Raw genomic sequence first — 143,588 nt, 5'->3', positions numbered from 1 at the left:
ATCGTAGACTCGTCAACAGAGATGTTAGCATCTTCCAGAGATTTCTGTAAGTCTTTAGCTGACACTCTTGGATTCTTCTTAACCTCATTGAGCCTTCCTGCGCTGTGTTCTTGCAGGTATCTTTGCAGGACGCCCACTCCTAGGGAGAGTAGCAACAGTGCTGAACTTTCTCCATTTATAGACATTTTGTCTTCCCGTGGACTGATGAATATCAAGGCTTTTAGAGATACTTTTGTAACCCTTTCCAGCTTTATGCAAGTCAACAATTCTTAATCTTGGGTCTTCTGAGATCTCTTTTGCTCGAGGCATGGTTCACATCTGGCAATGCCTCTTGTGAATAGCAAACTCAAATTTTGTGAGTGTTTTTTATGGGGCAGGGCAGCTCTAACTAACATCTCCAATCTCGTCTCAATGATTGTACTCCAGGTTAGCTGACTCATGACTCCAATTAGCTTTTGGAGAAGTCATTAGCCTAGGGGTTCACATATTTTATCCAACCTACACTGTGAATGTTTAAATTATGTATTCAATATAGACAAGAAAAATACAATAATTTGTGTGTTATTAGTTTAAGCAGACTGTGTTTGTCTATTGTTGTGACATTTTATGACCAATTTATTCAGAAATCCAGATAATTCTAAAAGGTTCACATACTTTTTCTTGCCACTTTCTCTGTATGTACTAAAACTGAATCACATGGCCTCAGGGAGTGTTAAATATGTTTGTTTCCTCTGACTACAGAAACAATGCTGGAAAAGACAGGCAGTGACCCTTCTTCAAATACAGGCTTTAACCCCATCAGGCTTTAACCCCATCAGGCTTTAACCCCATCAGGCTTTAACCCTATCAGGCTTTAACTCCATCAGGGTGCTCTTACACAGTGGTAGAAAAAGTACCCAATTATCATACTTGAGTAAAAGTAAAGATACCTTAACACAAAATGACTCAAGTAAAAGTGAAAGTCACCCAGTAAAATACTACTTGAGTAAAAGTCTAAAAGTATTTGGTTTTAAATATACTTAAGTACCAAAGTAAATGTAATTGCTAAAATATACTTAAGTATCAAAAGTAAAAGTAAAAGTATAAATCATTTCAAATTCCTTACATTAAGCAAACAAGATTGCACCATTTTTTTATATTTTTTAGGATAGACACACTCCAACACTCAAACATCATTTACAAACTGAAACGCCCTGGCCATAGAGGTTTTTATTTTTTTTCTTTATTTTGGTCAGGCCAGGGTGTTACATTGGGTGGGCATTCTATGTTCTGTTTCTATGTTTTTGTATTTCTTTGTTTTGGGCCGTGTGTGGCTCCCAATCAGGCACAGCTGAAGTTCGTTGTTGTTGATTGGGAGTCACACATAAGTGCATGTTTTTTCGTTGGGGTTTCGTGGGTAATTGTTTCTGTCATTGTGTTTCACCTGACAGGACTGTTTGGCTGTCGGTTTTTCTTGTTTTGTTTGTATAGTGTTCTTTCTTAATTAAATATGATGAACACTAACTCCACTGCGTTTTGGTCCACTCTCTCTTCAGACAGCCGTTACACAAACGAAGCATGTGTTTAGTGAGTTCACCAGATCAGAGGCAGTAGGGATGACCAGGGATGCTCTCTTGATAAGTGCATGAATTGTAATTTTCTGTCCTGCTAAGCATTCAAAATGTAACGGGTACTTTTGGGTGTCAGGGAAAATGTATGGAGTAAAAGTTCATTATTTTCTTTAGGAATGTAGTGAAGTAAAAGTAAAAGTTGCCAAAAACAAAAATAGTAAAGTACATATATCCCAAAAACTACTTAAGTAGTACTTTAACGTATTTTTACTTAAGTACTTTACACCAATGCTTTTACAAACACACACACATGCATACACAAACACACACGCATACACAAACACACACGTGGTCATACACAAACACACATGCATACACAAACACACATACACACATACACAAACACGCACACATACACAAACATACATGCACGCATACACAAACACACACGCACGCATACACAAACACACACGCATGCATACACAAACACACACGTGGACATACACAAACACACACGTGCACATACACAAACATACACATGCACATACACAAACACACACGTGCACATATACAAACAGACACGCATGCATACACAAACACACATGCATACACAAACACACACGTGCGCATACACAAACACACATGCATACACAAACACACATACACACATACACAAACACAAATGCACGCATACACAAACACACACGCACGCATACACAAACACACACGCACGCATACACAAACACACATGTGCACATACACAAACACACACACACGCATGCATACACAAACACACGTGCACATATACAAACTCACATGTGGACATACACAAACACACACGTGCACATACACAAGCACACACGTGGACATACACAAACACACATGTGCACATATACAAACACGCACGTGCACATATGCAAACACACACATGGACATATACAAACACACACGTGCACACATACAAACACACACGTGGACATATACAAACACACACGTAAACACATACAAACACACACGAGGACATACACAAACACACGCGTGCATATATACATAAACACACACGTGCATGTATACAAACACACACGTGCACACATACAAACACACACGTGGACATACACAAACACACACGTGCATATATATAAACACACAAGTGCACATACACAAACACACGTGCATATACATAAACACGTGCACACTCAAACACAGTCAGTGTGCTCATGTACACATGAAAACACACGCATGCACACACACACCCACACACACACACACACACACACAGATACTGTACATAAAAGCACTGAGGCAGTTGAGGTTCGGATGTTTGGTTTTATTTCAGGTCATTATGTTATGGTTTGTTCTGTATGATTAAAAGATCGACTGCAGTTACACAACACAACCTCTGACCTCTGATATCCTAACAGCTCATAAACCAGAGGAAAGGAAAGACAGTGAATTTAAGTTGAAGCAGAGATCCTCAACATAATTATAACCACACCTTTTTACTGAATAGTCATTTCAGCTCATTCACTCTAATTTTGCTCATCCTTTTATGTCGCCCCTTGGCATGGAGACAAAGAGCTTCAAAGAGTGCAGTCGACCCCAGTCCAAACCACAGACCCCAACCCCCAGCCATCAGGATGGACTGGTAAAACTCCTCAAAGATGGACACATCAAAGCAGGTGCCGGTGTGTGACCTGACCACAATGACACTGCAGGGGTGGAGTCCAAACAAACTACCCCAGCTATGACTGTGCAGGTCACTGACCGGACAATCAACAGCCAAGAAGAGAGTGAGAGGAGGATGAGGAGAAAAAGGGGGAGGCTTTCTCTCCTCTCACAACTGCAGTCCAGTTCAGAAATGTCCTTCCTTCTCTCTATCTCTGAGTTCCTCTCCTATCTATTTCCATACACTCTAGTCTTCTCCTCACCTTCCTTTCATTTTCTTACCCTCCCTCCCCCTCCTCATCTGGAAAGCATTAGCAGGGCTTGTGTCAGGCACGTTTCTGATAGCTGAGAAGCAATGCTAGTGGAAAATTATCCCCTTGCCCAGAGCCCAGACCTCAGCACAGCAACACATGTCCTGGGAAGGCTGTGACTGGGATGAGCTGTCACAGCCAATAAGGAAGACTGATGTGGAGACAGGCAGAGAGAAGGGAGAGTGCTGCAAGGACTTGTTCCAGCTGTTTGTTGATACATGGCTTTCTCCATAGCTAGGAAGGCAAGCAGGAAGGAAGGCACGCAGGTAATAAGGCAGGAAGGCAGGCAGGCAGGAAGGCAAGAAGGCGGGCAGGCAGGAAGGCAAGAAGGCAGGCAGGAAGAATGGAAGGCAGGAAGGTAGGAAGGTAGGAAGGCAGGCAGGCAGGCAGGGTGGGGAGTGTTGGAGGGGACGAGCTGAATGATGGCGGGGCTACCTGTCAATCAGTTTGGTGCAATAATCTGTTGACAAGCCTAGATACCCTTCTCAAGCACTCCCAGAGTGCTCCACTACCCACAGCAAATTGGCCGTCATCTCCAGTCAGAGCTGACTGAGATCTGTGGGCTGAGCTATTACCTGGGGCTAGGCAGGCAGGCCGAGAAGAGAGGCGAGGACAGGGCGGGCTCCTTTTGCCCAGCTCCTAAATTACAGCGCTGCTCATCTCACTGTGCCTGAGGCCATATGTGTGCAAATACAGACAAACTCTCTCTGTTTCTGTAACCACACACACATACACACACATGCATGCACACACATGCACACACATGCACAACAACCCTCTCAGTCGCTTGCTTTCTCACATACACACACACCCACTTATCTTTGAACACAGTGTCCTAGATTAGCAGCTATATGGTGGCCTTGGATGTCCTCCCCTGAGACACATGCAGAAATGATCCCATAATGGCTCCTGGCACTAAATGCTCCCTACTCTACTCTGCTCTACTAGCCTGGGCTCACTGTGTTCCCAGGGTGAGGCCACAGGGCATTCCTGTGCACACACTCCAAAAACATCACACACACACACACACACACACACACACACACACACACACACACACACACACACACACACACACACACACACACACACACACACACACTCCCACCTCCTCGGATCCACAACAACTGCTGTCCAGACCCCAATAGATCAGACCGTGTGAAAGGCATGGTGGTCTATTATTCTCATTCAACATGGGAGCCTGCAGTGTTTTACAAGTCTTTATGCTTCTTAACAACATTCACTAGACATGTATCACACTGAAGTACTTTCCTTGTTGAGTTGTTGTGTAACTATATGAGAAAACATGGTGTCATTATATTTATATAATATGTATAAAGCTCTCATTACTCCATCAAACAATTAGCTATTGAAAAACCCTATGGGGTGGTTTCCCGGACTCAGATTAAGCATATTCATAGACTAAAAAGTATACCACTGTACACCACTCATCTCTACAGTGGTTTGTCTATTCCATGTCAGATCACCTCTACCAGGCTGATCACTACAAATAGACTTCGATTTCGGATGTTTGAAAAGGTCCTGAGAATGTTGATATATGCCTTACCCGGTGATCACAAAAAAAATAAAGCTGATTACCCAGCTCTAGATGCAAATTCATGATGTTCAGAGCCGAAGTGGCTGCTCAGACCCTCCAGCAAAAATAAAAAGCCTTTTGTGAACTAACACTCACACTTGACTTTTCCTTCCCTTACTAGCCCTGACTTTGTTGATAGATATTTTATTGAGGGAATGTGTACTTACTATGACTGAGATATGTGGTTGTCCCACTTAGCTACCTTAAGATGAATGCACTAACTTTAAGTCTCTCTGGATAAGAGTGTCTGCTAAATGACTAAAATATAAAAGTAAAAATGTGTTTGTACCATGTCAGGTCATCGCTACAGTGGTGTCTATTAGATGTCAGGTCATTGCTACAGTGCTGTGTCTATTAGATGTCAGGTCATCTCTACAGTGATGTGTCTATACCATGTCAGGTCATCTCTACAGTAGTGTGTCTATTAGCTGTCAGGTCATCTCTACAATGGTGAGTCTATTCCGTGTCAGGTCATCTCTAAAGTGATGTGTCTATTACATGTCAAGTCATCTCTACAGTGATGTCTCTATTCCATGTTTGGTTATCTCTTTGGAGATGTGTCTATTAGATGTCATGTCATCTCTAAAGTGATGTATCTATTGGATGTCAGGTCATCTTTAAAGTGATGTGTCTATTCAATTTCAGGTCATTCTACAGTGATGTGTCTATTTCCCATGTCAGGTCATCTCTACAGTGATGTGTCTATTAGCTGTCAGGTCATCTCTAAAGTGATGTGTCTATTCCATGTCAGGTCATCTCTACCGTGATGTGTCTATTCAATGTCAAGTCACAGCTACAGTAGTGTGTCTATTCCATGTCAGGTCATCTCTACCGTGATGTGTCTATTAGTTGTCAGGTCATCTCTACAGTGATGTGTCTATTAGATGTCAGGTCATCTCTACAGTGGTGGGTCTATACCATGTCAGGTCATCTCTACAGTGATGTGTCCATTCCAAGTCAAGTCATCTCTACAGTGGTGTCTGTACCATGTCAGGTCATCTCTAAAGTGATGTGTCCATTCCAAGTCAAGTCATCTCTACAGTGGTGTCTGTACCATGTCAGGTCATCTCTACAGTGATGTGTCCATTCCAAGTCAAGTCATCTCTACAGTGGTGTCTGTACCATGTCAGGTCATCTCTAAAGTGATGTATCTATTGGATGTCAGGTTATCTCTAAAGTGACGTGTCTATTCAATTTCAGGTCATCTCTACAGTGATGTCTATTTCCCATGTCAGGTCATCTCTACAGTGATGTGTCTATTCCATGCCAGGTCATCTCTACAGTGATGTGTCTATTCCATCTCTGGTCATCTCTACAGCTGTGTCTCTATTCCATGTTTGGTCATCTCTTTAGAGATGTGTCTATTATATGTCATGTCATCTCTACAGTGCTGTGTCTATACCATGTCAGGTCATCTCTACAGGGATGTGTCTATTCTATGTCAGGTCATCTCTACAGTATTGTGTCTATTAGCTATCATGTCATCTCTACAATGGTGTGTCTATACCGTGTCATTTCATCTCTAAAGTGATGTATCTATTGGATGTCAGGTCATCTCTAAAGTGATGTGTCTATTACATGTCTGGTCATCTCTACAGTGATGTGTCTATTTCCCATGTCAGGTCATCTCTACAGTGATGTGTCCATTCCATATCAGATCATCTCTACAGTGATGTGTCTATTCCATATAAGGTCATCTCTACAGTGATGTGTCTATTCCATGTCAGGTCATCTCTACATTGGTGTGTCTATTCCATGTCAGCTCATCTCTACAGTGATGTGTCTATTAGATGTCAGGTCATCTCTACAGTGATGTGTCTATTAGATGTCAGGTCATCTCTACAGTGCTGTGTCTATTCCATGTCAGGCTATCTCTACAGTGCTGTGTCTATTAGATGTCAGGTCATCTCTACAGTGATGTGTCTTTTAGATGTCAGGTCATCTCTAGAGTGCTGTGTCTATTAGATGTCAGGTCATCTCCACAGCGGTATGTCTATTCAGTATCAGGTCATCTCCACAGTGGTGTGTCTATCAGATGTCAGGTCATCTCTACAGTGATGTGTCTATTAAATGTCAAGTCATCTCTACAGTGCTGTGTCTATACAATGTCAGGTCATCTCCACAGTACTGTGTCTATTAGATGTCAGGTAATCTCAACAGTAATGTGTCTATTTGATGTTTGGTCATCTCTTCAGTGATGTTTCCATTCCATGTCAGGTCATCTCTACAGTGACATATCTATTCCATGGCAGGTCATCTCTACATTGATGGTTATTTTAGATGTCAGGTCATCTCTACATTGGTGTGTCTATTAGATGTCAGGTCATCTTTTCAGTGATGTGTCTACTAAATGTCAGGTCATCTCTAGAGTGCTGTGTCTATTAAATGTCAGGTCATCTCTACAGTGCTGTGTCTATTAGATGTCATTGAATCTCTACAGTGATGTGTCTATTAGATGTCAGGTCATCTCTACAGTGCTGTGTCTATACCATTTCAGGTCATCTCTATAGTGCTGTGTCTATTAGATGTCAGGTCATCTCTACAATGATGTGTCTATTAGATGTCAGGACATCTCTAGAGTAGTGTGTGTTTTCCATGTCAGTTCATCTTTACTCTTATGTATTTATTCCATGTTTGGTCATCTCATTAGAGATGTCTATTAGATGTCATGTCATCTCTACAGTGCTGTGTCTATACCATGTGTGGTGTACAGCAGGTCAGCCACCAGGAGGAGACTCATCGAGGCCTGGTAACAGATGGAGTATACATCACGAGGCGATGGTTCCATCTGCTGGACGTGCCAGGTCTCGACGAGCTCTCCAGCCAGGACTAATTGGGGCTGATTGGGAGCTGGTGAGTAGTCAAGGGCGGATTGCTCACCAGCTGTGCAAGGCGCATAAAGCTGCCAGAAGGGCAGCACACAGGAGAGGAATGGGGGAAGTTAGGACTCCTGTGTTATTGTTAACGGTTGCAGAGGTAACAAGAGGGAGTTCAGTTTTGTGCCCGACAGGAAACATCCAGACCTGGAATCCCAGAAGACGGCATCCCGGAGAGGGTGTCATAGGGGAGACATATCCTTTTCTTTTTGATCTTTTATTTCAATAAACACCCTTGAAACTGAGCTAATCCTTCTCTGTCCGTGTCTGATATGGGTAAATGTCCTGACCAAACCCCCTGGTCTGCCACAAGTGGTGGAGAATGCGGGCACTTCTGATAACTTGGTTAGATCAGGGTTGACATTTACCCAGTATCAGCATGGACGAATTGATAGCTCAGTTTGTCCGGGCCCAACAAGCACAACAGGCGGTTCAGGAACGAACGCTGGAGGAACAGCGACAACAAAACGTCCGCCTCGTTGAGGAAGTCAGGAAGCTGCAAGGAGGAGCGTCTCCTGGATCACATCCCAACCAGTTTTTGATCAAGCTAACGGAAGATGGTGATATCGAAACATACCTCTGTACATTTGAACGAACAGCACTACAGGAAGGATGGCCAAGGTCGCAGTGGGCAGGTCTGCTGGCCCCGTTCCTCTCTGGGAATGACCAATAGGCGTATTGGGACCTGAACGACAAACAGGCGGCTGACTACGACGGACTCAAACGGGAGATACTCAGCCACTATGGGTACAGCCTGGCCCATTGGGCTCAACGGTTCCACGACTGGAGGTTCGTACCCGACGCATTCCTCCAAGCCCAGATGAGCGACCTACTGCGCGTCACCAGGGAATGGCTCCTCACCGACGTATCCACCCTCTCCGTCCTCGACAGTGTTCCTGGATCGCTTCTTACGGGCGCTACCCCATGACATGAAGAGGGCCGCGAGTCTATGCACGCCCCAGACCTTGGAGGGCCTCCTGGAAGCAGTGAAGAAGCATAAGAACACTCAGGCACTGCTGAGTGGGAGCCGGTACGAGTCGGCGACCTGTCCGAGGGGACGGAAGGACAGCCCCACCGCGGAAAACCCAGAACCGACAGTTGGCAGGGCCAAAGGACCGCAAACCCGTGGAGAGACGGCGGGGGTAGGGCCGACCCACCACCGACGACCCTAGGTAGATGGAGACCAAAGGAGGTGTTTTGAGTGTGGCGCCCGGGGGCACATTGCCTGGAATTGCCTGGATCGAGAGGAGTCGAGGCCATCAGCTAGCCCTGGAGGCGAGGTGGGTCACGCTGTGAACTATGTCACCACCTGTTGGACGCACCCCGAATCAACTGCACCCATGGTCCCGGTGAAGGTGGACGGACATGACACGGAAGCGCTATTAGACTCCGGAAGCATGGTTACGCTCGTAACCATGAGCCTGCTGAACCAGTAGACCGAACGGGGTAGGGAGATGTCTATATCCTGTGTTCACGGTGACACAAAGCGGTATCCCACCGTATGGACCAACAGCGTGACGCCACAAGGGAGCTGTCAGATGATGGTGGGTGCAGTACCAGAGCTGCCGGTACCTCTCCTAGTGGGACGGGATTGTCCGCTGTTCGCGGCCCTATGGGGAAACGAATTGAGGAAGATGGTATGACCCGGCAGAAGAAGAGAGCGGGGACAACCAATAGCCTGTGCGGCCCGGAAACAACCGGTTAACCAGCATGTGTCTACGGCTTCGGAGTCGGAGTGGTCGCCGGAACCCGATCCCCCTTGGGAACCCCTGGAGGAGGAGCCCATCCTCCCCTTCCTCGATTTCGAGGGGCCAGTAGAGACCCCCGCTGGGGGCCCACTGAGGGGACAATTCGGGACGGCCCAGTGGGAGGATCCGAACTTGAAAGCTGCCGCCGCCCAAGTAATAGTGGTGGATGGACAGCTACTTCTGGGGGTGAGTGTCTGGCGATACCCCCATTTCCAAATTAAGAATAACCTTTTGTATCAGCTGTCGCGCCAACAGGGGGAACTTCAAGAGGTATTGTTGCTGCCCTGACGGTACGTAGGGACCGTTCTTAAACTGGCCCACACCCACCTGTTGTGGGCACACCTGGGAATGGAGAAGACCCTGAAACGGATCGCCGCCCGGTTCCTCTGGCTTGGGATGAGGAGGTTCCGTGGAAGACTACTGTCGCAGCTGCCCGGAGTGTCAACTCACTCCCCCGAAAGCACACGTCCGAAACCCTCTGGTCCCCCTTCCAATAATCGGGGTGCCCTTTGAACGCATCGCCATGGACATAGTGGGACCACTGGTAAAGACTGCACGAGGACCCAGGTACATCTTGGTAATAGTGGACTATGCCACCCGGTATCCCAAGGCCATTCCCCTACGGGCGGCGGTGTCCAAGGGAATCGCCTGGGAGCTGTTCCACCTCTTTAGCCGGGTGGGCATCCCGAACGAGATCCTGACAGACCAAGGTACGGAGTTTATGTCCCGTTTCATGAAAGAGTTGTGTGCCCTCCTGCAGATCAAGCAGATCCGGACCTCCGTTTTTCACCCGCAGACGGATGGGTTCATCGAGCGCTTTAATAAAACGCTCAAACAGATGCTGCGGAAGGTCATCGAGCAGGACGGGAAGAACTGGGACCAGCTACTACCCCACCTAATGTTCTCAATCCGAGAAGTACCCCAATCCTACACTGGGTTTTCCCCGTTCGAACTCCTCTATGGGAGGAGGCCACGCGGCCTACTGGACCTCGCCAAGGAGGTGTGGGAAGCCCAACCGACCCCCTTGCGCAGCATGGTAGAGCACGTGGAGACGATGCGGGAGCGGATGACAGCCATATGGCCAGTTGTGAGGGAATATATGGAGAAGGCCCAACGCGCCCAAGCCCAGGTCTACAATCGGGGAGCCCAGCCCCGAGAATTCCAGGTGGGAGACAGGGTGTTGGTCTTGATCCCCACGGCCGAAAGTAAGTTCCTGGCAAGATGGCACGGACCATACGAGGTAATCGAGAAGCTGGGACCTGTCAATTACCGCGTACGACAACCGGGGAGACGGAAACCTCAACAGATTTACCACATGAACCTGCTGAAGATGTGGCATGAAAGGACAGCCTTGGCCTTGTTATGGTCGGGACCCAGGACGCCAACGGTACCAGTGGAGGTCCCGAGCAATGAGGACCTCGACCCAGCCCAGAAGCAAGAGCTCAGGGAGCTCGTCGATCGGAACACGGTGGTCTTCTCCGAGAAGCCGGGCCGCACGACCCTCATTGAACACCACATCCGTACCCAGCCCGGGGAAACGGCACGAAAGAGGCCATATCGGATTCTGGAGGCCTGAAGGGAGGCCATGAAACAGGAAGTGGAGGCTATGCTGAGGATGGAGGTCGTGGTAGAGTCCCACAGTGCATGGTGCAGCCCCATCGTGTTGGTGCCCAAACCAGACAGTAGCCTCCGCTTCTGTAACGATTTCCGGGGGGTGAACGACATCAGCTTGTTCAACGCATATCCCATGCTGAGGGTGGACGAGCTCATCGACCGATTGGGAAAGGCCCGGTACATCAGCACCCTTGACCTGACCAAAGGTTATTGGCAGGTACCTTTGGCAGCCTCCTCCCGGGAGAAGACAGCATTTTCGACACCAGACGGGTTGTATCAGTACCGGGTGCTCCCGTTCGGTCTCCACTGAGCCCCGCCCACCTACCAACGGCTGTCACGCCCTGACCTGAGAGAGACGGTTTGTTTCTTTATGTGGTTAGGTCAGAGTGTGGGGTGGGCATTCTATGGTGTCTATTTCTTTGTGTTGAGCCGAGTATGGTTCCTAATCAGAGGCAGCTGTCTATCGTTGTCTCTGATTAGGAATCATACTTAGGCAGCCTTTCCCCACCTATAGTTGTGGGATCTTATTTTTGTACTGCTTGTTAAGCCTGCAAGACGTTATGGTCGTTATCATTGTTAATTATTTTGTTTGTAGTGTTCTGATTTAAAATAAATACAACGATGAACACTTACCACGCTGCGCTTTGGTCCCCTCCTTTTGACGATCGTGACAATGGCTGATGAACAGAGTGCTTCGACCCCACCAGCAGTACGCAGCGGCATATCTGGATGATATCATTATCCACATCCAAGGTTGGGAAGAGCACCTGACGCAACTCCAAGCGGTGCTGGACGTGCTCAGACAAGCCAGGTTGACCGCGAACCCCAACAAATGCAAGCTAGGGTTCGAGGAGGTGGAATACCTGGGGTATTTGATCGGACGGGGGAACGTCAAGTCCCAGGAGTGGAAGGTTCACGCGGTGGCCCATTCCACGCACCAAGACACAGGTCAAGTCGTTCCTGGGACTGGCAGGATACTATAGCCGGTTTATCCCCAACTTTGTGGCTATAGCCTCCCCCCTCACCAATCTATCCAGGGCCCACCTCCCGAAAACAGTGAAATGGACGGACGAGACAGATGCGGCGTTCAACCGTCTGAAGGAAGCGCTGTGCTTCCATCCAATTCTCATAACGGCCGATTTCCAGGTGCCGATGGTGGTCCAGACGGACGCATGTGATACGAGACTAGGGGCCGTTCTGTCCCAGGTACACGAGGGGGAGGAGCACCCCATCATGTACATCACCCGAAAGCTGAAAATAAATAGGGAAAATAAATACTCTATCGTTGAGAAAGAGTGTCTAACGGCGATGTGGGCGCTAGACACTCTCAAGTATTACCTGCTAGGTACTCACTTCACCCTGGTCACAGACCAAGGACACGAACGATCGGGTCACCAAGTGGTTCTTGTCCCTTCAACGCTTCTCTTTTTCTGTTGTGCACAGATCAGGGGCAATGTCACGGGCAGATAAATCACTGGAGGAGGAGTCAGGTGCAGGAGACTGAGTTCCGTTTGAGCAAAACGTATTTAATGCTGCCAAGGGGCAAAATCCACATATAAGGCAGGGTGCACAAAAGTCAAATGACGAGTGGCAGCTCCACTCTAAAAGTCAGACGGGGCGCAGCCTGGCAACCCTAATGCCTAAATGAATACGTAGCAAAAGCAACTAAAACAGACATGACTAACAGACACTGAATCATAGATCGGTGGCAGCTAGTAGGCCGACGACGACGACTGCCGAGCACCGCCCGACCGGGGAGGGGCGCCACCTTCTGTGGACGTTGTGACAGGCAAAGGGGGGGGGGGCTGTGGTGTACAGCAGGTCAGCCACCAGGGGGAGACTCGTCGAGGCCTGGTAACAGATGGAGTATACATTACGAGGCGATGGCTCCATCTCCTGGACGTGCCAGGTCTCGACGGGATCTCCTGCCAGGATTACAGTTAGGACTCCTGTGTTATTGTTAACGGTTGCAGAGGTAACAAGAGGGAGTTCAGTTTTGTGCCCGACGGGAAACATCCAGACCTGGAATTCCAGATGACGGCATCCCGGAGAGGGTCTCATAGCGGAGACATAACCTTTTCTTTTTGATCTTTGTTTAAATAAACACCCTTGAAACTGAGCTAATCCTTCTCTGTCCATGTCTGATATGGTTAACCTCTCTAGGGCAGGTGGCACCAAATCGTCCCACCTACGTAACAGCCAGTTAAATCCTGTGGCGCGATTTTCAAATACCTTAGAAATGCTATTACTTCAATTTCTCAAACATATGACTATTTTACAGCTATTTAAAGACAAGACTCTCGTTAATCTAACCACACTGTCCGATTTCAAAAAGGCTTTACAACGAAAGCAAAACATTAGATTATGTCAGCAGAGTACCCAGCCAGAAATACTCAGACACCCATTTTTCAAGCTAGCATATAATGTCACAAAAACCCAGAAGACAGCTAAATGCAGCACTAACCTTTGATGATCTTCATCAGATGACACACCTAGGACATTATGTTATACAATACATGCATGTTTTGTTCAATCAAGTTCATATTTATATCAAAAGCCAGCTTTTTACATTAGCATGTGACGTTCAGAACTAGCATACCCCCCGCAAACTTCCGGCGAATTGACTAACAATTTACTAAATTACTCACGATAAACGTTCACAAAAAGGATAACAATTATTTTAAGAATTATAGATACAGAACTCCTCTATGCACTCGATATGTCCGATTTTAAAATAGCTTTTCGGTGAAAGCACATTTTGCAATATTCTAAGTAGATAGCCCGGCATCACAGGGCTAGCTATTTAGACACCCAGCAAGTTTAGCCTTCACCAAACTCCGATTTACTATTAGAAAAGTTTGATTACCTTTCCTGTTCTTCGTCATAATGCACTCCCAGGACTTCTACTTCAATAACAAATGTTGGTTTGGTCCAAAATAATCCATAGTTATGTTCCAACAGCGCCGTTTTGTTTGTGCGTTCAAAATACTATCCGAATGGTAAATAAGGGTCACGCGCACGGCGCATTTCATGACAAAAGATTTCTAAATATTTCATTACCGTACTTCGAAGCATGTCAACCTCTGTTTAAAATCAATTTTTATGCCATTTTTCTCGTAAAAAAGCGATAATATTCCGACCGGGAATCTGCAATTAGGTATCGATATCGTTCAGCTTTTTCCCGGGCTCTGAGAGCCTATGGGAGCCGTAGGAAGTGTCACGTTACAGCTAAGATCCTGACTCTTCAATAAACAGAGACAAGAAGAACAACACCTTGTCAGACAGGCCACTTCCTGCATGAAATCTTCTCAGGTTTTTGCCTGCCATATGAGTTCTGTTATACTCACAGACACCATTCAAACAGTTTTAGAAACCTTAGGGTGTTTTCTATCCAAAGCCAATAATTATATGCATATTCTAGTTACTGGGCAGGAGTAGTAACCAGATTAAATCGGGTACGTTTTTTATCCGGTCGTGTAAATACTGCCCCCTAGCCCTAACAGGCTAAACGTCTTGACCAAACCCCCTGGTCTGCCACACATGTCAGGTCATCTCTACAGTGATGTGTCTATTCCATGTCAGGTCATCTCTACAGTGATGTGTCTATTCCATGTCAGGTCATCTCTACAGAGGTTTGTCTATTAGCTGTCAGGTCATTTCTACAGTGATGTGTCCGTTAGATGACAGGTCATCTCCACAGTGCTGTGTCTATACCATGTCAGGTCATCTCCACAGTGCTGTGTCTATTAAATGCCAGGTCATCTCTACAGTGCTGTGTCTATACCATGTCAGGTCATCTCTACAGTGCTGTGTCTATACCTGTCAGGTCATCTCCACAGTGCTGTGTCTATTAGATGTTTGGTCATCTTTCGGTGATGTGTCTTTTCCATGTCAGGTCATCTCTACATTGATGGTTCTATTAGATGTCAGGTCATTTCTACAGTGGTGTTTCTATTAGATGTCAGGTCATCTCTACAGTGCTGTGTCTATTAGATGTCAGGTCATTTCTACAGTGCTGTGTCTATTAGATGTCAGGTCATGTCCACAGTGCTGTGTCTATTAGATGTCAGGTTATCTCTACAGTGATGTGTCTATTAGATGTCAGGTCATTTCTACAGTGGTGTGTCTATTCCAGTCAGGTCATCGCTACAGTGATGTGTCTATTCCATGTTTGGTCATCTCTTTAGAGATGTGTCTATTAGATGTCATGTCATCTCTACAGTGCTGTGTCTATTAGATGTCAGGTCATCTCTACAGTGCTGTGTCTATTAGATGTCAGGTAATCTCTACAGTGCTGTGTCTATTCCATGTCAGGTCATCTCTACAGTGCTGTGTCTATTAGATGTCATTGAATCTCTAAAGTGATGTGTCTATTAGATGTCAGGTCATCTCTACAGTGCTGTGTCTATTAGATGTCAGGTCATCTCTACAGTGGTTTGTCTATTAGCTGTCAGGTCATTTCTACAGTGATGTGTCCGTTAGATGACAGGTCATCTCCACAGTGCTGTGTCTATACCATGTCAGGTCATCTCCACAGTGCTGTGTCTATTAAATGCCAGGTCATCTCTACAGTGCTGTGTCTATACCATGTCAGGTCATCTCTACAGTGCTGTGTCTATACCTGTCAGGTCATCTCCACAGTGCTGTGTCTATTAGATGTTTGGTCATCTTTCGGTGATGTGTCTTTTCCATGTCAGGTCATCTCTACATTGATGGTTCTATTAGATGTCAGGTCATTTCTACAGTGGTGTTTCTATTAGATGTCAGGTCATCTCTACAGTGCTGTGTCTATTAGATGTCATTCAATCTCTAAAGTGATATGTCTATTAGATGTCAGGTCATCTCTACAGTGCAGTGTCTATTAGATGTCAGGTCATTTCTACAGTGCTGTGTCTATTAGATGTCAGGTCATGTCCACAGTGCTGTGTCTATTAGATGTCAGGTTATCTCTACAGTGATGTGTCTATTAGATGTCAGGTCATTTCTACAGTGGTGTGTCTATTCCAGTCAGGTCATCGCTACAGTGATGTGTCTATTCCATGTTTGGTCATCTCTTTAGAGATGTGTCTATTAGATGTCATGTCATCTCTACAGTGCTGTGTCTATTAGATGTCAGGTCATCTCTACAGTGCTGTGTCTATTAGATGTCAGGTAATCTCTACAGTGCTGTGTCTATTCCATGTCAGGTCATCTCTACAGTGCTGTGTCTATTAGATGTCATTGAATCTCTAAAGTGATGTGTCTATTAGATGTCAGGTCATCTCTACAGTGCTGTGTCTATTAGATGTCAGGTCATCTCTACAGTGGTGTGTCTATTCCAGTCAGGTCATCTCTACAATGCTGTGTCTATTCCATGTCAGGTCATCTCTACAGGGGTGTGTCTATTCCAGTCAGGTCATCGCTACAGTGCTGTGTCTATTAGATGTCAGGTCATCTCTACAGTGCTGTGTCTATTAGATGTCAGGTCATCTCTACAGTGCTGTGTCTATTCCATGTCAGGTCATCTCTACAGTGCTGTGTCTATTAGATGTCAGGTCATCTCTACAGTGCTGTGTCTATTCCATGTCAGGTCATCTCTACAGTGCTGTGTATATTAGATGTCATTGAATCTCTAAAGTGATGTGTCTATTTGATGTCAGGTCATCTCTACAGTGCTGTGTCTATTAGATGTCAGGTCATCTCTACAGTGCTGTGTCTATTCCATGTCAGGTCATCTATACAGTACTGTGTCTATTAGATGTCAGGTCATCTCTACAGTGCTGTGTCTATTCCATGTCAGGTCATCTCTACAGTGCTGTGTCTATTAGATGTCAGGTCATCTCTACAGTGCTGTGTCTATTAGATGTCAGGTCATCTCTACAGTGCTGTGTCTATACCATGTCAGGTCATCTCTACAGTGCTGTGTCTATTAGATGTCAGGTCATTTCTACAGTGATGTGTCCGTTAGATGACAGGTCATCTCCACAGTGCTGTGTCTATACCATGTCAGGTCATCTCCACAGTGCTGTGTCTATTAAATGCCAGGTCATCTCTACAGTGCTGTGTCTATACCATGTCAGGTCATCTCTACAGTGCTGTGTCTATACCTGTCAGGTCATCTCCACAGTGCTGTGTCTATTAGATGTATGGTCATCTTTCGGTGATGTGTCTTTTCCATGTCAGGTCATCTCTACATTGATGGTTCTATTAGATGTCAGGTCATTTCTACAGTGGTGTTTCTATTAGATGTCAGGTCATCTCTACAGTGCTGTGTCTATTAGATGTCATTCAATCTCTAAAGTGATATGTCTATTAGATGTCAGGTCATCTCTACAGTGCTGTGTCTATTAGATGTCAGGTCATTTCTACAGTGCTGTGTCTATTAGATGTCAGGTCATGTCCACAGTGCTGTGTCTATTAGATGTCAGGTTATCTCTACAGTGATGTGTCTATTAGATGTCAGGTCATTTCTACAGTGGTGTGTCTATTCCAGTCAGGTCATCGCTACAGTGATGTGTCTATTCCATGTTTGGTCATCTCTTTAGAGATGTGTCTATTAGATGTCATGTCATCTCTACAGTGCTGTGTCTATTAGATGTCAGGTCATCTCTACAGTGCTGTGTCTATTAGATGTCAGGTAATCTCTACAGTGCTGTGTCTATTCCATGTCAGGTCATCTCTACAGTGCTGTGTCTATTAGATGTCATTGAATCTCTAAAGTGATGTGTCTATTAGATGTCAGGTCATCTCTACAGTGCTGTGTCTATTAGATGTCAGGTCATCTCTACAGTGGTGTGTCTATTCCAGTCAGGTCATCTCTACAATGCTGTGTCTATTCCATGTCAGGTCATCTCTACAGGGGTGTGTCTATTCCAGTCAGGTCATCGCTACAGTGCTGTGTCTATTAGATGTCAGGTCATCTCTACAGTGCTGTGTCTATTAGATGTCAGGTCATCTCTACAGTGCTGTGTCTATTCCATGTCAGGTCATCTCTACAGTGCTGTGTCTATTAGATGTCAGGTCATCTCTACAGTGCTGTGTCTATTCCATGTCAGGTCATCTCTACAGTGCTGTGTCTATTAGATGTCAGGTCATCTCTACAGTGCTGTGTCTATACCTGTCAGGTCATCTCCACAGTGCTGTGTCTATTAGATGTTTGGTCATCTTTCGGTGATGTGTCTTTTCCATGTCAGGTCATCTCTACATTGATGGTTCTATTAGATGTCAGGTCATTTCTACAGTGGTGTTTCTATTAGATGTCAGGTCATCTCTACAGTGCTGTGTCTATTAGATGTCATTCAATCTCTAAAGTGATATGTCTATTAGATGTCAGGTCATCTCTACAGTGCTGTGTCTATTAGATGTCAGGTCATTTCTACAGTGCTGTGTCTATTAGATGTCAGGTCATGTCCACAGTGCTGTGTCTATTAGATGTCAGGTTATCTCTACAGTGATGTGTCTATTAGATGTCAGGTCATTTCTACAGTGGTGTGTCTATTCCAGTCAGGTCATCGCTACAGTGATGTGTCTATTCCATGTTTGGTCATCTCTTTAGAGATGTGTCTATTAGATGTCATGTCATCTCTACAGTGCTGTGTCTATTAGATGTCAGGTCATCTCTACAGTGCTGTGTCTATTAGATGTCAGGTCATCTCTACAGTGCTGTGTCTATTCCAGTCAGGTCATCGCTACAGTGCTGTGTCTATTCCATGTCAGGTCATCTCTACAGGGGTGTGTCTATTCCAGTCAGGTCATCGCTACAGTGCTGTGTCTATTAGATGTCAGGTCATCTCTACAGTGCTGTGTCTATTAGATGTCAGGTCATCTCTACAGTGCTGTGTCTATTCCATGTCAGGTCATCTCTACAGTGCTGTGTCTATTAGATGTCAGGTCATCTCTACAGTGCTGTGTCTATTCCATGTCAGGTCATCTCTACAGTGCTGTGTATATTAGATGTCATTGAATCTCTAAAGTGATGTGTCTATTTGATGTCAGGTTATCTCTACAGTGCTGTGTCTATTAGATGTCAGGTCATCTCTACAGTGCTGTGTCTATTCCATGTCAGGTCATCTATACAGTACTGTGTCTATTAGATGTCAGGTCATCTCTACAGTGCTGTGTCTATTCCATGTCAGGTCATCTCTACAGTGCTGTGTCTATTAGATGTCAGGTCATCTCTACAGTGCTGTGTCTATTAGATGTCAGGTCATCTCTACAGTGCTGTGTCTATACCATGTCAGGTCATCTCTACAGTGCTGTGTCTATTAGATGTCAGGTCATCTCCACAGTGCTGTGTCTATTCTATGTCAGGTCATCTCTACAGTGGTCTGTCTATGCAATGTCAGGTCATCTCCATAGTGTGTAGTGGTGTGTCTATACCATAGTGGTCATCTCCATAGTGTGTAGTGGTGTGTCTATGCCATAGTGGTCATCTCCATAGTGTGTAGTGGTGTGTCTATGCCATAGTGGTCATCTCCATAGTGTGTAGTGCTGTGTCTATGCTATAGTGGGCAGCTCCATAGTGTATGGTGCTGTGTCTATGCCATAGTGGTCAGCTCCATAGTGTATGGTGTGCCATCCATGCCATGTCTGTGGGCCTGCAGTCTGACACAGCAAACAAAGAGGAGACGTGTCTTTAATTAAAGCTAAGCTCTGTGTCAGTCTAATTGCTTCAAAAGCCACAGCCTCTCTCTTATTGTTCTCCGGCCACATCAAAGACTAACACAAACTGGTTTCCTTTTCTTCTAATTTCTTCAAAAACCACGCTGTCACGCTATGGACCTGTCAGCAAGGTTGTTGTTTTTTTGTCTCCACCCCTATCCCCCCAGACACACACTCTCTACTGTAATGTGGAGCAGGTTTCCTGGTGACCTCATAGTGGGTTTGATGTGGCAGAGGGTGTCACATTAGTAACCTGAGTCAGCAACTTCAGTTTCTTTCCTTTACTGGTTCTTCACCTTGACTTCACTGTGTTGGTACCCAAACTAAACTATTAGTTGTTGTTGGTAAAAACACGGTGTACCAGCATGAACCATCAATCACAAAAGAATCATACATTCTAACATTATGCAATCATACTTTTAATTGTGCAAATTACACCCCACTTCCTCTCTGTGTCTGTGTGTGTACACGCAAATGAATGCATGTGTGTACGTGTAGGTCTGTCTATGTGTGCGTGTGTGTGTGTGTGTATGTGCATACATGTGTGTACACTATAACTCCAGAAGTCTATTCTCTTTGATGTCCACAAAGTAGTGCCCTCATGTCCAGCCCCTCTCTGCCAGGAAAACTGGGTCCCCCAGGAGCCCCACTGGCTGCTGAGAGAAAAAGGCTATTTTTGATGTTCTAAAGAGGGACGATCTCCAATGTAATTTAGCCTTTCATCTGCTCCTTCTTTTGTCTGTGATTCATCCAGACTTTGGCAAAGTTAGCAACCTTTTCACAAGTCCAAAGTAATATCATACAGCTTTTAAAAATAAACAGCTCTTGAGTGAGAAGGGAAGAGGGTCCAATAACAATACACCAAAGGACTGGGCATTTGCTAGCTCTCACAATCATCATGTTATCCATCATCAGTAGTATACAGTAACTATTTTGTTTCATATAAGTAAATGTTGCAATCAGATCAGAGTAATGTGCATACATGTGGTATTTGTAGGGTTTTGGCTATTATACACTAATACAAGTTTCAAATCACAAACTATCCACAAATCCAGAATTGGGTCTCACTGCTAACACCATGGTGTTAGTTCTGTTCTACAAATGGAGAAACACTTACTCCAGATCTAATATCTTACTCTAGATCTAATATCTTACTCCAGTTCTAACATCTTTTTCTACAGTCATGGCCAAAAGTTTTGAGAATGACACAAATATTAATTTTCACAAAGTTTGCTGCTTCAGTGTCTTTAGATATTTTTGTCAGATGTTACTATGGAATAGTGAAGTATAATTACAAGCATTTCATAAGTGTCAAAGGCGTTTATTGACAATTACGTGAAGTTGATGCAAAGAGTCAATATTTGCAGTGTTGACCCTTCTTTTTTAAGACCTCTGCAATCCGCCCTGGCATGCTGTCAATTAACTTCTGGGCCACATCCTGACTGATGGCAGCCTATTCTTGCATAATCAATGCTTGGAGTTCGTCAGAATTTGTGGGTTTTTGTTTGTCCACCCGCCTCTTGAGGATTGACCACAAGTTCTCAATGGGATTAAGGTCTGGGGAGTTTCCTGGCCATGGACCCAAAATATCGATGTTTTGTTCCCCGAGCCACTTAGTTATCACTTTTGCCTTATGGCAAGGTGCTCCATCATGCTGGAAAAGGCATTGTTCGTTACCAAACTGCTCCTGGATGGTTGGGAGAAGTTGCTCTCGGCGGATGTGTTGGTACCATTCTTTATTCATGGCTGTGTTCTTAGGCAAAATTGTGAGTGAGCCCACTCCCTTGGCTGAGAAGCAACCCCACATATGAATGGTCTCAGGATGCTTTACTGTTGGCATGACACAGGACTGATGGTAGCACTCACCTTGTCTTCTCGGGACAAGTTTTTTTCCGTATGCCCCAAACAATCGGAAAGGGGATTCATCAGAGAAAATGACTTTACCCCAGTCCTCAGCAATCCAATCCCTGTACCTTTTGCAGAATATCAGTCTGTGCCTGATGTTTTTCCTGGAGAGAAGTGGCTTCTACGCTGCCCTTCTTGACACCAGGCCATCCTCCAAAAGTCTTTGCCTCACTGTGCATGCAGATGCACTCACACCTGCCTGCTGCCATTCCTGAGCAAGCTCTGTACTGGTGGTGTTCCGGTCCCGCAGCTGAATCAACTTTAGGAGATGGTCCTGGCGCTTGCTGGACTTGCTTGGGCGCCCTGAAACCTTCTTCACAACAATTGAACCGCTCTCCTTGAAGTTCTTGATGATCCAATAAATGGTTGATTTAGGTGCAATCTTACTGGCAGCAACATCCTTGCCTGTGAAGCCCTTTTTGTGTCAAGCAATGATGACGGCACGTGTTTCCTTGCAGGTAACCGTGGCTGACAGAGGAAGAACAATTCCAAGCACCACCTTCCTTTTGAAGCTTCCAGTCTGTTATTCAAACTCAATCAGCATGACAGAGTGATCTCCAGCCTTGTCCTCGTCAACACTCACACCTATGTTAACGAGAGAATCACTGACATGATGCAGTGGAAAAGTTTTTTGGGGATTCAGTTCATTTGCATGGAAAAGAGGGACTTTGCAATTAATTGCAATTCATCTGGTCACTCTTCATAACATTCTGGAGTATATGCAAATTGCCATCATACAAACTGAAGCAGCAGACTTTCTGAAAATTTATATTTGTGTCATTCTCAAAACCTTTGGCCACGACTGTAGATATAACATCTTACTCCAGATCTAACATCTTACTCTAGATCTAACATCTTACTCCAGTACTAATATCTTACTCTAGATCTAACATCTTACTCCAGACCTAATATCTTACTCCAGATCTAACATCTTACTCCAGATCTAATATCTTACTCCAGATCTTACATCTTACCCCCGATCTAACATCTTACTCCAGATCTATTCTCTTACTCCAGTACTAATATCTTACTCCAGATCTTATTCCAGAACTAACATCTTACTCCAGATCTAACATCTTCCTCCAGTACTAATATCTTATTCCAGATCTAATGTTTTACTCTAGATCTAACGTCTTACTCCAGATCTAACATCTTACTCCAGATCTAACATCTTACTCCAGATCTAACATCTTACTCCAGATCTAATATCTTACTCCAGATCTAACATCTTACTCCAGATCTAATATCTTACTCCAGATCTAACATCTTACTCCAGATCAAACATCTTCTTCCAGATCTAACATCTTACTCCAGATCAAACATCTTACTCCAGATCAAACATTTCTATTGTGGAAAAAGGCTTGTGGTACAGGTCTGCTCTGTAGAGTAAGCCCTTTTCTAATTCTACTGAAAAGAAACCTGTTTTTCAGGATTCATAAGCAATTCCCGAAGTGACCAGGCACTTCGGCAATCGCTTTACCCTGGTGATTTATGGTCCAGTGCAGTAACAGTCCTATTAGTAGAGACCATAGGGGAGTTTAAAACTGAGTTTGCCAGGCTGTTTGCTTTAGCACGCAATTGGATTAATGTTTAACAGGCTGGCGTTTGGCTAAAGGGCAGATAGCTTTCCAAGTGGGCAACTCCCCCACCTCTCTCTTTCTCTCTCTCTCTCTCTCTCTCTCTCTCTCTCTCTCTCTCTCTCTCTCTCTCTCTCTCTCTCTCTCTCTCTCTCTCTCTCTCTCTCTCGTTGAAGAAGTTGAGCCTTAAAAAAGATCAGAGAGAGAAAGCAATGTCAAGGGTCACTTTTCCATCTATGATGTATTGACATGGTGTGCCTCAGGCTGTGTGTGACTCAGGCTGTGAGTGACCCCATATCTTTCCAAAACCACAGGGGGGTGGAGCCAGGGAAGTTTATGGGTATGACAGACAGGGGCATGTTGACCCTTGAGAACATTAGGCTGGTCAATGTTGACTCTCCAAGGGCAGAGTTAAATGGGTTAAAAGAGCCCTTCATAACTCTACCCATAATCTTAACACTGACACAAATTAAATGAAATCAAAGTTTATTTGTCACATGCACAGGATTCAGCAGGTGTAAAGAGTACAGTGAAATGCTTGCTTGCAAGCGCTTCCTTAACAATGCAGTAAACTAAGTCATATAAAATAAATACACATAAGAATCTACACTATATACAAGGCGACAGTTAAGGTAAGGGCATGTACACTATACAGGCCATGTACACTATACAGAGCCTTCAGAAAGTATTGACACCCCTTGACTTTTTCCATATTTTGTTGTGTTACAAAGTGAGATTAAAATGGTTTTCATTGTAATTTTTTGTCAACGATCTACACAAAATAATCCATCCATAATGTCAAAGTGGAAGAAAAATACCCATAACATGATGCAGCCACCACCATGCCTGAAAATATGATTAAGTGGTACTCAGTGATGTGTTGTGAAGGATTTGCCCCAAACATAACATTTTGTATTCAGGACGTGAAGTTAATTTCTTTGCCATATTTTTTGCAGTATTACTTTAGTGCCTTATTGCAAACACGATGCATGTTTTGGAAAAAAGGAATTCTACACAGACATCTTTCTTTTCACTCTGTCATTCATGTTAGTATTGTGGAGTAACTACAATGTTGTTGATCCATCTTCAGTTATCTCCTGTCACAACCATTAAACTCTGTAACTGTTTTAACATCACCATTGGCCTCATTGTGAAATCACTGAGCGGTTTCCTTCCTCTCTGGCAACTGAGTTAGGAAGGGCGCCCATATCTTTGTAGTGACTGAGTGTATCAGCCTGGTCTCATAGACTAGATTTAACATAGTCAGTTTAAATCCAGGACACTCAAATTAATATGATATGTTACGTTTGATATGGTTACATGTGACAGATGGTTCCTTACCCAAATGTTGCAAGTATGAATCTCATCACAGACAATTTTTGTATGTTAGCTAATTAGCAACTTTTCAACTACTTACTGCGTTTTAGTGACTTTGCAAGTACTTAGCATGTTAGCTAACCCTTCCCCTAACCCTAACATTAACCCTTTTAGATAACCCTTCCCCTAACCCAAAGGTGGCGAGTTCAATCTCATCACGGATAACTTTAGCATTTTTGCTCATTAACCCTTTTAGCCAACCCTTTTAGCTAATCTTTCCCCTAACCTGAACCATAACATTAACCCTTTAACCTAACTCCAAAACTGAGCTCTAACCTTAACCCTAACCTCTAACCTAGCTAACGTCAGCCAGCAAGCTAACGTCAGCCACCTAGCCACCTAACTAGAATTTGTAACATATCATACATTTTGTAATCTGTAACATATTGTAAGTTTTGCAAATTCATAACATATTGTACGCTTTGCAAATTTGTAACATATAATATGAATTGTAATTTGTAACATATCATACGAAATGGATGATGGAAGTCCACAAATGAATACATACCATACGAAACAAAGCATACTGTATCATACTAAATGGAGTGTTTCAGATTTACTTACAGAATAATACAAAATTCTCTGAGACCAGTTTGGGTATTGATACACCATCCAAAGTATAATTAATAACTGCACCATGCTCAAAGGGATATTCAATGTCTGTTTTTTTTACCCATCTACAGGCACCTTACTTTGCGAACCAATGGAAAATCTCCCTGGTTTTTGTGGTTGAATCTGAAACAAAATCTCAATTTAATCAATTTTAAATTAATGTGGAAAAAGTCATGGGGTGTGAATTAGAGGTCGACTGATTATGATTTTCGATGCCGATACCAATACCGATTATTGGAGGACCAGAAAAGGCCTATACCAATTAATCGGCCGATTTTTATATGTATTTGTAATAATGACAATTACAACAATACTGAATGAACAATGAGCACTTTTATTTTAACTTAATATAATACATAAAGAACATCTATTTAGTCTCAAATAAATAATGAAACATGTTCAATTTGGTTTAAATAATGCAAAACACATTGTTGGAGAAAAAAGTAAAAATGCAATATGTGCCATGTAAAAAAGCTTTTAAAAAAGCTTTAAATTCCTTGCTCAGAACGTTTAAGTTCCTTGCAAGCCACCAAAGGGTGGCTACTTTGAAGAATCTCAAATATAAAATATATTTTGATTTGTTTAACACTTTTTTGGTTACTAAATTATTCCATATATGCTATTTCATAGTTTTTGATGTCTTCACTATTCTACAATGTAGAAAAGAGTAAAAAGAAAGAAAAACCCTTGAATGAGTGGGTGTGTCCAAACTTTGAATGGTACTTTGTGTTGGAGACCTCTTGGGTAGAGAGCATGGCTCTTGAAAAGGCCACTTGTAGAAAACCTTACATCTTGGGGGAACTTGGAAGTCTGTGTACAGTCAGTACACTCAATCAGCTGGTTTGATGGTGTGCAGTGCAGGTACAGTTGAAGTCGGAAGTTTACATACACCTTAGCCAAATACATTTAAACTCAGTTTTTCACAATTCCTGACATTTAATCAGAGTAAAAATTCTCTGTCTTAGGTCAGTTAGGATCACCACTTTATTTTAAGAATGTGAAATGTCAGAATAATAGTTGAGAGAATGATTTATTTCAGCTTTTATTTCTTTCATCACATTCTCAGTGGGTCAGAAGTTTACATACACTCAATTAGTATTTGGTAGCATTGCCTTTAAATGGTTTAACTTGGGTCAAACGTTTCGGGTAGCCTTCCACAAGCTTCCCACAATAAGTTGGGTGAGTTTTGGCCCATTCCTCCAGACAGAGCTGGTGTAACTGAGTCAGGTTTGTAGGCCTCCTTGCTCGCACATGCTTTTTCAGTTCTGCCCACACATTTTCTATAGGATTGAGGTCAGGGCATTGTGATGGCCACTCCAATACCTTGACTTTGTTGTTCTTAGGCTATTTTGCCACAACTTTGGAAGTATGCTTGGGGTCATTGTCCATTTGGAAGACCCATTTGCGACCAAGCTTTAACTTCCTGACTGATGTCTTGAGATGTTGCTTCAATATATCCACATAACTTTCCTTCCTCGTGATGCCATCTATTTTGTGAAGTGCACCAGTCCCTCCTGCAGCAAAGCACCCCCACAACACGATGCTGCCACCCCCGTGCTTCATGGTTGGGATGGTGTTCTTCGGTTTGCAAGGCTCCCCCTTTTTCCTCCAAACATAACGATGGTCATTATGGCCAAACAGTTCTAATTTCGTTTCATCAGACCAGAGGACATTTCTCCAAAAAGTACGATCTTTGTCCCCATGTGCAGTTGCAAACCGTAGTCTGGCTTTTTATGGCGGTTTTGGAGTAGTGGCTTCTTCTTTGCTGAGCGGCCTTTCAGGTTATGTTGATATAAGACTCGTTTTACTGTGGATATAGATACTTTTGTGACAGTTTCCTCCAGCATCTTCAAACGGTCCTTTGCTCTTGTTCTGAGATTGATTTGCACTTTTCGCACACAAAGTATGTTCATTTCTAGGAGACAGAACGCGTCTCCTTCCTGAGCAGTATGACGGCTGCGTGGTCCCATGGTGTTTATACTTGTGTACTATTGTTTGTACAGATGAACGTGGTACCTTCAGGCATTTGGAAATTGCTCCCAAGGATGAACCAGACTTGTGGAGGTCTACAATTTTACTTGAGGTCTTGGCTGATATCTTTTGATTTTCCCATGATGTCAAGCAAAGAGGCACTGAGTTTGAAGGTAGGCCTTGAAATACATCCACAGGTACACCTCCATTTGACTCAAATTATGTCAATTAGCCTATCAGAAGCTTCTAAAGCCATGACATTTTCTAGAATTTTCCAAGCTGTTTAAAGGCACAGTCAACGTAGTGTATGTAAACTTCTGACCAACTGGAATTGTGACACAGTGAATTATAAGTGAAATAATCTGTCTGTAAACAATTGTTGAAAAATGTACTTGTGTCTTGCACAAAGTTGATGTCTTAACCAATTTGCCAAAACTATAGTTTGTTAACAGAAAATCTGTGGAGTGGTTGGAAAACGAGTCTTAATGACTCCAACCTAAGAGTATATAAACTTCCGACTTCAACTGTATATCCTGGTTTGTTCTTTTAGAGAGCAGTGTAAGTAAGATCCTGCTCATACATCATTGGGTTACATTGTCCTAATTGCATATGAATTGGCGGCCCAGTTAGGGATTTGTTTTTCATTGTGTTCAATCTGAACCATATGGGGCTGAAATTTTTTGTCAGACTCTCATTGAACAGACCTGCCCTTTTCCTCTGGTTCTTTTGTTCTGGTTCTAGAGGGGGTATCAGGGGACTGCTTATCACACTAACACAGGATGCCACAGTGGTGTCATGGTGCAAGACAGGAAGTGACAGCGTGGCACAGCGTTGTTTTCATAGGGAATGAGGATATGTCGTGACATACAGTCCGTAAATACCTCAAGGAAAACATACAGTTTCTACCTCAATGAAAACAGGAATAGACAACACACTTTGGGAGTTTGAAGGAGTTATTATTATGAACTGTCAATTGGCAAATTATGAAATGTTTGTTTACTACACAATATCATTAAACCATGAGCTAGTGTGTTATGCTTTCAAACAATTGAATTATTGTAGAACTATGTCATGATTACACTCAACCCTATCTATTTCTGTGTGTGACCTTTGGGATTTAATGACAATAACCAGCTAGCCTTTCTCTCCTGTCTGCTCTGCGTCTCACCTCTACACTACAACATCTTTGCCAACCATTGATGAGGAAGAATCTCTGTTGAAAGAGAGGGCTGGGAGGAGACCCAGGCGTAGTGTAGTAGTGTAGGGTTTTGGTGTATGTGCTTTGGGGAGGGGATGAAGTTCTTTGGTCAGGTCTGAGAAGGAGGAGATGTGTTGTTCCACCAATTCGGTGCCTTTTGAGAAGTGAGTCTTAATTTTTTTTTAAGCGTTTGATTTCACCTAATTTTAACATTCTGTCATAAAGAGCACATGTTCAACTTCTTAAAAAACATGTTATCCCATCTCAAGAGGTTCCATAAAAAAAACTATAGTAAGTTCCTATTAAGTGCCAAGTAAAGTAACAGGGTTGACAACTTCTTCTTAAATCAGCCATAAATCCCTATGTGACAGTGGAACAGGGAATGGCAATTGATTGGAAGCTTCACAATTTCTTTTTACAATTGTTAAAACGATTCTAGCCTGTCTATCTATGGGTAATAGGGTTGACGTGTTATGCTCGACCCGCTCAGTTTTCTACCACAAAACACTAGAAAATGCTCAAAAAGAGTACAACCAGCTCACTGGCATTTACTCTATGATTTTACTCTATGATTTTACTCTATGATTTTACTCTACTCTATGATTTCACTATTATATATATAAAGGAATAGTTTCACCATATCTTCACTTCACGTAACAGGGATGACTGTAAAATGAGAGACAGACGTAAAAGAATCACTAATCAAATGAAATATTCATATTAAAAATAATTTATCCATGTGGTCTATGTTAAAGAGCACTTAATTTAAACATTTTACTGCAGTGGGCTAAATCAGGGTCACACAGAGTGTTTCTTGGTAGTCTTAAACTAATCTACTTTGATACAAAAGTATACACCTCACACACATGGTTATGGGTCTAAAACAAATAAGACATGTCAGATATAGAGTTGAAATTTGCATCCCAATATTACACTTTATATACATCACAGAAGACTGCCATTTTTAATTATGAAAACTATTAATACCATTCCACCCATGAGGCCACTAGAGTGAGATTTGTTAATTCGACTGCAGGAAAGGGTTTTAATATAACAGGCTTTTAAATTCAATATTGGTGCACAATTTCTACTTAAAATGTCAAAGGGATGCAAAAGGCCCTCATTTCGTGGAACAAAATGGTGCAGTTCACAGGTGCAGTTCCCTCGAGCTTCAGTGGTTTACTGTGAGCACACACAGCTGTGTCTCATCTAACACCGTGAAAAAGACACACCAGTCAAGACAGCTGCCAAAGTGTGACCCTCTTCACATTTCATCCAACATCTATTCAGTGCAAAGTGTGACCACCACTCTCACCACCCTGCACTGGTTCATACACAGCTGTATTGTACTATGACTGATGTACAAAGTTACCAAAGCCCAAAGAAACCCATTACACAGTTGTCTAAAAAACACACAGTTCATGTTGACTTAGTGGTATAAGAGCAGTAGCCTACGTGCTTTCGTCCCCACAGTGCAAAGTCATATCTGTAAAAAGTCCATTAGCTCATAAATCATAGTTAAAAATGTTTGTCTTGTGACTTGTGCCCAAAGAGTAGAGATTGGGGTCAGGCATGGTCATACACCCCCCTCCTAACCCTGACCCTGTGTCCCTGAAGACACCAGGCCCCTGAGGTCAGGTGTTTGACCCCAGCAGAGCCCCTTCAGCAAAGCAGGCTAATGGCCTGTCACTGTCACAGCCTGCCATGGGTCCCTATCACACTGGGCAGACTGGGACCACTGGGGGGACTGGTGCAAGGGCAGGGCGGAGACTGGGGCCTGGGGTCTGAGGGACAGAGCTAGGCCTTATTCACTCCCTTCTAACAATTATTCACCCCTGAAACCCTGGCCTTCTAAACTGTGTATATGAGTACTTCTACCACAGCCTGTTCACTTCAGAATGTTTACTAGTGCATGACAACAAATCAAATCAAATCCAAGTTTATTTGTCACGTGCGCCAAATACAACAGGTACAGTGAAATGCTTACAGTGAAATGCTTACTTACAGGCTCTAACCAATAGTGCAAAAAAGGTGTTAGGTGAACAATAGGTAAGTAAAGAAATAAAACAACAGTAAAAAGACAGGCTATATACAGTAGCGAGGCTATAAAAGTAGCGAGGCTACATACAGGCACCGGTTAGTCGGGCTGATTGAGGAAGTATGTACATGTAGATATGGTTAAAGTGACTATGCATATATGATAAACAGAGAGTAGCAGTAGCGTAAAAGAGGGGTTGGCGGGTGGTGGGTGGCAGGACACAATGCAGATAGTCCGGTTAGCCAATGTGCCGGAGCACTGGTTGGTCAGCCCAATTGAGGTAGTATGTACATGTAGATATGGTTAAAGTGACTATGCATATATGATAAACAACAGTGAGTTCTCTAGTTAGTTGTCACATACAAATACAAGAGTTATGTTGGTGAACACAGCCTGAACGCAGAATGATTTGTGTGGCAACTTTCAATGCACATGCAGAAGTGTGCAGTCACAGAATATTAATACAGGGACTTACAGTATGTAGCTGTGGCACATGCATATAGGGAATTGTCTATGAAGGGACCCTGTGAAGCAGAACAATGGCTCTTCTTCAGCTGGTCATGTGATGAGTGCACCTTGTTGTTGTGTGTGTGTGTGTGTGTGTGTGTGTGTGTGTGTGTGTGTGTGTGTGTGTGTGTGTGTGTGTGTGTGTGTGTGTGTGTGTGTGTGTGTGTGTGTGTGTGAGTGTGAGTGTGAGTGTGTGTGTGTTTGAGTGGCCCAGTCACATGAGGACAGTTCTAATGAGAAGCCATGCTTCACAATAGGGACCAGAGGCCAGCACTGGGCATGCAGCCCTAACCCCATGCAGTCCCAGAGTGGACAACACACTGGACAAAGTCTTCAAGAACGCTCAAGGTCTTCCCTTTATGGGAAAGGCCACGTCTTAACATAATGTGATTAAAGTCACAAGCCTAGTGATGCCTCAAGAATGGGGAGTCCCAGGAGTGGGACTTCTGAATGCTGGGGCACCTGGGCTTGTGGTTTTGAAAAGCCAATTGGATGGATAGAAGAGGAGAGACGTGTCACGTGACATGCAGCAGAGAGAGAGGATATTATGTATGCACTTAATGTTCTCCAAGACACATGATATAAATGTTACACCGGCAGGAATAAGATAAACAATCCTTTTATTCCACAGGTGTCTCTGTGTCATGGAGATAGGGGGCACTTAAGTACAGTATTATACTATCCCTGACTAGACAGAAGACTGGCTATTTATCTTGAGATTGCTTCACAGACAGGCAGACAGCCAGGCTGGTAGGCAGGCAAGCAGACAGACAGCCAGGCAGACACACAGACAGGCACACAGACAGCTAGGCAGACAGGCAGGCAGGCAGACAGACAGAAAGGCAGAAAGGCAGACAGACAGACAGCCAGACAGGCAGACAGGTGGGCTATAGATACAGTACCTCAGGGAGGGTTGTACAGTTGTATCAGCATGAGTATCATATCAGAGGTAGAGTCAGACTGGAGGGATTCAGTGTTGCTACACCAGAGCACTGATACTACAGAGCAGAGCAGCAGACACATTCCCTTTAGGAGGCTGCTAGGTCTACTGGCCATAGACGACCTGCTTAAAGACCCATAATCCCTGGTCCCTTCCGGGGGGCTTCACTCTGCTGGCCACAGCCCAGGACCAAGGTGATACGATACGGGGGGGGGGGGGGGGGGGGGGGGGGGGGGGTAACAGAGGTTATGTGGGGGTTGGGAGGGGACACACAAAGGCTCCCTTTGGAACGAGGCCAGCTGACTGCTCTTGGCATTGCCTGTTGTGTCTTTTGTGTAAAAAGACTGTGCCAGACCCAAACCATACAGGTTTTGTATTGTTTGCTGTTTTCAAACCTGAAAACTTGCTCCAGTACAATGTATTGGGCCACAATTATATTTTAAATAAATGGAATCACTCAATTGAAGGAGGACTCAGACTTTCCTTACAGTTATTTTCAAAAACAACCATGTTGGCATTTTGTCTTAATTTTCTCCCATGGTAGTAATTAGAGAGGCAGATTAAACGTCTCAGCATGACTCAAGACCAGTCATCTCAGCCCCTTTCACTGCAGTAATTACTAGGCTTTCATTCAAGTTTCATTGAAATGGTTCTTTGGTCACATGATTAGGATTATGAAATCTCTCATCCCATGTGACCCCACAGTCAAGACCACAGCTCCAGGATCCCACAGATAAACAGGTAACTGCCAAAATAAAGGAAACACCAACATAAAGTGTGTTAATAAGGCATTGGGCCACCACCAGCCAGAACACCTTTAATGCACCTTGACATAGATTCTACAGTGTCTGGAACTATATTGAAGGGATGCTACACTATTCATTTGCACACGCTGTATCTAGACTTTTTTTCTATTATATTATTGACTATATGTTTGTTTATTCCATGTGTAACTCCATGTTGTTGTTTGTGTCGCACTGCTTTGCTTTATCTTGGCCAGGTCGCAGTTGTAAATGAGAACTTGTTCTCAACTAGCCTACCTGGTTAAATAAAGGTGAAATAAAACATAAAAAAATTCTTCCACAATAATTTCTATAATTTTGTGTTTTGTTGATGGTGGTGGAAAACTCTGTCTCAGGCGTAGATTCAACATATCCCAGAAGTGTTCAATTAGGTTGAGATCTGGTGACTGAGACGGCCATGGTATATGATTTACATTGTTGTCATGCTCATCAAATCATTCAGTGACAACTCGTGCCCTGTGGATAGGGGCATTGTCATCCTGTAGCCATGGTATCCAAAATAATGGCCTTCCCAGCATTTTATACATGACCCTAAGCAGGATGGGATGTCATTTGCTTAATTAACTCAGGAACCACACCTGTGTGGAAGTACCTGCTTTAAATATACTTTGTATCCCTCATTTACTCAAGTGTTTCCATTATTTTGGCAGTTACCTGTACAACGAGGCTTCACTCCTCAAAGGGATTATGCATTTTCAATCAATCTTACAATTAAAATCCATCTAAGATTTAAATGATATTGCTTCTTCCCTCTTAACTAAACCCTAATATATGGAGTGATGGTTTATTATACAGCATATTGATGAGCCCCAGACCCTTTATTACTTCTACAAAAAAGGAGGTAAAGTCACAATAAAATAAAAAATCAACAATGCTGTGCTTTGGTGTGGTGTGGGCGAGAAGTGGACAGTTGGTCAGTATAATGCTGGTGTAGTGATAACTCTCTAATGTTTCTAGTGCCAGATGAATTCCCCTGAGCTCTGATCTACTATCCTAGAAACTTGCAGTTCCCCAGAGCACCTGATACTGATCCTGGTCAGTGCATGATGGTAGATCTGACTGGAGAATGATTGCTCTCTAGCAATCACACAGCTAATGAAAATCATGTAGAATCCCTCTGGCCAGGGAATTATGTTCAATGGAAAAAGAGTATGTGCTTCAGGCCGTGAGTGATACATTGCTTTCTAACCTTGGGGACTGTTGGGACGACAGCTGGATCAAAATACAGCAATCAATACCACATGCAGCCAAGGAGAAAAGGCATGCAATTGGAGACCCCATAATATCTTAATTTCAAGTCTTAATTTCAAGGTCATAACATTGATGTTTCTTTACATAAATGGGTTTGTGAGGGAGAGTGTGTGGGTGTGTATGTGTGTGTGTTTGACTGCACATGTGTCAGAAAGACATAAGAGGAGGCAAAGAAGGAGAGAGAGAAAGAGTGAAGAAGAAGAAGATCTATTAAAACCATGTGCTTGGGGCAGTGCCATGTGTGTGGGTGCCAGGCAGGCCAGAGGAGAGGTGGCAGAGATGCTGCCAGCCTGTGCGTTGGCACTAGGCTGCTCCAGAGCTCAGCCTGGTTTCAATCAGGGAGAGAAATGACAAGGAATAAACCAATGCGAGGAGAAGAGGAAGGCCTGGCAAGCATTAGTCAAGGGGATCTGGAAATAAACGTACATCCCCAGCTGTTTCATAGTGCCATATACAATAGAGCAGGTGCAAGCTAATTAAAAATCCCTGCAGTAAAATCTCATCAATATAGAGTAGTAAAGCATGGGCATGTAAATAGCAGAGCCAGAGACACACGGTCAGTAGCAGGGGAGGAGGAGGAGAAGAAGCAGGGTGTGGAGGAGTGGATGAGTAACCTCAGGAGTTTATGGCACAGTATAACTCAGATCTGAGTCTCTATCACCAAATGTGTTTTCTGTCATAGTGAATCAACCCCATGAAAAGAGGCTGAATTCACCTTAGTCAAACTTCCGTAAACTCTAGCATTACACACAGACAATCAAGCCTACACACAAACCAGCCATCTACAGAGAGGTACACTCTCACGCACAGGGGGTGTGAGTCTGTCAACACAGGCTTTGGGCATCCTGCCAAAGAGAGATGGAGAATGAGAGAAAAGGAGGGAGGGCGAGAGAGACTCCCACAGCCCAGTGCTTCTGCAGGTGCTCATGCTTCAGCCCCGGGGGAGGAGCGGAAGAGAGAAGTGGGGGAGGGGGAGGCAGGCTTTGAGGGAGGAGGGTTGACAGAAGCACAAGCTCGGACACAACAGCTCCGCTCTCCTCCAAACCTCACCTGTTATTCTCTTAAGAAGAAGATGGGTAAATTAGGGCCAGGCAAGCACACATATAATGAGTCGCAAACACTGTGGTTTAAAACAGGACAGAGAGACCCAGCGCATGCCAGAGCTCAGAGGCTTGACAGTGTGAGCCTTTGAGGATAGCGTGACATGATGATATGTCAACAAAAGGAACTGAACCTTTTAAATATACAGTGTATATATATACAGTGTATATATATATATACATATATATACACAGTTGAAGTCGGAAGTTTACATACACTTAGTTTGGAGTCATTAAAACTCGTTTTTCAACCACTCCACAAATTTCTTGTCAACAAACTATAGTTTTGGCAAGTCGGTTAGGACATCTACTTCGTGCATGACACAAGTAATTTTTCCAACAATTGTTTACAGACAGAATATTTCACTTATAATTCACTGTGTCACAATTCCAGTGGGTCAGAAGTTTACATACACTAAGTTGACTGTGCCTTTAAACAGCTTGGAAAATTCCAGAAAATGTCATGGCTTTAGAAGCTTCTGATAGGCTAATTGACATAATTTGAGTCAATTGGAGGTGTACCTGTGGATGTATTTCAAGGCCTACCTTCAAACTCAGTGCCTCTTTGCTTGACATCATTGGAAAATCAAAAGAAATCAGCCAAGACCTCAAGTAAAATTGTAGACCTCCACAAGTCTGGTTCATCCTTGGGAGCAATTTCCGAACACCTGAAGGTAATATGTTCATCTGTACAAACAACAGTATGCAAGTATAAACACCATGGGACCACGCAGCCGTCATACCGCTCAGGAAGGAGACGCGAACGTACTTTGTGTGCGAAAAGTGCAAATCAATCCCAGAACAACAGCAAAGGACCTTGTGAAGATGCTGGAGGAAACAGGTACAGGTACAAAAGTATCTATATCTACAGTAAAACGAGTCCTATATGGACATAACCTGAAAGGCCACTCAGCAAGGAAGAAGCCACTGCTCCAAAACCGCCATAAAAAAGCCAGACTACGCTTTGCAACTGCTTATGGGGACAAAGATCATACTTTTTGGAGAAATGTTCACTGGTCTGATGAAACGAAATTAGAACTGTTTGGCCATAATGACCATTGTTATGTTTGGAGGAAAATGGGGGAGGCTTGCAAGCCGAAGAACTCCATCCTAACAGTGAAGCATGGGGGTGGCAGTATCATGTTGTGGGGGTGCTTTGCTGCAAGAGGGACTGGTGCACTTCACAAAATAGATGGCATCATGAGGAGGAAAATTATATGGATATATTGAAGCAACATCTCAAGACATCAGTCAGGAAGTTAATGCTTGGTCGCAAATGGGTCTTCCAAATGGACAATGACCCAAAATTGTGGCAAAATGGCTTAAGGACAACAAAGTCAAGGTATTGGAGTGGCCATCACAAAGCCCTGACCTCAATCCTATAGAAAATTTGTGGGCAGAACTGAAAAAGCGTGTGCGAGCAAGGAGGCCTACAAACCTGACTCAGTTACACCAGCTCTGTCAGGAGGAATGGGCCAAAATCCCCCCAACTTATTGTGGGAAGCTTATGGAAGGCTACCAAGTTGAACAATTTAAAGGCAATGCTACCAAACACTAATTGAGTGTATGTAAACTTCTGACCCACTGGGAATGTGATGAAAGAAATAAAAGCTGAAATAAATAATTCTCTCTACTATTATTCTGACATTTCACATTCTTAAAATAAAGTGGTGATCCTAACTGACCTAAGACAGGGAATTTTTACTCTGATTAAATGTCAGGAATTGTGAAAAACTGAGTTTAAATGTATTTGGCTAAGGTGTATGTAAACTTCCGACTTCAACTGTATATATATATATATATATATATATATATATATATATATATATATATATATATATATATATATATATATATATATATATTCAGGTTGTTCAGTTTTAATATTTCATACACATTTCATGGTTTACAATTTAAGATTACTTCATACAGTTAGATGTCTTCAGATGGATGATGTTAATTAAAGAACATGGACATTTTCAGACATTATTAGAAGGCAATGCTTCTCAACTACTTGTCCCAGGGACCCAAAGAACTGAACCTTTTTAAAGACATCCAAAGCATCTTCTGCCCCGATTAACATTTTCCATAATTATTTCCAAAAAGTGAGAGAAATAAATATTTCAAATACATCAACATGGACACTTTCATTGTCTTTCACTTTGATGTTTTATTTGCCTCTAACTTTCTCATTGGGATGCTGTACCCTTCCCCCACTCTTTCTCTCTCTCTCTCTCTCTCTCCCTCTCTCTAAATTAGCCCTTCCACTAAAAAGAGAGAAAAAAACACATTGGCGGATTGTATTTGCTCAGCAGAATTTAATATGAGTGAGTTGGATGTGCTTTTCTCTAGAGCCAATCCCCTGGAGACACATCCATCTCCCAGAGATGTCCAGGACAAAGGGGAGGCTGGCCCTGCACAGCCTGACTACAGCTCCAGCAGACAGAGGCCGCCTTGTCTGACAACCCCACAGAGCAGAGTGAGTCAACTCTCTAAGGAGAGGGAGAGAGAGGGGAGGGAGTGGTGGAGGAGGAGAAAGTTGAAAGAAAGAGAGAAAGATAAATCAAGAGCTATAGAGTGATCGAAAGTTTCAAAAAAATATTTAAATAGAAGGGGACATGGTCGACAGAAACAGTAAAAAGATAGAGAGGGTGCTTTAAATACCGGGGGGGGGGGGGGTAGGTGTAACCGCTAACCACCCTAGACAGCCTTGTCAGATAGAGGCCACAGTGTGAAGACATGTTTATCTGCAGCGCAGAGCTGTGGCAGGCTGGATCCCTGCTGGATGCCTGCTCGATTTCATTTCAATTCAATTTAAATGGGCTTTATTGGCATGGGAACATATGTTTACATTCCCCAAAGCAAGTGAAATAATCAAACAAAAGTGAGACAAAACAAAAAACATAAAACATTTAGAGTAAACATTGCACTCATATAGGTTTCAAAAGGATAAAGACATTTCAAATGTTATATTATCAGCTATGTAAAGCTTTTTTAAACAATATGCAAATAGTAGTAGTACAAATAGTAGTAGTACAAATAATAGTAGTACAAATAGTAGTACAAATAGTAGTAGTACAAATAATAGTACAAATAATAGTACAAATAGTAGTACAAATAATAGTACAAATAGTAGTACAAATAGTAGTAGAAATAGTAGTAGTACAATTAGTAGGGAAAGATAAGTAAACAGATAAATATTGGTTGTACTTCAAATAAATAAATAAAAATTTTGTCACATGCCTCTTAAACAACAGGTGTAGGCTAACAGTGAAATGCTTACTACAGGCCCTTCCCAACAATGCAGAGAGAAAAATAGAAAAATAATAGAAAGATAATAACACAAATGTTGTTTTTGCTCCACTGGTTGCCCAATTTTTATGGTAAGGTGTCACAAATGTACTGCTGGGATTGCACATTGCAATATTTTGCCTAACAGATATGGGAGTTTATCAATGTTTGATTTGTTTCAATTTTTTTTGTGGGTCTGTGTGATCTGTGGGAAATATGTGTCTCTAATATGGTCATACCTTTGGCAGGAGGTAAAGAAGTGCGGCTCAGTTTCTACTTAATTTTGTGGGCAATGGACACTTTTCTTCTCTAAAGAGCCAGGTCTGCCTATGGCGACCTCTCACAATAGCAAAGCTATGCTCACTGAGTCTGTACATAGTCAAGGATTTACTTATATAGAGTCAGTCACAGTGGTCAGGTATTATGTTACTGTGAATGATCTGTTTATGGCCAAATAGCATTCCAGTTTGCTCCGTTTTTGGTTGATTCTTTCCAATGTGTCAAATAGCATTGTTTTTGTTTTCTCATAATTTGGTTGGGTCTAATTGTGTTGCTGTCCTGGGGCTCTGTGTTGTCTTTTTGTTTTTGTGAACAGAGCCCCAGAACCAGCTGGCTGAGGGGGGCTCCTCTCTAGGTTAATCTCTCTGTAGGTGAGGGCTTTGTGCTGAAATGTGTGGGCATCGCTTCCTTTTAGGTGGTTGTAGAATTTAGCAGCTCTTTTATGGATTTTGATAATTGGCAGATATAGCCGTTATTCTGCTCTGCATGCATTGTTTGGGGTTTTGTGTTGTACATGAAGGCATATTTTTGCTGAATTTTGCATGCAATGTCAATTGGGTGTTTGTCCCATTTTGTAAATTATAGGTTGGTGAGTGGACCCCAGAACTCACAACCATAAAAAGCAATGGGTTCTATAACTGATTAAAGTATTTTTTGCCAGATCCTAGTTGAGTTATATATTCCTTTTGATGGCAGAGAAAGCCCTTCTTGCCTTGTCTCTTAGATCATTCACAGCCTTGTGGAAGTTACCTGGTTGGGGACAGAAGCACCAGATTCTGTAAACAGTAACCATTTGACCTCAGAGCTCTATCTCTCTCTCCACTGCTCTCCACCACCTCAGTCATGACAGGCATAATGTCATACGCTGGATAAAGTGCAATGAACTAGCAAACACAGGCAAATGTATTTTACATACAGAACATGGACATATGATGTTTAAGGGTTCCTGTGTGGACTCTGAGGGAGGTGGTATCATGGTGGAGCAGCCCCCAGCTGTAGCACTGGTTAGTTCATTTCCTGAGCCTGCTCCTGGTACTGAAGGAAATGAGCAGAACGCTACACTCACTGGCCCTGACCATGAGGTCACACTACCTCTACTGCCACAGCAACAACACCAAGCTCAACCAATCACAGCCAGAGAGAGGGATGCCCAGGCTGCCAAATAGTATCTCAGCAGGGATGAGGTTAGGATGTACACCAGTGTTTATTCAACACCAAAGTCAGAGGCACAGTGTGTTCAAAACATGTCATTAAGACCACAGAATACAATGCTGAAACGATTGAGGGCTTGTTGAGAGTTTAAAGTGAGAACTACACCACCGTATTTGGTGTGGCATCACAGTTTGGAAACTAGCTCAGATGTAAAAGAGTCTGTCGTAAAATATTACTGCCAGTGCTGGATGTCCATGGAGACTGACTCGTATGCCACATTTTGTGTGAGATATTATCTATACCCAGGTAGTCCTTTGAAAATAAATAGTGATGGAAAGAGATTGGCAAATGCAGAAACCACTGAGAAGGAGAACTTTTGTCACGAGGAATAGTTACTAATCAACACTGAGCCATCAACAAATCAAACGTATTCCATTTAATGGCACTGTTCCTCCTACTTTACTACACACAGAACCAGTGAACCTGCTGGGCCATGGTGTGGCCTGGGTCACAATTAAACTGGATTACCCACAGATACCAATGACCAACCTCATTACACACTTACTCAACTATCTAGTGTCACATGTCTGGGACATGTGGGGGGGTGATGGGGGAAACAAACACATGTGAGGTAAGTGTCTGGGTAGTGTGGATAGAGGAGGTGGAGGGGGTATAGGGAGGGAGGTGGTGGTGTGTCCGGCCCTCACCCTAGCTGGGTTAGGGCCACGCTGCAGGTGCCACCAGAGCTCCAGTACTACGTGTGTCAGTAAGTGAGTGTGAGGCTCCAGAACAGGTGCAGTAGGTGGTAAGGCTGCAGGCCCCGACATGCCAGGAAACACATTGCTTTTGTGGGCCTTCCTTCCATCAACTCCTCTTTTCCTTGTGTCTCCAAACAGCCCAAGGGAGCAATGGAGAGGTCCAACCTGAATGTGTAATCAGAGTCTCGGCTCAGGAAGAGTACTTTCTTCATTGTGCAAGGAGGCTGAAAAGAGAGAGAGAGAGAGAGAGAGAGAGAGAGAGAGAGAAGAGGAAGATATGTTGCACGGAGCAGGTTAGACGAGAGGTGCGTGTGTTCTGTATAAGGCTGGTGTTTTTGGAAGCAGTAAATGTGTAATCAGACCATGTAATAATAGACAGGCTTCCACCCTAAGGCTGGCTGTAGAACAGTCAGACACACTGCTTCCAGGGAAAAGAATCCCTCTGATACAGTCATTAATGACCCTGAGAATAGTAGAAGCGTGAAGTGAAAAAGAGGTATACGGTGCATTTGTGCGTGCACGGCTGCACGCAGGCACATTAACGCATGTCAGAGAGAACGTTTCTGGTTTAAAGTTTGCATTCAGAGTGAGCCTTTCAAACTTGCAGACAACCCCTCAGCCCACTGCATCCCATGATACCAAACCCAGATGTGTTGCTCGTAAGCCAGTTTAAAGCTGAGCATATGACACTGTCAGCCTCTCCTTTCCACACCAAGCTCAGACACACTCATCCCCTCAGGACAAGGCTTACTGTGGTCACTCACTCTTTCTGTCTGTCTCTCCCCCCTCTTTCTTCGTCTTTCCCTCCCTCTCCCCCTATCTCTCTCTTTCTCCCTATCTATCTCTCTCTCTCCCTCCCTCCCTCCCTCCTGGTCTCTAAAGTGACAGGTAGAGACAGAGGACATGGGGGAGCTGGCTCCAGAGAGTCTACCCTTGCCTACCTCAGCAGAGTCAGTATGAAACATTGATTCACTGTGATGTGCTGCCCAGGCCCTGGCTGCAACACGCCACTCAGTGTAAACAACACTCTAATAAAGACAGCTGGGTCTGAAATGGCACCCTAATCCCTATTAAGTGCACTACTTTTGGCCAAGGCCCATTGGAATCTGGCATATATTACTACTGTATATAGGGCATAGGGCATCATTTCGGACGCCCCCAGTGTCTTATTATCTAGTGCAGGCTGGCAGGATACAGGACAGCTATGGTCAAGATGTAGTCAAGGAGCCTTGTAGTCTCAAAAGAGGTGTGTTGGTAAGCCTCAAAGGGCCAACCCACTCTCATAACTAACTGTCTTGGTAAAAATGGTGATATATCTCAGACAAGCAGTAATCATGAACACTTAAAGTAGCTTGCATGTCTGTTTTGTAACTTTGTATCTTAATCCAAATTGATGTGACATCTTCCCCACTGCAACTGTAAGCTTTCCAAGGCCAAGACACATTGTCATTCCACAAGAGATACTGTGCCCTGCTTTTCGGCTGTAACACCAGTATTACACTAGTGTTAGATAAGGCCTAACGCTATCCATAGACCTGAGAGAACACAACATAAAAAGTTGGGTAATTCTGCCCTCAACTGGCTGATTCAATCTACTGCAGCCTGTAATTTAGAAAATGTCTACTACAAGATGTCCCAAAGTGAATGTTGAACACAGTTATACAGTGGTGTATAGTACTGAAGTAAAACTACTTTAAAGTACTACTTAAGTAGTTTTTTTTTGGTATCTTTACTTTACTTTACTATTTATATTTTCGATTGCTTTTACTTTTACTTCAGTACATTCCTAAAGAAAATAATGTACTTTTTACTCCTTACATTTTCCCTGCCACCCAAAAGTACTCGTTACATTTTGAATGCTCAGCAGGACATGAAAATAGTCCAATTCACACACTTATCAAGAGAACATTGCTGCTCATCCCTACTGCCTCTGATTTGGCGAAGTCACTAAACATAAATGCTTCATTTGTAAATTGTTAGTGTTGGAGTGTGCTCCTGACTATCCGTACATTTTATCGTACCGTCTGGTTTGCCTAATATAAGGAATTTGAAATTATTTCTACTTTTACTTTTGATACTTAAGTATATTTTGGAAATTACATTTATTGTGATACTTAAGTATATTTAAAATCAAATACTTCTAAATTCTACTCAAGTAGTATTTTACTGGGTGACTTTCACTTCTACTTGAGTCATTTTCTGTTAAGGTATTTTTACTTTTAATCAAATATGACAATTGGGTACTTTTTCCACCACTGTAGTTATGTAACATATGGCATTGTACAGTGAACAAACAAACAAGCAACATTTCGGGGGAACAACAGGTGTCATTAAATATCTGTCACAATGGAACCAGTTACAGGTCAAAATATAGTTAGATGACATGCTTCTGATATGTTCCATATTTCATATTTTTGGACTTTCTAAATGGAGAAGTCAGCTGAGAGGTCAATATCGAGAGGTCAGCTGAGAGGTCAGTATGGAGAGGTCAGCTGAGAAGCAGCAGTTTCCCTGTGATAACAACCATCAGGAGGCTTCTGTGAAGTAGTTTCAGTAGCTGATTAGAGAGACCAAGGTGATTTCAACATATCATCTTTGTAGTGATTGGGTATATTGATACACCATCCAAAGTGTAAATAATAACTTCACCATGCTCAAAGGGATATTCAATGTCTATTTATTTAGATTTTTGTATCAATAGGTACCCTTCTTTACGAGGCATTGGAAAACCTCCCTGGTCTTTGTGGTTGAAGCTGTGTTTGAAATTCACTGCTCGACTGAGGGACCTTACAGATAATCATATGCAGTTGTGTAAAGTACTTAAGTAAAAATACTTGAAAGTTCTACTTAAGTACTATACTTTACTATTCATATTTTTGACAACTTTTACTTTACTACATTCCTAAAGAAACAATGTACTTTTTACTGCATACATTTTCCCTGACACCCAAAAGTACTCGTTACATTTTGAATGCTTAGCCGGACAGGAAAATGGTCTAATTCACACACTTATCAAGAGAGCATCCCTGCTGCCTCTGATCTGGCAGACTCACTAAACACATGCTTTGTTTGTAAATTATGTCTGAGTGTTGGAGCGTGCCCTGGCTATCAGTAAAAACAATAAGGAATTTTAAATGATTTATACCTATACTTTTTATACTTAAGCATATTTTAGCAATTCCATTTACTTCTGATACTTAAGTATATTTAAAACCAAATACTTTTATACTTTAACTCAAGTAGGATTTTACTGGGTGACTTTCACTTTTACTTGTTTCATTTTCTATTAAGGTATCTTTTAATCAAGTATGACAATTGGGTACTTTTTCCACCACTGATCATATTTATGGGGTACAGAGATGAGGTAGTCATTCAAAAATCACACTATTATTGCTCACAGAGTGAGTCCATGCAACTTTTATGTGACTTGTTAAGTAATTTTTTACTCCTGAACTTATTTAGGCTTGCCATAACAAAGGGGTTGAGCACTTATTGACCCAAGACATTTCAGCTTTTTATCTTTAATTAATTAGTAAAAATGTCTAAAAACATAATTTTACTTTGACATTTTGGGCTATTGTGTGTAGGCCAGTGACACAAAATCGAAATTTACTACATTTCAAATTCAGGCTGTAATACAACGAAATGTGTAAAAATTCAAGGGGTGTGAGTACTTTCTGAAGACACTGTATGCTGATATGAATCAGCCTTGGGACATGTTGATATGAGCCAGACAAGACAGCAGAGAGAGCAGCAGCCCCTGGCCTGATAGACTCATGTCTAGACAGAGAGAAAGGCCCTTCCTATCATTGTTTGTTGGTAATTCACAGCAGGAAAAACAGGAAGTGATCTGTAGTCCGGCCAATAAAAACTGTGAGCCAACACAGCTTCCTGCTTTAGATCGCTCCTCAGTAGAGTCTGGCTTTTTCTCGTTTGGTGAAAAGTCTATCCTCCGTCCTCTCTCCTCCATCCTCGCTTCTCCATGACCCAGAAACTGATAAGTGGCCAAGTGGTCGAGGAGTGTCAATTTGTTAGTAGGCAAATGGAAGACGGTCCTCCTCGATAGCCTCCTTTCGGCTAGAAAGCACAAGCGTTTACTACCGCGGAAGAGTTGTAATATCAGCCACACCCCCTTTGAATCAGCTGTATTGTTGGAGGAGAAAAGCATGCACACATTTAAAAACAATATGCTACTTAAAATGTCTTGCACAACTAACTTAATTTGCCTTTATTACTTTAAATATTTATTTTGAGATCCACCCCTGTAAACGTCCTTTGCGAGAGGAGAAGGAGCTTCTCATTTCATAGAAGTGCATTTTCGTCCACGTTCACTCTCCTCGCCGCCTCTCCTAGATTGCTTTGACCTTTTTCAGAAGGAGGCGAGCGAGGACAGAGGTGAGAGGATGCAGGCCTTAGGGTATAGGCTAGAGACTGGCAGCCATGACACATTGTCCCTAGTCCTGAATTTAGAGGCAAGCTGATGCTGTATCTCTGAGCGACATCTCTATATTCATCAGTTTGGTTCAGCACTCTCACTTGTATCTTTTTAACCTAATGGATGAATGGGTGAGAGACAAGCCAGAAAGTGGTTGAGAAAGCGGTAATGTCTATGTATACCACTGGGAGGCAGCACCACATAGCGTAATAAGTACAGGTTAATTTACCAAAAATGGTGATGAGACTTCCTGGCATTCACTAAACAGACTATCACAGCAAAAGGCTTAGGGCCTTTAGGGGCCCTAAGCGACAAAACATTTTAGTACCCCGCTCTCACCTTTCACAGCAAAACATTTTAGTGTCTCCAATTTTGACAGCGGAGAGAAAAAAAAATAGTTTTAAAGTTCATTTCCTGCAATTATACACATTCTGACATTGGGTGTAGAGAAAATGTTGCTGATTAAAAGAAAATGTTCTGCAATTCTACACATTTTACAATGGGGTGAAGAGAAAATGTTGCAATTTTAGAACATATTTTATTTAGAGAATTTTTTTGAATAGTTTGGGGTCGGCCTCATCTCTGCGAAATGCTCCTCAGTGCCAGATACAGATGACAGGTTGCCCTATTTATTTAACTAGGCAAGTCAGTTAAGAACAAATTCTTATTTTCAATGACGGCCTAGGAACAGTGGGTTAACGGCCTTGTTCAGGGACAGAACGACAGATTTTTACCTTGTCAGCTCAGGGATTCAATCTTGCAACCTTTCAGTTACTAGTCCAATGCTCTAACCACAAGGCTACCTGCCGCCCCTATGCTGGGCAGCTGGCAGAATGGGGATCCGATGGCGGTCCTTCAGTTGGTGGTGGTGGAGAGGTGGAAGGTCATTAGAAGACTGTTGCTGCAAAACAGCAAGTGGGAGACACAAGGTTTGAGTTGACATATAAATACTCCCCTAGATTCATGCCCATTGGTTGAAGAAAAGGAAAGTGATTATTGCACGAGTGAGCCCATAGGTTAGTCAGCAAGTGTTGTGGAATTGCCTTAGTGAGCCATGCTCATAGGCTGAAGTTAAAAGGTGAATGACATTCCGCTTATGTCACTTATGCCTGGAGCCGGCCATGATCAAAACATATGATTTATATAAGATAATACAAACATGTTAGATTCCAGCCTCAAGGCTTCTTCCTCTATATTCTTGTCAAATAAACATTATTTCCTACCTAACTCTAAATATTAAAATCAGCAAACTGCATGTACACGTCTTAGAAATAACATTAAGCAACAATTATTTTCCACCAGCAAGGTGGTTGTTTCACCTTAATGTTTGAGTTTGTGACACTGTAATTACGGGAGAATTTACAGCTGAAACAGGGAGCATTGACATTCCAGAGCCAGATGGATGTCTGACTATAAATCTAGAGCCTCAGTTACCTGGGATGGTTACCTGGGGTGATCCCCCCCGCCGGGCCCGCCCTGCTCCCACCGGCCGGACACTCACAAAGGGCAAGAGGTTTCCAGATCTGTTTACAATCAGGGAGGGAGACTAGCAGGCTATCTGGGTTCTGACTCCTGACGATGTAAACGCATCCTCTACAAGCTATGCTGGTTCCATAGTGTCCCTGATCCCACATATGAAGTGACAGATTATAATGGGCAGGTGTTGTGGGAATTGGACACAACGTTTCTTTTAAGTTTCCGATCCACTTTGGAATTCTCCATCAACACAAAGATTTACAGATTAAGCTTCTGAGAGGTCCCACTTAAAGTTCCATTCAAACATTACAGGGGTGAGCTAGTATGCCTCTTACAAATGTCAAACAAGCTCATGGCCATCCCTCTCCAAGGTCATATTTTCCCAGTGGTAGTGGAGGGTGAGAAGCTTATAGTATTTTTTATTTTATTTAACCTTTATTTTGACATGGAGTCAATGCTGAGACCAAGGTGTCTTTTCCAGGTGAGCCCTGTATAGCACCACAATAAACATTAAAATACAAATAAACACATTCACAGTGGTGTAAAGTATTTAAGCAAAATTCGTTAAACTAAACTAAACTAAAGTAGTTTTTGGGGGTATCTGAACTTTACTTTAATATCACTTTTATTTCACTACATTCCTAAAGAAAATTATGTACTTTTTACTACATATATTTACCATGACACACAAAAGTACTCATTACATTTTGAATGCTTAGCCGGACTGGAAAATGGTCTAATTCACTCACTTATCAAGAGAACATCCCTGTCATCCCTATTACCTCTGATCTGACGGACTCAATAAACACATGCTTAGTTTGTAAATTATGTATGAGTGTTGGAGTGCGCCCGACTATCTGTAAATACATTTTAAAAAACAAGAAAATGGTGCTGTTTGGTTTGCTTAATATAAGGAATTTGAAATGATTTATACTTTTATACTTTTACTAAAGTAGTATTTTACTGGGTGACTGATTCATTTTCTATGAAGGTATCTTCACTTTTACTCAAGTGTGACAATTGGGTACTTTTTCCACCACTGCACATCCATATACACAATAAAATACACATCATTATACACAACAATACACAAAAAACAAAAGACAGTCATAAAAAACAGAGACATTCTCAGTAAAACAACCATCTGAAATGCCCTAAAGCCACTAATTCCTCAAATGTTTAAGTGTATTGTAAACCATTCCAAACGTAAGGGGCAAGGAAATTAAAGGCTGATTTACCTAACTCTCTAGACATTAAAGGAGTCACCCAGAGTAAAACAAAAATGAACTGGTCATTTTTCATCTTAACAGTAATGTGCAGTAAGTCATAAGTTTGTAAGCCATCTGTCACAGGCATGGTCCACGTCCAGAGGAGCTCAGCCAGAACTGTAAGTAAAGCTTCACTGAGGCCCCTCTCCAACTCCATACTCCAACTCTACATGAGTGGGTGAGTCAACAGGTCTGAGGTGCCAACCACCAAACCCAGAACCACTATGTGTCACTACATCTCTATTAGTGTGAGTGATGCTGTTGGTCCTTTTTTCGAATAAATAGTCAAGGTCAGCAATACCACGGGTGTAAGGCCCAAGTGTATGCCATTATAACTCTACCCAGGCCTCTGACAAATCCTAGTAAAGTAAGCCATGCGGTAAGGACTGCACTCATATGCCAGCCAATGGACCGCAGATGGAAAAACAAAGCTTGCCTCTTGGATTTATGTAATTTAAGTATTCGATGATAAGGAAATCCTGATTGAAATGTTTATAAACATCAAGACGCTGGCTTCATGTTGTAATGAATGTTTGATGCAATATTTAAAGTTTTTAAATGCCCAGTCAGTTTCCCAGTAATGTTTCCTGTATCCCTTCACGCCCCTGAGAAAGCAGGGATTAAAACATTCCCATTATCTTAAAGGTTTAACAGAATTGACAGGGTTACCTCTCACACATTGTCATGGGTCAGGCCTGATTTACTGCTCATGGGTACCCTCGCAATGGCTGCCTGGTATTGTGATGCAATAATGTCCATGGTAATGTAGAATGTTCATTCAAATGATGCTAACTGATATAGTCCCAGTCGGTATTAGATAGAACGTTGCGGCCCTACCCAAAAGTGGGGAAAACCACTTGTGGTTACCTACTGTAGGTTACCCCATTGGCTCACAGCAAAATGTTGACCTTTTTGAAACACTATTTTCTTGTTGTGTGCTTGTTTAAATCTATTACAAAACTATGTTGAAGAAAAGTCCAACATGTCTAAAGATTATTTTTCAACATTGCCTGCTACCGAGCATTCTCACTACTTAAAAACACTTCATATTGTAAGGCTTCCCTCATGCCCCTTTTCATGACGGTGCTAGCAGCTGCATGAGTGAGTGCTACCGACCAGAACAATAACCTAGCCAAGACCAACAACACAAACAAACAGGCTTTGCAGCTACAAGTAGTGAGTGGAGTTACAAACAGACTATACTAAACAAGTTAAATGTCTAACTTGTGATGAAATGTTTTCCACACACATAGATACCTGTACTTGGACACCGGGTCCCCACCAGCGACAGTCAGTGCCTCAGTGCCAAATACACATGAAAGTTGCCCTATTTATTTATTTTATCTTTATTTAACTAGGCAAGTCAGGTAGAACAAATCATTATTTACAATGACAGCCTAGGAAGAGTGGGTTAACTGCCTTGTTCAGGGGTAGAACAACAGATTTTGACCTTGTCAGCTCAGGAATTCGATCTAGCAATCTTCTGGTTACTGGCCCAACGCTCTAACCACAAGGCTAACTGCCGCCCCCCTTTAAGATTAGGGAGGACGATTATTTTTTTAATGAGCAGGCCTTATTTCTATTACAGCATATTGGATGACTGTCATTCATATTCCATTCACCCAGCTGAATGTAACATCGATAGGTTTAGGTTGCTACAACCTACCTATGATTTAGAGGTTATGACGTATGTGCACAGGAGAAATTTGAGTAATCAAAGTGACAGAAATTGACACATTCAGTAGGGCCTTGCACACTCTTGCCTGCATCTAGTTGACCTACAGTAGGGTATAATCATTAGTCCAACAGTTGCAAATTCAGGTATGTTTATCCCTGTTTCGTTCCATTTGCTTACGTTTAAGAAACGTTTTCAACAGAATTGGTGGAATGAATACACCCCTGATCACATGCAAACACAATTCACTTTCATAGCAGCCCCATACAAACAGCATGATCCCTTTGATTATTGTTTAATTCCTTCTCGCATCCACGCGCTCTCCTCCTCTTACCTTTTCCCTTCGCTTGTGGACTTCAGTGCACAACACATCAGCTATCTGTGACCAGGCGAATAAACCTTCCCGGGAAGTAGGGGTTCTGAGCAGCACCCCCTGAAAAATAAGAATTATAAAAAGTACAAGATTTCTTTCTTTCTCACAAAAGTAGTGCACTGGGCCTTTAATAGTCCTGTATTAGCAGACTGATATAGCCAGGGACTTGCTTCCATTCAGCCACAAGAGCATTAGTGAGGTCGGGCACTGATGTTGGCCTAGCTCACAGTCAGCGTTTCAATTCATCCCAAAGGTGTTCGATGGGGTTCAATCAATCAATCAATCAAATGTATTTATAAAGCCCTTCTTACATCAGCTGATGTCACAAAGTGCTGTACAGAAAGCCAGCCTAAAACCCTAAACAGCAAGCAACGCAGGTGTAGAAGCATGGTGGCTAGGAAAAACTCCCTAGAAAGGCCAGAACCTAGGAAGAAACCTAGAGAGGAACCAGGCTGTGAGGGGTGGCCAGTCCTCTTCTGGCTGTGCCGGGTGGAGATTATAACAGAACATGGCCAAGATGTTCAAATGTTCATAGATGACCAGCCGTGTCAAATAATAATAATCACAGTGGTTGCAGAGGGTGCAACAGGTCAGCACCTCAGGAGTAAATGTCAGTTGGCTTTTCATAGCCGATCATTCAGAGCATCTCTACCGCTCCTTCTGTCTCTAGACAGTTCAAAACAGCAGGTCTGGGACAGGCAGCATGTCCGGTGAACAGGTCAGGGTTCCATAGCCACAGGCAGAACAGTTGAAACTGGAGCAGCAGCACGGCCAGGTGGACTGGGGACAGCAAGGAGTCATCAGGACAGGTAGCCTCCGAGAGAGAGAGAGAGAGAGAGAAAGAAAGAAAGAAAGAAAGAAAGAAAGAAAGAAAGAAAGAAAGAAAGAAAGAAAGAAAGAAAGAAAGAAAGAAAGAAAAAGATTGAGGTCAGGGCTCTGTGCAACCCAGTCAAGTTCTTCCACACCGATCTTGACAAATAATTTCTGTATGAACCTCGCTTTGTGCATGAGGGCATTGTCATGCTGAAAAAGGAAAGGGCCTTCCCCAAACTGTTGCCACAAAGTTAGATGCACAGAATCGTCTAGAATGTCATTGTATGCTGTAGTGTTAAGATTTCTTTTCACTGGAACTAAGGGGCCTAGCCTGAACCATGAAAAACAGTCCCAGATCATTCCTCCTCCACCAAACTTTACAATTGGCACTATGCATTCGGGCAGGTAGTGGTCTCTTTGCATCCTCCAAAGCCAGATTCGCCCGTCGAAATGCTAGATGGTGAAGCATGATTCATTACTCCAGCGAACTCGTTTCCACTGCTCCAGAGTCCAATGGCAGCGAGATTTACTCACTCCAGCCGACGCTTGGCATTGCGCATGGTGATCTTAAGCTTTTGTGTGGCTGCTCGGCCATGGAAACCCATTTCATGAAGCTCCAGACGAACAGTTCTTGTAGTGATGTTGTTTCCAGAGGCAGTTTGGAACTCGATAGGGATTGTTGTAACCGAGGACAGATGATTTTTACACGCTGCATGCTTCACCAATTGGTGGTCCCGTTCTGTGAGCTTGTGTGGCCTACCACTTCGCTGCAGAGCCGTTGTTATTCCTAGACGTTTCCTCTTCACAATAACAGCACTTACAGATGACCGGGGCATCTCTAGCATAGCAGAAATGTTATGAACTGACTTGTTGGAAAGGTGGCATCTTATGACGGTGCCACATTGAAAGCCACTGAGCTCTTCAGTCCATTCTACTGCCAATGTTTGTCTGTGGAGAATGCATGGCTGTGTGCTCGATTTTATACACCTGTCAGCAATGGGTGTGGCTGAAAAAGCCGAATGCACTAATTTGAAGGGGTGTTCACATACTTTTGTATATATAGTGTATAAGTGTCAGGAAAACTCTTTCAACCCTCACTTTGCATTGCCATCACCATGGCCTTAAATCCCACATCAGCGCCATGAGTTCACTGATAAGCGTAGCATGTGTCCCATATGTCCGTCCTTACAGTAAAACCCCTGAAACACATCCTCAGGCCTGTAATAAGGTGTGCCCCACACTGTCCACTCCATACACACTCAATACATAAGCTGTAACACATAGCCACTGTATAGCCCTGTAAGCTGTGGCCATGGAGGGGGCTCGCTGTTTCACCATAGGCCCTGTACTGTGGGTCTGTGGAAGCCCCTCCAATGTGTCAGAAACACCCTCTGGCCCTGGCCAGTCAGTCACACACCAGCCAAGCCCTCCACAGCAGCAGGGTGTAAATCCAACAGCTATAACAATGGAGGGAGTGTGAGGGGCAGGCAGAGACAGAGGTAGACCCCCACACTCAGGCCTGATACCCCCCACCCTAATAACCCCTTCCAGCTGTACTGTAGGCCTCCTCATGTAGGGGATGACAAGCCGACCACCAGGGACCGTGTCCGCACCCTGGAGTCAGGGAGCTGACCTCATGGACACGCTGGAGGTTGGGTGAGTTAGTCACAGCAGCAGTGCCCCTGAGTCAGTCCACCAGCACACTACACCCATTCAGGACCTGAGAATGTTTGGTAACCCGCCCTGCTCTCTGCTCCCTGCCCTGGTATTAACACACACAGACACGTACATCTACTCACTACACTCTTAGAAAAAAGGGTTCCAAAAGGGTTCTTCGGCTGTCCCCATAGCATAACTATTTTTGGTTCCTGGTAGAACTCTTTTGGGTTCTATGTATACTAAGCAAAATATGAACGCAACATGTAAAGTGTTGGTTCCATGTTTCATGAGTTGAAATAAAAGATACCTGAAATTTTGGGAACAAATTTGCTCACATCCCTGTTAGTGATCATTTCTCCTTTGCCAAGATAATCCATCCACCTGACAGGTGTGGCATATCAAGAAGCTGATTAAACAGCAGGATCATTACACAGGTGCACCTTGTGCTGGGGACAATAAAAGGCCAGTTTTGTGCAGTTTTGTCACACAATGCCAAAGATGTCTCAAGTTTTGAGGGAGCATGCAATTGGCATGCATACTGCAGGAATGTCGACCAGAGCTGAATTTAATGTTAATTTATCTACCATAAGCCAGCTCCCAAATCTTTGGGGAGAATTTGGCAGTACGTCCAACCAGCCTCACAACCGCAGACCATGTGTAACCACTCCAGCCCAGGACCTCCACAACCAGCTAAGACCAGCCAGCCACCCAGACACCTGATGAAACTGTGGGTTTGCACAACCAAAGTATTTCTGCACAAATTGTCAGAAACTGTCTCAGGAAAGCTCATCTGTGTGCTCTTCACGAATGTATACCGGTTTCAACTGTACCGGGCAGATGGCATCATGCGAGATCCTGAGGCCCATTGTAGTGCTATTCATCTGCATCCATCACCTCATGTTTCAGCATGATAATGCATGGCCCCATGTCGCAAGGATCTGTACACAATTCCTGCAAGCTGAAAATGTGGCAGTTCTTCCATGGCCGGAATACTCACCAGACATGTCACCAATTGAGTATGTTTGGGATGCTCTGGATCAACATGTACGACAGTGTGTTCCAGTTCGAGACAATATCCAACAACTTCGCACAGTCATTGAAGAGGAATGGGACAACATTCCACAGGCCACAATCAACAGCCTGATCCACTCTATGGGAGGGTCAGCGTAGCAGATGTGTTGTTACCTACCCTTAACACCTCGGGGCGGCCTGTCAGGAAGTCCAGGATCCAGTTGCAGAGGGAGGTGTTTAGTCCCAAGGTCCTATTCTTAGTGATAAGCTTTAAGGACACTATGGTGTTGAACGCTAAGCTGTAGTCAATGAATAGCATTCTCACATAGGTGTTCCTTTTATCCAGGTGGGAAAGGGCAGTGTGGAGTGCAGTAGAGAGGGCATCATCTGTGGATCTGTTGGGGCGGTATACAAAATTGCAGTGGGTCTAGGGTTTCTGGGATAATGGTGTTGATTTAGGCAGGTTACCTTGGTGTTCTTGGGCACAGGGACTGTGGTGGTCTGCTTGAAACATGTTGGTATTACAGACTCGGTCAGGAACAGGTTGAAATGTCAGGGAAGACATTTGCCAGTTGGTCAGCGCAAGCTCGGAGTACACGTCCTGGTAATCCGTTTGGCCCTGCGGCCTTGTGAGTGTTGACCTGTTTAAAGGTCTTACTCACATCGGCTACGGAGAGTGTGATCACCCAGTCATCCGGAACAGATGATGCTCTCATGCATGCTTCAGTGTTGCTTGCCTCAAAGCGAGCATAGAATTCCTTTATCTCATCTGGTAGTCTTGTGTCACTGGGCAGCTCGCGGCTGTGCTGCCCTTTGTAGTCCGTAATCGTTTGCAAGCCTTGCCACACCTGACGAGCGTCGGAGCCGGTGTAGTAGGACTCAATCTTAGTCCTGTATTGACGCTTTGTCTGTTTGATGGTTCGTCCGAAGGCATAGCGGATTACTGTCTCGCTCCTTGAAAGCGGCAGCTCTACCCTTTAGCTCAGTGCGGATGTTACTTGTAATCCATGGCTTCTGGTTGGGGTATGTATGAACGGTCACTGTGGGGACGACGTCATCGATGCACTTATTGATGAAGCCAGTGACTGATGTCGTATACTACTCAATGCCATCGGATGAATCCCAGAATATATTCCTGTCTGGGCTAGCAAACAGTCCTGTAGCTTAGCATCTGCGTCATCTGGCCACTTTTGTACTGAGCGAGTCACTGGAACTTCTTACTTTAGTTTTTGCTTGTAAGCAGGAATCAGGAGGATAGAATTATGGTCAGATTTGCTAAATGGAGGGCGAGGGAGAGCATTGTACGCGTCTCTGTGTGTGGAGTAAATGTGGTCTAGAGTTTTTAACCCTCTGGTTGCACATTTAACATGCTGGTCGAAATTATTTAAGATTCCCTGCATTAAACGGATTTAAGTTTCCCTGCATTAAAGTCCCCGGCCACTAGGAGCGCCGCCTCTGGATGAGCATTTTCTTGTTTGCTTATGGCCTTATGCAGCTCGTTGAGTGCCGTCTTAGTGCCAAGATCGGTTTGTGGTGGTAAATAGACAGCTACGAAAAATATAGATGAAAACTCTCTTGGTAAATAGTGTGGTCTACAGCTTATCATGAGATACTCTACCTCAGGTGAGCAAAACCTTGAGACTTCCTTAATATTAGATTTCATGCACCAGCTGTTATTTACAAATAGACAGAGACCACCACCTTCTTGTCTTACCGGAGGCAGCTGATCTTGCCGGGTGTCTGAAGTAAATCCTTTGCGTCTGACTCGTTAAAGAAAAAATCTTCGTCCAGTACGAGGTGAGTAATCACTGTCCTGATAGAAGCTCTTTTCAGTCATAAGAGATGGTGTCAGAAACATTATGTACAAAATAAGTTACAAATTATGCAAAAAAACACACACAATAACACAATTGTTTAGGACCCGGTAAAACGGCAGCAAAAATGAGGTGCTTGAGGTCAGAGACAGCAAAGGTTTTCAGTAGGCATCCAAATCCTTGTTGTCCTGGAATCAGCCTGAGGCCAACTGGCCATGATGTCAGGGTTAGGGTATAATGAGAGTGAACTCTGAAGTCACACTCTCACTGAGGTTCTGACAGACAAATGACGCCTAATGATTTGCTCTTAACATACCTCAGCCTTCCCTGGCTTTCTCTTCCAGGAGATATGATGTGGGCTCTGTGCTGTTGTTCTAGACAAAGCCAGATCTGATTAGTAGAGAGAGAGAGAGAGAGAGAGAGAGAGAGAGAGAGAGAGAGAGAGAGAGAGAGAGAGAGGAGGGAGAAGTGTTGCCTTAGCTCTGGTGTCCCTCCACCCTGCCAAAGCAAACTCTGCTGGACGAAAGAGAAAGATGAGTGGACTTTGCGAGTGGCCAGCTGGCCCTGGTTAAAAGCTGATCATGAGCAAATAGGTCATTGCATCTCTTGGGGGGCTAGATCTTTACGAGTTAATGGAAACTAACCTCTGCCTCCGATCTGTCGTTGGAGAGAGGCGGGCGACCAGCAACCAGCGGTTGGTCTGTTTGAAAGGATCTGTAAGGAGGGATGGAGGGAGGAAGGAAGGAGTGTTAGGGAGACGAGCCGGGTTGTCTAGCGAGAGCTGATTATGCGTGTTGGAGGCTGGTTTCTTGGATGCAATGTTTGTGTTAGAACCTGTTGCCCACAGCAGATGTTGCACATGAAGGAGGTGTTATTGGATGTTTACTGTTTGAATAATATCATGTGGTATGAGAGTAGACTGTTGCTTCAATGTTTCCTTTATATTGTCACTCACCTCTACGGCAACCCTCTCAATGTGTCTGTCTGTTATTCATGTTTATAACAAGCCTTATAATGTACTATGTGTAGTAGAAGGTGTTAAACATGTATAGGCCAGATAATGACTATTACTCCACCCTCTCCTAGGCTTGTTTTCCACATCTTCCTAATCTGCAAGGAAACAAACACACAGGTTAACAAACACAGCCTAACCATTTTTACCTTTTCAACCCACTTGCACTCACACCTAACATTAAACACCTACACACATACTGGTAATGTGGACTGCAACCATTACCGTCCATTTCAAACTCACAGTTAATACTTCCTGGTTCTGAAGCACTTACACAATTTTAGAAGAAAGCATATTGAAATAATACATCTTCAAATATAAGCAACTAGAACATAAAAGTACTAAAAAGCCCCAAATTAGGTAGGAATCAACATGGTAGGGATAAAAACACAGCAAATAGATGACATAGAAGGCACAGTATGTGGTTATGTGCGGTATATTGTAATGGAAGGTGGGGTGTGTGTTTTTGTGTTTAGAAAAGTGTGAAGTTAAGTGAGTGAAAAAGGCAAATGGTTGCAAATGCCAGAGTGCATGTGTGTCTGCGAGCAAGAGTTGTGATAGAGAGAGCTTTTCATTTTGTGAAGATATGGGATATACATCTTAAAATCAAAAGTTTTTTTTACAGATAGCCAGGGATAGCCAACACTCAGGCATAATTTACAAATGAAGCATTTGTGTTTAGTGAGTGGGCCGGATCAGAGGCAGTAGGGATGACCAGGGATGTTCTCTTGATAAGAACGTGAATTTGACCATTTTCCTGTCCTGCTAAGCATTCAAAACGTAACGAACGAGTACTTTTGGGTGTCAGGGAAAATCAAATCAAATCAAGTTGTATTTGTCACATACGCCGAATACAACAGGTATTCACCTTACTGTGAAATTCTTACTTACAAGCCCTTAACCAATAATGCAATTTTAAGAAACATAAAAGTTAAGAAAATATTTACTAAATAAACTAAAGTAAAAAAATTAAAAAAGTAACACAATAAAATAACAATAACAAGGCTATATACAGGGGGTACTGGTACCGAGTCAATGTGCGGGTGTACAGGTTAGTTGAGGTAATTTGTACATGTAGGTGGGGGTAAAGTGACTATGCATAGATAATAAACAGCATGTAGCAGCGGCGTAAAAAAAGGGGGGTCAATGCAAATAGTCCGGGTAGCTATTTGATTAACTGTTCAGCAGTCTTATGGCTTGGGGGTAAAAGCTGTTAAGGAGTCTTTTGGACCTAGACTTGCCACTCCGGTACCACTTGCTGTGCGGTAGAACAGTCTATGACTAGGGTGGCTGGAGTCTTTGACACCGCCTGGTATAGAGGTCCTGGATGGCAGGAAGCTTGGCCCCGGTGATGTACTGGGCCGTACGCACTACCCTCTGCAGCGCCTTGCAGTCGGATGCAGAGCAGTTGCCATACCAAGCAGTGATGCAAACAGTCAGGATGATCTCGATGGTGCAACTGTATAACTTTTTGAGGATCTGAGGACCCACGACAAATCTTTTCAGTCTCCTGAGGGGGAATAGGCGTTATCGTGCCTTCTTCATGACTGTCTTGATGTGTTTGGACGATGATAGTTTGTTGGTGATGTGGACACCAAGGAACTTGAAGCTCTTGACCAGCTCCACTACAGCCCCGTCGATGTAAATGGGGGCGTGCTCGGCCCTCATTTTCCTGTAGTCCACGATCAGCTTCATTGTCTCACTCACGTTGAGAGAGAGGTTGTTGTCCTGGCACCACACTGCCAGGTCTCTGACCTCCTGCCTATAGGCTGTCTCATCATCGTTGGTGATCAGGCCTACAACCGTCCTGTCATCAGCAAACTTAATGATGGTGTTGGAGACGTGTTTGGTCATGCAGTTGTGGATGAACAGGGAGTACAGGAGGGGACTGAGCACGCATCCCTGAGGAGCCCCCGTGTTAAGGATCAGAGTTGTAGATGTGTTGTTGCCTACCCTTACCACCTGGTGGCGGCCCACCAGGAAGTCCAGGATCCAGTTGCAGAGGGAGGTGTTTAGTCCCAGGGTCCTTACCTTAGTGATGAGCTTTGAGGGCACTATGGTGTTGAATGCTAAGCTGTGGTCAATGAATAGCATTCTCAAGTTGCTATTCCTTTAGTCCCAGGGGGGAAATGGCATTTTGGAGTGCAATCGAGATTGATTCACCTGTGGATCTGTTGGGGCGGTATGCGAATTAAAATGTGTTAATTAAAACTTCTTCGGGATTGGTGTCCCTTCCATGGGACGGTTGAGCTAACATAGCATGAGGTTGTAAGTAACAAGAACATTTCCCTGGACATAGACATATCTGATATTGGCAGAAAGCTTAAATTCTTGTTAATCTAACTGCACTGTCCAATTTACAGTAGCTATTACAGTGAAAGAATACCGTGCTATTGTTTGAGGAGAGTGCACAATTTTGAACATGAAAAGTTATTAATAAACAAATTAGGCACATTTGGGCAGTCTTGATACAAAATTATTAACAGAAATGCAATGGTTCATTGAATCAGTCTAAAACTTTGCACATACACTGCCAAAATCTAAATTGCACCTGGGCTGGAATAATACATTATGGCATTTCTCTTGCATTTCAAAGATAATGTTACAAAAAAATGCAAAAGAAGGGTTGTTTTTTTCTTTGTATTATCTTTTACCAGATCTATTGTGTTATATTCTCCTACATAGCATTCACATTTCCACAAACTTCAAAGTGTTTCCATTCAAATGGTACCAAAAATATGCATATCCTTGCTTCAGGGCCTGAGCTACAGGCAGTTAGATTTGGGTATGTTATTTTAGGCGAAAATTGAAAAAAAGGTGTGGATCCTTAAGACGGTTTCTGTGATGATGGTGTTGATGTGAGCCATGAACAGCCTTTTATTGCACTTCATGGCTAGAGATGTGAGTGCTACGGGACGGTAGTCATTTAGGCAGGTTACCTTGGCATTCTTGGGCAAAAGGACTATGGTGGTCTGCTTGAGACATGTTGGTATTACAGACTTGGTCAGGGACAGGTTGAAAATGTCAGTGAAGACACTTGGTAGTTGGTGAGCACATGTTCTGAGTACACGTCCTGGTAATCCGTCTGGCCCTGTGGCCTTGTGAATGTTGACCTGTTTAAAGGTCTTACTCACATTGGCTAGGGAAAGTGTGATCACTCAGTCGTCCGGTAAAGCTTGCGCTTTCATGCATGCTCCAGTGTTGCTTGCCTCGGAGAGCGCATAGAAGTAATTTAACTCGTCTGGTAGTCTCGTGTCACTGGGCAGGTCATGGTTGGGCTTTTCTTTGTAGCCCGTAGTAGTTGGCAAGGCCCTCCACATCCGACGAGCATCAGAGCCAGTGTAGTAGGATTCAATCTTAGTCCTGTATTGACACTTTGCCTGTTTGATGGTTCGTCGGGGGGCATAGCGGATTACTGTTTCGCTCCTTGAAAGTACCAGCTCTACCCTTTAGCTCAGTGCAGATGTTACTAATCCATGGCTTCTGGTTGGGGTATGTATGTGTAGTAGAGTTAAAATAGTTATTCCATCAAACTTCAAATGATTAGAATAGTACACAACGCAGAACAGAACAACCAGGTTGAGGGTCAGTGGCCAAAGTCCACGAACAGGAATATTCCAAGTTCAGTCAGATTTCTATGATCGCCAGGAACTTTACTTTTGGTGTCTATTTTTAATTGTTGCGCTACTGGTGCTGCCTGTTGATGTTAGGTAGGCAGCTACAGTAGCTGAATGATGTTAACATCTTCGGGTTTTGTTTCATTGAATTTATTTTATTTGATCTGGGTGCTTGCGTCACCTACTAACACCCTGGTACTACCCGTAGCTCCCGTTCTTCTGAGTCCGAGAAAACACTGAGAGAGAAAGAACAACTTGTCAGATGGTGCATTGGAGACTGATGTGTTCCTGTCCTGTCTTTTCACAATACTATTGCAGATCAACATAAAAGCCTAAAAGACAGCCGTGGGGTCGCTCTTCATTTCTTGGTTCTCCTGTGGTGCATATAAGACCCGCTACATATGTACGGTCTCTGTGGGGACGACATCATCAATGCACTTATTGATGAAACCAGTGACTGATATGGTATACTCCTAAATGCCATATGATGAATCTCGGAATATATTCCTGTCTGGGCTAGCAAACAGTCCTGTAGCTTAGCATCTGCGTCATCTGGCCACTTCCGTACTGAGCGAGTCACTGGTACTTCTTACTTTAGTTTTTGCTTGTAAGCAGGAATCAGGAGGATAGAATTATGGTCAGATTTCCCAAATGGAGGGCGAGGGAGAGCTTTGTACGCGTCTCTGTGTGTGGAGTAAATGTGGTCTACAGTTTTTTCCCTCTCGTTGCACATGTGACATGCTGGTAGAAATGAGGTAAAACGGATTTAAGTCTTCCTGCATTAAAGTCCCCGGCCACTAGGAGTGATGCCTCTGGATGAGCATTTTCTTGTTTGCTTATGGCCTTATACAGCTCGTTGAGTGCGGTCTTAGTGCCAGCATCGGTTTGTGGTGGTAAATAGACAGCTACGAAAAATATAGATGAAAACTCTTGGTAAATAGTGTGGTCTACAGCTTATCATGAGGTACTCTACCTCAGGCAAACAAAACCTAGAGACTTCTTTCATATTAGATTTCACGCACCAGCTGTTACTGACAAATTGACACAGACCACCACCCCTCGTCTTACCGGAGGTAGTTGTTTTGTCTTGTCGATGCACGGAAAACCCTGCTAACTGTATATTATCTATGTATTATCTAAGCGAAAAAAACTGGTTTGGAGAACGTAAAACAGCAGCCATCCCCTCCGGCGCCATTCTATATAATGTATGGAGTAAAAAGTATATTATTTTCTTTTGGAATGTAGTGAAGTAAAAGTAAAAGTTGTCAAAAATATAAATAGTGAAGTAAAGTACAGATACCCCCCAAAAAGATTGAATTAGTACTTTAAAATATTTTTACTTAAATACTTTACACCACTGGTGTGATGTCATTGAGAAGAGAAGTGATAGGTGATTGCATTTTGGATTATAGCAATCTGCTATCGGCTGTGGAGCATAGGGGGCTGTTGTCCTGATGCACATGCTGCTGTGCTGTGCCATGCCGCTTTAAGCATTTATACTTAGCCTGTTATTCTTGAAAAAGTATATTCAATTAAGACTTGTTTGTAAGTCAATTTCCTTTTCTTTTCTTTTTTCTTTTAGTCATTTATTCACTGTAGGACTACATACTGACGTCCTGCACTCTGCACTTGGAGACCTTTGGCTAGTTTGAGTCCGTTATTAGGCTACACACATACACACACTGTCTGAAGCAAATGTATTAATCTAGGAGTGATAGTGCCTGATGACAAAGATTTGGTAAGCATGAGTTTTTATGGGAACTAAACAATATAGAATGCCAGACAGAGGAAGCTACATGACTGAAACCATAGCTTCATCTTTGTTTACTGAATGATAATACATAAATCACTGTTAATGACAACATAATGACATGCTGTAACCAACTCTTTAATAGAAATGCTACTGGTATGAACATCTTACCTTGAAAATGAACAAATGTGTACACAAGGACTCGTTTATACTTTAACCAAATCCAGTATCAATCCACAGTAGATTATCTCTCAACACTTGTTGAGTTTTAGTGAGTAGCACTGTTTTCTGATCATGACCATAAGCAGGGAGACATACTGTATACACAAAACAGATGCTTTCCTGGAGTGACAGTGAGCTGAAAAATATTCAATCATCTTTGGTGCTTTCCTTACAAGGAACATAAACAAATGTGGAAATATTGTGTGTTACGATAACTTTTCTGGCCCAATATCTGGTGTGTCGTTGTAATAATGTCAATTAAAAACAACTGATAGCCTATCTGAAAGTTGCCTGTCCTCAGTGAGAGTAGGTCTGAGTCCATGACCCTGACTGTCTGACATGGAGCTGGGGTCTCCAGCGGCCATCAGGAACCACACTTTGAGCTGCAGCAGTGGACCCTCTAAGAGAGACCCACCATGTTTCAAAAGCACAGAATGTCCAGTCTTAAGGAGTTATCTTTAACAGTAGCTAAGTCATACTGAACATCTCAAGACAATACACATCACTAGGGCCTGTAGCCAACATCCAGTACATGTCTTAACTCTGGCAGGTTAAACAGCTAACAGGGGATGTTGTACTTTGTAAACAGTATTGTGAACGACACAATATGACCTACCTCATATACACCTGACCCTGGTGTCCGCTGGTCATTGGCACCACTGCTAGAGGTCTCCACGGGTCACTGCACTGTCTTTCAGGCAGGGAAAACTCAAGATGTGGCTGCACCTTGCTTAACAGCTCTCTGAAGTGGTCAAGGGCTATTGGATAGGCAGATGATGCTTTGACATTGGCCATTAACTGGAATTATTGGTATTGAATGATGTCCAGTGCGCAACTAAGGAAATTATATTCCAGAAATGAAGCAATGTGCCCAGCATGTTGTTATGTTTATGTTTGACTGAGATCACATCTAAATGCTACACCAGTTTAAGTTACGGGCTTCCTTCTTGAGATGCCCTAGTGTGCAGCCTACTGATTGATCAATAGTTTATATGTTGAATTGCATACAAATGTAAAAATCTATTTGATATTTCAGAATCAGTTACAATGAGCATGTAGGCTGACCATAATCAACAGTTGAATTGAAATAGAAAATAGCTTGTTTTTCTGAAATGAAAATGTGATACATTTTTGTAACTATTAATTTGTCACTAAAATAAATGTATAAATGAAAAGTAAAAGCGGAAAGAACATTTCGTTCAACGGAATGTCAAGGTTATTTCGAATACGCTACCTATTGCGCAACAAAATGAGAGGACCAGCAGAACGATTAGAGGATATCTCAATTCAAATCCTCCCTCCGTTCGCTACTTGTGATTGGATGGCGTACACCAGGCTGGGCGTACATGTCAGTCAAGAGGAATGGGTGCAGCTAATGTCTATGCCTGTAATGTCAATTTGGGTCTCATATTGCATCCCAATGTTTCGGTGTTAGGGCATCCTCACTCCTCTCCAAACGCAGAAGACTCACACTATGTGGTTGTCGTAGGACGCAGCTATTATTTTACTTGAAACAACAATGAAAGTGCACCTACCTACAGTAGGCATTGAATCATTTTTTCTGAGGATAGCCCATTGACAGTAAAAGGTAAACCAGCCTACCGGAGAGACCAAACCAGGAGCATCCGTGCACTTTTCCGTGCACTTTCCGAGGTAGCCTATTCTCGGGCAGCATGCTGCCTAGGCTAATGTAAAGGCACTGACAGCGCGGGCACCAACAGTTTTTCTCATTCCATTTTAACCGTAACGTTATAACTTCTGGAATTACATCTAACGGACCTCGCGGAGTTAATTTGGCGATTTACTTACAGAAGGAAATAGTTTGCTTAGACCTACATTTTTAACATAGGCTACCGATCTTGGGCTCATCATCATATTTGAAATATGTTCAGGAAGTGTTTGGTCGCGTTCTTGAATTTTTCAATTCTGGTGCGTGTGTTGATGTCTCATGAATGTACGCCATGTGATCTCCGGACGTGTCCGCCGAAAGCCTGCGAGAGCGGTCGGACTCTGGCCAGGGACCCGTGCGGATGCTGCGATCAGTGTACCCGGATGGAGTGGGAGCCGTGCGCCGGCCAGGACTGGGCACTGGGCTACTGCGCCTTGGGACTAACCTGCGCGGCGGTCAACCAAACGGGAGCTGTAACGCTCCCTGATATAGGAGTTTGTAAAGGTGGGTAACCTATGTCTAAAATAAGACTTCACTTATGAATAAAATAGGTTCAATTTAATATTGGTCTTGTTTCCCATTCTGAAATGTAAGCATGACCTAGAATGGCACAATCATCTTTATTCTATAGTAGGCTAAAGGGACAATTCCATGATAACGGAATTACGCAGAGATCTTTCAGCAAGTAGTCATTGCGCATAGAGGTGTATGGTTTGTTAAACTTTTATGTCAATGGTTTTTGTTTGGCATACATTTTACAGTGAAAATTCAGAGTCTCATCATAATTCAGTTGTTGTGGAATTGCCCTGCCGGTGTAGGTCGTCATTGTAAATAAGAATTTGTTCTTAACTGATTTGCCTAGTTAAATAAAGGTTACATTTAAAAATAAAAACATACAAAATTGATAGAAGAATGGGAGGTTTTGACATTGAGGTTTCAGCAACACGGTTATTCATTAACATCACTCTCAGCTCTGGGCAGAAAGTCTCCATAGTAAGTGATTATTCTAATTTAGCTTGAGCACACCACAGTGGCCAGCTAGTTCATGATTCCATCGACTGTGCTGTGTGGACATTGTCTCTAAGCTCAGTGGACTGGTTGAAGCAGGTCTACAGGTTTAAGTAGCTCTTGACTGCCAACAGAGGACCTCATGTTAGACTGTTCATTTCCCCCCTTGAAACCTCAGCTTGCTTCTCTTGCAGGCATGACAATAGGTTTGGCAACAAACCTTTACACCATGCCTCCACGTCAGTATTACTTAAGTTCAGGCTTCCCTGCCAGGGCCCAATTTGAACCTCTTAAAAGTTAATGACTATTTTCCTTTGTCTGATTTAAAAAGCATAGGCGGCCTAACAATGGGAAATGTGTATCTGTGCGTGTGTACACTTTACTATGTCTTCATTTGATCCTGAAACAGGTTAGCTGTCCTTGTAGAAAGTGTTTTGCTGTAATGTGGTTGCACAATCAATGGGCTTGTGATGTGCCTCTGAGGGCTCCCTTGGGGTCAAGGCAAAATGGCAAAAGTCTCACCAGCAGGTTTTCATTGGCAGATTAATCTGAATGACCTTACCATGAATCCCACTGTGGTGTCCCTGCCTTCCCTCCTATCAGATCCATGTCCTATACCAGTCTTTTACTGACAGTTTATTAAGCTGTTGTACACAATATATCCCTGGCTCCCAGGAAAATTATACTCCAGAGGGCTTCAAGGGTACCCATCCATGACCATTGTGTGTGTGTGTTTGTGAGTGTGTGTGTTTGAGTGTGTGCGCATACGTGTATGTAGCATTCTAAAAGGACAGCCAAGATCAACTTTTCACACAGTTTATAAGGCAGAACAGGAGTTGCCCTCTGAGAGAGCTGGGCATGGGGCATGGTCAGGATCACATCAAGCACCAGCCAGTCCCTCACCTGGACTCTGTCCAGACTGAAACAAAGCGATTGCATGGGACTGACATTACCAGAGGTGAGGAAAAGCAGTCCCACGTTGGGGCCGGATCTACATGATCCTGCCCTCCATCCTCGGAGGGGTCTAGTGGTCCTGGGTCTCCGGCCCCAAGGTATCCCAGGAGACAGTGTCCCTGATTGGGCTTTATTTACAGGTTATGCTGGCAGGCCTTAATCCCCCTCCATACCCATAGCTACCCCCTCTGTGAAATTAACAGCTTTGAATGTCTCTAAATGATGAATGCACTAATTGTAAGTCGCTCCAGATAAGAGCGTCTGCTAAATTACTAAAATGTCTAATGTAAAAGTTAATGGTTTCCATGATTGAGTCGTGCCTCTGGTCCTCGTGGCTGCAGAGCACCCCCCCCCCCTTCCTGTGGTGGGGTTGGCTGGGTGAGGGTAAATCAACACCTCCCTGTGTGTTTGCAGAGGCCACGAGGGCCAGGCTGATCCGGGATTTCCCTCCCAAGCCGGGGGTAGGGTCTTAAAGTGATTAGGGTCACAATCAGGAGTAGGGGGTAAATGTTTCCAGTCTCTGACCCCTGCTTTTCTCTCCGCTCCTCTGCTCTAAGTCTTGTTGTTCTGGGTGGTCAATATGGAAGGGCAGATTGTGAATTGTCATTAGGCCTATACTATTGTAGCCTGAATTGAGTGATGTGTCTTGCTGACAAATTTACCTTTTTTGTAAAAAGAAAAGTCGGGAAACCTGAAAGGGGCTGAAATACGGGACGTAAATACAGCTGTGTCCATCCCAAGCTCATCGGCGCGGGAAACTGTAAGGCACCATTGAAACAGTGTTGTAAGTTTGCTAGCAGGTGGAGAAGAGAGATGAATGCGATTGAAAGAACCTGAAACAACTGTCACTTATTCAAACCATGACAGAGAGGTGGAAGTGTTCGTTTCATTTGGAAAAAGATTTCATTTTCATATTTACCACTGTATCAGTACACAATTGCATTTTTCGAAATAGGAGAATGGTTAAATGAGAGACCCCCCACCCCCAAAGTTGGACTTTCGTTGCATTTATGGGATCTCATGTCTGATTTGGGGGTTCTGTGTTCCCCCGTAATTCGCACACTATGGAAGGGTGATGGAGGTTGAAGAAAGTAGACCATGTCTTCAGGTGACATCTGTAGTAGACAAACATGTGTAAAGTCAGTGAGAAAATAGCTGATGCACATGATATTGAACAGAATGCTAAATATCCAGTAAGTGTATGCTTATGAGGACTTTTATACTATGTGCATATGTAGCGTGGTTCGTTCTGCGTTGTGTACTTTTAATCAGGACACTGCCACAACTGGAATTATGATGGTTGAATCATGTTTATTGGTCCTGCACACGAAGAGACAACACACAATAGGTTAGCCCTCGGTGCAGTCACAGCTCTCGGGCACCTTGCTAGCTGAAGGTCCGGCAAAAGAGTGGGAACTGCATACATACATTCAGTGCCCAACAGCACACTATACAATACAGTTAAAATTATATACAACATATTCGGAACAAAATAAAAGACATACCTGCACACGAAGAGACAACACACAATAGGTTAGCCCTTGGTGCAGTCACAGCTCTCGGGCACCTGCGTGACCACATAGCAACTCACTCAAACAAGGTCCCAAATACTCCCGAGTTACAATAGGTACCCTAATTAGCGAGCTTGGTGAAAGTTAACATAAATCTTTATAATTGTTCACATTGTAACAAACCCTATAATTGCGTAACAGCACTTTATGTAACTTTACCACAGTTTTATATTGCCAAATTACGGCGCCAAGGACAACATACCTTGCTAGCTGAAGGTCCGGCAAAAGAGAACGATAAAAGGGTCCGTAAGTACGGATAACCCGCGATGGACCAAACCAAAATATACAAACTTTTACAATTAGGTGTATTTACAATATAGATATCAAAAAATGTTTGTACACCGAAAAATAACATTAACTATGCTGCTGTAATTAAATAAAGAAAACACATTGAATTATTATTATTGTTATTAACTTATTAACATCCCCTCTTGCCCTGGCCTACTTGAACTGTCCTTGCGTGCAACTTGGTGCATAATCTAGGGGAACAACATCACTCTACTACACATACTGTATATCAAGTGCAGCCAGTTAAAGTGGTTGTGTATTGTTCTGACAGCTATGATTAGGGAAAGTTGCCTGTGAATCCAAACACGTAACTAATTTAATCCCCAAAGGGTTTTTCACCACTTGAGTGATATCGATGTTTGGCCCAGGGTGTTTTTATTTTGTCTGTCTCACTGTGTTAGTGCCACCTCTTCCCTGTCCAGAGCACTTAACAATACCACCTCACAGAATGTCTGTCCTCAAGCGCAAAGACTGGACTCTGCGTCCTGTCCAGTCCACTACTTCTTCTAATCCTGTCCACTTCCCTCTTCCTCCAGCATTATCTAATGTTTCAAAGACTTCCTTTTGAGCTTGCTATCAGCCAAAGGGCCTCAGAGGTCAACTTTCGCATCGCAGCTCTGGATGCCAAGACAAGCAGTCTCCATGGCTGAGAGGACTTCCCCAGAGACGCAGCCGTGATCCAGGCCAGCTGAGTGGGGTCATATCACAGCCGGGGGGTCAACCTAATCATTAACTACAGTAATTAGAGGTTCACCCCCCCTAACCTCTCATTTTGCTTTGTCTACCTCCTGCCGCCTACTCCTGGAGGCCCCCTTTAGCACCCCACAGACACACTCAGACACCCACCTTCAATGACTGCTCTTTAAAAATACCCTCCCATGCCAGAAAGGCCCAGAGATGGAACAAATGTGGAGGTGGGGATCATTTTAAGGTAACAGGAAATAAGAGGGTGAGTTTTGGCGTGGCAGGGGAGCTCCGTTTGAAAAGCCTGCCTGCCCCTCTACTCTCCCTAATGTCCTGGCTGGTTTAACTCACAGGGACCATGACTGTCTGCCACCTAAGATTCACCTCTCTCTCTTTCAACTCTGGAAATAGCACATCAGAGAGAGATGTGGGTTTGTATAGGTGACCATTATAGGCTACATACAGAGCACTTCTCAAGTACCACTTCTGAAAGGAATGACGGAATGTGCTGTATGATAATAGAAGTTCATCCCTGCTTTCCCTTTGTTTGGTATTAATAAATTAACAACGTACATTTTCTTAAATATTTTCATTATCGCCAGCCTAGGTGTCCATTCATATACCATCATGTTTAATCATCAGTGTCTCCCAGCCCCTAGCAGAGTATGAAAGCAAGGCTTCCCCTTCCGAGAGGAAAGAAGAAGTACACCTTTACTCACCGATTACCACTCTATAGTGTTTTACCAGTTTATTTAGCCCAGCTCCTGTAATACATTCTGATGGGAACGCTACTACTCATACTTCTAAATGTGTCTGTGAGAGAAGTCAGAGTATTTTGATAAGCAGTAATCAAGTCTCTACATTGTTGATTGAGGCCTGGAAGACAAGCCGTTGAAGGGAGAGGAGAGGAGCGCTGTATTGTGGTGTTTTCTGTTTGAGCCTGTTTACTCTGTGGCACGCAGGCAATACATCAGGCATGAACACGACCACCATGTGGGGTCCCTGTGGGGTCCCTGAGGAGCAGAGAGGCAGCTGACATGGTGGGTCTTCTGATCCCAGGGGTTTGGTGGATATGGTGAGACGGCCCCTGTCTCCCCTCCATCCTCCACTCCCCATTGTCATTAGATGTGTCATTAGATGTGTTTGTTTGTGTTAAGCTCAGCCTGGAGGAGCTAGCTACAGTATCTCAGAGGTAGGGGTAGGGATGGTTGGCTGGGCATGGGACAAACACATAAGGTAAATGGCAGTAGCAAGGCAATGCATGGCAGGAACAGAACAGAGATGTCTGCTCTGGATCGCTTTGATGATGCTTCTCTTCTCCCCTACCCCCCCTTTCCTCTCCTTTCCCCTCCTCTCTAGCCCCTCCCCTCTCCTCTCTTTTCCTCTAATATCTCGTCTCCTCCTCTCCACAGTTCTGCCTCACAGTCCGGAGGCTGGGTTGGAGGATGAGCGCTGCCCCTTGCAGACAGGCTGTGACAGAGCGGGGGCCATGTGTGTGTGTGGCGCCCGTCACTCCTGCCTGGGCTCCTTCAGCTACCCTGACATGGAATCCTGCATGAGGGCCAGCAAGACAGGTGAGTTTCCCACAGCTAGCCATCAGGAGCAAAAAATACAATCCATTGAACATTGCTAATCCATACCAGATGTTGTACGCTGTGACTAATGCTACTAACATGTCATAGTGATGACACACATGCTCAGTCTGAGGGTGGCCCCAGCATGAATCTGTGTGGTGCGTTGTCAGTGACTCATTATGACGGACTATGTCCTGTCCCCCCTTCTCTTTCTTTTAGAAGGCCGTAGACATGAGCACCAGGAAAGGCACAGGGAGAAGTTTGTGGGACCCTCCGACCCAGCCTGCATGTTTTCTGGGTGCAACCTGACAGCACAGGGCTGTGTGTGTGAATCCCAGAGCTGCCACTATCACTCCTACATCAACCGCAGCCAGTGCCAGGAGGCCGCAGGTAACCTAGAACTAACCTAAAACTAACCAACAACTGCTCAAGTCATGTTGCACAAAGGTGGCTGAAACAGTGGCTGATGCAGTGATACACAAAATGTAGATAAAAAAAAGAGCTGACCTTATTTATCCTACAAAATCCCTGTCTTTTACACTATCTCTATTTGAGTTGAGCTCAGCTTATTAAGCATATGTACCCTATGTACCCTAATATATACCTTGAGTTATGTGCTAACTGACTCATACCTGACTCATGTCTAGGTTGAAAAAATACAGTTTAAGACAAAGTAATAATTCCATGCTGAGCATTCAAAAATAAGCACATTAATTGTGCCAGCACTGTTGCTGATTATACATGATTAGCATTGATAACGTGAGCAGTGGTCGGGAAATCAAGTAATAAAGTGTCTGTAGATCATTTGTAAAACGTTTAAATAAATAGATTTACAGTAAAACAGTTATATGTGTTTGCTGAGTAGTTAGCTGAAATTCATTACGGTTGTGTTTATTCTCTACTTTGATGGCAAACTTTCTGTACTGCTAACATTCAATTCCAGTCCGGCACTGGTCCAATGAATTTGTTTATTTTCGAACACTTCTGCATGGAATGTACATTGTCTTAACCTTCTCTTCAACCTAGACCCATACAGTACAGCGAGTCAGCACAACCTGTGAAAAATCACAGAGGTATAGTAGACAATCAGTCAGTCTATTCCAAAGTCCTTTCCATGTCAACACCGAGAGACAGAGTAGCAGAGAGAGGTTCTATTATAAGGAGGAGAATATACTGTGGACCTATGAGGTGATAGAAGTCTACATACACAGTGTTCAGGCTGTAAAGTGTAACAGTATAGTGTGTTGGCTGAATTCTCAGCCTGTGTCCAGGGTTAAAGCACGGAGTGAGGAGGAAGATAGACTTCCACAGAGCTCAGGAACCAGAGTGACAATTGTGAGCTGTTTGTTTAAATGTGCCTCATAGAGGGTCTAAGGGTAAATACCCATGTAGCTGCCTCTCTGACTGGCACTTCTAAGTGATAATTGTTATTGAGGTGGGTTCTATTTCACCCCTTTGACAGAACTGTGTGAGAGATGCATAAAACCAACATGGCAGCTCTCTGTATGTATGAAGAACATTGGTCTCACTGAGAAAGTGCCAGTGAGTGAGCTCACAGATACTCTCTTGCTGTGTTAGTGGGAAGATCTCATCATCTGCTTCATAATACTGCGTAGCCATGTTGTGCCAAAAAGCTAGACTCAGGTCAGTTTACTAAGGACATTTGTTGAGTTTAGGAGGCCCAATTCAAGACAAGTGTAACGATCGCCCAAAGGATTAGACCAAGGTGCAGCGTGGTGAATGTCTTTATTTTAAATCGGAACACTTAAACAAAATAATAAACAAATACAAACGACAGTCACGTCTTGCAGGCTAAATACGAGCAGTACAAATTCAAGATCCCACAAACACAGGTGGAAAAAGGCTGCCTAAGTATGGCTTCCAATCAGAGACAACGATAGACACCTGCCTCTGATTGGAAACCATACCCGTCCAGAACATAGAAAATAACACAGAATGCCCACCCCACACCCTGCCCTAACCACATAGAGAAACAAACCCTCTCTCTCAAGTCAGGGCGTGACATTACCCCCCAAAGGTGCGGACTCCCGGACGCAAACCTGAACCTATAGGGGAGGGTCTGGGTGGGCATCTATACTTGGCGGCGGCTTTGGTTCGGGGCGTAGCCCCCACACCGCCCGCTGATCCCCCCGCTTCTGTGTCGCCGGAGGAACCAGACCGTGGATCAGCGCCGGAGGCTCTGAACTGCCGACCGCCGCTGAAGACTCTGGGCTGCAGACCGTCGCTGAAGACTCCGGGCTGCAGACCGTCGCTGAAGACTCCGGGCTGCAGACCGTCGCTGGAGACTCCGGGCTGCAGACCGTCGCTGGAGACTCCGGGCTGCAGACCGTCGCTGGAGACTCCGGGCTGCAGACCGTCGCTGGAGACTCCGGGCTGCAGACCGTCGCTGGAGACTCCGGGCTGCAGACCGTCGCTGGAGACTCCGGGCTGCAGACCGTCGCTGGAGGCTCCGGACTGAGGAGCGTCGCTGGAGGCTCCGGACTGAGGAGCGTCGCTGGAGGCTCCGGACTGAGGAGCGTCGCTGGAGGCTCCGGACTGGGGAGCGTCGCTGGAGGCTCCGGACTGGGGAGCGTCGCTGGAGGCTCCGGACTGGGGAGCGTCGCTGGAGGCTCCGGGCTGAGGAGCGTCGCTGAAGGCTCCGGACTGAGGAGCGTCGCTGGAGGCTCCGGGCTGAGGAGCGTCGCTGGAGGCTCCGGGCTGAGGAGCGTCGCTGGAGGCTCCGGACTGGGGAGCGTCGCTGGAGGCTCCGTGCCGTGGATCATCACTACTGGTTCCGCGCCATGGATCATCCCTACAGGCTCCGGGCCATGGATCATCACTGGAGGCTTCGTGCCAGGGATCATCCCTACAGGCTCCGGGCCATGGATCATCACTGGAGGCTTCGTGCCATGGATTATCACTGGAGGCTTCGAACCATTGATCATCACTGGATGCTTCCTACGGGGAGCTGGAACCGGTCTCACCAGACTGGGGAGAGGCACTGAGGACCGCATGCTCAAAGCAGGCACCAGCCGTACTGGGCTATGGAGGCATACTAGAGGAAGAGTGCGAGGAGCAGGTCTGGCGCTTAGGGCTGGCACAACCTGTCCTGGCTTGATGTTGACTATCGCCCGGCAAGGGCGGAGCACTGGTACAGGACGAACTGGGCTGTGCTGGTGAATGAGGTGTACCGTGCGTAGAGCAGGTGCAGGATAACCTGGGCCGTAGAGACGCACTGGAGTCCAGATACGCTGAGCCGGCGCACTTCTTCCTGGCTGCCGGCCAACTCTAGCACGGCAACGGTGAGGAGCTTGCACCGAGCGCACCGGGCTGTGAGTACGCACTGGCGACACAGTTTTTTGGCGCTGCCTCTCAGGCCTCCGTTGTTGCCTTGCCTGTTGATCACGTCGCTGTACCTCCCTCGCTGCTTCCACCTGTTCCCATGGAAGGCGATCCCTTCCGGCCTGGATCTCTTCCCACGTCCAGGATCCTTTGCCATCCAGGATGTCCTCCCATGTCCAGTCCATCGGCCCACGCTGCTTGGTCCTTTGGTGGTGGGATCTTCTGTAACGATCGTCCAAAGGATTAGACCAAGGTGCAGCGTGGTGAGTGTTCATCTTTATTTTAAATCGGAACACTTAAACAAAATAATAAACAAATACAAATGACCGTCACGTCTTACAGGCTAAATACGAGCAGTACAAAATCAAGATCCCACAAACACAGGTGGAAAAAGGCTGCCTAAGTATGGCTTCCAATCAGAGACAACGATAGACACCTGCCTCTGATTGGAAACCATACTCGGCCAAAACATAGAAAATAACACATAGAATGCCCACCCCACACCCTGACCTAACCACATAGAGAAACAAACCCTCTCTCTCAGGTCAGGGCGTGACCACAAGTGACTCGATCCACAACTAAGACATTTGTTTTAGCTTTGTTTGTGTCTTTCATCCCTTTTTTTCTTTGATAGTTCAGTTGGGAAATTTGTACCATTCCTGATAATGTAAGGCCTGAGAGTATTGTATGATGTGCCATTTAGCAGACGTTTTTATCCAAAGTGACTTACAGTCATGCGTGAAAAAATGTTTTACATATGAGTGGTCCCAGGAATCAAACCCACCGTCCTAGCATTACAAGAACCATGCTCTACCAACTGAGCTAGAGAGGACCACAAAATGTGTAAGCTTCAGTTATATGATCTACAAACAAGATCTACAAACAGACAGGGTTGTTACAGAGCATTTACAGTCCCTTGGCTGTGTATTTGGATATTTGTACTGAGCTGTTTGTTCTGTAAATCCCTCTAGCAGTGTGGAAAGGTATACATACTGTATTACTGAGAGACAGTGTCATTGCCCTCTCCTGTGCCCCTATGAATAATATACAAGTCGTCTGCTGCATTTCTCAACTTCCAGTTGTCTAGAGCAGCCAAGAGAGGACGACAGCGTGAAATCACAACACTGAAAACAGTAAACAACATTTTTCTGCAGCTTATGTGTTGTCGCTACTCCACACACCCTTCAGACGGCCATGCATTAAGGAGGGTGTGTGTGTGTGTGTGTTCAGGGCAGTGATAATTAACTTGTTTTGTCTGACTGGCTTGGCGGAGATCTTGCTGTCTGTCGTCAGTGCTTCCGTTATGATGAGTAACCCTGAGTGCAGTGCTCCTGAGAGGTCATGGAGCTACCCATCTGATCAAGTAGTGATTTAGGTCTGGGTCAATGTGTCCCTTAGCTTGTGATGTCTACACATTCTGTAAGCTCTGCTTTCGCTGCATGAGAGTTACAGCGATTCCAATCTTCACATGCTGTTGAAGATGAAAGCGGACCTTGTTGCCAGTACTTGAAGCACTTTTTCAGCCATCCATTTGAACATAGCATCCTCTGCCTCTGCTTGGGGCTTGTACATTCACACATGGTAGTGGTTTGGGACTGGCTCTTAATGCTCGCTCTGACTCAGAGAGTAGAGTAGCCTTCTGAGGCCAGCTGACTGTCCTGGCTTGTGTTCCTGTTTACTGTTTGTTCGAAGACTTGGGGCACAAACCTCGTTTGCAGCTTCACCATCTGCAGCGCCTGATCACCAACAGCCATTAGTATCGCTAAGGGCTCTCTATATATGTACTGTCAGTATGCTGACGCCCGTTGTTAGACTTCAAACAGGGGTCAATGTCATGTTGGGTGCTGGGAGGTGACATGAACACAGGCACCCTGTGTTGCTGATAAGGAAGTATTAGACTGAATCTCTGAGGATTGATCAAATTAGTGGAAGAGGAGGAAGAGGTCAGGCCAGGGAGCCAGCTAGGGGAAGCCCTTTTGACAAGTTATGTGTGTCAAGTGCAGGAAATGGTCTGGGGCCTGTATTTAGTTCTCTGGCCCTGTGTGTACATTTATGGCTTTGATTAATTATAAGTCTTTAAGCTGCTGTGCACAAGGAGTTTCCCCATGTGGCCTTCAGAAGAGGAGCTTGTTCTGTAATACTTTGATTGATGTTGCTGATATGACCTGATGTTGTAATGGCCCTGCGGAGAGCGGCTCGGGGAAAACAGAAGGCAGATTTAAGCCTGTGGGTTGTTACACAGCTATTGTATGTCATATTACATCAATGTACTTTAAACTCCCAACATGTGACTGGTCCTCATGGCTAACCTCAGAAGGTTAATATGGGTGAAATGGGGCAGTATTAATGTTTAGTATAAGTGTATACTTTTAAAAGAACATTACAAGGGAGGAAGTGGAGTTGAGGTGGGTCAGACACTGGAGCCATGCCCACCATGATGCCATGGTGCAAACAGACCTCGCCACCACAGAGTTGGCCCACCAGTAGTACCACACTCCCTCCCGCCCGTCTCCTTCCCCTGAAAGCATCATTAGTTCTGCTTGGCTGCAGCCTCTTTGTGGCATCACTATTACTCGCCAGTCCAGACCGCCAGTAGCTGGCAGGGGTGCTAGACGTCTCTGTGTTCGTGTGTCGTCTGCAGAGGCTATGGCCTCTGTCATGCCCAGCGATCCTGCTCATGTCCCAGAGTGTGTGTGTGTGTGTGTGTGTGTGTGTGTGTGTGTGTGTGTGTGTGTGTGTGTGTGTGTGTGTGTGTGTGTGTGTGTGTGTGTGTGTGCGCGCGCGCGTGTGTGCATGCATGTGTGCGTGCGTACATGCGCGCGTGTGCGTGTTTGTCTCTTGGCAGTGATTTCAGAGGGGAAACAAAACACAGTTCATCTGTTGGCTCAGACAAAGAGCTTCATGCTAGGCGAAGTGGGATCGCTGTCTCAGCCTGTTGTCCTCTCACTGCTCCCAGTCACCCAGCTGATAGCTCTGCTTACCAGGCACCACAACTTTTCCCAAGCCCTGCCCCAACCCAAGCCCCAGCCCCTGCCTCCAGTCTCAGATCCATTCCTGCCTTCCAGCCCCTGCCCCAGCTCTCCAGCTCTAGCCAGGCCGCCAGCCTCTGCTTTTTCTGGTTGTCTGTGAGAAAACATGAGCAGATGACCAACAATGTTACGTAACTCAACTGCCTCAACTACCACGAACTGGGCAGCTGCCGAGTGTATCCCTGTACTCCCCTGGACTGACTGGGCAGCTGCAGAGCGTAGCCCCGTACTCCCCTGGACTGACTGGGCAGCTGTAGAGAAAAACATAGAGAAAACATGAGCAGATGACCAACAATGTTACGTAACTCAACTGTCTCAACTACCACAAACTGGGCAGCTGTAGAGCGTAGCCCCGTACTCCCCTGGACTGACTGGGCAGCTGCAGAGTGTATCCCTGTCTCCCCTGGACTGACTGGGCAGCTGCAGAGCGTAGCCCCGTACTCCCCTGGACTGACTGGGCAGCTGCAGAGCGTAGCCCCGTACTCCCCTGGACTGACTGGGCAGCTGCAGAGCGTAGCCCCATAGTCCCTTGGACTGACTGGGCAGCTGCAGAGCGTAGCCCTGTACTCCTCTAGAATGACTGGGCAGCTGCAGAGCGTAGCCCCGTACTCCCCTGGACTGACTGGGCAGCTGCAGAGCATAGCCCCGTACTCCCCTGGACTGACTGGGCAGCTGCAGAGCGTAGCCCCGTACTCCCCTGGACTGACTGGGCAGCTGCAGAGCGTAGACCCATACTCCCCTGGACTGACTGGGCAGCTGCAGAGCATAGCCCCGTACTTCCCTGGACTGACTGGGCAGCTGCAGAGCGTAGCCCTGTACTCCCCTGGACTGACTGGGCAGCTGCAGAGCGTAGCCCTGTACTCCCCTGGACTGACTGGGCAGCTGCAGAGTATAGCCCTGTACTTCCCTGGACTGACTTTTATGTGTACAGTCCAATTCATGTTTTATGTTCAGTTTCCTCTAAGACAGATCCAGAGACCTTTAACTCTGTTTGAAGGTTCCCTCATGGCCCATTTGTTACTGTTTCATTTAACTTGGACCATACTTGTGCCATCCTTTCACTCCCATGCATTTTGTGCCAGCTCTGTAGTAGACAATTGTCCATAGAAAAGTATTCTCTGCAACATTGTTCAGCCCGTTCAGCATGATAAAAGCTCAGCCTCTCTCTTTCACTCTCCCTGGCCCAATCTCATCTGACAATACGAAGAAGGCTGTGTTGAGCTAATCTGAGCAGAGAACACTCGACCCGCAGCTCTGCTGCCTGGGACACCAGGATCACGTTTTTCATCCTCAAATATTTAGCGTGAGAGAGCGAGGAGCTGTGAAGTCTGTGTGTGTGTGTGTGTGTGTGTGTGTGTGTGTGTGTGTGTGTGTGTGTGTGTGTGTGTGTGTGTGTGTGTGTGTGTGTGTGTGTGTGTGTGTGTGCTGCTGCTGCTGCTGCTGCACTCTCTCTTGCTGCTGCTGCTGCTGCAGCTCTCTCTCCTGACACACTGCCCTAATCAGAGTGTGATGTTCAGACGTCTATGTTTCCCTCTCCTGTGACCCTGTGCCTTTTTCCCTGAACCACCTCCCAGACTTAGTTCTTTAAAATAGAGAACAATACAGACATTTTTAGCCTCAACCGCCAGTGGGCAAGCGGCCAGACCTCCACAGCTTACGTGAGAGATGAGCCTGATGGGTCCCTTTGCGGACAAACTGTATAAAACCAGAGGATGTACCAGAGGCCCATAGAGGGCAGCTGTACTAAGACAGCTTTGTTCTCCGCTGACTTGCTTCCAAAGTCAGTCATTGAACAAAACTCACATTGTGCACTTGTTCCATGAGTAAACTCAGGCTGTCAACACAGCCTCCTCTGCCTACCAGCGCTGCTTCAGTCAGATGAATACTGTGCTCCTTGTACTCTGTGTAGAAAAAAGCACATTTACATAGAGGTGTTTTCCTTTCCCGAATGGGCTTCTCGGAGATGCCAAAAATATGCATTGTTTACAATAGCCCATTCTGTAGTAATAAACCAATTTCTAAATCCTATCTCAAGCCCAACTTCAGGTTGCGTGTGGGTGTGTGTGCGCATGTGTGCGTGTTTGTGTGTGTATTAAGGCTTTCCTAGGGGGTTGCTAGGTTTTCCATACTATCTCACCACTACAACAAGAGAAGGTTTTGACCATTCTACAGACTGAATTTATTAAGCATGCCAAATTAGGTCTTTGTGTTTTTGTTTGCGTAAGCTGGAGAATAGCCACCATTGTAATACAGAGATTGCTTTTGTGACCACTGACTAGCTAATTACCCCATTGGTGCTTCTAGATAGAACACAAACAGAATGTGCTGAAATCCATCCTCTACTGAGTTTACCATACCGTTTCCATGCTTTGTGTCTGCCTATTATGTTCATAAATGGCTACAATATCATTCATTTGAATGACAATAGAGTGTCTGGCAGCTGGTTTTCCCAGCGCACTCCAGTCCACCCATTGTTAGATGTGAGTAAGCAATCTGTTTTCTTTGACTGGGGCACACAGAAAGTCTTATTCAATGCAAACATTGGACAACATTTTATTGAAGGCCACATCCCTCTGTTAGACAGCAGCACGCTCTGTGTTACTGCTATTAGATATAAAATCTCTGAAATTAGCCTGTAACTAAAGTTTATTTAACTCAAATGCAGGAATTAGGCCAAAAACCGTTGAATGGGTCATTGCTCGCCCTAATTCAGGGGAATTTCCCCCCTTCTCTCTGACACTATTCAGTAACAAAGTTGATCAATGCAAGCTTTGTGCCTGCCCCCACTGTTCACAGGTTCCTCCTAGAGCAAACAGTACAGTGCAGATACCTCATGCCCGTGCACTATTTATTCAGGGAAGAAAAAATCCAACACTTCCTTCATCCTCAATTTCATCTGTCAGATATCTCCCCCAAATATGACTCTCCTGCTCAAGTCACAACTTAACTTTTACGGGTCAGGCAAACTTCAAACGACTGCATAGATGGAAGATTAACATGCCGGGTGAGCATTGGGTCGCACCGATGTGTTCAACCCTTGAGGGTTTGACTACTGAAAGTAATACTGCAATCATCGGTGTATGTGGAGTTGAACTGTCTGTCTGTGGAGCAGAACCTGGGCTCCAGTCCCTCTGTTTGCCATTTCAGTTTCCCATCTGGTAGGAACAGCCTCAGGGATCCTCTTTCAGGCCCTCAAATGTCAGGGATGAGACACATCCTCTGCTAGAGTCGTGTTGCACCAGGGAACGCCAAATGTCTGGGAAGGACATCAACAAACTAGCTTCTGAAAGAGCCACAAACCCCAAGCCTTGTTACGCAATTTCATTCTATTTCATTCTCTTTCCACCAAAACCATAATGCATGCAAAGATTGTACAGTATTCTCCTCATACGCAATCATAGCCATTACATTTCTCTCTCTTATGAGGCAATTAGTTATTTATTAGCTTCATGGCATTTGCTTTCCTAAAGGCCCAAGGGAAGACATTAAGCAGAAACGTAATTACCAATTTTCTCCACTGTCATCAATCATACACTGCTTTATTCCACCCTTCCTCACACTCTCTCCCAGTCCTCCGTAACAGCCACAGATCCAACCTGGTATCCTACAAACAGGAGATCTGTGAAATTATTTAGCCATTGACAATTACAGTGCCTTCAGAGAGTATTCATACCCATTGACTTATTTCACATTTTTTTGTGTTACAGCCTGAATTCAAAATCGATTAAATAACCATCTGCTTTAGGTTATTGTCCTGTTGAAAAGTGAATGAATCTACCAGTGTCTGGTGGAAAGCAGACTGAACCAGGTTTTTCTCTAGGATTTTGCCTCTGCTTAGCTTCATTATGTTTCTTTTTTATCATGAAAAACTCCCCAGTCCTTAATGATTACAAGCATACCCATAACATGATGCAGCCACCACTGTGCTTGAAAATATGAGTTTTACTCAGTAATGTGTTGTATTGGATTTTCCCCAAACATAACACTTTATTCATTACTAAAATGTAATTACATTTTTTTGTACTATTACTTTAGTGCCTTGTTGCAAACAGGACGAATTGTTTGGAATATTTTAATTCAGTACAGGCTTCTTCTTTTCACTGTCAATTAGGTCAGTATTGTGGAGTAACTACAATGTTGTTGCTCCATCATCAGTTTCCTCCTATCACAACCATTCAACTCTGTAACTGTTTTAAAGTCACCATTGACCTCATGGTGAAATCCCTGAGCTGTTTCCTTCCTCTCAGGCAATTGAGTTAGGAAGGACCCATGTATCTTTGTAGTGACTGGGTGTATTGATACACCATCAAAAGTGTAATTAATTGTTTTTTTTACCCATCTACCAATAGGTGCCCTTGTTTGCAAGGTATTGGAAAACCTCCCTGGTCTTTGTGGTTGAATCTGTGTTTGAAATTCACTGTTTGACTGAGGGACCTTACAGATAATTGTATGTGTGGGAAACAGAGACGAAGTAGTCATTAAAAAATCATGTTAAACATTATTATTGCACACAGAGTGAGTTCATGCAACTTATTATGTGACTTGTGAAGATAATTTTTACTCCTGAACTTATTTAGGCTTGCCATAACAAAGGGGTTGAATACTGATTGACTCGAGACATTTCAGCTTTTCATTTTGAATTAATTTGTACAAATTTCAAAAAACATTATTCCATTTTGACATTATGAGGTATTGTGTGTAGGCCAATGACACAAAATCTAAATTAAATCCATTTTAATTTCAGGCTGTAACACAACAAAACTTGGAAAAAGTCAAGGGGTGTGAATACTTTCTGAAGGCACTGTATAGGACAGGACATGAGTTTGCAGGACCCAATCCCTCGACTCTGTATGCATAACAGGGACACGGTTGAACCAAAATAAGCAGTGGTTAAGGATCGGGTAATCAAAGCTTCGTAAGGTAGCTACTGTTCTTCTACAATATGAGACAGAGGGGCACTCCACTTTTCTTTTCCTGAAAGTGTCCAAAGTACATCCCTGTGCCCCCTGCACTCCCTAACCAGAGTATGAAGACCATTATGTTCGCTCTGGCATATCGATACACAAACGCTTCCTAGTATGCTAAGTGTAGTGTGATTTAAAAAATAAGGCTCAGGGTAGGATAAAAAGTCTGAGTAAAACATGGCCTTGTATTAATGGCTGGTGAGATGGAGAGCCTGTTTGGATTGAGAGCTGGGTCCAGTGGGTGGCCAGGCAGGGATCAGGAAAGGTCTTAGACAGGATGTGCTGAGAGGTTTGTCGTGTCTAGAGACGAGCATAGCTCTCACTCTCCGTCCTAACAGGATGCTGTAAAGCTGTCACGGAGTGAAGGGGATCTGATGACTGCAACATGAGCAACACTGTTCCACTAACACTGTACGCAGGCCAGGGAGCCCCACTCCTCTCCTCCCTTTTCCCCTGCCACCTAGCAAACAGTGTGGGCACTGTTGTAGCCTGGAGCTGGGTTGAAGGTGGTGTTACAGCATGCCTTACAGAGGCTTGTTGTTGTATGTGACTGAGTCTGTGTGTGTGTGCGTGTGTGTATTTCAGAGGAGCTGAGGTGTGCCGCGACCACATGTCCTGCTCTGCCGGTGCCTTCCTGTCCTGAGGGCTCGGTTCTGACCAAGAGCTACACTCCCCCTGCTGGCTGCTGCCCCACTGTGCCCCCCCAGTGCACCTGTGACCTCCGCGCGTGCCACAAGCCCCAGTGCCCCTCCGGCCAGAAGACTGTACCACTCAGTCAGGCCACCGGCGAGCCAGGAGACTGCTGTGACATGTTCGCGTGCCAGAAAGGTAATGTATATAACCGTAGCAAGCCATGAATTTGATGAGAGAAGTGGTGCTGGTGTGAAATTTAACACCTTTTCAGATGTGATTATTTTAATCAGAACACAATTTTTCCCCCAAAGTCCCAGTTTACCAAATGTTCTGTGATGAAAAGGAGAGTCACTAAATAGATGGTCATTTGTTGTCCAAATACATTTTTCTGGGGTGTAGCCGCAAATAATCTCAACGCCACAAGGCATATTAAACATAATGGATCTCATTATGCATATTGTGTGTGTGAAGCGTGCTCGCAACTGGTGTTCTCACCCTCTGTGTGTGTGTGTGTGTGTGTGTGTGTGTGTGTGTGTGTGTGTGTGTGTGTGTGTGTGTGTGTGTGTGTGTGTGTGTGTGTGTGTGTGTGTGTGTGTGTGTGTGTGTGTGTGTGTGTGTGTGACAGAGAGAGAGAGAGAGAGAGATATGTTAGTAGTTCGGCCAGTTCACTCTCCTTCTCAAAAGCACATTCACAGAAGCTAGCTAATCAGCCAGTGAGGGAGAGGAGCAGAGAGAGGCAAGGAGGGTTGCTGAGGGGGGACCTGGACCTGGCTGTTTACTCTGCGCTCCCAGCAAATATTTGCTGTTTTACCAACAGAATAAATTGTGTAGTGTCAAAGAGTTCCTGCTTGGTCACATATCCAAAAGGAAAAGGTTCAACAGTTAATTGATGGGAATGCTTTTAATGTGCTCCAGTCTTCCAGGGGGAGTGTAGTCGAGTCAGGCAGGCTGGCAGGGGCTGAATGGCGGCTGCAGAGGCTAGGGGATCAGTGTTTTGATAACAAGTGTCTGCTGCTCTTTGGGTCTGGACTGGATGCCCTTTGTGCCTCCCTTACTGGCAGTTAGCTCTGCATGACTGCATCCACATTAGAAATCACACAAAGATTTTAGCATGTAAATATTGGTGGGGCAAAGCCACCTCACAACACAACACTAAAAAATACATTAATTGCACTATAACGGTGACAAACGTTTCCCACAAACTATTAGGGCCTATATAAAGCTGTCCCAACAGCAGAGCTTTCTTTTCAGCATCATGGAGTGAATCCTTACCACCACTACACCTGACTATCAGCGGAGCCTGGTCTGGCAGCGAAACAGTTCATTCAGCCTCATTTAATGCCTTTTTAAAAAGATATGGCTGACTTGCTTAAACAGATGTGATTTCTACTGAAAATTGAGATGTACAAACTATGACTTAAGGGAATGATGAGCGGATGAGAGGCAATCTGTAATTTCGATTAAGACATTAATGTGTGAACTAAGACGTAGTCAATATAACTATTTGTTTTAAAATGTACAACGACAGAATTCAGAACATGGGCCGTTCTTACAGTATTCTCCTTGTACACCAAGTCAGAACCGTAGGATAAATAAAGGGAGCATAGAAGCAGACACTGAAAGCTTTTACAATAATCAAGGATGACATTTCTCTAACACAGGCTGTAGGCTACATGTACACCACCAAGTTAGTACATTATGATAAGTTGTAAGCGGGAAAGAGACCAAAGTATTAGAGTGAGGCACATGGCCTACTAACAGCTTACTACACAACATGCACTTAGTATTCATTTTTTAGCTACAGTATACATATCTCCCTGGCATATTACATAATTTACGCAGCAGCATACAATACATTTTTGGGCTCACCTTTCAAGACAACTGGGAACTCTGAAAAAACAAGGTTGAATCAGGACGTCAATGACCTTCAGGTCAGAGCTCTAAAAAGAGGCCAGAGATCCCGACTTGGAATTCCGAGTTGGATGACCGTTCAAAACGTATTTCCCCAGTCTGAGCTCATTCTTTTCAGAGTTCCCAGTGGTTTTGAACATGGCAGAAGTCATGCTGGATTGACAGCATGCCCAATGTATTCAACCTTTGGTGTTGCATGTGAATGTTTATCCTTTTAAGCTTGGGAAAGGAGACCCTTAAACCCAGACTTGGACCACACACCCTCGCCACTGAATAGCAGGCTAGTGATTGCTTTGCAACGCTTGCAGTTAGCTAATTTGCCATTTCCAGCTTGTTGTGTAATGGTTATGTCCAATGGCCGATGAGCACCGATACGTTTCATCTATAATTTCTCTTCATATGACAAGGCTTGAAAATTATTTTCCAGTAGATTGTCAACTTGATTCATTATGATGATTGCTTGTCTAGCTTGCTAGCTAAGATTTTGAAAGTATGATGTTGACATGATCAGTCCAATCAAAGCTATGGTAGATATAACGTGATTTGACGTAATTTTACCTGTGACCAATGACCTTAAGCCTTCTTGGATGGGCACTTCTAATGTAAATCTATGGCAGCACCCAAGGGGCTTAAATTTTCGAGCTCTACCCAGTAGATTTTGTGGTGACGTAGTGTCCACATGAGAGACAGAACACTGAGCCAATCATGATGCAACTAGAGAACATTACCAACTCCTATGCTCTGTATTTTCCGCTGGCTGCCCCACCACCACAGAAAGCAATGATTTTTTTTTTACATTGTTTGCAAACTGATATGTGGCATGTATTAATGCCAAATGACATACAAAACAGAAACAACAACAAAACAATTGTTTTTTGTTTTGTTATTTTTTGCTAAACAGGTGGGGCTCAAAATGAATGACTGTTCGCTAATGGTTGGGTCACTCACAAACACTAAAGCCCATCCACAAAACATATGAAATTATAATCAGGTTCATTAATCACAAAGTTTGGGATTCCTAGAGTATTTTGCAATGGAACACATAATAGTACCCAACTATCAGTGACCTAAGGCATTGAACAAATGTTTTTACAGACCAGAGGTTGGCTTTTGGTGGGTATTTGGTCAGGGTCAGTGTACAGAGTACTATGACAATGGGTCTGACCTGTGTGTTTTGGCCATGTTTGACGAGACGTTTCCAGCTCTGGCTGAAGACTGGGTCTGGGTGGCTGGGCAGGAGCTGGCATGGCCTTCCTGACCTGATGTCATCTGATATTACAGATGGTTCCAAACGACTGTGTTAACAGCAGCCTACTGTTTATCAGCCCTTCCATGAGCAAACAGTATGGACGTTATCACGTGTAGCATTTAGGTTTAACCACAACTTGATGCAGACTAGTATGGTACTTGCTTTCCAAGAACATTAAAGCTGTGAACTTGAATCAAGCTCTACAACCACACGAAGTGTCTGGCAATTTTAATCGAGAATGCATGGTAGAAGTCTTGATGTGCATTATATGGGAGGAAATTGGATTCATCAGAATTAATATGCTGAGACCTTTCTGCTCCATTGAGGCAATTCCCTCAGATTTTTTGTTTATAATTTGGTTTTACATTTTTGTTTGCTGGAAGAGACGGTCACACCATGTCGAATGTAATGAATGTTTTAGGGTGGGCCAAAGTCAGGGTTTCATACAGGGGCGCAACATTGGTTTTAGAAGTGGGGGGGGACATTTAAAAAAAAAAGTTTAATCCAGTCGGATAATCAGTCCAAACCGCCTACCCAACGCTCGGAGGCGTCCTCATGGTCCTAAAGCACACCATTGCCTCGTTTAGTATCACATTCTAATGATAAAACTGGGGTGGGACAAAAATGCAATTTCAGAATGTCCCCCATGTCCCCAGTGAAAGTTGATCCACTGGTTTTATGGCACATTCAGCCCCAACCACTATCACATCCTCAATTAGGATAGGACTGGGAATCAGAAAGCATGAATGGAATTTAGTGTCCCAGCCTCAAATTTGTTTTAGGGATTACCATTAACAAATATTGTGGAAATCACGTGAACATCCTGCCATTTGACTTCCTATTTTTTCCATGCATTTACATTTTTGCCTGGCAAAGTGCTTATTGTATTTTCTCTCTTAGATTATGCTGCACGCAATGCACGCAGGCAGGCAGGCAGGCAGGCAGGCAGGCAGGCAGGCAGGGAGGGAGGGAGGGAGGGAGGGAGGGAGGGAGGGAGGGAGGGAGGGAGGGAGGGAGGGAGGGAGAACAAATCCCTGCTTTACTTTCAACTCAGTTGGCCCACCTGCTTTGTATTAGAGTGCAGGGCTGGTCCAGAGGGCAAGGAGAGAGGCGAGGGGTCAGAGCAGTGCTCTACCAGGGTATGGTATACAGATGGAAACGTTAGTGGGGCTAGCTACATCTGTTAGCATCTGAGCAGTTATTTACCCCTCCTTCTCCTCCATGGCATATCAAACCATGACCATGACTTGTTTACATAATCACTTTCCTGCAGTAGCTAAATCGTCATGGTTTTGATCAGAAGTTAATGTGGTCTTTCAAGACCCTGAGTCATAGGCATTGTCAGTGAAAGTGTCAGAGACAAATGGCTGTGGTAATCACTGAGTTAGTTTGTCAACATCCCCTCTTGTTTATTTGGCAATAATACAGAATCCATTTGAATGAAATTATGGAAATTTAAATGATGGAACTTTAATAAACTAAATACTAAATAGAGAATGGGCTTGTCCTTGACCTCTCACTCGCTCGCATGCACGCACGCACACAGACACACACACACTCTCTCTCTCTCTCTCGGAGTGTTCTAGGAGCATCGCGTGCAGTGAGCGGACAGTTGTGTCTGCAAGGCGGCTGCTCGGGGCTTGTTATGGGTCTCTAATGATCCGTACGGTAGTCATTGTTCTATGAGCCGGCGTTTGGAGACAGACAGCTGAGGTTTCCGGTACTTACGCTGGCTTTACTGGGCCTGTCTGCTGTCTGCATCCCAGCTCTCCAGACCACACTGTACCAGCACAGTCTGCTGCTTTCTTTTACCCAGCACTGGGATGAGCTGAGCTGAGATACGCCACGAGTGCTGTCTCCACCAAGACTTCACAAATCTCTGCTGAATTCCACCTAATGGTGCTGGCTTCATTGTCTAATGCTGTTGGAGCCCAGTGCCCAGGGCTCTCGGCCCAAGTGCTTAGCTCCACACGACTTTACCACAACACACTGCTCTTCCATCCACGGCTAGCTACACTGTAATTATTGCTTCTGAGTTAATACACGGATACAGAAGCAACAAACTCATTCTGTACACGGATACAGAAGCAACAAACTCATTCTGTCCCGGGGTGGATAATGTATTTTATACATACCAAATGGGATGGTTTAGCATAGTATGTTCATTTATTTTATTTATTTATTTAACCCTTATTTTACCAGGTAAGTTGACTGAGAACACATTCTCATTTACAGCAACAACCTGGGGAATAGTTACAGGGGAGAGGAGGGGGGATGAATGAGCCAGCCGTTAGCGTATGTTAGCCATCAAGAGCCCTGCATATCGTTCAGGTTGACAGCATCTGTTTCCTCTTCCACTTTTCCCAGTTTCTCCCAAGTGTGTCCACAACGGGAAGGAGTTTTCAGAGGAGGAGGTGTACCGTATGGACCCGTGCTGGCTCTGCCAGTGCCGAGGAGGGATATCCTTCTGCTCCAAAGCAGAATGTGCGGAACTCGACTGTGAGAACTTCTACATCCCGGAGGGAGAATGCTGCCCCGTATGCATAGGTACACACATCAAAAGTTAAACAACAGTATCTATAACAGATAGAGATGTTTTATAGATAAGTGAGGTTTTGTTTGACACGACTAGATTTGTGGAGGTGACCTGACACAGTCAGGGAGGCCGTTTGTGATTAATGTTGATTGTGGCCAGACTGGCAGGGGAGGCACTAGGGAGGCAGGGTGGCAGACGTATCGAGCACATAAGGCTTTAGTACACTCTCCCAGGGCACCCAACACGCCATACAATGGCCTTACCTTAATCGCTTCCGTTTACATCCAGCTCGACTCATGAGTCATTAACATGCTTCACATACAAGGACTGTATGTGAAGCACTACAATGGCACTACAATGGGCCTCAGGATCTCGTCACGGTATCTCTGTGCATTCAAATTGCCAACGATAAAATGCAATTGTGTTCATTGTCCGTAGCTTATGCCTGCCCATACTATAACCCCTCCTCCATCATGGGGCACTCTGTTCACAACATTGACATCAGCAAAGCGCTCACCCACACAACACCATACACGCTGTCTGCCATCTGCCTGGTACAGTTGAAATCCAGATTCATCCAGGAAGAGCACATTTCTCCAGCGTGCCAGTGGCCATCGAAGGCGAGCATTTGCTCTCTGAAGTCGGTTACGACGTCGAACTGCAGTCAGGTCAAGACCCTGGTGAGGACAAAATTCTTCAGTTGTGCAAACCCACAGTTTCATCAGCTGTCTCAGACGATCCAGCAGGTGAATAAGCCGGATGTGGAGGTCCTGGGCTGGGGTGGCTACACGTGGTTTGCGGTTGTGAGGCCAGTTGGACGTACTTACAAATTCTCTAAAACGATGTTGAAGACAGCTTATGGTAGAGAAATGAACATTCAATTATCTGGCAACAGCTCTGGTGGACATTCCTGCAGTTAGCATGCCAATTGCACGCTCTTTCAAAACTTGAGACATCTGTGACATTTAGTGTTGTGTGACAAAACTGCACATTTTAGAGTGGCCTTTTATTGTCCCCAGCACAAGGTGCACCTGTGTAACGATCATGCTGTTTAAGCAGCTTTTTGATATGCCACACCTGTCAGGTGGATGGATTATCTTGGCAAAGAAGAAATGTTTACTAACAGGGATTTAAACAAATGTAAATAAGCATTTTAATGAAATAAGCTTTTAGTGCGTATGGAAAATGTCTGGGATCTTTTATATCAGCTCATGAAACAACACTTTACATGTTGCGTTTATGTTTTTGTTCAGTGTATAATGGTGATGGTGGTGGCCAGATTTGTCTGCCTGTGTTTTTGTAATTGATCAGACACATGAGAGGGAGGGAGACAGGGTCGGAGGTACACCTGGAATGTTCAGCCCCTGAGATGGTGGGGAATGCTTTCATCTTGTACCCCTGCTTGGCCAAAGCTCCAGTCATTGAGGAGGCTATAGTCAGGGTTATTGTGGTAAGCTGGGGGTAGCACCTGATTCATGGTCGTTATTAAGAGGAACCTCCGGTTCTGTACCTGATAGCTGTCTCATTTACAAGGCACAGCTGCATACCTGTTCTAATCCTTTTCGTAGGCTGATCAAGTCACATAAAAGCCTAAAAATGCTTGAAGGCTTGTGTGTGAGTGCAATACAATGGGGCTCACTGTTGATAGTGTGAGAGATGGATAGAAAGAGAAAGAAAGGGATAGATAGAGGGATAGATAGAGAGGAACGCGGAACTGCTTCATATTCGTGGTAATCACACCCAGATGGAGGAATCACAGCAGCCAATTCTCTGCTGGAATCAAATCTGGCAAATAGGACATTGGCCTTAGGGATACCGCCCTTCTTCACCACACACACACACACACACACACACACACACACACACACACACACACACACACACACACACACACACACACACACACACACAACCCTCAGACCACCTAACCAATTCCACCTCACACTGCTGCTGTGGTAATGGCCTGCCTCTGTTACCAATAAACAGTTAAACAAAAAACAATTATGGTTATTTCAACTCTTAAGTCATCAGAACAGGTTCCCAGAATTCTAAGCACAATGTGTTTTCTGGGTTGCCTCTTAAACAGTTGGCTTTATTATGTTGCTGTTCCTAGACTTCAAACAAATGGGCAAAACCGCATGTTATGCATGAAATGCTCTTAAATGGGATTTCTTGCCTTGGAGTGAAATTTTTGACGGTGAACCCTGAACTGGTCTTTGGCCTTCGGAGGCGCTGGTGAAACTGGATCTGTGTGACATGCACATGGCTGAGGGTAACTCCTCTTAAAGGGAATGACTGGACACTGCAGAGACAGGAAATTAGATATGTCTGTCTTGCTTTTAATTAACTAATCTCGCTCCAATATGAAATGCTCCGATCACATGTTCTTCCATCTAGCTCTAATTACGTACATTATACATTAGACCTACACTATGTACATTATACATTAGACCAACACTGTATGTACATTAGATCCCTGTACAGTTTCTTTACATCCTCTCTGACTCCTAAAGAACTTTGGAGTGTTCTACCACCGGTCTTGGTGGCGGCCAGTTTCTTCTGGTCCCTCCAGCAATATCCTGCTTCCCACACCTCTGATTCCACCCAGTACTTTGTTAACTCAATTACGTGGATATGTACATACAATGAGTATACAAAACATTAAGAACACCTGCTCTTTTAATGACAGACTGACCAGGTGAATCCAGGTGAAAGCTATGATCCCTTATGAATGTCACTTGTTAAATCCACTTCAATCAGTGTAAATGAAGGAGGAGACAGGCTAAAGAAGGATTTTTAAACCTTGGGACAATTGAGACATGGATTGTGTATATGTGCCATTCAGAGAGTGAATGGGCAAGACTACATTTAAGTGCCTATGAACGGGGTATGGTAGTAGGTGCCAGGTGTACCGGTTTGTGTCAAGAACTGCAACTCTGCTGGGTTTTTCATGCTCAATGCTTTCAACACTTTGTACAGTCCATGCCCCGACGAATTGAGGCTGTTCTGAGGGCAAAACATTCCTAATGTTGTGTGTCATACAGCATATGTACCACACAGCATTTACAAGTAAGGATGGTATACCAAACAGCACAGTATAGTTCCCGTACGTCTCTCCTTCTGATCCCAGCCTCTATCTGTGTCTCCCTCCTTGTGTGTCCAGATGTGGAGCTCCTGTCTATGGACAGCACGGAGGCCAGCTGCTGGGTGAACAACAAGCTGCGTGGCCACGAGGAGCAGTGGAAGGAGGATGACTGCACCTTCTGTCAGTGTGTGGATGGAGACCCTCACTGTACCGCCATGGCCTGCAAACAGAGCTGCCAGAACCCAGTCAAGATCCCGGGAGAATGCTGCCCCTTCTGCGAGGGTACGGAGCGAGAGAGCGAGACACACACACACACACACACACTTGCTTCATAAATGTATGATCATACTGTACCTAATCACATACAGCATTGAAGTAGTTGGAGATTTAAGTTTGAAAATAGCAAGGAACAAGTCCAATTTTAGCATGTTCTAGACATACCCCTTATTGTCAAAAGCAACCAATTTCCTCATAAGGAAATATCTGACGTCCCACTTCTCCAGAAGCTTAATATTGCATGTGCAAGCAATTGACATACCATAGGTTTTAATGGAAGATTGAATGTTCCTTTCATCTAGCCTAATAGGGCAGTAAAGACTGTATAATATAATGTATACTCAGTATTTAATCTAATAAAATATTTGAAAGCACAACAACTTCAATGTTTCTGATGTTTAAGGATCAGGGGCACCATAAATTGTATCTGTCATTCCATTGAGCTCTTCATTTAGCCAACGCAGTGTATCTGTCAAAACTGCTGTCATAAACAACTTACAACTCGGCAGCTGATTTTCAGGAAAACACCGCCATTAACGCAACCCCCTCAAATGTCGATGTTCTGTATCAGATGTGCAACAAATCAATGTACGTCCGCCAACTGACGTCTTCATCTGTAAATGGAACAATTCCTACTTCGTTGGGCCAAGCTACAATTCAGTTGTGTTTTACAATACAGTCGCTTTGAGCTGTGAACCTGACTGGTGGAACAGAACTGTAGGATAGTCTCTCCCCCCTGCAGCTATGTGGAGGCCATGTTGGTGGCTCATTAAAGGGGAGGCCGCACAGCATTCTTCAGCTGCAGGCTCCTTTGTTATTTTTATTGGTCCAGCCTGCAAAATGAGACCCACCTGCATGAGGTGCAGCTTAGACTGAGGGCTTAAGGCTGCTTAATTGCAGTGGATCACTGTTTTTTGTGAGCATAATTAGTTACAGCTTGTTTGGTGCTCCTCCCACTGAACGTGGCAAGAAAATGGGGGGGCTCCCACCCAGACCCCCACCTTAACATCCCCTGGTTATGGCTCGTACATGTGTGACCCAGGCCAGCAGAACACCTCATCGCTGACCGGCTCCAGTGAGGATGAGGCCCTGACCAGGGCCAGAAGCCCTCTGTGTCTGTCCAGTGCCAGCCTCTGACACACCAGACTCCCACATAGGGCATCCTCTGTTAGGGGAGAGAACCAAGGCAAGGCGTGCTCCTGCACTCCAGGTCATTTAGACAACATGTGAGGTGTTCATTCATCAGAGCCCTTTGATAGAGAGCACCTACAGTATCTGCTGTAATGGGCCTGCGTTTATCTCTTATCACAGCACTCTCTGATGGGAGCAACGTGAACACTAAACTATTTCTGTTGGCATGGAGATAGATGTGTAACATTGCGTGTCTAAATGTATGTTTCTTTATTCTGAACTCTCATAAAAGCCTCATTTGAGAATAGTATGACCTGTCTGTGAGTGTTATAGGCTTCATAGTGTCAAGTATAGTATGGCATGTCATAGAGAGTTATAGCAGCATCATATGAAGGTTATAACCTACTGTTCTATCTCACAGAGCCTTCATATGAGACAGTGAGCCCCATGCTGTGTCCTCGTCTGGAGAACTGCTCTCGATCAGGGAAAGACTGCCCCTACGGCTTCCAGCAGGACAACAACGGCTGCCTGCTCTGCCAGTGCCTCAACCGTGAGTCTCATACTGGATGTAAAGGGTTAAACCCGGATACACAAACACAGACACACTGTAAACACACACATACTGTAAACACACACACACTGTAAACACACACAAACTGTAAACACACACACACTGTAAACACACACATACCGTAAACACACCCACACTGTAAACACACACACACTGTAAACACACACATACCGTGAACACACACACACTGTAAACACACACACACTGTAAACGCACAAAAACTGTAAACACACACACCGTAAACACACACACACAATGTAAACACACACACACAATGTAAACACACACATACCGTAAACACACACATACCGTAAACACACACATACTGTAAACACACACATACCGTAAACACACCCACACTGTAAACACACACATACCGTAAACACACACATACTGTAAACACACACATACCGTAAACACACACATACCGTAAACACACACATACTGTAAACACACACATACCGTAAACACACACATACTGTAAACACACACATACTGTAAACACACACATTCCGTAAACACACACATACTGTAACTTGCTTAAAATGACGATTCCCTGGCACGTTATCTCCATAACACAAACATAAGCACACACACTAAGAAATATCTGTCGCACCTCATGTGTTTCCATGGTTGTGTAGTATTTTGCCATTTTAAGTTGTAGGAATTCTCATGAAAAACCCTAATGCAAACTAACATGGTGTTGATGGTAAGATGACCTCCATGTGAACTGTTTCAGATGAATCCTGCCCTGACCTGGGGACATATTGCTCCCTGCAATGCCCCATGGGATACGAGAAGGATAACTTTGGCTGTGAGGTGTGTGAGTGCAGCTCTCCAATGCCCAAGTGCCGACCCCTGACCTGCAGCAAGACCTGTCCCTACGGATATGTGTAAGTCCTCTGAATGGTCTCCACATCTTCAAGTTAAGCACTGCTCATTATTCACCCCTTAGTTTCCACACTGATCAAAGGCTGTTACAGCCGCATTGGTTACGACTGAAGGCCAAAGCCTGAAGTAATGGTAATTTGTCTGGTTTATTATTGACATGGGCCCTAACATACAATCCGGACTCTCGTTAGCTGGAAAAACACACTATGTTTCTACTATGTAGTTATAAATAGGCCTCCTCCTCTCATTGTTTGTTTTGTTCAGTCGTGTATTTTGTAATGATGTAGACTTCAACTGTGTAAACGCTTTTATTTTGATATTGGTTATTTGACAAGTGCACTACTACTCACGCTGTGAAATCTTTGGCTCTGGCAATGGAACACAAGCACTGCATCTTGGCTGACAGGACTATCAGACTCTGTAAAAACATGACTGTAGGTCAGTGTGTACAGACAACATCATCATTCTCCAGGTGGAGTAGTTGGCAGGGTGCAGTGCCAGATCTCACTGGGCTGAGAGGAAGTATATTGTTACACACCTGGCAGCCTCACCTTCTCTCCACCTGCTCACATCTAAAGGGTCAATCAGGGCCAATCAGGGGCCAATCTGTGTCTCTGTGAGACCAGTGCAGTGTCCGGTGCTTCAGCCCCTCTACCCCTCTCCCCCACACTTTCATTTCAGAAATCATCTTTCCGTCTCAAAACAACGATCAAAAACACATCCGCACTAAAGCGGCTTCTATGAAGTGTATACAGTGGGATTCTTCTGGTATCTGAACCATGCTCTCTGGAGCCTCCGCTCAAGATGGGCCTGATTTGTCTGCACAGGATGCCAGCAGAGAGTCCCCCCGAGGGGGAAGAGGAGCAGGAAGCATTCATAAGCACCAGTTCAGGGCCGGCTTCAGAAGTCTGAATCCTCGATGAGCCAAGCAATGCATCAATCTTCTAGCAGAGTGGTGCTCCTATAATGGACTAGTGAGAAGACACAAAGAGGTGGCACAGAGACGGCTTTGTATAAATTGGCTGCATTTCTAACCTCTACAGAGAACTCAACTATATCATTTGTTGCGTAGCGACTGAAACATGATTAAAATAAACCTCAAACACTATCCTTGCTATGTATGAACAGTCCAGTTCTCTTATCTCCATAGGGTAGAGGGGGACATCATGTAAGCAGTGAGCAGTGGGCTGTCAGAGTGGGTCAGAGCCCTAAAGGTGTGTTTACATTGACATTTGGCATAGTTGAGCGCCTTCGGGCAGGACACAAAGGGGGACTTAAAGCGTTTCCCCTCCTCAATGGGTCTAAATCATCATCGGACCTGATAGGACGTGCACGAAATTCTCCTGTTGCCCAGCACGCTGGAATTTGTGCAGAGCCAGCAGTCCCAGCCCCAGAGCCCAGCTCTGTGCACGAAATTCCACACACCACCTTTAAACAAAGCCCAGTTACCAAGATGGCCAGACTCTCTGTCTCTGTGTTTGTACACTGAGGGCCCAGCCAGCTCAAAGCTCAGCCTGGCCTCTCCATACTGTCGTTACTGCTGAATCAGTAGAGATGTGACTGCTGCTAGTGGCACGGCTCTGTCTCCGACTGCCTCTGGGGGCTGTAGTAGAGCGGGTCGAGAGCTTCAAGTTCCTCAGTGTCCACATCACTAAGGATCTTTCATGGTCCAAACACACCAACACAGTGGTGAAGTGGGCACGGCAACACCACTCAGAGGCTGAAAAGATTTGTCATGAGTCAAGATCTTCAAAAAGTTATACAGCTGCACCATTGGAAGCATCTTGACTGGCTGCATCACCACTTGGTATGGTAACTGTTTGGCAGCTGACTGCAAGGCGCTACAGAGGGTAGTGCTTATGGCCCAGTACATCACTGGGGCCGAACTCCCTGCCATCCAGGATCTCTATACCAGGTGGTGTCAGAGGAAGGCTCTAAAAATTGTAAAAGACTCCAGCCACCCAAGTCATGGACTGTTCTCTCTGCTACCGCACGGCAAGCGGTACCAATGCACCAAGTCTGGAACCAACAGGACCCTGAACAGCTTCTACGCCCAAACCATAAGACTGCTAAATAGTTAATTAAATAGTTAACCAACAGTGGTGTAAAAAGTGCTCAACTGTCATACTTCAGTAAAAGTAAAAAGTAAAAGTAAATACTCATATCAAATTCCTTATATTAAGCAAAGCAGACGTCACGATTTTCTTGTTTTAAAAATGTATAGATAGCCAAGGACAGACTCCAACACTCAGAAATTCTTTGCAAACACAGCATTTGTGAGTCCGTCACATCAGAGGCAGTAGGGATGACAACACATCATATTGATAGGTGCATGAATTGGACAATATTGGGAAAGGGGGAAACCTAGTCAGTTGCACAACTGAAATGTATCTACTGGATTTAACCCAACCCCTCTGAATTAGAGAGGTGCGGGGGGCTTCCTCATTTAACCCAACCCCTCTGAAAATAACTAGAATTAGAGAGGTGCGGAGGGCTTCCTCATTTAATCCAACCCCTCTGAATTAGAGAGGTGTGGGGGGCTTCCTCATTTAACCCAACCCCTCTGAATTAGAGAGGTGCGGGGGGCTTCCTCATTTAACCCAACCCCTCTGAATTAGAGAGGTGCAGGGGGCTTCCTCATTTAACCCAACCCCTCTGAATTAGAGAGGTGCGGGGGGCTTCCTCATTTAACCCAACCCCTCTGAATTAGAGAGGTGCGGGGGGCTGCCATAAATGACATCCACAGCATCTGAGGGAACAGAACGACAGATTCTTACCTTGTCAGCTCAGGGATTCGATCCAGCAACCTTTCGGTTAGTGGCCCAACGCTCTAACCACTAGGCTACCTGCCACCCCATATTGCTTTCCTGCCTGAGCAATAGAAATGTAACGAGTACTTTTGGGAGTCAGGGGGAATGGATGGGAGTAAAAAGTACATATGTTCTTTAGGAATGTAGTGGAGTAAAAGTTGTCAACATTATAGATAGTAAAGTACAGATATCCAAAAAACGTACTTAAGTAGTACTTCAAAGTATTTTTACTTAGTTACTTTACATCACTGCCCAATAGCTAGCGGAATATCTGCATTGACCCTGCGTGCACTAACTTTTCTGATTCATCAAACAAGCTGCTGCTACTATTTACTATCTGTCACTTTATTCCTAGTTATATGTATATATCTACCTCAGTTACCTCGCACCCCTGCACATCGACTCTGTACTGGGACCACGTGTAGAGCCAAGTTATCGTTACTCATTGTGTATTTATTATTACGTGTTTTACTTTTCTAATATTTCTCTATTTTCTTTTTCTCTGCATTGTTGGGAAGGGCCTGTAAGTAAGCATTTCACTGTTAGTCCACACTTGTTGTTTACGAAGCATGTGGCGAATAACATTTGATTTGGGTTAATTTCCTGTTTTATTTATGTGGCCTACAGAGACTAATAGTGTAATTAATCCAACCTAATGGAATCCATGTTTAATTGAAAAAGGTCTTATGGGTTACAGGTTCCAGAAAAAGAGAGTATGGGAGACACAGAGAGAATGAGACAGAGAAACTGGAGTTGTAATAGATGAACCCATCTGGATCAGCATTTCTCAACCTGCTGCTCATCTAGGTTTTATGACCTCTATATATGGATCCAACTAGGTCACATGCTCTGTGTCCGTTCCTAACTCATCTATGGTTTGTTTTCTCTCTGCGTGTATCCTCCTTAGCTTTTGGCCAATCAGTGGGGGTTTAGTTTAATTTCAGTAGCCGCGTAGATCGTCTCTCAAACTCTTCGGGGTTTGTTTTTCCTCTGGTACTATTTCATCCCTGTGTCTACTCCGTTTACAAATCTGTTTGTCATCAAATCAACCATGATGAGCTCATAGTCAATGGAGAGCAGAGCCCTTCAGTCTTTACGTTCCTTAATCAACCTGGCTGCATTAATATCATCTGGCCCTGCTCTGGACCTCGCATGTCAGCCAAAGGCTTTGGTAGCAATACAGTAGCCATCTGAATAGGTTGAATCAAATGGAAAGCATCTGAATTTGCTTTAAACCCAGTGCCCTAGACTCTAGCATTGGTATGGTGTGTGTGCCGTGCACCATGGGGCTCTCACATGTTCCAGGGTGCTGCTTTTATCAGGCCTCTTCAAAGCCAGCTAATATAGCAGGGTGAAAACAGAACCATATGTCTATTATACCAGACCTGACCATCTGGTTCCATGGCAGTACTCCACCAGACCACTCACAAGACCACTGGCTATTGAGCTTTCATTCAAATATGAGTTTAATATGCCCCATTTGAGATGTAAAATGGCATTCTTTTTGTTCCTTCCCTCATTACATATCTGATAGACATCTGTGTGCTCTATCTATCCCACAGGAGGAATAAGCACGGCTGTGAGATGTGTCGCTGTGTCAAGTGTCCCCCCTTCACCTGTGACAAGAAATGCAGCAATGGCTACCGGCAGAACAGGAAGGGCTGCTCCATCTGCATGTGCAAAGGTATGATTCTCATCTATCTGTCTGTCTCATCTGGTCCGCATCAATATTCATCCGTCTGGGTCAGCCGGTCACACGACTTCAGTTCAATAACAACAACAGTAGTGTGTGTGTGTGTGTGTGTGTGTGTGTGTGTGTGTGTGTGTGTGTGTGTGTGTGTGTGCGTGTGTGCGTGTGCGCGCGCGTGTGTGCGTGCGTGCGTGCGTGACCGTGTGTGACCGTGTGTGTGTTGACTTTCTCCCACTATGTAGCAGATTTGATTTGCTGGAACCATTAGCTGATCTGCTGTGAAGCCTGTTATGAATGGATGTTTTGACTCTTGTGTTTTACTTAGCTCCCGCTGAGGCCTGTGTGTGCATGTCTGATTAGATTCACCAACCACACAAGTTTAAAAAAGTTTGGACGGCTTATTTATACTTTTTTATGTGTTTATTTAATTTTTCCAGTAATATTATAAATATTTTAGCTTGGAATGTATTTGGGGTTTCTTGCTCAGCAAGATGCCGGTGCAGTGGCACCCCATCATGTTTATCTTATTTTGAGACTGTTAGATCAGTTACTCAGTGGACTGTTCAAATATTTATGGATAGGAAACTTTTTTGTGAAGTGTACCTTTTTCCCTTTGTACAACAGTGTGTTGAGAGAGAAGAGACACAATAACATCTGCCCTGGATGTGGAAACATGATGTGATTCACTGAAATACAACGTTCTATCAAAAACACTGTTCTCCCCAGACTTAACAGCCACACTGGGTTTATATCCCACTTGGGGGCCAGTTATTGGCAGATGTGGGGTTTTATAACCTCAACCTATCTCTCAACAGAAACAGAGGACCTCAGTTTTGGGTCAGGTCCCAAAAACTTGAGGGAAATGATTAAAGTTGATTTATTTGTGTTGTAACTGTAAATGGATTATTGGGAAATAAAGCGACTTTAAAAGGAAGAGCACATAATGGTGTTTGGTGAAGGTGGAGCTGAGAGGAACCAGGGATGGTTAGCAGAGCCTTCTAATTAGCCTCTAATGGACCCAACACAATAACATTGGATAGCTTTACTATCCATTGTAAATAGTTATTCTTAATGACATTTCCACTTTGAATTCACTTCTGCGTTTGTCATGCCCTGAAACATCCCTGTTGACGGTTTCTCACAGGTTCAAGTCACCAGTCTCCCTCCCTGCCTAACATCTGTCTGTGTTCATGTTTTTTTTCAAGAGAGTGACCACCTGCCAAGCACCACTGCCCCCGCCCCCATGCCCAGCTACTGCCTGACCTCCAACGGGCACCGCTATGAGGAGGGCGAGAGCTGGCACGACGGCTGCCGAGACTGCTACTGCCTTGCTGGGAGAGAGATGTGTGTGCTCATATCCTGCTCTGTGCCCAGTTGTCCCAACCCCGTGGTCAGGCCTGACCAGTGCTGTCCCACTTGTGAAGGTACGTCTTGTCTGGAGCCGCCTGGTCTATCAACACACACACATCTGGCAGTTCACAGCCCCATAGGAGATCACACCCCAGAGCTCAGTCCACTTACTGCCCCATCAGTCAGGTCTCAGGCTCCATGAACACTCACACTTTGTGTTTGTGTAAGGAGCAACACACACTGATACACAGTTACACTCCCACGCCTTTTCATCCACACCCCTTGGAGTCACTGGGGATATTTATAGGGGAGTGACTCAGTGGACTGTTCAAATATTTATAAGTGAAAGAATGTCTACAACTTTCAGTAGCTCAACACAGTTTGTCAGGAGACAACAGACTAACTCCTTACAGATATAAACCCTATTGCAGTCAGTTGTTTTATCTGTACTGTTTTACTGGACTAGAGGAAAGTATGTCCGAACACAAATTGTTGTGTAACTACCAAGCTTAGTTCTAGTAAGATGTGAACCTTATTCTTTGTAGTCTTTCATGTGTTGTTGTGTTACTGTTATCTGCCTTTCATAACCTGTGTGTTGTCTGTCCAGATGAGTCAGGCAGTGGTCAGCCAGAGGGCATGGACCTGGTGGTGTGTCGAGCCCCTGGGGGGAAACTCTATGTGGAGGGAGAGACCTGGAACCTGGATGAGTGTACACGCTGCACCTGCAGGAAAGGCCGCGTCCTGTGCGATACTGAAGTGTGTCCCCCTGCTGTGTGTCAGGCCCCAACCAGGAACAAGGACACCTGTTGCCATGTCTGCCCAGGTAAAGTACCTTACATCCCCCGCATCTGTCATAGGCTGCTTTACTAGGAACCCTCTAGTACTAAGCCACTTTCTTCTCTGTAAATGTAGAACTCTATCATCGTATTAGCCTTGACAAGAGCAATTTCAGATAATATCAAAAGCACTTACATCCAGGAATGACTCCAGAAGCGATGTCAGTTTGCGATCAGTATAGAGTGGGATAAATTTGATCTGGAGCCATTATCAGCAGCATGTGGTAGTGGATTGAGGGTCTTGCCTTGTCTTGGTGCATGTTGCAATCTGTCCCCCAGTTTAATGTCAGTACACACAAGCTAATAAAGAAACCAGACCAAACCGGCTTGCTTTACATGGGGATATATCCTCCAGAGAAGAACACATGGGGACAAGCCTGTCTGTTTCCACTAGTCGTACATAAGAACAGGATTTTTCATGGCAATGTGATATGACTAGGAAAAACTCTAGGCCCTAGTTATAGCCTATAACTAGTTTCTCCTGGTCAGGTCTAGGGTTGCACTTTCAATAAATTCCCTGGTTTTCCAGAAATCCCATTTGGAAGATTCCGGAATCAAGAGGGAAATTCCAGAATCCTCCAACCAGGATTTCTTGAAAACCAGGCAATTTATTTGAAGGTTCCCAGAATTTTGCAACCCTATTCAGGTCATGTGACCTCACCAGCTGCTGAGGAGAATAGAGTTGGACCAAGTAGGCCACTGTCCCTCCGACCACCATCTTCCCCGCCCCTCACTCCTCCCCCACCACCACCGCCCTCCACCCCTCACTCCTCCCCCCACCCCTCACTCCTCCCCTCCACCCGCCCCATCACCACATTCCCCCACCACCACCTCCCCCCGCCCCTCACTCCTCCCTCCAGCCCCCCAAGCAAGAGCCTCACAAATCAGAAATGCATGAAAGCCCCTGAAACCCACAGAGCCTCCTTAGGAAGGCTTGGCTAGTTGCGTTATCACCACATCTCCCACCACAAAATCAGATTGAAAGAGGCAGCCTTTGATATATGTATGGTTCTGTCTCTGAGGAATGTGGGAATAATACACATTGCAATGACAGGCCCCTTGATATATGTGTACATCATGGAAGAGTAAGAATGGCGCTGGAACGGATAGCTGCCGTTTCACAGGCTATTTTGAGTGGGATTCTTTTGTATAATGTTTACACCATCATTATCTATGACCGTAAAGAGCTTCTGAACATCAGAAAAATGATCACTAACGTTGATTTGGATGAAGATTTCGATTTCAACAAGTTGGCGGCACTGGACATACTGCTCACCCCGGACCAGCCCCCAATCCCAAAGACTTGGAAGAGAACGAGACCATAGTATTTTCCAAGAGAGTTTTCATCAATATTTTTCGTAGCCGTTTATTAACCACGGCCAAACGATGCTGGCACTAAGACGGCACTCACAAGCTGTATAGGGCCATAAACAAACAAAAAATACTAATCCAGAGTCGGCACTCCTAGTGGCTGGTGATTTTAATGCATGAAAACTGAAATAAATGAGATGGCGCCGGAGAAGAAGGCTGATGTTTTACGTGTCCCCGACCAATTGTGTTTTTTTGTTCGTTTCTTTGTGTTTCTTGTAACCAATTTTTTAAACTTATTTTGTACATAATGTTGCCGCTACCATCTCTTATGACCGAAAATAACTTCTGGACATTAGAACTGCGATTACTCCCCATGGACTAGCAGAATCCTTTTTTTCCTTTAACGAGTCTGACGAGCCCGACGTGAATGATATACTGCTCTCCTGGGAACAGGCCCAGATCCCCATGATTTGCATGTAGAGAAGGCGGAGAAAAAGGGGCAAAGGGCGGACTTCCTTCTGAGAATTCGTAGGCGATCGAATAAACCCCCTACATCCTTGCACTTTTGCTAGCAGAATGGAATCTTTGGAAAATAAAATAGATGACCTACACGGAAAATCAAACTACCTACGGGACAATCAAAACTGTAATATCTTATGCTTCACGGAGTCGTGGCTGAACGACAACACTATCAACATACAGCTGGCTGGTTATATGCTGTACCGGCAGGATAGAACAGCGGCGTCTGGTAAAAGAAGGGGCGGCGGACTATGTATTTTTGTAAATAACAGCTGGTGGACCATATCTAAGGAAGTCTCGAGCTATTGCTCGCCTGAGGTAGAGTATCTCATGATAAGCTGTAGACCACACTATCTACCTAGAGAGTTTTCATCTGTATTTTTTGTAGCTGTTTACATACCAGCACAGACTGAGGCTGGCACTAAGACTGTATTGAAGGAGCTGTATTCTGCCATAAGCTAACAAGGAAACGCTCCTCCAGAGGCGGCTCCTAGTAGCTGGGGACTTTAATGCATGGAAACTTAAATCCGTTTTACCTCATTTCTATCAGCATGTTAAATGTGCAACCAGAGGGAAAAAACTCTGGACCAACTTTACTCCAACACAGAGACACGTACAAAACTCGCCCTCCATTTGGCAAATCTAACCATCCTCCTGATTCCTGCTTACAAGCAAAAATGAAAGCAGGAAGCACCAGTGACTTGATCAATAAAAAAGTGGTCAGATGCAGCAGATGCTACGCTCCAGGACTGGAATATGTTCTGGGATTCCTCCAATGGCATTGGGGAGTACACCACATCAGTCATTGGCTTCATCAATAAGTGCATCGATGACGTCGTCCCCACAGTGACCGTATGTACATACCCCAACCAGAAGCCATGGATTACAGGCAACATCCGCACTGAGCTAAAGGGTAGAGCTGCCGCTTTCAAGGAGCGGGACTCTAACCCGGAAGCTTATAAGAAATCCTGCTATGCCCTCCGACGAACATGCAAAGCGTCAATACAGGACTAAGATCAAATCGTACTACACCGGCTCTGACACTCGTCAGATGTGGCAGGGCTTGCAAACCATTACAGACTACAAAGGGAAGCACAGCCGAGAGCTGCCCAGTGACACAAGCCTACCAGACGAGCTAAACTACTTCTATGCTCGCTTCGAGGCAAATAACACTGAAACATGCATGAGAGCACCAGCTGTTCCGGAAGACTGTGTGATCACACTCTCCGCAGCTGATGTAAGACCTTTAAATAGGTCAACATTCACAAGGCCGCAGGGCCAGACGGATTACCAGGATGTGTACTGCAAGCATGCGCTGACCAAATGGCAAGTGTCTTCACTGACATTTTCAACCTCTCCCTGTCCGAGTCTGTAATACCAACATGTTTTAAGCAGACCACCATAGGCCCTAAGCCCAAGAACACTAATGTAACCTGCCTAAATGACTACCGACCCGTAGCACTCACGTCTGTAGCCATGAAGGGATTTGAAAGGCTGGTCATGGCTCACATCAACACCATTATCTCCAGTAGACCCACTCCAATTTGCATACCGCCCCAACAGATCCACAGATGATGCAATCTCTATTGCACTCCACACTGCCCTTTGTCACCTGGACAAAAAGAACACCTATGTGAGAATGCTATTCATTGACTACAACTCAGGGTTCAACACCATAGTGACCTCAAAGCTCATCAATAAGCTAAGGACCCTGGGACTCAACACCTCCCTCTGCAACTGGATCCTGGACTTCCTGATTGGCCGTCCCCAGTAACAACATATCCGCCACGCTGATCCTCAACCCAGGGGCCCCTCAGGGATGCGTGCTCAGTCCCCTCTTGTACTCCCTGTTCACCCACGACTGTGTGGATGCGCACAACGACGATGAGACAGCCTGTAGGGAAGAGGTCAGAGACCTGGCCATGTGGTGCCAGGACAACAACCTCTCCCTCAATGTCAGCAAGACAAAGGAGCTGATGATGGACTACATGAAATGGAGGGCCAAGCACGCCCCGATTCACATCGACAGGGCTGTAGTTCCTCGGTGTCCAGATCACTAAGGATCTATCGTCGTCCACACACACCAACACAGTCGTGGGTGGCAGGAGGCTGAAAAGAATTGGCTGCCCACAGATCCTCAAAAGGTTATACAGCTGCACCAGTGAGAGCATCTTAACTGGCTGCATCACCCCCTAGTATGGCCACTGGCTGCATCACCCCCTAGTAAGGCCACTGCTTGGCATCAGACCGCAAGACGCTACAGATGGTAGTGTATACGGCCCAGTACATCACTGGGGCAGAGCTCCCTGTCATCCAGGACCTCTATACCAGGCATTTTCAGAGGAAGGCACAAAACATTCTCAAAGACTCCAGCCACCCAATTCAAAGACTGTTCTCTCTGCTACCGCACGGAAAGCAGTACCAATGCACCAAGTCTGGAACCAACAGGACCCTGAACAGCTTCTACGCCCAAGCCATAAGACTGCTAAATAATTAGTTAAATAGTTAACCAAACAGCTACCCAGACTATCTGCATTGACCCTTTTTGCACAAACATTTTTGACATATCACATAGGCTGCTGCAACTGTTTATTATCTATCTTGTTGCCTAGTCACTTTATTCCTAGTTCTATGTACATATCTACCTCAATTACCTCATACCCCTGCACATTGACTCGGTACTGGAACCTCTTGTATATTGCCAAGTTATCGTTCTTCATTGTGTATCTATTATTACGTGTTTTACTTTTCTATTATTTCTCCATTTTCTTTCTCTCTGCATTGTTGGGAAGGGCCTGTAAGTTAGCATTTCACTGTTAGTCTACACCTGTTGTTTACGAAGCATGTGATGAATAACATTTGATTTGATTTACATTAGTGTTGAGGTGTGTACAGTCTAACTAAGCTTTGGTCACAGACAGGCCATTGATCTATGGGCCTATGGCTATGAGACACAGAGATAAACCTGAGAGTTAACTGACACAGCTCAGCACAGCAGCCATGTGTTCCCTAGTCCCTAGTCATCAGCTAGCTTCCTGCTAGTATTTACCATACAGTAAAACCATCTTATTGCAAACACAGGTGAACAGTCCTAATAACCACTCTGGATTAACATGTTATACTGCCTTGGTGTGCCTCTCTCTCCATCCTTCCATCCACAGAGGACAAGCTGGGTCCCCAGCTCCCGGTGAGCACCAGTCAGCAGGAGTACTGTATCTCCAGCGAGGGAGACGTGCGTTTGGCTGGGGACACCTGGAAGACCAATGCCTGCACCAGCTGCCACTGCAACAATGGAACCATTCAGTGTTTCTCCCAGCGCTGCCCGCCTGCTAACTGCAGGGTGCCCGTCCTGCGCAAGGGCCAGTGCTGCCCTCACTGTCTGGGTAAGTGAGTTTGTATGTGTGAGAGTGAGTCCGTCCGTGGAACTAAACTCCTGGGAATGTTTAGATGGGTGAGAGCACACTGCCTTGTTAGCCTCTCTGATGTTGTCCACTGTAATTCTAGTGTTTAGTATATTTGTGTCCTGTGGAAAAATCCCATATTAAGTATGCATTAAAATAAGTTATTCCTTTGGGACAAGGTACAGCTTGTTATTGAGAACATTATTATTCACAGTGTAACTTGTAGGAAGGGAGGAACAGTTTTCAAACTTTTTCGGTTAGTTAGAATAAAGCAAGCGTGTGTGACTCGCGTTCTGAGTGCCTGTATCGCCGGCACTGCTTGGCCAAACACCGTTACTCACAGCAACATTCCATGTGACACAACTCACTCAGAGTGAAAACATTCCCCAAGCATCCGCACATTCACACGTGTTTCCTGTCTCCGGCTGAGCCGACCCGCCACTCTCAATGCCGGCACAGGAAGGCAAAGCTCCATGTCAGCTTTTCCTATAGAGGAAAACCTCGGCACAGGCATGCATTGTTCCCTCTGATTTGTAACCGTTTCATCTCAGCTTTGTTTTGGTTATTTGCTCGGTGGAAAACAGCACTTTTACATAAGACTCTTGACAAAGGGAGGTCATGGAAGCTTAGGGAACACATCCCGTAAACACACCTTATCTACAGACACTCCACCCAACCAAAACCTTCTGTTACATTGATGTGGGATTTGTTTTCAGCTCAAGTGTGTTTGACATTACGTACGTGGGTTGCTTTGTGACTTATTTGTGATTTTCCTCTTTGGTTTACAGAAATGACAACAACGTCTGTTCCAATGATGGTGACGACCAAGGCCCCCAAGACCAGGGTTACTACCACAGTGGACAATACAGTCTGGATCACCACTGTCACTTTGCCTCCTATCATTGCTGCTACAGGTGCTGTCTGTCTGTCTGTCTGTCTGTCTGTCTGTCTATCTCTCTTTCTCTCTAGCTCACCTTCTCTCTTTCACTATTTCTCTCTTTCACTCACTCACTCCTCCTATGGCCCACAGAGATGGTTAAATGATAGGTTACTGATAGGTAGCAACTGCTTCAGACCTGTGACTTGGTATCATTGTCCACTTTCCCAGCCAGCCTGTTGATGTTTACATAGTTGTGGGACAATGGGAATGCTTTGACAAATGAGCTAAATGCACACTGACAGACATTCATCTGGAGATTGTATCTAACGTATTGGCCAGGGAAAACTGCCAAACACTAAGGAAGGACATGAGCTGCTTTTTCATTTAAATTGATTTGAAGGGGAATAATGTAATGGAAATATTGGCCTGTGTGACAGCAGTATGTGTAGTCCAGTCTGTGGGGGAGAGCTGATATTGATTTTCCCTGCAGATGGGAACAGCCTGGGAGAGAACATCCCCAGTCAAACTGAGATGGCTCTCATCTACCAATCAGCTGCCTGGATACTGGCCGGTCTCCTCCTGGCCATCGTCATCTTCCTCATTGTGGCAGTCCTCATTAACAAGAAGAAAAAGTGGGTGCAGATGTCGTGCTACAGCGCCCCCAAGAAGGTGAGAGGCATTGTGGGTAAAGCCGCTCATTAGGCCCAGTACTGTACGTACAGCTTGCGGAAAAAGACTATTCACAAATTAATTGCAACCCAGCACCGAAATGCCTCATGATTCTGCCCGATAGAACCAATTAAATTACTTAATTTTCTTGCTGTTGGTATGGGGTTGCTGCCCAAACTCAGACCACTATGGTGCTAAATCATAGCACCATAGTGGGCGGGTGGGCCGTTGTTTTAGGATCTAATCTGTGGGTGGGTCGTGGGTTTTCCTTGATCTTCCAGCTCCTGCTACAATTCATGTTCAGGGTGTCATAAAGTAGGGATTAATGTATTTTTCCAGCACTTCATTCTGAAGGAGCACTTTGAACTGTGTCAAGTTTATCATAAAATGTGATCGTTTTACAACACCCCCATGAAATGTGACTAGAGCAGCACAGAAAATCGTAATTCGTCACATGGTTTCCGAAAAACTCTCTTCCGTCCAAACTAGACATGATAACACAAAGCAGTAGGATTTAATCAATATAGCTGACCAAACCTGTTGTGTGAAAGTAAAGTAATTGATATTAACATTTTTCCTTTCCTCCTTTCCTAGACTGTGATCCTGAAGAAGCATGTGAATAAGAACTCGGTGGTGTACATGGAACCTTCAAAGGAGAACAAGTTCCAGAGCGTGAAGAATGACTGTGGCATCAACTTCTCCCCAGAGATGAGCTCACCATGTGGGGAGAGGATGCTCATCCCCCGGGCCAAGCTGAGTACGGGCCAGGGCAGGGGACAGCGCTAGACCCCCCTTCCCCTAAACACCAACCCCCGTTCACCAGACCCCCAAACTCTACGCTGCCCAAAGGGCTACCAAGCACCTCCTCTTCTCTCTTTCTCACATTTTCATGGTGATCAATCCACAACAATGCAATGCAACTGCCTGTTGCTTTATCATACTGCTGGTGCAGTGAGGAGAGACTGGGGAGGCAGGAGGATGTGGCCGTTATGTGACTTTGCCATACAGTTCACCACAGACAGAGTGACAGTCAGCCAGAGAGGCTACGCTACTAGTCAGCCAGAGAGGCTACTAGTCAGCCAGAGAGAGCTCTGAAATATGAACATGATCATCATCGCTTCTCGCCTCCTCTGGAACTAGAACATGAAACTAATAGGAGGAATATAACAGCTTTAGGACAGGGGTTTGGGTTCTAGTCGAGGGTCTCTAGTTTGCTGTTTTCTATGTGCCGCAGCGCAGCACCGCAATTCATCAACAATTGTTTTAGTGATGCCAATTTAGCTGGTCTTCCAGTTGTAATCAATATTGGATGGGAGGGTAAGTCCATTATCAGATGAATGGCTAGTTCCATGACTCGCTCCTCTCCCCAGTCAATGACTTTGAGCAGCATCAGAACCAAGCAGACTATGGCCCAGAAAAAAAGAAACCCAAACTCCTGCTTTAGAACGTGTGGTTTCCATCTTAGCTTTTTAAAAAATATATATTTCTATGTGTAATAGTTGTAGTGTTTTTCTTGGTCAAGCCTCATTTTTGTTATGGAAGTCTCCATGGTGGCAAGATTAAAACATTGTAAATGCCAGACTAAACATTCCCCATCTATGCAAAGGAATGACACTCTTCTATTCCCACTTACTGTAGTGGTTTCTGTCTGCCTCAAAGGTGATGACCAAAATCATTCCATTCTAAAAACAACCAACCACCCTGGGGAGAGGGAAACCTGTGTGAATGTATTCTGCCTCAGCTGTGAAGCCAGTGTGTCTGTCTGTAGTACAGTATGGTCCTTCATCCTTCTGTACTCAATAACTCCCTTCAGAAGGAATCATCCCATTGGCTGGACTTCATCTAGAAATGGGAATGGACTTCAAGATTAGGTGGATTAGTACTAATCCAGACTGTTATTTTATAGCTTGCAGATAAGAGGACTCGTTACAGGAAACTACAGAAGCAGTTCCAGACTTTCTGGAGTTACTCATGAGGAATGTCAACATACAATAAGCCTCACTTATATAACTTCATTTACAGCTGTGCGTAAACATGAGCTACTGTTTCCAGAGAATGTTAACATATACATTAGTAGCCTTTATTTTATAGCCTTAATGTTTTTCATATTTCATTGTTTCTCCTGTAATGACGTATGCTAGTCCAATTTTGGTGCAATTTGTTGTGCCGCGTATTCCATGCCCAGGTAACCTGACTGAAGGTCTCCCCATTACCCCAGTTTATAACATATTACAATGAACAGGGGCAAGGGTCTCAAGGAGACTCTGCTATGAAATGCAAATAATGGTACATTCCAACATCAGCGCACGTTCATAAAATGTAGCACTTTTGTTAGGATCCAGTATTTTAAAAAGCTGTGGGTGAGATTCCTGGCGGGATAAAGGCCTAATCAGGGATTTGATGGGTATATTTAACACACGGAGATGATGAATCACTTCAGTAAACATAATGGTGCAGCAAATTCTAGGCTTATTTAACAATCTGATCAACCTAGTGAAATAGATGTGCTTCAGAGCATTACAAAACAGACTGGGGTTTAATAGGAAATCTTTGGATCTGATTTCATCGTTACATTGCCAGTCTCTCGATACAAAGACCATTGTGATGCCAAAACTGTGTGGAGACAAATATAGATTTCTATTGAAGAGTTTCAAAAGTAATTCAGTAGATTTGGGTCTGTTTGAATCACAACCATGTGGTTTAAACAAAGGGAAGAGGAGACCTGTAAAAGTTAGTTGTTTTTCCTATGTGTAAAAAAGGTAGATAAAAGTAGGACAGAAGAGTACCTTATTTATTTTTTCACATAGCTTTATTTATTAATACTAAAGTATAGTTTGAGTTAATGACATGTGTTTTTGGCAAATGAACTTGGTAGCCAAAGCTGCTGTACATTTTATATATTGTAAGCAATTTACCATTTCTATCTGCTTTGTTTTTCAAGCTTATTTATTTTACTGTTGCAAACTGTAAATACATTTTTCTTTGCTGTTGAACTGTAACATTTATACTTATTTTGAAAAACAAAATGTGTGAACAAAAATGACCTTTACATTTAACATTTGGGAGACATTTCAGTGCTTGTGACATTCTCATGGTGATATCATGTTTGCAATGCAAAGTGTGACGGAGCAGGCTGATGCCTCGTGCTTTTAAAAAGACTGGAAATCCCTACAAATAAAATAAATATCCATATGAATAAATATCAACTTAGCAACAGTTGGGTTCAAAAGAGGTAACATATCATAGCATGGTTAGATGTGACATCTGTTCCTTTATCTACTGTTGCCCAGTGCTGCCAAAGGGGATCTGCTTCCTGGGCTCCCAAGTGGCGCAGCGGTCTAAGGCACTGCATCTCAGTGCAAGAGCCGTCACTACAGTCCTTGGTTCGAATCCAGGCTGTATCACATCCGGCTGTGATTGGGAGTCCCATAGGGTGGTGCACAATTGGCCCAGCGTTGTCCGAGTTTGGCCGGGGTAGGCCGTCATTGTAAATAAGCATTTGTTCTTAACTGACTTGTCTAGTTAAATAAAGGTTAAATAAAAAAAATCCTCTCTCACTTAGTTTCCCAAAGGCTTTAAAAAGTGTCCTTTCTCTTAAGCATAGTTGCTCTGCTCTCCTTATCCGTGTTGTGTTAGCAAATGTGGAAGACCAGGGATGTGTGTTTGGTGTTTCTCACAGCCCACAGGACTATACGGATGAGGCGTGAGTGGGGAATGCAGCGGCCAGCGCTCAGTCTCACTCGGGGCTTCATAAAACCAGACAGAAAAATACTGAGCCAGGAAGGCTTGAACAGACAACCTGAAGAACTCCGTTTGACTTGTCCGTCACCGTAAAGCTCAACATGAGGAAGTGATCAGTGTCTTCTGATCCCTCCTGTCTCAGCCTCCAGTATTTATGCTGCAGTAGTTTATGTGCCGGGGGGCTAGGGTCAGTCTGTTTCATCTGGAGTATTCTCTTGTCTTATCCGGTGTCCTGTGTGAATTTAAATATGCTCTCTCTAATTCTCTCTTTCTCTCTTTCTCTCGGAGGACCTGAGCCCTAGGACCATGCCTCGGGACTACCTGGCATGATGACTCCTTGCTGTCCCCAGTCCACCTGGCCATGCTGCTGCTCCAGTTTCAACTGTTCTGCCTGCGGCTACGGAACCCTGACCTGTTCACCGGACATGCTTGTTGCACCCTCGACAACTACAATGATTATTATTTGACCATGCTGGTCATTTATGAACATTTTAACATCTTGACCATGTTCTGTTATAATATCCACCCGGCACAGCCAGAAGAGGACTGGCCACCCCTCATAGCCTGGTTCCTCTCTAGGTTTCTTCCTAGGTTTTTGGCCTTTCTAGGGAGTTTTTCCTAGGGAGTTTTTCCTAGCCACCATGCCTCTTTCACATGCATTGCTTGCTGTTTGGGGTTTTAGGCTGGGTTTCTGTACAGCACTTTGAGATTTCAGCTGATATACGAAGGGCTATATAAATACATTTCATTTGATTTTGATTTGATTTGAAGATTGGTCAGAAAACACAAGAAATCAACCATTTAAGGAGATTTCTTCCAAAGATTAGCTTCTTACAGCATAACGGTTAAACCAATTATTAGTGTGGTCACAACGGCTTTTCGATACCATCAGAGGTCACATTCAACAGGAAAATTTGGGGAAATTCAGAGTACTAGTCAAACACCCTATAGAGCTCTCAGTAAAAGAATATCCACAGTCCACAGCTAATTATCAAGTTTCTCAGCTAAATCCAAGGTTTGAGCTGTTTTATGAACACATTCATTGTTTTCGCAGACTGCTGCTTTCTCAAAGAAGAGAACCACAAACTGAGGGAAAATGTGATTTATTGCCATTATTAATCATGTCACTTAAAAAATATGGAATTGGACATTAATTTGGAAACGTTATCTGCAATCAAAAACCCCTTCCTCCTCAGAATGTATGAGCTGTTCCATTAAGGCAGGTACAGTAAGATTAGGAACCGTCTTGTGGTAGGGAATAACACAATGCTGTGAGCTTCAGGGTAACAGCTGATTGTACCTGGATTACATTTCAACATAGTAAAAGTTTACTTTTGAATTTGGGTTCACTCTGAAAAGGAAAAAGTCACCGAATAAAGCTGTCAACCTCTTCAAACAGATACTGTTTCAGTAAATTGAAAAGCACAGGAAGCCCGTTGTGCTGGGAGCAGCTTGGAGCTTGTCCTGGGCAGAAACATCTTCGGTTTTACAGAAGAATCTTGTAGTAATCATCCCTGTAGCTGTACAAAACCACCACAGCAACCCTGCAAAGACAACACACTCCTCAAGTCAAAAACTTGACATTTAAATGTATGTCCAAAACAACCCCACCGTGTGTCCACTAGCAGACTGTTGATGTTTCCATATGCAAAGGGAATGTATAACACTTGCTATGGACATCAAAAACAGACAATAACCTATAACTGTTTTCTTGTGTAAGTCCACCACACCAGGTAAAGTCTGTTTAACTGGCCAGTTCATTGTGTAAAAACAGCCTAATTTGACTATTTCTATTCATTGTCACCTTGATCATTATTGGCCCTAGCTTTCCATTATTTTACAGGGGATTTCAGATGACCTGGGGGGCAGCTAGTCTGTTTTGAAGTACATGAAATAGTGGCTGTAGCTGTAAGACTGGGGCAGCTCAATGACTGTGGGGCCCTATGGGTAGTTTACAGGCACAGTGCAGCCAAGTAACTGTTGACTACTGTGGCCTTTGGCCCACTCATCTGGTCTTCTCTGTGCGCTAGTTTCAGCCAAAACAAACACAAAAACACCCACTGTGAATATCTCCATTGTTATCGAGCCCAAATGACATTAATTTGTCAGTAAACACTTTTCCCTTAACGGTGAATGAGACACACAGTACACACAGGAAATTAAAACCAACTGCTCTGGACAGTCTACGAAGAGCTCAGATGGAACCAGAGAAAGAGGCTCTAGCTTTCTCCTACATTATCCCCATTCATGAAAGAGAACATCCATCAAATCCTACATAGGCTCCTTGTTCTGAGAATCCAAATAAAGCTAGGCAGCGCAAAAAAAAAGAGAGTTTAGCCGAGTCTTTGAGCAGGGCTATAGGCAGTGAGGCTCGTATTAGCCCAGGCTCCTGTAGACAGCATGCAGTGGGGCTTTAGCCCTGCCTGTGACCTGGCCTATGGCCCAGGACTCTAGGTGTCACTCACAGTGGAAACAACCAGACAATAGACAGACAAACAGTCCAAATCCTTCCCCCAGATTCCAAATGGAAATCTGATCATATGAGGTGGTGTTTTAGAGACTATAGATATCTCTGACCTGATCATCTGAGGAGTTGTTTTAGAGACTATAGATATCTCTGACCTGATCATCTGAGGAGGTGTTTTAGAGACTATAGTTATCTCTGACATGATCATCTGAGGAGTTGTTTTAGAGACTATAGATATCTCTGACCTGATCATCTGAGGAGGTGTTTTAGAGACTATAGATATCTCTGACATGATCATCTGAGGAGTTGTTTTAGAGACTATAGATATCTCTGACCTGATCATCTGAGGAGGTGTTTTAGAGACTATAGATATCTCTGACCTGATCATCTGAGGAGTTGTTTGAGACTATAGATATCTCTGACATGATCATCTGAGGAGGTGTTTTAGAGACTATAGATATCTCTGACCTGATCATCTGAGGAGTTGTTTGAGACTATAGATATCTCTGACCTGATCATCTGAGGAGTTGTTTGAGACTATAGATATCTCTGACCTGATCATCTGAGGAGGTGTTTTAGAGACTATAGATATCTCTGACCTGATCATCTGAGGAGGTGTTTTAGAGACTATAGTTATCTCTGACATGATCATCTGAGGAGGTGTTTTAGAGACTATAGTTATCTCTGACATGATCATCTGAGGAGGTGTTTTAGAGACTATAGATATCTCTGACATGATCATCTGAGGAGGTGTTTTAGAGACTATAGATATCTCTGACCTGATCATCTGAGGAGGTGTTTTAGAGACTATAGATATCTCTGACCTGATCATCTGAGGAGTTGTTTTAGAGACTATAGATATCTCTGACCTGATCATCTGAGGAGTTGTTTTAGAGACTATAGATATCTCTGACCTGATCATCTGAGGAGGTGTTTTAGAGACTATAGATATCTCTGACCTGATCATCTGAGGAGTTGTTTTAGAGACTATAGATATCTCTGACCTGATCATCTGAGGAGTTGTTTTAGAGACTATAGATATCTCTGACCTGATCATCTGAGGAGGTGTTTTAGAGACTATAGATATCTCTGACATGATCATCTGAGGAGTTGTTTTAGAGACTATAGATATCTCTGACCTGATCATCTGAGGAGGTGTTTTAGAGACTATAGTTATCTCTGACATGATCATCTGAGGAGTTGTTTTAGAGACTATAGATATCTCTGACCTGATCATCTGAGGAGGTGTTTTAGAGACTATAGTTATCTCTGACATGATCATCTGAGGAGTTGTTTTAGAGACTATAGATATCTCTGACCTGATCATCTGAGGAGGTGTTTTAGAGACTATAGATATCTCTGACCTGATCATCTGAGGAGTTGTTTTAGAGACTATAGATATCTCTGACCTGATCATCTGAGGAGGTGTTTTAGAGACTATAGATATCTCTGACATGATCATCTGAGGAGTTGTTTTAGAGACTATAGATATCTCTGACCTGATCATCTGAGGAGGTGTTTTAGAGACTATAGATATCTCTGACATGATCATCTGAGGAGTTGTTTTAGAGACTATAGTTATCTCTGACCTGATTCGTTTGAAGAGTTGACTGACATCCACACACCTGGGGTGTGGGCGGGGGTTTTCTGGTGTTTGCTGGTCATAAAAGGAAGTCTGGTTTTTAAAGGGCCTTTAATGATCTCTACCGTTTTCCTCAGGTTTCATGATTTTTAATAAAAAGGCATGTTGGGCCTGAGTCAGGCCCAGGGAGCACACAGGGGTGAGGCGATGGGGTATACTGCCCTGCTCTCACACTCTGGCTGGGCTCACCTGCCCTGAGACACCCATACGCTGTTCAAAACAGCCCAGTAACCACAGGTACAACTACGCACCTTTTCATGATTTTGAAGCGGTGGATCTCCTCGCAGATGGACTTGAGGTAGCGCTGCTTGGGGAGACGCGACAGCAGATGTTTAACACTGATATCGAACGGCTCATCTCCATCAAACTACAGAGAGAGAAGTGGCAAAGAGAGAGAGCAATCAGATATTCAACATAGCCACTGTGATCAAACAAACACGGTTGTTATTGTATTTGAAGTTACCGTGTCGGAGACTCCACCATCTGCAGTTAATGGGGGGGAAATATCAAAGATAGATCTGCGGGTTGTGGATTTTAAACATTGTATATTTTTGCCTGTTGAGACTGGCGGTTCAGTAAAGCTGCTAGGATAGTTTAGAGTCTCAGGCCCTCAATGCTCTGTGGGGTAATTAGTCAGTGTGATGCAGGGTTTCCTGTGGGTCTGGGCATGCACACTGTGTATTGTAAGTTGTTTTCTCTGACACTCAATCACAAAGCCATGTATGATGTGAGAGGGGAACTGTATAAAGTTGCCATTCATTCTACGCTTTGTCTGCTAACATAAGCTTGTGTTCGGAGCATTTTTTTAATCTTTATTATGTTTAACACCATATCATTTACATTCTCTTTTTTTAATGAAAGCTAGGGGTTTCTGCTTGGTTTGGCAGGCGCTGCAGCCAGGAGTTTGGAATGTGAGTGTTCACACCTTGTCCCAGCTGATAGTTGGGTAACTCTGTGGTGTTTACTCCCCTCCCCAGACAGAGCAAAAGAAGTCAGGACTCCCTTATCTTTCCTCTCCGAAGGCCTGACCTCCATTCCTTCCCTCCCCTACTCCATCCTGCCAAGGTGTACTTTATTGGTTGTGCAGACAGAGGTCATGATAAGCAGAGCTGGGTACAGACCTCCAAAGACAGGAAGTTGATGAGGGTTTCCTTTGTCAGGTCCACCTGTGACGGAACAACAAAGGAAGGTGCGTTAGACTCCACTAACACAACGGATGTTACTGTATCTCACCATGTAATCCCAGTCCACACTGTACATAGCACGCTGTCCCTTTCCTTAGGAAGTATATGTGACCTCAGACACAGCACTCAAATATTAGCTATAGATATTCAAGACACATTCCACAATCGCACAAAACAGAAGGTTCAGTTCCCTCAGCTCAAGGTCATGAAGATCATTTGCACACTGTGCTGTAGCAATTTAGTCAGAGCAGAACATTGACTTTGTTCATTATTCCTCATTCACGGTGCTCTCACCACCACTGTAACTCATTCACAGTGCTCTCACCACCACTGTAACTCATTCACGGTGCTCTCACCACCACTGTAACTCATTCACGGTGCTCTCACCACCACTGTAACTCATTCACGGTGCTCTCACCACCACTGTAACTCATTCACGGTGCTCTCACCACCACTGTAACTCATTCACGGTGCTCTCACCACCACTGTAACTCATTCACGGTGCTCTCACCACCACTGTAACTCATTCACGGTGCTCTCACCACCACTGTAACTCATTCACGGTGCTCTCACCACCACTGTAACTCATTCACGGTGCTCTCACCACCACTGTAACTCATTCACGGTGCTCTCACCACCACTGTAACTCATTCACGGTGCTCTCACCACCACTGTAACTCATTCACGGTGCTCTCACCACCACTGTAACTCATTCACGGTGCTCTCACCACCACTGTAACTCATTCACGGTGCTCTCACCACTACTGTAACTCATTCACGGTGCTCTCACCACCACTGTAACTCATTCACGGTGCTCTCACCACCACTGTAACTCATTCACGGTGCTCTCACCACCACTGTAACTCATTCACGGTGCTCTCACCACCACTGTAACTCATTCACGGTGCTCTCACCACCACTGTAACTCATTCACGGTGCTCTCACCACCACTGTAACTCATTCACGATGCTCTCACCACCACTGTAACTCATTCACGATGCTCTCACCACCACTGTAACTCATTCACGGTGCTCTCACCACCACTGTAACTCATTCACGGTGCTCTCACCACCACTGTAACTCATTCACAGTGCTCTCACCACTACTGTAACTCATTCACGGTGCTCTCACCACCACTGTAACTCATTCACGGTGCTCTCACCACCACTGTAACTCATTCACGGTGCTCTCACCACCACTGTAACTCATTCACGGTGCTCTCACCACCACTGTAACTCATTCACGGTGCTCTCACCACCACTGTAACTCATTCACGGTGCTCTCACCACCACTGTAACTCATTCACGGTGCTCTCACCACCACTGTAACTCATTCACGGTGCTCTCACCCCCACTGTAACTCATTCACGGTGCTCTCACCACCACTGTAACTCATTCACGGTGCTCTCACCACCACTGTAACTCATTCACGATGCTCTCACCACCACTGTAACTCATTCACGGTGCTCTCACCACCACTGTAACTCATTCACGGTGCTCTCACCACCACTGAGTGCACCACTGTAAAATGTCCTTGGCAGGAAATCATAGAACTGTCAGTGCTGATTTTCAATCTATGCCTTTATATTTTGGTTAAATTGCCTTTTTCTTTAGTTCCGGGTATTACCTATGACAGACGGGTAGCATTACTGCTGATGTAACCTGGAAGCAGACTTCTAGCTCTGAGTAAATACATACTGGCATCAAGGTGAATATGTCTGTTATGCTTCAATACCTCACACTCCAGCATCTAACCTCTAACCCTCTGATCCTCACAAACATATGGAATGACAAATGTATTTGGACTATGTCGTATCAGTAAATAATACACTGTATAATTTACTCTGTGAATATCTCTTTTCAAATCGACTACAAAACCACAAATAAACAAAATATGCTAGCAATTTAGCTCCAAATGACATGCTCTCTCCTTCTGTTTTCTGCTTTGGAGCAACTGGAATCATTTTGTAGCCATCTACCTCCAGGAGAGCTCTGTAAACCCCTCTGCAGTGCAGAGAAAAACAGAGGGGAAAACCACTAGTCCAACTGATCAGCTAACATCTGTCCTTATTTCACACACAGATCTATTTCACACATGGATTCAACAGATAAGGTGTAGAGGTGGGAAAACAGAAAATGACTTACAGCCAGAACTTCGATGTCATTGCTCTTGTTCTGTAAATTGCTACCTAGATTCTGCAATCTGGTTTGTATCTGAACAAAGCGAGAGAAAGAGAGAGAGAGAGAGAGAGAGAGAGGGGGAAAAGGAGTAATTGCTCCCATGAACACAATGAAACTGGAAAACAAAAGCCACTTCATCCTCACATGCAATCCATCTCTACGCGAGCCAATGGGGTTTATGCCTGGGCTGGCGGCCTGTAAAAGGCGGTGTGTTGTCTGACTGTGACGAACGCCACAGTGACACAGAGCTGGGAAGCACAGCCAGAGAGGGAGAGAGGCGGCGAGGTTGTCCCGGTCTCGTGATCGGTTGCATGACTGGGCTTGGCTCGGTCCGTCTGTCTGTTGTGTATGTCTTTCTGTCTGTTATAGCCTACTCCAGGAAAGGTGTGAGTGACAGGTGTGATTGATTGACAGACCTGGGTCTCAAAGCGTCGTCTGGTGCTAGAGGACACCTTCTCCGGGGTGAGGAGGTTCACGTTTATGTTACTAGAGGCACTGCTCCCGTGCTGCTCTGATGATCCTGTCAGATCACACACCACACACACAATCCTAATGAGACCATGGCAATATGTCAGAGCTGTTACAGCCTTCTCCCACCACCACCCACAGACACCAGCCGACTGAGAAGCCATCATTGTTAGCCAGACTAATAAGTCCAGTGTGTTGTATTAAGGTTTATATCTACTGTACATCTGAGCCAGAGGTGGTGAGAAATGTAACACTACCACTAATCACTTTGCAGTTCACATATTCACCATCGCTCGGCCACCATGTAGGGACTTAAACCCAGAACAAAGGAGGTTCATAGGAAACCAGAGGACCATAATTACTGCTCTGCTCTCTGTCAAAGGTAATGGGGTCATCCTTGGACACAGGGTCAAGAGGCTGTTTAACTGTACCTGAGGTACTAACGAGTGATCCCTTGGAGTTCTGAAGAGAGACAGTCTCAGAGATTTCCCTGTTGGAAGAGAGACAAACAACACCGCTGTGTCAGTCTCTAGCTCCAATTTCACTGGAAGTCTAGAACAGAGTTTGTGCGTGGGTTAGTAAACCGTGTTGTCACCTGACATTTTTCTCCTCATAGAATTTGGTCCGACATTTCTGAACAATGTGATCCACAAGGTCAGACTCTGGAATCCTCTTCTCTGACTGCCTTTCCTTCTCAAAGGACTTGACCTGGGGACACACAGGGGATAGGGAGGGGAATCAGACCTGCTTCCAAAACACACTTTCACTCCAAATTCTCACATTTTAGGGAATTCATATCAATACCATATACACTGAGTATACCAAACATTAGGAACACCTTCCTAATATTGATTTTCACCACCCCGTTTGCCCTCAGAGCTTTGAGCATCTGGACAAGCTTTATATAAATGAATAGTTAATATTATTACCTTGATGTAGTTCCCCTCCTTGTCTGAGACCAGGGCCATGCAGGTGATGCCAGCCTGTCTGCAGTGCTCCAGCAGAGTCTCCTGGGACTGAACACAACACAGTCAGATCCAGAGGGGAAGAAAACACTACTTTGTAATAGCCAAGTGAAAATATGGTATATACTGCTCCCAAGAAGATGATGTCCCAACGGGCTCCAGATCCTGCAACCTATTTCTAGACCAAGATTTACATTTTCTGTTACTACTACTATATGTGGATTGACCAACTGTATGGTTTTGGTGAATTGTGACATGCATGTACTTGCTATTGGGCAGGGTTCCCCAACTGGTGGCCTGTGGGCAGAATTGGGCCAGCGGAGGGTTTTATTTGGCCCCCAAAATTCTCCGGGCCCCCCCCCCACACAAAAAAGTTTAATTGTTCATTGTTGGACATAAAAAACACCAGGAAATCAGCTTCAAGTGATTTTAATTTGGGAAATCTGTTCCCAAGTATTTCCACGCTTAATAGATAGATCATATACAAATGTAGTCAAGGTTTGAAATTATTGTTTTAGTCAAATATTACATCTATTTGGGCTTCTTGTGGTCAATTTGCAATCTACAAATGATTTGGAATTATGTTCCAGCCCCCCAACCATCCGCTCAAGAAAGAAATTGGTCTGCAGCTGAATCTAGTTGATGATCCCTGCTATAGGGGTTGTGGTAACAGTGGGCTTCAAAGTTAAGTGGTTACAGTGAGCAAGTGGACCCCTTCAACACTATACAGTGAATTAGTTTTAGGATAAGCTCTCCCTCAACTCCATGTTTCTCCTGTAATATGACAGTGGGGTTATGGGAAAGTTAGTTTGTGGCGTATTTATCAAAGTGGGCTGTCTGTTTAAGAGTAAGAGTTGTAAGCAGTCCTGGTGGTTTAGTGGTGTGCTGAAAGCTGGGTTCAGGCAGGCTTCAGTGGCTTTCCTATGACTCATCAGTTCCTGTGCAAACGGAGAGTGTGTGCCGTACGTGTTGGACAACACGGCAGGAATGTAATAATAAAAGCAGAAAACTCCCCCATTTTACACTGAGATCAGAGCAAGTGATGTGGTGGGAGAAAGAGAGAGAGCAGGGGTGGAAGGTACCACTGGGCCACGGCAGCATAAAGCCTGGAAAATGAAATGCGTGATGGGGGAACGCTTCACTTGTGCCTCATAAATTCCTCCAGAGTGGCGGAGAACCAAGTTTAACTTGGAACGGAGAGCAACTCTGCCCATTGCACAAACCTGGTCCTGTCCGGGTAGTGCACTCACCCGTGGCTGTGTGTGAGCAGCAGAGCTGATTTATCCTAATCAAATACAGACAGGTTTCAACTGGCAGGCAATGCTGAGTCAGAACAGAGCAGCAGACGGACTCTGCTGAGGAACAATCCCTGTACTGTATATCACCTCTCTGCTCTGCTCTTCAGCGGTCTCTCTCCCCACCAGCTTCTTCACAGCAGCTCTCTCTCCGAGACTGCCGAGGCTATAGCTCTGCCACTGTGGATGCCTGAAGGTCGACCAGCTTTCGGCCATATGCCTCCCAGCTGACCACAGATAGGGTTCACCATATTTGGCTAGAAAAGCTAAAAGGAACCATCTCCGGACCATAAATAATAATTTACTGGAGATTTGGCTAGTAAAAACAGTGCATGTGAAAGGTGTTAGGAGGGGAGAATCTCAGCACTTAATAAACTCTGAACAATTGGATGTTGTCTCTCACACTACCCCCTCCCCCCAGCTGGCTGGCTGGTCCATAAGGCAGGCATCCCTAACAACTTGGAGTGACATGTTGTTCCTCTCCAGCAGAGCAGCGTGAGCTCAGACAAAGCAAAGCTTTTAATTGCTGCTTGGGGCTCAGGGGGATGGAGTTGGGCAATCAGTGACGTTATAGAGAGTCACAGAGACAGAAAAAGAAGAGATCAAATGAAAAGTAGAGAAGAGAGGGAGGACACTGGAGTGGGTGGAAGGAATGATGGAGAGGACAAGGGAGAAAAGGGTGAGGTAAACAGAGGAAAAGAGGATAACAGAAGAGAACAAGAGGGAAAGTTTCAACGAAAGAGAGAGAGGAGAGCTGTCAGCTGCACGCTAACGCCAGGTTGTGGGGGCCAGCCAGAGAAAGACACACAGCAGTAGTGACATACAGCTTCCTGGCCTGAGATCCGGCTGTCACATAAACATGAAGAATGGGACGAGGCATGGCACCAGAACAGCAGTCACACTACACCACCCACATGCAACAGGATGACAACAAGTACACTGGAACACATTGAAACTCTTCTCAAGGATAAAGTTGGTCAACAGACTTCAACTACAAACTGAAAATAAAAACTGCCTGGAAAACTCTATACAGTAACAGAGTAGTATTTAATCGTATTTATTAAACGTGCTACACTAACAGGCTTATACAAGTAACCTCAAAATGGATCCCATTCCCCTGAGTGTTTACAGGTCCAGACAGTCAAGGTAAATAACTCAGTTTGGACCCCCTGTCCATGTGGGGTAGAATAGAATAAAGGTGTTGCCCCCTGTTGGTTAGGTATTGTCACAGCAGAAGGCACTACAGGCTGCTCATCACTTACCTGTGACACATCATAGACGATGTCAGCAGAGACTCCTGCTGTCCACAGCTTCTGGATCACATTGATGGCCCTGCCCATAGAGGTGTGGCCTACAGGCACCACCAGCACATCACACAAACTGATAGAGGGCTAGGAGACAGGGAGTTAGGTTTAAACATGCACACATACACAGAGCTCAACAAAACTTCAGTTGATTTGATTACAGAGGGTTCAGGGGTAAACCCATCAACTGTCATTCTACAGTATAGAAATATACAGTAGAGCCTTTCCCAAAACAGCTACATTTTAGAGGCAGGATAATAACAGAGAATAACTTTAATGGAGGCTGAAAGTAATAAGCCATCCTCAAATATGACCTTCTGTGTCTGTGGGTCATTATCACTGATGAAGTGTTCTCACCGGCTCCTCCATGTTGGCCAGGGCAGCACAGACCTTGTCCAGAGCCACACTGGCCCCTACTGCCGAGGGGACAGGAGCAGAGGACGCTGGGCCACGGAACTCAAGGATCTACAGGAAGAGAACCAGAAACCCTGATAGTTCAACACTTCCAAGGACCTAAGTTGGGACATAATCCGTTGGCGGCATGGGTAGGATGGGGGCATTACCAGGTGGTCGTATCTCCCTCCTGCAGCCACGATGTCTGGCACTGTGCGTCTGCGTTTCTTGATGAAGGCCACAAACTGGAAGATGACCCCACAATGGTGCTGCACTTTATATACCAGACCCAGGTTGACCACCACCTAAAAGACACACACACACACGAGGGAGAATCAATCACTCACTCACTCACTCACTCAACAACAAAACACATTTCAATACCATTCTTCCATGCACTTCATACACCTGGGGTAACAATCAAGATTGAGAGAGAGAGGGAGTAGCAGTACCTGCAGCTTGACGCCCAGTCTCTTGAGCAGACCAGTGAGCTCCTCCAGGTCTCTGAGGCCCTGCTTGGCCAGCTGGGTAACGGCAGTCTTCTGTTTGGTCAGAGAGGTGATGAGGGGGACCAGGTCCCGAAGGTCTCCCTTTTGCTCTATGTATTTATACAGCGTCTGCAACTGGCAGGGCAAGACAGACAACATCAGACACAGATCTGAACAGAGAGAGAAAATACAGTATCTGTAGCTGAGAGCAAGGCAATGTTGAAGAAAAGCTGACCAGTATCTGAGCAGAGTCAAAGTGGACATACTGATGATTTCACCAGACATGTCATAAAACACCAGAAGCAACAGTAGATACTTACACTGTTGTTAGACAGAGAGAGGTTACAGAACTTGGCCTCCACCTCTCGCCTAGTCAGCTTTTCACTCTATGAACAGAGACAGGATACCATTTTATAGTTCCAGTGGTAGAACAAAGATGTTATGGACAAAACTTCTACCACACAATCTATGCATGCATGGTGTATGTTTCATTTGCCCAAGTGCGGTGGGCGGAGTACTAACCATGGCTTCACAAAGGATACTGGAGGCGTGGCTCAGCTTGTCCTCTGGGACTCCGCTGTGTAGCAGGATGGCCTTCAGCAGACTGGTGTGGTTCAGGTAGATGTGATAGTTCCTCTCCTAACACCACACAACCAATACACCATTACACCTGAGCACAAATACAATCCTCATCCATAAACCACTACTGTAGGAGGACTTCTCATCCATAAACCACTACTGTAGGAGGACCGTTCATCCCTAAACCACTACTGTAGTAGGCCTTCTCATCCCTAAACCACTACTGTAGGAGGACTTCTCATCCCTAAACCACTACTGTAGTAGGCCTTCTCATCCCTAAACCACTACTGTAGGAGGACTTCTCATCCCTAAACCACTACTGTAGAAGGCCTTCTCATCCCTAAACCACTACTGTAGGAGGCCTTCTCATCCCTAAACCACTACTGTAGTAGGTCTTCTCATCCCTAAACCACTACTGTAGTAGGCCTTCTCATCCCTAAACCACTACTGTAGGAGGACCGTTCATCCCTAAACCACTACTGTAGGAGGACCGTTCATCCCTAAACCACTACTGTAGGAGGACCGATCATCCCTAAACCACTACTGTAGGAGGACCGTTCATCCCTAAACCACTACTGTAGGAGGACCGATCATCCCTAAACCACTACTGTAGGAGGACCGATCATCCCTAAACCCCTACTGTAGGAGGACCGTTCATCCCTAAACCACTATTGTAGTAGGCCTTCTCATCCCTAAACCACTACTGTAGGAGGACCGTTCATCCCTAAACCACTACTGTAGGAGGACCGTTCATCCCTAAACCACTACTGTAGGAGGACCGTTCATCCCTAAACCACTACTGTAGGAGGACCGTTCATCCCTAAACCACTACTGTAGGAGGACCGTTCATCCCTAAACCACTACTGTAGGAGGACCGTTCATCCCTAAACCACCACTGTAGGAGGACCGTTCATCCCTAAACCACCACTGTAGGAGGACCGTTCATCCCTAAACCACTACTGTAGGAGGACTTCTCATCCCTAAACCACTACTGTAGGAGGCCTTCTCATCCCTAAACCACCACTGTAGGAGGACTTCTCATCCCTAAACCACTACTGTAGGAGGACCGGTCATCCCTAAACCACTACTGTAGGAGGACCGTTCATCCCTAAACCACTACTGTAGGAGGACCGTTCATCCCTAAACCACTACTGTAGGAGGACCGTTCATCCCTAAACCACTACTGTAGGAGGACCGTTCATCCCTAAACCACTACTGTAGGAGGACCGATCATCCCTAAACCACTACTGTAGGAGGACTTCTCATCCCTAAACCACTACTGTAGGAGGACCGTTCATCCCTAAATCACTACTGTAGGAGGACCGTTCATCCCTAAACCACCACTGTAGGAGGACCGTTCATCCCTAAACCCCTACTGTAGGAGGCCTTCTTCATCCCTAAACCCCTACTGTAGGAGGCCTTCTTCATCCCTAAACCACTACTGTAGGAGGACCGTTCATACCTAAACCACTATTGTAGGAGGACCGTTCATCCCTAAACCACTACTGTAGGAGGACCGTTCATCCCTAAACCACAACTGTAGGAGGACCGTTCATCCCTAAACCACTACGGTAGGAGGACTTCTCATCCCTAAACCACTACGGTAGGAGGACTTCTCATCCCTAACCCACTACTGTAGGAGGACTTCTCATCCCTAAACCACTACTGTAGGAGGACTTCTCATCCCTAAACCACTACTGTAGGAGGACTTCTCATCCCTAAACCACTACTGTAGGAGGACTTCTCATCCCTAAACCACTACTGTAGGAGGACCATTCATCCCTAAACCACTACTGTAGGAGGACTTCTCATCCCTAAACCACTACTGTAGGAGGACTTCTCATCCCTAAACCACTACTGTAGCAGGACTTCTCATCCCTAAACCACTACTGTAGCAGGACTTCTCATCCCTAAACCACTACGGTAGGAGGACTGCTCAGTGAAATGGCCACAGAGGCTGGCTGCTGCTCTCTCATTCAGTGACTCACACATTCTTAACAGCTTTCTCACACAAAGAGAGGGAATATACAGTAAATGGTGCAATCAGGGAGAGGGCCTTTTAGAGGGGCTTGGAGCCATGGTGATCCTCTGGCTGTAACAGAGCAGGGCTGGGGTGGACTGGGCTCATGCTGAGTGAACTGGGCCTACTGTACCCAGGTTTTTTCTGGATCAAAACGGTGCTTAGGTGGTGAGCGTGGCAGGGGTTGCGGTCGGCTTGGCTGAATTTTAGAGAACATTTTAGAGGCCCCCATCTTGACGTTGTAGAGACATCTTTGCTTTTATAAGCCAATTTCCTACAATTCTACAAATTTGTTCATGGAGCTAAGATACATTTTATGCCGTTTTAAAGCCAATTTCATGCAATAATACACATTTTGCCATGCAACCGAGAAGAAATGTTGCAGTTTTAAAACAAATTTGGTGTAATTTTACATATTCTGCCATGGAGCTGAGAGAAGATTTTTAAGTTTTAAAGCTAATTTCCTGCAATTCTATGCATTTTGCAATGGCTGTGTTCTAACTATACTAGTAAATTGTTTTTTAGAATTTTCAAATTCTCCCTGACTGTCTAGATTATATTTTGGTGATTGTTAGTTCTCAAAGATTATATAGGTCATTTATCCTTTCTACATTCTTTATATCTGGTTTTAGTCGTTTACGTTTACACTGAAAGCATTTTTCCCACCCAAGAATTTCAATGGCCGAAAAATCCCTGTGTAGTGTCCAGGGAGTGAACAGGTCTGTGACCTGCTGTAAGGGAAGGACAGTACGGTCTGTGACCTGAACTAGACTGTGACAGGGGTAGTAACATGGTGAAAGGATTGAGCCAGACAGGAAGTGGTCCAGTACTTGTACCTGCAGGACACTAAACTCCTGGATAATCTCTGAGATGGTGAAGATGGTCTCAGCGTCAGGCAGCAGGCTGTTGGTGACAGGGACAATGACATCAAAGGCACACTCCAGCAGCTCCCTGGGGTGAGCCCTGTCTGGCTTCCTGGGCCGGAACACACGCTCGATGCTCCACCTGCGCACACACCCCGTTACATTATGCTGGATATAAACACATGCTCGGATGACATGCAAAGACTGAACATGCATAGACTCAAGAATTCAGTGATTGACTCCGGACTTTGAGGTTTACCTCTTGAAGTTGGTAATATTATTTCTGGCCACAAATCTTGCGAATGCCATCTGAAATGGAGACAAAAGAGAGACTCAATAAACAGTGCATGCAAGACTACAATAAATCCCTATGTGGAAACAGACAGTTAGTCCCTAGGATGTTCCAGGGTTGTCCTGAGGTTATCCTGGCTCTAGTCCATTCTGATTGCGTGCCACGATCACTGAGGGCTAGTTAACGGTGTAGTACTTCCTGCTTCTTGATGCTCACCCGGAGGTCGTAGGGCAGGGTGACAAGCATACCGCTGTGGTCCATCAAGCAGGCCAGCTCACTGCCCTCATACAACTTCCTATTCCTGGGGAGCAGCAGGGGGGTCTGGAGACGCACAGCCCCTGGACAGACAGCCACAGAAACACTATGTTTAATGTATGTTAATAAGTTTAATGTACATAAAAATATAACCTCAAACACAATATGGAAGTTCAAATTTAGCCATGTACAGTATCTACTTTTTATATTTCATAATATATATCTGGATGAAGCAGATAATATAGAAACTGAATAAACAACTGAAATAAAGAATCACAGCTGTATAAAGGTCTATAACATGTATATATACTGCTCAAAAAAATAAAGGGAACACTTAAACAACACATCCTACATCTGAATGAAATTAATAATCTTATTAAATACTTTTTTCTTTACATAGTTGAATGTGCTGACAACAAAAATCACACAAAAATAATCAATGGAAATCCAATTTATCAACCCATGGAGGTCTGGATTTGGAGTCACACTCAAAATTAAAGTGGAAAACCACACTACAGGCTGATCCAACTTTAATGTAATGTCCTTAAAACAAGTCAAAATGAGGCTCAGTAGTGTGTGTGGCCTCCACGTGCCTGTATGACCTCCCTACAACGCCTGGGCATGCTCCTGATGAGGTGGCGGATGGTCTCCTGAGGGATCTCCTCCCAGACCTGGACTAAAGCATCCGCCAACTCCTGGACAGTCTGTGGTGCAACGTGGCGTTGGTGGATGGAGCGAGACATGATGTCCCAGATGTGCTCAATTGGATTCAGGTCTGGGGAACGGGCGGGCCAGTCCATAGCATCAATGCCTTCCTCTTGCAGGAACTGCTGACACACTCCAGCCACATGAGGTCTAGCATTGTCTTGCATTAGGAGAAAGCCAGGGCCAACCGCACCAGCATATGGTCTCACAAGGGGTCTGAGGATCTCATCTCGGTACCTAATGGCAGTCAGGCTACCTTTGGCGAGCACATGGAGGGCTGTGCGGCCCCCCAAAGAAATGCCACCCCACACCATGACTGACCCACCGCGAAACCGGTCATGCTGGAGGATGTTGCAGGCAGCAGAACGTTCTCCACGGCGTCTCCAGACTCTGTCACGTCTGTCACATGTGCTCAGTGTGAACCTGCTTTCATCTGTGAAGAGCACAGGGCGCCAGTGGCAAATTTGCCAATCTTGGTGTTCTCTGGCAAATGCCAAACGTCCTGCACGGTGTTGGGCTGTAAGCACAACCCCCACCTGTGGACGTCGGGCCCTCATACCACCCTCATGGAGTCTGTTTCTGACCATTTGAGCAAACACATGCACATTTGTGGCCTGCTGGAGGTCATTTTGCAGGGCTCTGGCAGTGCTTCTCCTGCTCCTCCTTGCACAAAGGCGGAGGTAGCGGTCCTGCAGCTGGGTTGTTGCCCTCCTACGGCCTCCTCCACGTCTCCTGATGTGCTGGCCTGTCTCCTGGTAGCGCTTTCATGCTCTGGACACTACGCTGACAGACACAGCAAACCTTCTTGCCACAGCTCACATTGATGTGCCATCCTGGATGAGCTGCACTACCTGAGCCACTTGTGTGGGTTGTAGACTCCGTCTCATGCTACCACTAGAGTGAAAGCACCGCCAGCATTCAAAAGTGACCAAAACATCAGCCAGGAAGCATAGGAACTGAGAAGTGGTCTGTGGTCCCCACCTGCAGAACCACTCCTTTATTGGGGGTGTCTTGCTAATTGCCTATAATTTCCACCTGTTGTCTATTCCATTTGCACAACAGCATGTGAAATTTATTGTCAATCAGTGTTGCTTCCTAAGTGGACAGTTTGATTTCACAGAAGTGTGATTGACTTGGAGTTACATTGTGTTGTTTAAGTGTTCCCTTTATTTTTTTGAGCAGTGTATATAACCAAACATCTGCTAAGAATTATAGTCACTAGAGACAACAGTATATATGGGAGCAGATGTTTAAGTCAAGGCCCCCAGTGAGGTCTTCATAACAGCGAGTTAGAGTGGAATGGGTCAAGTCGTTTGCACAAGAGAGTAAACAAGACTTCAGCTCTTAAAATGGGACAAAAAAAGTCCGGACTCACCGTGTTTCTTGAAGATCCTGGTAATTGTTTCGTACACATACTGTTGCAATTTAGCACTGTTGAAATTAAAACTACCCTGCAGCAAAACAAAACAAACGCAGTCTGTTATGAATCAAAAGGCATCGATTAAAGCTTAAACAATCCCAGCATTATGTGGAACAGATGACAGGAGAGCTGTAGCAGAACACAGGACCAGCATCATTACTGTGTCTACAGTGACACCTACAGGAGGAGATGGGTAGCTCTTCCCACTTTGGACCATTCTATTCTGAGCATTCAAGACAAATTCTCCAATACTTGTCTGTCACAAACAGTGATTTGAGGCTATATGAAATGGCAGACAAAATAATCGTACCCAAGCTTTAACGTCTGGTTGGCTTTGTGTTGTGTTAGTGTGGCTAGGTCAGGTTTGAGGGGTCTGGTCCAATGTGTCAGTGTCTTGGCCAGAGCAGTAGCCTAGTACCTTGTGGAGGTCGACATCGTAAGTGTAGTCCATGACAGGGGAGGTGTTCTGGGAGAACAGCTGGTTGACCATGGTGCGGTAGGCCTTGCCATTGACGTTAGCCATGGTGTGCTGCAGGACCTCGTGGAGCTCTGACTCCTCCATCTGGGGCGGGGGCAGCAGATCACTCTTCAAGAGCTCCTGGGCCGTGGGACGCAGGGCCGGGTCATGGTTCAACAGCCAGCCAATCACCTTCCTCTGAGATAGACACAGGGCTAAGGATCAGTCAATCGGCCCATACTGTGTAATGTCACTCAGATTGGTTTCATTAAACTTCCCATCGTCGGACTATAATGTGAACTACTTCTACTTTATACATAGCTTCACAAAAATTCACAGAGCTGAGAGTATAACTTGTGTAACATGATTTGAATATGTCCTTAGTCACCTGCATTCCACTCTTACACTCAGGGAAGTCTTCAGGGAAGTGGATGTCCTCCTGCAGAGTGGAATGACAGAGTAATGGGACAGTGATCAGAGATGAGTGATTGAGACCCTTCCCGTGCCCCCCCCCCCCCCCACACCTATCGGTGTTCCCTTTGCTGGACAGACTCACCATGCGCAGCTGGCTCAGGACTGAGATGCGTTCAGATCCGGTGGTCATGGGCCGGTAGGACATCTCAAACAGGATGATACCCAAGCTAAACAGATCCACTTTCTGAGGAGAAACACAGATCACGGGTTGAACCCTCTCCCCTTTACATCAGGTTCATACAGTCCATTCAGAATGATAGATTTCCTAGTGAGAACACAGTAACACCGTTGGGAAAACCTTGAACTGCCTAAAATGACGGAGGACATTAGTCTGTGCTCCACCCAGGAGTCAAGGGCCTTAAAAAGTCATTATAAGAGAGTATAATTATTTTGAGACTTCTTTTGAGATCTTTGATGAATGATTGTACTGAGACAATGCCTCTATTTTGTTCTTCTGAATTGACTTTGGTGCTTGTTCCATTCGTATTGTATTTCTTACCTGGTTGTAAGTGGCTTTAGTATTTCCTTGCACCTCTGGACTGACATACAAGGCAGTACCAACCATACCAGTCATATTCCCTGTTCAGAAATAACAAGGTAGAAAATATGAGCTTAACAGAGTCACAAAGCCTGAAACACTTGGGGCAGTTTGATGTGGAAGGATGTTGCTTCTCAGTACCTGTTGGGTCCGATTTGAGAATCAGAACAGAGCCACTCTCCTCAATATCCAGTTTACCCGCTGCAGCCTATGAGGAGATTAAATGTACAGTCAAAACCACTTATTTGTTTGATTCTTGACTTATTTGGGCTTGCAGAGAAGGAAATAACACATTACAATTCTGACATTAAGACAGAAAACACAAGAAATACATCAACTTGATACAGTGTCAAAATTCCACTTATAGACCTCAACATGAACTTCAAGGTATCAGTTCATTCATCTCTATCACCAGGAGACAGCGAAGCTGAGGACATTAAGGCATACCACATTAGCAGGATGGTCTGTGGCCAGGCCAAAGTCTCCAATTTTCACATGGTCCTGAGAGTCCAAGAAAATGTTGACAGGCTTGAGGTCTCGATGAATCATCCCCTGTTGGAAGGGTGATGGGGAGGTGATCAATTAGTGCTAATTGGAACCATGGCTGGAAGCATGTCATACGCGTAATCATTGTTGTTCTGGGCCGTGCTGTGACAGCTTGGCTTCTTGGTGTAGAGGTAGGAAGGAACATGTATGCCAGAACATTTGAGCGTTTGAAAAAACGAGAAGAGGATCCTTTAAAACACCGTTTTGCATCAAACACATTTCAAAACACTTCGTACAGCACAAATGATATCCCATATCAATGTCCCACCATGAACCTAGCAAAACCTTTCTTTCACATTGGGATCTGAAGATTTAGCAGATACTTGGAGTGGAACAACATAATCACAAGCAGTGACTGTCCTGGACTTCCTCCTTATTAACCGAATGGGACAGGACAGTACCCTCTCTCTCTCCACTCTTCTCCAACTCTATGATCTTAATATGACATCTCTGTTCCACACCCTGAAGCAGACATTGAACCCTACAGTGCACTCTGAAGGGGACATTGATTAGGGGAGATGGGGCTTTGCAGACAGACCTGTTCGTGGATGTAGGCCAGGCCATCCAGGATCTCCCTGAAGAACCTCCACAGGCGACTGTTGTCCTGATGGAGGCCCTGGTCAATGGTGTCTCGCAAAGTGCTTTTTTCACAGTATTCCATCTGGAGGGAGGAGAGAACACAGGTTAGATCAGGGTGTCCACGGCCAGATCAACAATTGTTTTAAAAAATAATACATACATACATACATACATACATACATACATACATACATACATACATACATACATACATACATACATACATACATACATAAGTTGTGTTCTGATTATGAGGGGGTCCCTGATTCATTTTCTGTCACGGCCCAAAATGTTTGAGAACCCCTGGGTTAGATATCAGACATAAAACAGTGCCCTCTACTGTGGTATTAGTTAAGTGCTAGTGAACTGAGCCTTACCTGGATATAAAGGTAATGTGCTATGAGCTGTGGCCTCTCCGAGTCTGTGCTATCTATCGTGTCACCCCCCACTCTCTTGCTTGGCTCCTCCTAAGGAATGGAGATTACATTGAATGTAATTGGTGAAATTGTACACACTAGTAACACACACTATGGCAATAATGTGAACACTAACCTGAGATATGCTGCCATTCCCATTGTCAAAAATGATGTCACTCTCTGAGTCACTGTTTGATGGGCTAGACGCAAACAAAACAGATATCAAAAAGTGCATTTTATTTCAGTATATCAAGTGCACAGGGCACTGCACCAGATGTACCCTCAGAGGAACTCACAGGAACGAGGCACAGAAGACATCCTCTTCATCATCATCGTCCTCATCGCTGGTCTCGTGGCCACTACACTTGGCGCTAGAGGACCTTTCGATGGAGGTGCTCCACTCCACCGAGCTGGCCAGGGCGGGGGGAGGGGCGTTGTCCTCCACGTTGTCAAGAATGCTGAAGCCCAGCTCGTTGAGTCGCAGAGAGGGGGCTCGGACCTGGGGCAGTTTCTCCGCTGTGCTCTTGGGCTCGGAGCTGTCTGAGCTCAGGACCCCCGTGGAGGGGGTCTCGTGCCTCTCGATCCAGGCGTTGTAGTAGCGGACGATGTTCTCATGGTTGAGGCGCGAGAGCAGCGTCACCTCACCTTTGATCCTACGGAACTGCTTACTGGCTGGGTTCACCTGGATACGCTTCACAGCATAGTAACAGCCATCCAACTTGTTCTGGACCTGCACACAAAGAGAGCGTTATGGACAGAGAGAAAGAGAAACAAAGATGGGTGGGGAGACAAGGGAATACAAACATTATGTGAACAATAACCATGGACTAAAAGAAAAGGGGAAGGCTATGAAAGCTACTGTCAGCTATGCTATATTAAACATGGTTTACCTTGATAACGGCACCAAAAGCTCCTTTCCCCAGCAGCTGTAGCTCTTCAAACTCATTGAAGTAGCGTGAGAACTGCCTCTGCAGCCCAGTGCTGAACGGGGCATTGAGGATGTGACTGTGAGGGATGACCGATGACGCAAAGTCATCCCCATTGTCTGGGAGAGGACAGAATACACCAGTCAGGATTCTATATGGTGAATCAGAACTCTGAAGGGTAACAATTTTTTGACAACGTTATAGACTTTAAGACTGAAAATATCTAGTGGCTCTGTTCTGAACTTTGTAAAGAGAAGTTGTCACCTTCTGGACTAGAATCCTGGCACTGTAGAGGGGTCTTTGGAAGTGGAGGGTTGAGGAAGGGGTGGTCCAAGAGCTGCTGGGTGTTCCAGCGGTCAGCATCATCCAGGCACACACACCTACCACACACACACACACACACACACACACACACACACACACAAACAGTGAACGTTGCATTACGCATGGAAACATTCATGTAGGGGATTCCTGGCACGGCCCACTGTGGCCATCAATATCTGGTCCACACTGTGTTACTCTGCATCCACACAACCTAACCCTGATTAACACATTGTCCATGATAGGAGGACAATAGGCCAAAAGGCACAGGAAAGTTAAATACATCAAAATGAACCTGCATGTGCAGTGTGCCTGGTTTCTATCAAAAGAATAGTAAAGCTGACATGTTTCCTAAATCATCTAGCTAGATATCCAAAAAAACATGTGCTAATGAGTCATAATCTGTAAAACACATTTTAATTTAACCACAGAAAAATACTAGTTTTAATTGACTGCCACCATAAAAAAGTGAGAAGGTCCAGGCATGGAAGACGTGGCTGAGACTGGGCTGTCTAGCTGTCACTGAGACTAGCTGTCTGGCCAAACTGAGTTGATGGTTATTGTCAGGCAGACGTACCTGTTAAGGAAGTCCTGGAAATCAGCTGGCAGGCTGGTGGGCACAGACACAGGGTACTCCCTGACCTCCTTCCCCTGGCTCAGTGCCAGCAGCATAAGCCCCATGCTCCATACATCCCCTTTCTTCCCAGCCTTGGTGGGAAGCATGTCTTCACAGAAGCGCACGCGGGCCTGCACAAAGATGTCCTCATTGCAGATGTCACCCAGTCTCTTGGAGAGGCTGTAGTCTGTGAGACGCACATTGCCCTGGTGGTCCAGCAGCACACTAGAGGCGCCCAGCTGTTTGTGGACAACAGAGTTGGAGTGGAGGTAGTCGAGGGCAGCCAGGAGCTGGGTGGTGTGCAGGCGGAGGCGCTCCAGGGGGATGGCGGTCTGGCTGGACAGGCTCTGGCTCAGACTGCTGCTGACCCCGACATACTCCACCAGCAGGTCCACCACCAGGCAGTCATCCCTCTCACTGGAGCTCAGGGCCTGGTAGTGCACCAGGTTAGGGTGCTCCAGCTTCAGCAGGGAGTTCAGCTCACTCTCTGCTCCATGGATCTATAAAGAAATGGACAGAGGGTATTACTTAGTGTGTAGGCATCTGTGTTACAATATCTTGAAATCTATGACTATAGCATCTGATGTCAGGAAGGATCTCAGCAAGGAATTACTCACCTGCTTTTTACAACTGTCAATCTTGCCATTTTCCTCGCTGGTGAAGAACTTGCCAATCTTCTTGTTCCAGCGTAGGATCCACTCGTATACTACAGCAAACTCTCCGTTGGTCGCATCGAACGCATTATAAACATTACGGCCAAGCCTCTCACTCTCCCCTGCCAGAGACACAGACACATAGCATACTGAGGCGCACAACTCAACACTGACAGTACAGTAAGCTACAATACAAAACAACGAGAGATTTACAGGAAATTATAATCGCTTACCCAGGCACTTCCCTCTATGCACTACGATGTCCCCCAGGGTACTGTTGCTGAAGTGAAGCACTTCCTGTGAGCGTTGGCTATCCTCGCTGTATGTGTCCCGTCTGGTGACAACAAAAACAACATGCAGAGTTAGCTCAGTGTAGTTCAGGCACAGAGCTATATCTTAGGAATGTATGTTGCTGGTCCATGCCTGTGGCGGGTGTTCGAGTTGGTTCGTCTCCGGTGGTTGGCCCCTTTTCTGGGCTCGGTGGGCTCAGGTGGAGGCCCAGGGGAACAAGATGAGCTGCCCAATACAGAACAACTTTCTACGGCAGGCTGGTCCAAACTCTCAAAGCGCTCCTGGGCAGTCACAAAGCCAGAATATGTTTACATTTCATGCTCTGTTTTGTATGGAGGTTTATTTTTAATATGTAGGTCAAGTCAAGCATGATTTTAATTAATTTGGTTTCAAACAATATTATATTAATTGATGATCAGTATCCTAAAAACCTAAAGTCCGTCACTTTTCCAAAGAGGGATAAGAAGTATTGGTTATCTTCTAAAAAAGTGAGTTGGCTAAATGTAAACATTTGAAGATTATGAAGGCACCTGTTTGGCCATTTCTTTCCTCTTCTTCTCCTCTCGTTTCTCCTCCTCTCTTCTTTGGATTTCAGCCATGATCTCAAATTTCTGTAGAGGCGAAAGGGTTTAAAGATATAGTACATTTGTGTGTGTGTGTGTGTGTGTGTGTGTGTGTGTGTGTGTGTGTGTGTGTCTCCTCCTCACCGTCTGCTCCTCCTGCCTGCGGCATTGATCCAGTCGCGCCTGCTCCTCCAGGGCTAGCCTCTCCTGCTGCAGCCGCTGGTTCTTCAGCATCTCCTCATGGAAGGAGCTGGACGGACGCTTGTTGTGTTCACTCAGAAACCCCTGGACATGGTCCGCAAGCTCATAGATCATCACCTGGGGGAAGAGAGGGGGAGGTGATGGAGAAAATATGTCATTTTGAGACTTACACAAAGACGTGACCAAAGCAAAATGATCATTGTAGTGTCAAGGGGTTGAGTGGAGATGTTGGTCATCTGTCTGCCGGCCTGTAAAAGTCTATCTCACCTCCCCACATCGCTCTGCAGCCAGTTTAGTGAGCTCTGTCTGGAGGTTCTGGAGGTTGTCATTGGAGAGACCTTTGGCATTCTTCAAGTCAAGCTCTGGAGGCCTGTCTCCCAAACAAACAAAGGAATGAATGCTTAAAAACATATACCATTTTGTTCCAGACAGATGAAATGATTAGGCGATTGTAGCAAACCAAAAGACACGTTGAACGTACAAATCAGGCACAGTATCCTAATGCCAGAGGTGGCGGCTGTTATTATATTTCATCAGACAGCAACAGCTGGCCTGACTACACGTGGCCCCAGCGGTGTACACTAGGAAATATCTAACATTATACATCTGAATCTAGGGCAAGATATACTGTATGACATGCATTCCATCGATGGATTGATCTAATGATACTCACATATCTGGGTACGTTGGTGGGATTTTGACCTGCAAGTCCACTGTCACATAACTTTCCTTCCCATTGCTTAGTCCGTTAGGTCGCAGGCACAGGTATACCTCGGGTGGCCTTTTGATCTGAATGAGGAGAAAGCAGAACACAGAAGGACACAAATATAGGAATTCCTGTTGGTGTAATCAACACCACGTTGCATTAGCAAGTCAGCAATCAGGAACTCTATTCATCAAACAATTGTGTTGAAAGTAGGCCTACCTTCCATGGACGGTTATTCCGCAGATCCTGAAAATCATCTCCAAAAATGGATGCAAGCGCTTCTAGTTCGTTTTCCTGTTGAACAGAATAGTCTTCGGTCCCACTCCCAGCTGCAGAAGTCTGATGACAACTCATCCTACTAGCTGAGCTACATGGACACTCATGTCTCGCGCATACACCCGTCTTAATATCGAGGCGAATTATTTACAACCTATTGTAACACTCGTCTTTTGTTACTTAGAAACATTACAATATCAACCTTGGATAAAGTTACGCGATCAATAATGTATCTGATTCCAAAACGTTGAACTTCCAGCATTGACAGCACCACGGAATCACAACATAGTCGCAACGCTGGTGCATGGCAGGCGTCATACGTGCCGTCGCAGATGTAGCGTCATTACGTAACATTTCCAAAACATAACTGTAGATGGCAGTAATGCACATCTCTAAAGAAAAATGAAATAAAACATTAAACTGAAGTTATGCAATCCCATTCATCACACATCTGTCCACCTGACATCTTTATTATTAACCACAATTTGCAACCACAATTTGTTGTGTAATTATCAAGGCCAATAATTCCTGTCTCAAGTGACTCAATACTAGGTCGGGTGGCTAAGTAGGGAAAACAGGCCGTAATAAAAAACAAGTATTCTGGTTAAATATTTTTATAACAGATATTCATTGGTATACGTTATTGGTGTAAAAGGCTCTGGGTGTGATGAGAGAGCTCTTTGAACTCTCCTGTGCCTGTGCTCAGAACAAGCTGTGTGACATTGAGTTGTGTGAGATTCTGAAAATCATCTTTCAGATAACATCAGTGTCAGTTTAACTGTTAACTCCCATCACTCATTGGCTGGCAGAAGAACATAATTACACTGCAATGGAATTCTAAACCATAGCATCCAACACCTATCTATCTGTGGACATAGAGAGAAAGTAACACCTATAAATAGGCAGGCCTAACATCCAGTGGGACAGCCTAGAGGGAAAAAATGCTCTCATATAATCCAGCCATGGATATAAACTAACAGACTTCAAAGACAACCATCTGCTACAGTGTCCCCTGTCTGTTCTACCTGCCTTACAAGTCAAAATATACCTCACAACATCAGATGGACCACTGCCATTGATAATACACTGTACCAATAGTGTTCAGGTCAGTAATATGGGTAAAACGTGTTACAGACAATAATAATTCTGATCATTCAATAGGTGATTGATTTTCTCAATACATTTGAAAAGGTGAAACTTGAAAGGCTGTATTTCCTCATAAGGTACATTGAGAAAAATAAAGGCTGTTGAAGGGGGTGGGACGAATAAGGATCTCAGTTTTCAAACTCAACACAGAGGGATCCCACTGGATGGACATTAACGACACCTGTTACACATCATGACCCTAAAAGGAGAGAGCAGGACCAATCAGGGCTCAGCACGGTGGACGCAGACCAGTCAGACCGCCAGCTCGGGAAGAAGGACGAGACGTCATAACCCTCAGCTGTTCACCACGTTTAGGGGCTCAGCTCACATTCCAGCGGCAGCCTGGCCCACTGACATATACAGTGTTTTACTGACTGGACCGAAGCCTCTCTTTTTCATCTCCTTAACAAGGCCCACAAGTCTACTATTTCCGCTCATACCTAGTGTTTGTCAACGAAAACACTGACACATCTGCTCAATGTTTTTCGAGAGAATTGTATGATGTACAATTTCAGTAAATGTCTTAATCACTTTTCAGATTTCTCACAAACCCTGTCCTTTAAAACAACAACACCATCAATCTAAATTTACAATGACCAATGTGCCTTTTTGTGTGATTTCAGAAATCATGACTGATCAGAACCTTGATTCAGAATTCTTTAAAGTGTCAAATGGATGCACTGAACTTGCTATAATTGAACTATTCTGTTTGTAAAAAAAAACACAATTTAAATGAACGCTATACCTACAGAAAAGTATTTAAATAAAGAAGACCATTGTAATTGCATTTAATGGTGATTACCATTATAACACCCAGACATCTTAATAAAACAAAACATTCCCTTTTCACTTCTCATCTCATTTCTAAAGCATATCAGTCTTCTCGGTAAGCATCTCACCATTTTTGAGGAGTTCCATCTCACCCAATTGCATAATTTGACTTGTAGGTTGTTTTACTTTTTTCTAGCAGCTCTTATTTGGACTTGTGTGAACTCCAGGCTCCACCCCTGGTCCCCAGACCCCACTCTTATTTAAGGGGTCCTCTCACCCTCCTCCTTTGTCCCAGTGGAAGCATCAGTCTTGCGCTACAACTTGGTAAGTGCATATTTCTGCATATTACTACTTATTTCTATGGAATAATAATACCTTGTGGGGACTGGGTGTCCACATTTTAGTTCTTTGAGTACATCTTAACCTGGCGCTGACCAGACAGAGCTGGTCTCTGACATTGGATGATATAGTGTTTTCTACCTGGATGGGTTGTTTGTAGCTTTATTCATGCCTGAACTAGAAGTACACTTCAAACTGAAGTCACCGCTTATTGGAATGGATTCATGCTATCTCTCCAAAATAATACAAGACATTCAGCTATTCAGATATTTGTGAATAATAAACGATTTATCATCAGGTGATTGTGGGGAGGGTGCAGGCAAATACAGTGTAATAACTTAGTAAACAGTTACCGATTCTCTGACCAACGCTGGTTTGTTCAGGTACATTGAGACAGAACTAAATAGTGTCTAATGAATGAAGCCATTATAGGCAGATGGAGCAAGGAGCCATGCTGTAAACAGAGGTGTTACAATGTGCCGACAGCTGCTCTCTGGGTTGGCTCCAACTCTCCCATGTCTGAAATAGTTCCAGATAGGGATCCATGGAGGTCAATGTGGCACTTGGTGTAGCTGTGCGTGGAGCAGCCAGGAGGTGGGGCTTAAAATAGATAGCTGGTCTTGCTTGCTGCTTCCACTGATATGCCCCTTTTTGGAGCTACCTAGGCAGCCCTAAAATGTCCCAGGAACAATCATGACAGCTGATACATAGTATCAGTAACTTCACAACATGTTTGGAACAAAAATAACATGGGATACATCGTAGATAGCTGATATTTTAAATACAAAGAATTGATAACATTTTCAAAATAGTTATAAGACAAGTTGTACGAATTTGACCACAGTAGTAAAATAAATATATTATTCCAAAAGAGAAAAAAAATGCTGTATATCGGATGCGAACATTTTTCATGTCAGTACAGTAATAAATCTGTGGTTGTGAACAAACCAATTAGGATAGGCTTGCTTGAAATTCTTTCAATGGTGGGGGTGGGGGGGGGGGGGTGCAGCTGTTCTCACCCCTGTGTCTCTCTGTCACACACAGACCATCCCAGTAAAGCCTAACCATGTGTGACGACGACGAGACTACCGCCCTTGTGTGCGACAACGGCTCTGGCTTGGTCAAGGCTGGATTTGCCGGAGATGACGCTCCCCGTGCTGTCTTCCCTTCCATTGTTGGAAGGCCCCGTCACCAGGTACTGTACCATAATGTAACTGGGGCGGGTATAGATTGTGCCATTGTACGGACACACATTTATAGGGGGAAACTGTCAAAAAGGGTGCAGTATGTTAGTATGCAGTCTGTCATCTAGGCTACAGTGATGATTGTGTCACTCCTAACCTCTCTTCTTTCTCATCCAGGGTGTGATGGTGGGTATGGGTCAGAAGGACAGCTATGTAGGTGATGAGGCTCAGAGCAAGAGGGGTATCCTGACCCTGAAGTACCCCATCGAGCATGGCATCATCACTAACTGGGACGACATGGAGAAGGTGGGTCCTAAATTACTACACACTTCTTACAACATCTTGCAGAGTTTTTGGCATTGACTTTGGCACAAGACTAGGAGTAAATACATGCAGCATATTAACATAATAAACAGGGAACTCTTTCGTATCCTTGCAGATCTGGCACCACACCTTCTACAATGAGCTACGTGTGGCCCCTGAGGAGCACCCCACCCTGCTGACAGAGGCTCCCCTGAACCCAAAAGCCAACAGAGAGAAGATGACACAGGTACTTTTAACTCCATTATTCCCCCCACTTTATTTCAAATCCATGTCTTCTGTTAGAGCATAACAGTCAAGCAAACTTCTGAAATGTCTCTCTTATCCTTGTGTTAATAGATCATGTTCGAGACCTTCAATGTTCCCGCTATGTATGTGGCCATCCAGGCTGTCCTGTCCTTGTACGCCTCCGGTCGTACCACCGGTCAGTATTCCAGGACACTGCCTCTTATATGTACCAATGTCAATCATGGATAGTTGCTATATTACTGATACAATATGTAGTTCGCTTCCACACATTAGTGGTCAACATAACAGGAGACAGCTCAAATCAAGTTGATGCACATGTATAACAATAGTGTGAGTAAGTGAGCTGTTTAGTTGTCAGAGATGGCTAGATTAATTGTTCCCCTGTTGTCAAGGACATGTTAATCCCTGTTTGGCAGGGTATGTGGCACACCTGTAGCCATTGATGTCAGCGGCATTGTTTGTTTGTGATGTGACAACTGCTTGGAGTGATTGCCATATAACAGTCGACCATTCCTCTGTCAGTCATGTCTGTCTGACTGACTAGCGTGCCTTGCCTGCTCCCTATAGGCATTGTGCTGGACTCTGGTGATGGTGTGACCCACAACGTCCCCATCTATGAGGGTTATGCTCTTCCCCACGCCATCATGCGCCTGGATCTGGCTGGTCGCGATCTGACTGACTACCTGATGAAGATCCTGACAGAGCGTGGCTACTCTTTCGTGACCACCGGTAAGGAGAGCTAACTTCTGTCAATGAGGTTATGCCTCATTTTTTATATTATTGTAATTTCTGTGTGTTTAGAGCAATCTCTTGCTGTGCAGTTGTGTAAATGTTCTCCCTCTCATCATTGAAACGTGCCCCCCTTAGCTGAGCGTGAGATTGTGCGTGACATCAAGGAGAAGCTGTGCTATGTGGCTCTGGACTTTGAGAATGAGATGGCCACCGCTGCCTCCTCCTCCTCCCTGGAGAAGAGTTACGAGCTTCCTGACGGTCAGGTCATTACCATTGGTAATGAACGTTTCCGTTGCCCAGAAACCCTCTTCCAGCCTTCCTTCATTGGTAAGTCATACTTACAGTTTGCATTATACATTATGGTTGCAATACAATGTGTTACTACAATCAATGGTTTTGTGTTGCTGTGTCAATTAATGGACTTCTGTAATATCTTCTACCAGGTATGGAGTCTGCTGGTATCCATGAGACCGCCTACAACAGCATCATGAAGTGTGACATTGACATCCGTAAGGACCTGTATGCCAACAATGTGCTGTCTGGTGGTACCACCATGTACCCTGGTATTGCTGACCGTATGCAGAAGGAGATCACAGCCCTGGCCCCCAGCACCATGAAGATCAAGGTGAGGGACAATCCCGCCATGTTGACCTTCAGGAAGTTAACCATCAAGTTAATTGTAATGTTCCGATTTACAGTGGGTCTACGTGAAACTAAGCAATTCCCTGTACTCTGTTTATCTTCCAGATCATCGCTCCCCCTGAGCGTAAGTACTCTGTCTGGATTGGTGGCTCCATCCTGGCTTCCTTGTCCACCTTCCAGGCCATGTGGATCAGCAAGCAGGAGTACGATGAGGCAGGCCCCTCTATTGTCCACAGGAAGTGCTTCTAGACAATCAACCCCCCCCCCCCCTTCATCCTTACATTCATACTGTGTTGTTTACTGTATATACATGTACTGTTGTAATAAAAATAGATCCTTGTAAGTACATTTGTTCTAAACTCTTTTTGGCATTGCTATAGGCCTATCTAGATGCCATATGCCAACTTTAATCAATGTATCTATCAATCTACATATCTATCTGGAATGTGCATAGAAATATTTAATATTGAAAAAGTAAATACGATTTTTGGTATTCATGTTTTCCTTTGACTGATTGATTGCATTTATTAGACTATTTTTTAAGATACATACATAAGGGCGCTCCAGCCGGTGACGCCTCCACATACAATTTAAGAAAATCCTCAAGGATAACACAATGAAGCTTAAAAGCTTATTTCCATTGTGGTCCTTTTGGAGGGGGAAGCTCCTTTGTACAGTTCCATTTCCTAATCAACAACTCTGGACAGGTACATCTCCCTTGTCTCACATACCCCTTGGAATATAAAACAATAATTCCCTAATATACAGTATACAAGACAATCACAATATGATCCACAATAGACACCAAGAGGCAGACCATATGCTATCCCAGGAATTTTCTTCTCACCCACGTGCTATAGTCTTACAACATGCAGCTATTTGAAGATGGCACCGGAGGAGCTGGCTGTCGTCTTATCGGCTCTTAACCAACCATGCTATTTTGTTTGTTTTTTCGCGTTGGTCGTAACTTGTTTTTTACATAATGTTGCTGCTACCGTCTCTTATAACCGAAAAGAGCTTCTGGACATCAGAACTGCGATTACTCACCTCAGATTAGACAAAGAGTTTTTCTTCAATGAGTCGGATGGGAGGGATATACTGCAGACACCCGACCAGGCCCAGATCCCCGTCATTCACTGGAGAAGGAAACGGAGAATTTGCAGAAAAAGATCAGAGTGCCTTGTGAGGATCAGGCGATGAGTGGCTAATCTGCATTTGCCTTCCGTCCTGCTAGCTAACGTTCAATTGCTGGAAAATAAATGGGATGAACTGAAAGCACGTATATCCTACCAACGGGACATTAAAAACTGTAGTATCTTATGTTTCACTGAGTCGTGGCTGAACGACGACATTAAGAACATACAGCTGGAGGGTTAAACACGCTATCAGCAAGATAGAACAGCAGCCTCTGGTAAGGCCTATGCATGTACGTAAACAACAGCTGGTCGCCTGATCCTCACATCCTCTTTTTCTGCAAAATCTCTGTTTCCTTCTCCAGTGAATGACGGGGATCTGGGCCTGGTCGGGTTTCTGTTGTGTATCCCTCCCATCCGACTCATCTAAGGAAGTCTCAAGGTTTTGCTCGCCTGAGGTAGAGTATCTCATGATAAGCTGTAGACTACACTATCTACCTAGAGAGTTTCCTTCTGTATTTTTCATAGCT

The 143,588-nt window shown here is 44.6% G+C and overlaps 3 protein-coding genes across 3 annotated transcripts; 2 read left to right on the top strand and 1 right to left on the bottom strand.

Annotated features, from left to right (window-relative positions):
* The first annotated feature begins 63,206 nt into the window (after window positions 1-63,206).
* LOC115172656 (cysteine-rich motor neuron 1 protein-like) lies at window positions 63,207-109,917 on the top strand. Its single transcript, XM_029730315.1, has 15 exons — window positions 63,207-64,058; window positions 69,472-69,633; window positions 69,853-70,023; window positions 81,554-81,796; window positions 87,129-87,308; window positions 90,461-90,664; window positions 92,211-92,339; window positions 93,100-93,253; window positions 97,624-97,745; window positions 98,957-99,175; window positions 99,709-99,924; window positions 104,929-105,150; window positions 105,957-106,082; window positions 106,539-106,717; window positions 107,312-109,917. The coding sequence occupies exons 1-15, from the start codon at window positions 63,770-63,772 to the stop codon at window positions 107,501-107,503; spliced, it is 2,808 nt and encodes a 935-aa protein (XP_029586175.1). The 5' UTR covers window positions 63,207-63,769; the 3' UTR covers window positions 107,504-109,917.
* Window positions 109,918-111,545: 1,628 nt separating this feature from the next.
* eif2ak4 (eukaryotic translation initiation factor 2 alpha kinase 4) lies at window positions 111,546-136,861 on the bottom strand. The gene is made up of 39 exons (XM_029730314.1): window positions 136,485-136,861; window positions 136,233-136,348; window positions 135,827-135,929; window positions 135,503-135,676; window positions 135,326-135,406; window positions 134,928-135,076; window positions 134,738-134,838; window positions 134,469-134,626; window positions 133,813-134,351; window positions 133,179-133,294; window positions 132,879-133,033; window positions 132,285-132,718; window positions 132,125-132,188; window positions 131,950-132,039; window positions 131,532-131,654; window positions 130,895-130,999; window positions 130,589-130,655; window positions 130,409-130,488; window positions 129,992-130,093; window positions 129,824-129,874; window positions 129,397-129,633; window positions 128,934-129,009; window positions 126,815-126,936; window positions 126,566-126,615; window positions 126,280-126,448; window positions 123,367-123,483; window positions 123,165-123,230; window positions 122,809-122,979; window positions 122,527-122,661; window positions 122,321-122,428; window positions 121,922-122,050; window positions 119,329-119,415; window positions 118,995-119,107; window positions 118,831-118,889; window positions 118,348-118,451; window positions 117,896-117,964; window positions 115,689-115,733; window positions 114,819-114,934; window positions 111,546-112,002 (listed from the first exon to the last, which is right to left on the bottom strand). Exons 1-39 carry the CDS (start codon window positions 136,617-136,619, stop codon window positions 111,945-111,947), a joined length of 4,974 nt encoding a protein of 1,657 aa, XP_029586174.1. The 5' UTR covers window positions 136,620-136,861; the 3' UTR covers window positions 111,546-111,944.
* A 1,789-nt stretch (window positions 136,862-138,650) lies between these two features.
* LOC115172654 (actin, alpha cardiac) lies at window positions 138,651-142,271 on the top strand. Its single transcript, XM_029730313.1, has 9 exons — window positions 138,651-138,782; window positions 139,842-139,992; window positions 140,159-140,287; window positions 140,421-140,531; window positions 140,642-140,726; window positions 141,119-141,280; window positions 141,419-141,610; window positions 141,727-141,908; window positions 142,031-142,271. Exons 2-9 carry the CDS (start codon window positions 139,864-139,866, stop codon window positions 142,172-142,174), a joined length of 1,134 nt encoding a protein of 377 aa, XP_029586173.1. The 5' UTR covers window positions 138,651-138,782; window positions 139,842-139,863; the 3' UTR covers window positions 142,175-142,271.
* Window positions 142,272-143,588: the final 1,317 nt, after the last annotated feature.

This window comes from Salmo trutta, chromosome 33 (genome assembly GCF_901001165.1).
Source record: "Salmo trutta chromosome 33, fSalTru1.1, whole genome shotgun sequence".
Classification (NCBI taxonomy): domain Eukaryota; kingdom Metazoa; phylum Chordata; class Actinopteri; order Salmoniformes; family Salmonidae; genus Salmo; species Salmo trutta.
Note: the sequence above shows the minus strand (reverse complement) of the source record. Positions and strands in the feature narration are given on the sequence as shown.

Bases quoted from the DNA above. Each gene is read 5' to 3' on its own strand.
- LOC115172656 (XM_029730315.1), top strand. From the start codon at position 63,770: ATGTTCAGGAAGTGTTTGGTCGCGTTCTTGAATTTTTCAATTCTGGTG. The intron at 99,176-99,708 runs GTACGTCTTGTC...TTGTCTGTCCAG, and splicing joins GTGCTGTCCCACTTGTGAAG to ATGAGTCAGGCAGTGGTCAG. The intron at 99,925-104,928 runs GTAAAGTACCTT...TTCCATCCACAG, and splicing joins CTGTTGCCATGTCTGCCCAG to AGGACAAGCTGGGTCCCCAG.
- eif2ak4 (XM_029730314.1), bottom strand. From the start codon at position 136,619: ATGAGTTGTCATCAGACTTCTGCAGCTGGGAGTGGGACCGAAGACTAT. The intron at 130,489-130,588 runs GTACTGAGAAGC...ATTTCTGAACAG, and splicing joins TCTCAAATCGGACCCAACAG to GGAATATGACTGGTATGGTT. The intron at 122,051-122,320 runs GTGAGAACACTT...CCTGTCTCCTAG, and splicing joins TGGCCAACATGGAGGAGCCG to CCCTCTATCAGTTTGTGTGA.
- LOC115172654 (XM_029730313.1), top strand. From the start codon at position 139,864: ATGTGTGACGACGACGAGACTACCGCCCTTGTGTGCGACAACGGCTCT. The intron at 140,288-140,420 runs GTGGGTCCTAAA...GTATCCTTGCAG, and splicing joins ACTGGGACGACATGGAGAAG to ATCTGGCACCACACCTTCTA. The intron at 141,909-142,030 runs GTGAGGGACAAT...TTTATCTTCCAG, and splicing joins CCAGCACCATGAAGATCAAG to ATCATCGCTCCCCCTGAGCG.